The following is a 144,179-nucleotide window of genomic DNA, read 5'->3' as shown; positions in this document are numbered from 1 at the left end:
AAGGAGACAGGGTAAGCAAGAAAGAGCCAAAGACATAAATGCCAAAAACTCCCACTGAATTCAGCTATATTCTCTTCTGCAAACTGAAAAAAGCTATAAACATAGTAGATTTATCAATAAAAAATATAAAGCCAAGCATAAGAAATCATGAAATAAATGTTATATTAGTATTCAGCATATAATCAATAAATATTTTTGAGTACTGATAAAGGGCTTTAGAGACTAAAAATGTTTTGAAAATTATGCAAATGCACAAGCTTAGATAGGTGAAGAGACAAATAGTATGGACAGGTGTAATAAATGTTCTATAGGGAATTTTAAAAGAAAGCACTATTTTTTATTGAAGTATAGTTGATTTACAATATTGTGTTAGTTTCAGGTGTACAGCAAAGTGATTTGATTTTATATACATGTATACATTCTTTTTAAAATTATTTTCCATTATAAGTTATTATAAGATATTGAATATAGTTCCCTGTGCTATACAGTAAATTGTTGTTTAAGAAAGCACTATTGTTATTCATGGGACATAGTAATCATAAAATGTTCAAGTAGTTGGCAAAAGCATTATAGAGTTTATGGCATAAGGATAGATATGATTTAAACAGGCAAGAAAGGAGAAGACCTTGTGAGAGGAAAGATTATGAGTAAAATGGAAAAATATTAGTTGAAGAAAGTGAAGCATTAACAGAATCTTTTAACTGTAGGGAAATTGTGGGGTGATCACCTGGAAAGTTATATTAGGTCAAGTCACATTATAAAAAGAATGGAAAATGATGAATAGGTCAGCAAACTCCTTAGAAGAAGGAAGCAACAGATCTGATAGTATGGAATAAATGTCAGGTAGAAGAGTGAATGATGACTGGCAGGATTTTAGGTATAATGAATTGAAGTTATTGACCTGTAGCAATGTGGAAATTAGAGCAGTATAAGATAGCAGGTAGGAGTTTGGGCCCTGAGGCAGACTGCCTGGGTTTGAATTCTAATTCTCCCAATTAATACTTTGTGACCTTAGAGAAGTTATTTAAACTCACAATGTAAAATAGAGATAGAAATAGCATCTGACTATGAGGTTATTTAAAGATTAAATTATTTAATATATGTAAAGAACTTAGAATAGCTCATAGTATGCATTTAATGAATATTAATTTTTTATTACTGTTAAACAATTGACATTAGAATTTGAGAAACATATAATTTGATGCCAAAACCACAGATTTAGTATGATAGATGACCCCATCAAATTGGTGAGATTTCTAAGGAATCAATACAGAAGTAAAGAGCAGAAGTCCATGGACTAAACTTTGGAGTTTGCTTATATCTAAGATCAGAAAGCAAAAGAAACAGTATGGTCAGAAAAATAAGAGGTCCTGTATTATCACAAAGTGATGGTTTCCAAGAAGCAAGGCAGCTAAGCAATGCAAAGAAATAAAAGAACATGCAAACTGAAAAATGGCCAAAGCCTTCAGTGACTCTTAACAGTGTTCTTTCTAGTAAAAGGAGGTAGGGCAGGACAAAAAGAGATAATAAAGACTCTGAGGAGAGGAGAGAAGGAATATGTGTATATATAGATGGAAGATTACAAAATAAATGAGTAGGAATTAGAGCTACTGTATGTAGGGCAGTGAAATAAAGGAAAGAAATTGAAGTGACAATTTGTCAGGCAGCAAATCAATCACAAAGATCTTTTAAGAAGAAGGAGACATGGATTATGTAATTAAGTATGTCAATAAAATCATATTTATTAAAATAATGAATATTATGTTAAAGTGGTATTAAGAATATTTTTGAAAGATAAAATCAGAATTTCTAAAGTTGCTTTAAAAGTTAATGTAGTTGTAGTCAAAATTTCAGATTCACTAAACCAATCTAACTTTTCAAGTTTCAGTTTCTTTAGTATTAATATTTTTTCTCCCTTTAATCTCAAATTTTTAACATGTTGAAATACATAAATTATTGACTTTATTAAACATTCTATTAAAAAGAATAGCTATAAAATAGGCAACAACTGAGAATACTTTATATGCTTATTAATAATAAAATATTATTGTTTTATAGAAATATATACGGGCAAAGAACTGTTAACAGTTGTTTCCTCCATCAAGGAAAATTGGATTGCTGAATGTTAAAAAGGAAGTGAGAGACTTATATTCACTCTTTCTTTTTTTTTCTTTATCCTTTGCATCCTGTGCCATGTCTGGATATTAACTTTTCAAAACTAAATAACTAAATAAAATTTTAAAGATTATTTAAAGGTAAACATAAAAGTAAAAAGGCAAAAATAAATAAAAATTTACTCTAATAGCTGTTTTTTGACTAACAAAAAGGAAATAAGTAATCAAAAATTTTAATTTATTTACTGACTTTATAAGGATTTTTAAATAGGATAAGAGATAGGACATTAAATTTTGAGAATTATTTTTATTATTTAGTTTTTGAAATTATTTAAAAATCATACATGCTTTTACTTTGTTTTACCTTATTTTTCTTTTCATAAAAAGAGAGAAAGTCATTTAAAATCCTGACAAGTTAAGCAACTGAATTTCTGAAGAAAGATCCATAATAAGTGATCGAGATTCAAGCTTTGTTTTGACATCTTTGGCACAAGGAGAAAATGCAACAAAGAATAGCAAAGAAAAGGGAAGAGACCTTTAAATTCCAGGAGGCACAGAACTATCTGCTCAAGAGAAAAGTTTAATCAACATGATACATTTAAGACATATCTACTCTTGTTCATACTGTTGATTCTTGCATTCAGCTAACATTTATTGAATACTTACTATGTCAAGCACCATTCCTATGCACTTGGAAGAGAGTAATAAATAAAACAGAAAAAACTTTTGCTGCTCCTTCTCTGAGAGTTTGAAATCTAGTGGGAAAGGCAGACAATAAACAAGATAAATAAGTAAAATGCATAGTATGTTGATAGCAAAGTATTAAGGAAGAAAAGATAAAAGCTTGGAAGGGGCATCAGAACACTAACAGAGAGAAAAAGCCACACTGAGAAAGTGACATCTGAGTATACAGTTCTATGGAAAGGTGTGCAGGGCAGATATTTTGGGAATAAGCATTGCAGGAAAGGAAAGCAAATGAAAAAGCCCTGAGCAAGGAATGTTCCTAATGTATCCAACAAACAAGGCCAGTGGGATTTCAATAGAATGAACAAGGAGCAAGTAGTAGAGAAGAGTTTAGGGAATTGAGAGGGTCAAATCATCATATACCTTTATACATTGAAGTAAGAATTTCAGCTTTTTATCTGAGTGAAACTGAAAGTCTTTAGAAAGTTTTGAGCAGAGTTGTGATGTGCTATGAATCAAGTTCAGGGAAGAGATCTCAAGACTTCTTTCTTTTTTTAATTATATGTACTCCAAATTACAAAATTTATTAAATTACAGAAACCATTATAATTACAGAGACTTTTAGATCATAAATTTATTCTTTTTCCCATAGCCTGGATAGGTCAAATAGTTCAATGGCTACTTCCTCTGAATTTGCTGTTATAGCACGAGCCTGTGCTTAAAAAAACAAAAACAACAACAAAAACATGAAATAGGAATGTCTGAAGGATAGTTTCAAATGATATATTTTACAACTAAGTGGAAAAAATATAATTTGAAATTATTCTGATACCTTTATATCCTAGTCCCCTTAGCCCAAAAGATAAATTTTAGTAGTATAAATTCCTTCACAAACTATTGTATGTCTATGCAAATATATGTAATGTGTGTGTAATTAGAAAAATTTCCCAAACTGGTGGCTGACTCTATAAATACTTCTATGTAGCCATTTAGATGGAACTAAAGATCAACTTTATTACATATTTTGTTTTTTGTTTCGCTTAACTAAAGTTAAAAGGATAATATTAACTCAGAAGTTTGTATACTTAAGGTACTGACTATTAACATAAGTTTTTCAAGTTGATTAAATGGAAGGCTCTGCTTCTCTTCTCATGCTCACTGTTAATGCATCTAAAAGCTTGTTACTTTAAAATAACACAGATGTATTCTAAGGTTGAATAAAAGCAAGTATTTTTGACGTGGCTTTTCATCCTTTGAACATTTTTCTTCTAATCTTTTCCATTTTAAGAACAAAGATTTTAAAAAAACAAAAACAAGGTGGAGGGAGGGTGGATTTCAATTTAAAATGTCTTCTACCATCACTCCCGAATCCGGCTATGAAGACAAAAACAAAAGAGCCAAAATGTAACATTCCTCCTAGTCTCCAACCTTCTAGTTCCAGAGATAAGAACTCATAGAACTAGGCAGAAAGGGGAAGGTGATGTCTGTTTTTGTGTGCATATGTGTGTTTTAGTAGGAGGTACTGGAGGGGAAGGGTGCTTGAATAATGACACTAGTACAAGCAAGTTTCCCGTTTGGGGATCTGTAATCCTCATCAAATATTTTTTATGAGAAAAGCTCTACAGATCAAAATAGTAATGGGGCAATAGTATGGAAAACCACTATAGCAGTATAGTATGTGCCAGGAGTTTAAACTTATCCCATAGTCAGTTAAGAGTGTGAAAGAACCAGTAGTGGTTTTAAGTTTATATACCATTTATTAGAGAAAGATTAAAGGCATATATAAAAGCCTCCTAAAATTAGGAATAAGACTGGAAAGCCTCCTAAAATTAGGAATAAGATTGGAAGCACAAGAATTTGCTCTAGAGAAAATGATATGAGAACAGAATTTAATATTGATACATAGCAACAGAAAAATAGGGAAAAGGATCAAGGTTTGTGAAGGCAAACCTTGATTGTGATGAGGTCTACTTTGTATGAAGATTAAAAAAAATACAACATGAGACTTACAATAATAATAAAAAGAAGGAAGAGGAAGATGAGGACCCTTGCAGAAAAAAGCTGAAGGAGTATCTTCATGAGACTCAAAGGAATAGACATACTCTTGAAGATAATCTAATTCGGGATACAGAAAAAAACTCCAGGAAAAGTCAAACATTCTAAATACTTATTAATTATTGAATAGTTACTATGTATCAGTAAATTGTTATTCATTATTGATTAGTTTCTATCAGAGCTATTATAAATACATCACATGTATTAGCTCATTTAATCATCATAGTGATGCTGCAGATAATATTATCCTCTTTTTAGAAATGAGAATTTGCCCAAGGTCATAAAGCTATAAAGAATTCAAAAAGAAATAGCTATTATGAGCAGGTATAGAAATGTATTCACTCATACACTCAAATAAAATTGTATGGGTACTTACAAGGGGTAGGTACTATTCTAGGCACTGGGGATATATTAGTCGGGGTAGGAGAAAGAAACCTGCCTTCAAGAGTCTTGCATTCTAACAAGGTAAAAATTAAATAGTGTGTGAAAAGGTGATGAGTTCTGTAGGGGAAAACAAGAAATTGGAGCAGGATATGGAAGTTGGAAAGTACACGATAGGGGAAGGAAATTAATAGAGTTGAATCTGAAATGGTTTTTAGCGTGTCTGAGAACCCTGGCTTGTAATGGGATAATTTAATCAAGTCACACTTATTTTGTGAATTGATATGTTAGTCTTCCTTCTGTCATTGTATGATGCTTTCTCACATCTCACATTCATGTTTTCTTAATGCTTCCTTCTTTCCTTACTTTTTTGCTAAGTAGCCCACTTTATTGTTATTTCTCTGACAAGTGTTTTGAAATGTATTTCTCTAGTGATGGTTACCTTTAAATTATGTGTATCTTATATTTCTCTACCAACCTCAAGCATGGAAAGTAAGCTCCACACAGCAAGGCCTCATACATGTCTTATGTATTCTATTATTGAGCCTAACACAGTAACAGAAATGTCAAAATATTTTTAAGAGTGAATAAATTAATAGTAGGTATTAACTACATGATCACAATTCTGCTCTGGGGCCAAAGATAGACTCTAGAGAGGGAAACAAAAATTAGAAAGTGAATGTAAAGAAAAATGAAAAAAAAAAAAAAACTGCTACAGAGGACAGTGCCTCTATCCTAATCCTGATACTAAATGATCTTGAAAAATTTACCTATCCTATTTTTTTCACTTGAAAAATAGGGAGAGTGTATGAGAACAGTGGTTCATCACCTTCTTATGAGTCACAGATCCTTTAGAGAAAACTATAAACACTATCAACATTCTCCACAAAAGCTTTATATACATATATCATGAAAAATAATAACGTGACATGTTTTATAAGATTATGAAAAGCCTTTAATGTGTACATTGTTAATATGATATGAAAATACTAATGAAATATTTCATAACATTTAAAGGTAATTAAGTAATTTACACATACATATACACACACACACACACAAAACCCTCCCCATATTTTATAATAAAGAAAGCCCAAAACTCTCAAGCTGGAAGAAAGCATTTATCCAAAGAAAGAAACAAACAATTTACAGATTGAAATGTTTTGAAATATTAAAGTCCAGTATCTTCTTTTAAGTTCTCGTAACATATTTATTTCAGATAGGGATGAAGTTGTTTAAGCTTAGCTTTTCTTGACAAACCAATTCTGATTGGTCGACTGCATGTCTTAAGAGGTAGTACTCTTGAAATTCCATATGAAAAATTACTACCTAAAAATATAAGATGATAAAAGTATATAAGGAAGTAAAAATCACTCATAGTTTCTATGCTTAAAGTTTTTTACTAACTCCTAATCATGATCCTAGCAACATTTACTGAGTCATTGAGCTAAGTGCTTTGAATGCATTAGTTTACTTAATCCTATCTCTATTTTTGAAATGTGGAAAACTCAGCAACTTGCTCAACATAAAATAGCAGCTAAATAAAATCAGCATTCCAGTCGGGCAGTCTGACTTAATAACAACAACAACAACAATAACAAAAACTACACAGGTTTTAAAGTTAACTTGATGTAGTGACTATAAAGATTATGTTTTTGTTTCTATTAGACGTTACTAAGCTGTATTGTTAATGACTGCATTGGCTTCTAATAGATTATTATCACTAATAGAGCATAAATGTATTTGATCTGTTATCTATCAATGGAGGGCTTTGAGTTTGAAGTTTCTATCTAACATCACATCAACATTTTCTAAAAAGTTCAAAACATTTCCTGGAGGTGTATCTGTTAACTAATCAAACAGCTAGGATCAACTACTCTTGATGACATACAACAATACCTCTAACTAAGTACTTTAAAAAAAAAAACAGTAGGTAGGGTATATATGTAAAGCTAAAAATGTATCAAGCTTTAATAAATTAGTAAGACCTTAATACAATAGCATATTATACTAAAATCAGTGTAATCAACATAACATTAAATACGATAAAAGGTAAACAGCATGATTTCTACTAACTTGAATCAAACTGAGTCTGTATATCTTTATAAAAAATAATGCAATAAAATACAAAATTTAGCTACATGTAAATAGGGGAAAAACACAAAAATAGCTACAAGTCAGTTTATGATACTTTATTCAACATTAAAATTATAAATTAAATTATAAAAATAAGAGGAAAAATATCTTGCTAGATTTTTTAATTTTTTTACATAAAAAGGGATTGTCTAAACTAAAATTGTTGAATCATATACTAATAAATTTGATAATTAGAGAATTGGCTATAAATTAGATAATTTCAGCAGTTTATGCTAAGTATACTTCTTCACCATGAAGTTATTATTTCAGAACAAAGCCATGATTAGTCTATTTGATTACTTTTACAAAGTATAGCTTTCCTCTTTCATATTCTAATATGACAGATACTTCTGATAATTTTGCAAAGGGTGGGAAATCACTGAACCACTTTATATTAACAGCAGGCCTTTTGCAAGGCACTTGACCTTAAACAGTCATTAAATTGTGGTTGTAAGGATATGCTTCTTTGTCTCCTTGGATTTTCCATCTTTTCATTAAATAAATTATGATCCCTTTTATTATTGCTATATTAATTTACTGCTTTGTATTGGTTAATAATTCTAAACATTCAATCATAATACCAGAAATTGTTCATTTTAGAAATCAATGTAAAGAAAAAAAGTCGTAAAGCTTATCAGTGGTCTTTTAGAAATAATACTAATTCAAATATTTTCTAAATCCTTGCAGCTCAAAGTTGCAGCTCAATTCAAAGACAAGCAGCATCTCCATTTGCTAGAAACTTGTTATGAATGCAGAATCTTAGAGCCTACTGCACAACGAAATCAGAATCATTTAACAAGACACCCAGATGATCTGTATGTCAACTGAAATAAAAATGCACAGTGTGAAGGCTGTAAGTTTTATTTGAGGACTTACTGAGAACCACAGCCCAAGATACAGCCTCTCAGATAGCTCTGAGGAACTGCTCTGAAGAGGTAAGGAAGAAGGTCAGCATATATGTGATTTTGGAGGAGAACATGCAATCAAACACACACCTCAATAGAAGGTTACCGCTAGTCAGGAAGAACAGGTATCTTAGTTAATTATTTTAGTGTTTTCAAAATGTGGGGAGATGCAAGAAATTGGGTTCATACAATTTTTCTCCTGAAAATATCTAACCATCTGAAGGCCTGTTCTGCCAGTTTTCCCAGAGCACAGAATGCTGATCTCTGCACTGAATGCTTTTCAGGGTATGTTAAATGTCAGAAAGTCAGTGGCTAGCAACTCAGTCCTTGTAGAGTCAGATTACTAGCGACATTCTTTGGCTGGCACATATATACATTAAAGTTAGACAAGTATTTGTGCTCAGTGATATATAACGCTCCTGGCACACTAGCTGGCTGGCATACAGCACACTCAAAATAATTTCAAACTATGTTCTTGCCTTTTCCACATCAGAGAAGGGAGAGAGAAATAGAGGGAGATAGGATGCACTGGAGATATTTGTAGGAGACACTAATTGGAGGCATCATGATGACAAGTGGGTAGGTATCATAAACATTTCAACACAATCAGGAGTTTTCCAATACCTTTAAAAAATCATACTGCATAAGCGGGCACCCACTCTGTCTAGGCAGAGTTAGTCCATTCTTATCCCCACTTTCCAGCATCTCCCAACTTTTCCTTTACATGGATTTTAACAAGCCTCAGGAAGATCATTCCATTTTTATGCACTTTGAAATTGAATTCAAGACGACTCTCCTAACATAGTATTAAATAATTCTGGCTGACCTAACATACTATTTTTCATAGTTCATGCGGAGGAGGCACTTTTTCTTGTGAAGGCACAATAGAGTTTTATGGGTTCAGATATTTCCAACAAATGTAACATTTCTTTTCCAGTTTGGGCACACACTTTAATCTGCCTCAAATATCCATTTCATTATCACAATTATCATCATGATAACAATATGGGTTTGTGCTCCTTAACCTTCCTCTATTCTATCACAAAATATGTTCCTAAACCCAGTTTCTTACTTTCTTCCTGTCCTAGAAGAAACAACCCTTATTCTTTTTCAGCTCATTCTACCACCCTGCTTATTGTCTCATAGAGTATTGTTCCTTCAATTATTCCCTTTATTCAGGGGAGAAGAAATTACCCATGCGCTTTTGATCTTCCAAGGACTTGGATTAATTGTTCAAGTATTTCATTGTAAGCTAAGGAAAGAGGAAATTATGCAGTTCTGAAGTGACTGAATAAAAGTACCAGGGACAGCATTCTACTGATAAGGAGCCAGGAGAAAGGCTTTGAGAAAGGATGCATGACTGAAGGTATTTTGGTAAATATATTTCACCTACATCATTATTCTTTCTAGATTCAGTCTTGTTGTGTAATACCAGCAATTTCTGACCAAACAAAAAAGTAGTCATTTAGAAAATAGTTCCCTAAATTCAATCCCACCCCCATCTGACCCTCATTGGTACCACAAGTTACACTAGGTGTTAGACTTAGTGTTTTATTCTGATATCATAGACCCCTTAGGCAAAATATAAGGTTAGTTGTTTAACTTTTCTTTAGTTTGATTTTTTATAGTAATGAAAAGTTTAAATGCCGTAGTCTTAAACCATGTTATACCTAAATGATGCTAATTTTTTTCAAAATTACTACATAAAATGTCCATATAAAGAGCCCCATAGCATTTAAAGGATAGAGAACACTGGTAAGAAAATTTATAATTGGGAGTAACATCTCATCAATGTAAATCCAACTTAAATAAGTGCTTTTTCTGGTTTTGTCAATTAATGTTATATACAGTAGATGTATATAGGACATACATAACAGCTATCTTATCACATAGTTATTGCAATGCATCACCACAAATATTTCAACAGTTTTATAGAATACATTTCCCAGTAACATTCTAAATGGCATTTTAATTTTTAGCCAATTTTTAACTATTATAATTTGCATCAGTAAATTATTAATGTTTTCAAAAGTATTCAATTTCTCTATTTATTTTTAACAAGCTGAGTATATTTTCCTTATGTTAAAAATATAAGAATGCAATAACAACCTTAGAAAGTATTACAGAAAATAACCAAAAAAAAAAATCTTACCTCGCTTCAGTAAGTAATTAAATTCTCCCTCCTTAAATTCATCAGAGAAAAAAGCCGGTCTTTTAGATGAACATTTTTCACAATCTGAAAATAAAGATCAATATGTTATAGCAAAAAGTAACTTTTATATAAAATGTTAATACTCTAAACAATTTGCTTTTTCAGAAATATTTCCTCCCATTGACTCCTAATATATAGATAAATAAAGCAGGACTTTTCAAAGTTCTTTTTAAAAATTTCATCACTTGTTACCTTCAACTGCAATATATTATTTAATGTTTGAACAGCCTTTTATAGAAAAATACTATGCATCAGTAAGCATTGTCTTAACATTTTATCTTCTTTTTTCCCAAAATTATATATTTGGCCTACAGAGGAAAAAAAGCAGTATTTTTTTTTTTTAATTTCAGAAAAAAACATATTAAAACTAATTTCATACCTTCCTTGGAAGTAGAATAGAGTAATTCTTCTGATGCTCTTTGACAGCAAAATTTATTAGGAACTTCCTGTTCTCCATTTTTGGGTACCGGTTTCCATTTAAATAAATTTTGGTGTTTTTTATGCATATTAGGGCCTGCTATAGTATCACAGAGCAAAGGAAATGAACTTATTTTGTTTTCTGTACCCATTTTCAAACCTTTTTTAATCTCCATTTTTACCTTCTCAACATCATTATTTTTTCCAAAGTAATTTTCTTGGCCACTGTTGGTTTCCACAGGGCTTAGAATTTCATTTTCCTTACTAATTTCATGGAACATATGAAGTTCTTTAAGTACTAAATCAAATTTACTCTTCATCTCAAAATTGTTTGCTATTGTCAGAGTTTCTGTTGACAAACACTTGGCAGTTAAGTCCTGAAAACATTCATTGTTCCCTACACTCAAATGAGTTTCAAATAGATGATTAACACATTCTGTAGCATCATTCTTTGGATAAAAACGCTTTGAATTAGCTAACTCACTTTTTTGCAAAATACTCTCATATTCATTTCTGTCAGCTACATTATTTTGATTAACATATTTAGTTTCTTCCACATCAACTTTCTTACTCATCACTGAAACTGGTAGCACAGCAAACATGCCATCCATTGAATAAAAACTATTCTTCTCTTCCTTTTCTATCTTAATATCTTCATGCACTTGGCAACTGTCTGTTAAACTTTGTGCTGTGACTTTTACTTCCTCCTTCAAAATTAAGTCATGTTTTTTTCCTTCAGTTTCACTTAGCAAGTTCCCAAAACTTAGCACCTGAGTTATAGTTGTGGGATTGGTTTGTTCACTATATTTTGTGTCTTGGCTTGCCAGTGTAGCCTGTTGCCTAATATTGAAAAAATCTTCAAGTACGCATTTAAAATCGTATCTACTGATCTTACTATGCTTTTGTTTTCCTGCAGTGTCTAAATCTTGATTCTGTGCATTCATTCCATAAATGTTTTTATTAATATGTTTCTGGTTGTTCTGTATGAGTTGAGAACCAGACTTAACATGTGTTTTAACAGTTTTAGGACTACAGTGAACCCAATTTTCCACATTCATGAGTTGTTCAGGACAACTCATATTCTTGTAACTAATTTCTTTTGTCAAAAAAATTTCATCCATGTCATCAAAGTCCATTAAAAGAGGAATTTCTTCATATGTTTCAAAAATTGGAAAATGTGTATTTTTAGTTGTCATACTAAAGGAATTGATAAGTTTTTCCTCAGACTCTTCAAAAACTTTTTCAGTTTTAAATAATCTTCTTTTCTCTGACATAGGTTCCATATTATCTTCTAATAGTCTTGAAAAAGTTAAAATCCTGACTGGATATACAGTATGACCTTCCACTGTAACATTTTTTGGATAATTCATATATATTATCCACTTGGAAATGCATTCCTCTTCTAATTTAGAATCATTTTCAATTCGGGTTAAACAGTCAAAGTGATTAAGAAGTAAAGCTATGCTGGTTTTCAATATAACATTTTGAGGGTCTGAAGCACTGGTTTGTAAATTTATGCTTAAAATATCATTTTTTCTATTGACAGTCATATTCTCAGTTATTAGATTTTGAGTATCAATTTGCTTTTTACACTTCAAAATTTCATACCAGGTTAAAATTCTATTATCTTTTTGATTTCCTGAAATACTTCTATTGAAATAAAAAATTTCTGTGATGAAACTTTCAAAAGTATTGCTAAAATGAAAGTCGTTTTGTGTAGTATAATAGCTCAACTCTAGCATATTACCATTTTCTCCTTTACTTTTTAACCAAAAAAATTTTATTGAAGCTTTTTGACTACCCAGTGTTCCCACCATGAGAGGCTTTGATTGCCCTTCATGTGCATTCATGGCTTTCATATTGCGATCTTCCTTGCTTAAAAGACCTATTTCTAATAATTGTTGCAAATTCAATTTTTCTTCAGATTTTTTCATATTTTCACATTCAGTTTCAGAATTACCCATAATCCAACAATTTTCCCCACTTTTTCTCAAAATATGTCTAATATTACAGTCCCTGCTCTGCGGTTTTTCCAATCTGGTACATATGTAACTGTCCAAGCATGTTTCTGCTTCTTCCCAATTTGCATGCTCTAGTTTAATAGTGAAATTCTTTGCAGTGACTCTTACATCAGACTTGACACTACAGTGGTTATAGTCGTGTAAACTGATCAAGTCTTTTTTTCTCACACAAATACTTCGGTTGCTGAGTGACTGGTGGTTTTCACAACATTCAGAAAAAATATTTTCTGCATCCACAATTTTATCATCCTGTAACTTTTGCTTCTTTACATCAGGTCTGTTTTGGGACCAGTAAATGTTTGTGAAATCCCTAACATATGCCTCATTTTTGTCGTTCTTGTTCTTTGCTATTTCCTTTAAATAGACAGGGGACATTTTGCTGTTTAAACCAGCTGGAAACTCAGGGATACTCATTGTGCAGCTATCTCTGAAATAGCTGGGTTTAGCAATTTCCATGCTGGGCTGGTTTTGAGATTTTGATATTTTTGGTGTAGATGCTGAAATGCTATTTTCTTTTTCATCTGATGGCACAGCACTGTCAGCTTTACCTCTGTTCTTAATATCATGAAATGTTGGTTTGGTTTCCTTGTAACAGGTAACATCTAAAAATTGATTTTTTGTCTGTTTTATGTGATCATTGTCTTTCTGACCATTGTCTCTCCCCTGGACTAAATATTCTTTTCCGTCCTCGTTTTTAACTCCATGTACATCGTGTAAGAAGGCGTTGGGCAGCTGACCAGCCTCTGCTTCAGGTCTACCGCTGCAATGCACACCGAAAACCTCTCTGTCACACAGTGCTGGTTCACAAGACCTTCTGGAAGCCCTCAAACCAGAATCAAAATTTTGTGAGGGGAGAGACCACAAATAACTATTCGTCTCAAACTTCTTATTTTGGCATCCCAGATTACATGTTTTCTTCCCACTGACTGATTTCTCCACACACGAGTCTGTGGAGTTTTCAAAAATCTCCTCATACGGAACAAGGAGCGCCTTGAAGGGTCTGGGCGACAACTCCCAGACTTTCTCCACCTCAGACAAGTGAGGCACCAAAGGCAGCCTCCACCCCGCCTCAGGGACACCGCCGGGCTCCTCAAGACGGAGCCGCTTACTGGGAGGTGGAGAATCAGGGTCGTTAGGAGGAGGTGAAGCGGAGGAAAGCTCACTGAGCTCGGCAAGCCACCGAGCGCGGCGCGCGAGCGACATGACTGCAAACCGAGCGAATCTGTCGGAGAATCCGGCTGGCTCCAGTCTCTTAAACCGGCGCGAGGCGGCTCCGCCCCACCCACCCCGCTAGCCTGCCTCGGTCACGCCCCTGACACGCCCCCTGAGATCTGGCCTCAGCCCCAACCTCAGGGTCAGCCGGCAGCGGCCACGCCCCAGTCACGCCCCTACTGCTCAGGCATAGGCCACGCCCCATCCTACCCGCTGTGGTACACCCGGGTCGTCTACCTCAGAGCACTGAGAGTCTGGGGCCGTTACGTTGTCTATTTTTAGCGCCCTTTACAGTTGCCACGACTGTAGTTTGTCTATACTTTTTCTACCCTCTGGTAGAATTCAAGAGAAAAGTCAGAATCTTTTTAAAATTTGTGAACGGGAACAACTTTATTTTTTGAATTCTAAAATTCTATGTTTTCCTCAGAAGCGACTTCTCCACAGTTCCTCTCGAGCGTCTCATATAGTTCTGTAAACACCAGACCAAATCTCTCTTGTGTCTGGAAAAACTTTTTTAAATGTTATTAATCATCCCAGTGACGTTTAGAATTTCCTCTTCTCTCATGAAGTGCGTTTGGGGAGAAGGCGGCATTGGTACTTAATAATCTGAATATTTCAGGAAAAAGTGTGTAGAAATTATTATCCAGGTGATTATTAATCTTCACTTTAAGAATGCAGGAAAAAAAAAAGTTTTCAGGTGCCCTGTGGGGTTTTTTCCCCCAATATTGCGAATACAATTACTTAAAAATTATACATTTTAACTATTCTATTTATTGTAAGTAAAAGTAATCATACAGTTCTGACTCACACATGATAAATTTTGTAAATGTTATTCTTTTTCCTCTGCTTTGCGAATAATTGATTTTTCAGTCAGTTCTGATTTTTGTGGACATCATAATTCTAAAGAAGAAAATGACTTACAAAATGTTTATTATTATTATTATATTTATTATTATATGTTTATTAAGAGCAGTACTCAAAAACTTCAATCCTCTTGATGATTGTTTCAAAGTTGATAAGTTTTATGTTCCCTGGTTGAAAAAAAAAATTGTAAGAATTACAATAACTTGCAACAGGAAACCTAATTTCAGAACCCATAGAAGTATAAATGGCAAGATATGACTGGCATACTACTTTAGGTAAAAAACTGTTTATAAGCCTCCTGTCTTATAAATACTCTTACATATAAATTGTGATTCCAATTCTAGGTATTTTTTATTACGTTAGCTTGTGAATTCCTACAGAGAAGTGTTTACTTAAATTTGTAGAAAGCCTTGTAGTTATAAACACTTCATCAGCACATGAATAAGAATGTGGCAGTGGTTCAGATTATACATCAGTGAGATCTTAAAGCGCTGCTTCTGTATATTTTAAGTTCTATTGCTTTTTTAATCCCTTGTTCTCCACAGTTCTACATTCCATTCCAAGGCAATCTGTTCTATACTTTGATCAGCCCGTATTGCATAGCCAATGTGGATGTAACTGGTACACTAACATGCTATTAGAAATAAGCTTTCTATCTGTATAGTAAATACATCGTTTTGTGATTCTACCTTGATTTGTAACTTAGTGTTTGATTGTTTCCTCATCTTGCTAATTTTCCCAGGAACATACTTTTTTAGATTTCCGTCACACCATTATTTAAAACTATGCATTGTTTAAAGACTAGAATTCAAATAAAACCCAGAATTTTTCAATTTAATTCAATTATAGTTTGAAAACTATGTCTGAGGTGCTATTAAGTATACAGAAATATACAGGGTTTTTCTTTTCTACCCTAAAGAAACTTATAGCAATAAAGACAGAAAAAGAAGTCTTTCCTTGCATGTATTATTTAAACATTACATTAATAACCACTGTCATTTCAATTGATGCCTATTGGAACTACTATGTGTATTTTTTTGCTTTATTTTTAAATGTTGCCTTGAAAACAGACCAGTTATAAGTGAGAAGTGCAAAAAATTGTATCTGCAACTCATCTGATTCAATATATAAATGAGTCTTGTTCAAATCTTACCTATTCTTCAAAGCCCCATTCAAATGACGTATTTTTCTGTATCACTTTACTTGCCTTTTGAAAACTCTTAATAACAGTAAACTGAGCCTGAAAGCCAGCATCTGTCATTCCTTTCAGTTTGGTGTCCTATGATAGTTCAGCTCTGAAGGAATGAAAGAATGAATGAATTCATGAGATTAAACCCCATACTGAAAATATAACACAAGGTCCTGTTAGGTAAGTGAGAAATTCACTTAGTACCATAGGATGCCTCAAGTCCAATGTCCTTAGCACAGTGTAACAGATTTTCACGAATACATCCTGCCTTAACTTTTTTGGCTTCATCATTTTTAACAATTTGCCCCTTGCTGCCTATACCAGACTATTATTCTCCTGTCTTTCCATGCATGTTCTCAATGCCCTTCTCTTTCTCCAGCTGACAATTTCCTATTCAGCCTAAAAGGGTCCTACCCAAAAGTTACCTTCACTGTGAAAGCTTCTCTGCCTCCTCCCTGCTGTATCCAAACCCCAGGCACAGTTACTTGTATCCTTACTATGTTCCTGTAGAAGTTCATTTTCACCTGTATTATAGCACTTAAAACATTGTATAGAGCTATTTACACCCTCTCCACTAGACTGTGTTAATTAGGGCCAAGATCTATTCTTTTTTACATCCCCAGTGCCTCACATTAAGTACCTCAGTTAATGAGAACAAATGGAATATTACTATTACTATATCTTTACTAATCCAAATGGGTTTAGTGGTATCTTGAGTGTGTTTTAAGTTTCTTGTTTTGGTTTTGATTTTATACATTAAAATGGAAACTTCCTTGAGACCATACCACCATAAAGCCAGAAGTTGACTTTAAATATCATTTAACTTTTGTGGTAAGGCCAGGTACTTAACACAGCCATTTACTTTTTTATGTCTTTTAATAAGGAATATTAATAATGAATAAATACGCTCAACCTAAAGCTTTATTTCAGACTGACAAAAAATCAAATATAATTTAAACACTTAATAAGAACAATTAACAAAAATATTTAAACCGAATACGTGGGTTAGAGAGGAAAATATCATTACTTACTAAAAATATTTTAAATAAATATGGCTATAAATAACACAAAAAGCACTTTTTTATCAAATCACTAAAAAGCTCTAGTTGGAAAAATATTTCAGAAAGCCATAATGCTCTGTATATCCACATATACAATTAACCTTTCAGCAGAGCAACAACGGTAACTTACAAAATAGTCTTAAATGAGATAATGTATATGCAAATATTTTAAGCTTTAAATCACCTCCTTATAGTCAATTTTCATTAATAACATCATTATTTACCCAGTCTTCTAAACTAGAAACTTTTAATGGTATCTTTAACTTTTTCTCTCTTTTAGTCTTTTGCCATCACCCAACCCCTGTGTAGAAAGTCATCAAGTTTTATTGATTCTATATCAAATATGACCCTGGAATTAATCATCTATTTTTTATCCATAATGTGTCAGCTTTATTTCAGGCCCTCATCATCTCTTGCTAAGAACAGTAAAAAAAAAAAAAAGATAGTTTTACTAGTCTCCCCTCAACTTCTACCCAACAAACACTACCTTAAGGATTTTCTTCTTAAAATATTAATCACTTTGTTACTTGTTTCCTGACTTACAATTGCACAATTAGGGCATGATGGAAGTATTTTATATTTAAATCGCTAAAATTAGCAAACAGTACAAATCAGGATTCTTTTTTTTTTTGCTTTCTAGAAAACCTGTTGTTAGGGGGAAAAAAAAAAAAAAAAAGAAAGCCAGTTGTTAAACAGTTACCGGCATAGTACTGAATCAAACTCTTACCTTACAATACTTCAGATTCATTACTATGTAAATCAGTTCCCACTACAGAACCGTAACTGTAGCAAGCCAGGCAGTTTTTTCTGCCTTGTCTGGCTAAGGTCAAAAAGAGCAATTCAATAGACTCTATACTGGTGCTAGGATATATTGTGAAAACGTCATTTAAAAAAAAAAAAAAACTATGTTTGTTTTCATCTCATTTGATATTTGTTTCAAATGAGCGAAGAATCCAAAATTTGCCACATACAAAAAAGTAATTATTTTAATATTTTAAGTTTGCTTATAGTTCTATGATTTCAGAATGGTAATAGGTTCAGTTCAGATGAAAATAATGGATCAAAAGAATGCTTCTTGTATTATCATTTAGGGCAGAGTGTAGTCATTACTATCAATAATCATTGACAACTAAATAATAACAGTTTTCAAAGTACTTTAAGTGGATGCTCTTATCTGATGATTCGATTTAACTATCCTTTGATTTGCTGAATGAGTATCTATTATATGTAAGGAGCTATGCCTCATACTGAAGTAAATACAATGACATATAAAATGTAATCATTGTCTCTAAAGAATACATTCTAGACAGAAATATACATATGAAAGAACAGATAACAATACATGACCCATTATAGAGCCTGGTTAACCAGGCCATTGACAACTTTGTCCTCGACTATTTTCTAGCCTGATCTCCAGCCACTTCATCCCCCTCCCCTATGCCTCTCATACCCTGCCACATGAAACTGCTTACAGGTCCCCAAACACTCATGTTTTCTTATCGTTATTGTTCAGTTCATAAGACATATGAGTATCTATTATGCACTGTGTTAGGCATTAGGCACTGTGGTAGGTATTAGTTATCAAAATTAAGTCTTCTGTTTTTTTCAAGGAATTTTCAATATAGTAGGGGAGACAGATATATAGAGTTTATTATAATATAACAGGATGAGTGCTACAGTAGAGGAATATCTAAGTTCTGAAGAGGGGGAACCAAACCTTGTCTGGAAGCTTAGGGAAGATGCTCAGAAGAAATGGTGCCCAAAAACTGATTCTTGAAGGATACATTCACTCATTCCATTCCTATGAGCCTGTAAGTTTTTATAAGACTCCCTTTCCTCTCCATACTAATCAATTTTTTATCCATGTTCCCATCATTTCAGACATACTTTTTTAATACTTATAAAATTATATAATAGTTATATGTATATACTGTCTTCTCGACTAAATTATTAGTTCCTTGATTCTTGAAGCAGTTACGTTGTTTACCTTTATATTCCAATGTATAGCATGGGCCTATAGTACAATAGACAGTACTTTTTTCTAATTGTTAGGTTGAACATATACCAAGTAAGTCATAAATAAAATAAGTACTATTAAGAAATAGAAACTATAGGGAATTCAGAGGAGAACAAAATAAGTTCTAGACAGGGTTGGCAAGAAGGCTTCAGAGAGGAGAGGTTTGAACTGGGTCTTGAAAAACAGGTTCTAGGCAGCCTCAGGGGAGCAGTTTCAACTAGAAAACAAAAAAAATGACCTGAGGTCCAGAAAAAGAGAGCTCTGCTTTCTCAGAGATAAGAGAAGTGTAAAAATAGCTCTCACGTAGGACTGAGGGGTGGAGATAAAGATGAACTAATCAGGAAAACCACTGACCTGATGGATCTGGCTACAGGGAGAGTTATCTAGTCAGGATGAGAAAGAACTAGGTTCTGGAAGAAACTAAGTGATATTTTTAAAAACTAAATCTAAATAGAGACTACACTAGAGTAACTTACCTATGGTGAATGTAACATATATCCCAGAATTTCTCTAATGGTAATGAATGAGTTGGGTACATTCTTCATAATTGAATTTAGCATGTTCTATACTAGTGGATCTTGTAAGAAGAGAGTTAATGATAGAAAATGTGACCAAGGCCATGACTCCCTCAAGAAGGTTTCTGAAGGAGCCTTGCTGTCTTTTTAAGGAGCCAAGAACCATAGTAAGTGAGAGGGAGTGCAACTTTGGGATGGAGAAAGAGGTAGTAATTTGTCCATTGCTGTGTGCTATTACACAATTCCATTAAAGAGCAATCTTTTCCCTAATTTTTAAGTTTCTTGCAGATAACTATGCCCTATGAGAAAAATAGTAGGAAGAGCATAGATATTTAGTTTTCTAGTGTGATCTGACACATATTCATTATATACATAATATGTATTGTTTAACATAGTACTTAATCATGAATAGAAAGAAAAGTTGCAAAATTTCACTTGTTTTACAACTTTGCCTGAGGCAAGTCATGCTAATCACCCACTTAATACAGCTACATATCAGCTACCTAAAGCTAAAGCCATGATCTCTGGAGGCCACCCAGAGGGACTCCAGGGGTGACTTCTTTAAAAGTTATCTAGTCCAGACCCTGAACAATAACTCAGAAAAACATAGATACAGAATATGGGCTACTGGTTAGAGTTACAATGCCATCTTTGAGAAAATATTGACAGAAGGCAGAGGCTGGGCTTGGAATGTAATACGTAGCTAAATAGGGTAGAAACAGTAATTATGGTTGGGATGAAGATCTTTTTTCTCATATGTGAAAAACTGAAAGGTGAGAAGGAGAAACAGAAGCAGAAGCACTGTGGCTGCACATTTCCAAGCTCTACTAATTAGAATATAAAGGAAAAATAAGTATGTGTGTTCTCCAATATAAAAACAATACAATGAATCAAAGGATTACAAATATAATTTTAGTTTAATATGCTCTATGACCATTCAAGTTTTGTAATAGTTAATACTTTAATAATAAAGCAGAAAAAGGCAGAGAGATTTTCTTCTTTTTCTTCCCTTATAAAATCTCTGATGCAAGTAAACAAACAAAACAAACACACACACAAACTTATTCCAATTCAAACAATATTTAGTACAGAATATGTGCTCAACACTGTATTGGGTGCCATTCTCTCCTGAAAATATAGGCTTGTAGTCATGAATACTTAAATAGGTATGTCTCCCTGTTCAATAGCCTTCTGCTTGCATAGTAATGTAACAGCAGCACCGTCTTTTTCACTTTTACGCTCCAGTTCTTCTCCAGTAAAAAAAAAAAAAAATTCTTTTAAAGACAGTATTTAAACTTCTACATACCATTGGAGAAAAGACCTCATACATTGGGTTTGATCTATGAACTAAATTGTCTCAAACTATAATTGAGTACCCATCCTTGAGTACTGATATAATGTCAAGAACTTCAAAATAGAAACAAAATGTCAGTTTAAACTCCAAAAAGAATAGCTCAAGTGTTTGCAGGGTATTTTGGTACTGGGGGCTGACAAATCAAAGACTAGAAACTGAATTGTGGCCTCATTCACCATTATCCCTTTCTGCAGCCCTTGTTCTTCAGTACAGACCTTTTGTACAGTGTACAAGAGCATTAGGGTTTGCATATACTCAAAACTTCATTAATTACACTGCTTGGAACTGTGCCTTAACTGAATTTGCCAGAGATTCTATAGAATTTCAAAATAACTTTTGTCTTTCTTAATTAAAAAAAAAAAAAAGTATTTGAATTCTGGTATGAAAATAGCCTCAAAATTTATGCTTTTCTGTTACTTCTTTTTTCTATTGCCTTTTAGGAATGATCACTATAAATTTAAATCAACTTAAACTGAAATAGTAAGAACTTTAAGATGGAGAGTAATGTCCAGAAATCTATTGAGATGAAATACAGAGTAGTTAAGAACCTAAGATTATGGACTCTGTCCTCCAGAAGTCCTTCTCATGCTTCAGTCCTCTACTTCTTTACTGGGTGGTGTGTTTATTTTGTGATAACTCATTGTGCTGTACATTTTATGAATGGTATCTCTTTTCTGTATGTATGTCTGATTTCTATTTTTTTAAAAAAGAAACAAAAAAAGTGTTTATTCTGGAACTAAACTGTCTGGGTTTGAATCCTGGTTCCATAACTTACTATCTGTGTGCTTTTAGGTAAACTTAATTCTCTATGCCTCAATTTCTTCAAACTTTAAAATGAGAATGATAATAATAGTACTTGCCTCTTGTGGTGCTTATAGGATTTTATGATTCTATATGTATGTAATTTAACATTCTATATGTCAAACATGTAGAACAGTACCTTACACGTGACAAGCTCTATATAAGTACTATAGTTATTAATAGTAACCCATTCAATACTTTAACCATTCTAGAATAAGAATCCTTAGTTATCCTTTAAAAAAATCATTGAAGAGTTCCCAACTTCTTCTAGACTTTCCATTGATTTGTCAAATTGCTCATTTTTCCCCTTTGTTTTATAGAGAGCCCCATGGGAAATGATTATCATTTTTCTCTCTCAATTTAACATGAGAGGAAAAGCGACTAAAATATATACCATTGAGTATTTCCAAATATCTTAAATATTTTCACTGCTGTATATAGCTATCACTCTGCTTTTCAAATACACTATTAAGTCTACTTTTTAAAGTGTCTATTATACATATTTATTTATTAATCTTCATTTAAGAATGATTAGCACTTCTGTGACTGTATATACTAATTTTTTTCTGCATCAGTTGTTATCACTTTTTTTAATGGCTTTCCTAAACACAGCCAAACAAGAGCCTTAATTACTAGGAACTCAAAGGCATTTACTCTGGGAACCAGTTTTTATTCAATAAAACACTCATTAAGTACTAAGCATCTATTATATATTGAATACTATGTCCGGTGTCAAACAAAGAAGTTATGACACAGAGACAAGCCATTAACAATAAAAAAAATTTTAATAACAATATAAAAATTTTAAAAACCTTGAATATAATTTTAAATAGATTGTATAAATAATATAAACTTGTGGTTCTAAAGAATTGAGTTATTAAGGATTGGAATAGGTGTAAAGGCATCATAGAAAATATTTATGATTTGGATATCAGCAGAATAGTAAAATGTATTCCTGATAAAAACAAGAGCATGAACAAAGGTATAAATGAAAGAGTGAGATATATTGGGGCAATAGTGAGTACAGAAGTGTGCTTGACAACACTGTAAACTGATTATACTTCAATTTAAAAATTTTAAAGAGAAAAAAGGAGAAAAACAACAAGTGTGTTTGAGAGAATGTTTTTATAAGAGAGTAAAAGAAGATAGGCAAGAAAGAGACTTGAGGTCAGAATGTTCAAAACCTTGAATGCCAGCCTTAAAAAAAAAATTCAAACTTTATGCTATGGGAAAGACTACATTTGTGGGCTTGCTTTAGGCGAATGAGGTATTTAAAACAGTATTTTAGAAAACTTAACCTCGTGGCTGCATTTAGGATGAATTGGAAACAAGTGGGAGAGAATGCCATCCCCAGCAGAAATTAGTTAAGAGGCTGTTGCCATACATCCAGAAATGTTAAAGATCTGTATTGAGCATCAACCATAGGAGTGAGAAGGGAAAAAAAATGGGAATATTTTTAAAAATTTGTTATTAGACTTTAATTACTGTTGTGTTAGGTTAGGCAATTATTATTGTGGAGGTAAGGAATCAGCAATGATTCCAAGGTTTTAAGCCTAGTAGATTAGAAAAATAGATACACCGTTAACAGAATAGAAGAATGGAGAGGTTGTACTTGCTCAAGAGTATATCACAAGGATAAAGGTGAGGAGTTTGGATTTAGGTATATTTCATTGAATAAACTGCTAAACTTTTATTGCACTAGATTTCTAGTTGGAAAAAGAAATGGAGCTCATCAGCGGGAAAGAGCAGAAACTAGGAAGGTTTTGGTTTCATCTAGAGGCCTTTAATTGATGGAGTTGAAGATCAAAATTTTTGGCAGCTTTCCTTTTGGTGACTCATCTAGACTGTGATAGAGCTGGTTTGCTAGATTGACTCAATCTGGAGTGGACATGTTTCCTACTCCATCCTGGTCCTTTTTACTAGAAGGGAAATGTCCTGACTCAGCCCACTAATAAACATAGAATTAAAAGTTACCTAAATGCAAAAAGGTAATCCTCCTACACTGTTGGTGGGAATGTACTTTAGCTCAGCCATTATGGAAAACAGTATGACGATTCCTCAAAAGACTAAAAATAGACTTACCATATGATCCAGCAATCCCACTCCTGGGCATATATCTAGAGGGAATTCTAATTTGAAAAGATGCATGCACCCCAATGTTCATAACAGCACTATTTACAATATCCAAGTCATGGAAGCAACCTAAATGTCCATCAACAGATGACTGGATAAAGAAGTTTTGGTATACTTACACAATGGAATACTACTCAGCCATAAAAATATAATGCTATCTGCAGCAGCATGGATGGAACTGGAGATCATCATTCTAAGTGAAGTAAGCCAGAAAGAGAAAAAAAAAATGCCATATGATATCACTTACAGGTGGAATCTTAAAATAAAAAAAGACACAAATGAACATATTTACAAAACAGAAAGACTCACAAACATAGAAAACAAACTTATGGCTGCCAAGGGGGAAAGAGGGTGGGAAGGGATAAATTGGGAGTTCGAGATTTGCAGATACTAACTACTATATATAAAATAAACAAGTTTCATCTGTATAGCACAAGGAACTATATTCTTGTAGTAACCTATTATGAAAATTGATCTATGTATGTATATGTATGACTGAAGCATTCTGTACACCAGAAATTGATACAACACTGTAAACTGGCTATACTTCAATAAAAGGAATTAATTAATTAAAAAAATAAAAGCTAGCCAAGTGGAATCAGTATCTGAAGGAAGACCAGAATTTTCTTTTAAAAATCTGAAGTTAACTGTAACAGTCATGAAAAGGTTCATCAGATATTTTGTGTATAAGCCTGAATTTTGTTCCAGTCAACAGGTATTAGGAAAGCCCTGGGAGTTGCCCCATAAAGTCACCTAACACTAACCAAAATTTGAGAAACAGAGACCTAATTGAAATAAAGGTGCTTCTTTGGAGTTTGTTAGGACTGCAGCCTGGGAAACACAGATTCAAGAAGCATTTGAATTGTGTTTTGACAAACTACTAAATGTGGAAGGCTTATAAAGCAAAAACCACAAGGGTAGAGTTAGTTATACAAATTATTCACCAAGAATTATAATTGGAGCTGGCAAGAAGAAAGGGTGCTTGCTAAGCAAGGATTAGTTGGAGTCCAAAATGGTTGCAGAGCTAGAAGAGGGAACAACCTTGAAATACAAGGTTGCAGCTAGCAGATGTTTTAAAAAACCTTGGGTTAGGTATAGTTCACAGAAAGTTCAAGTTCTTAGTGGTGCCGGGACATGTCTGAAACCAGGTGCTCAGTGACCACCTGACTCCATTTGTGTATTCCTGAAGTAGGATTACTTCATTATAATTTCAATTTGTCATCACTAGCAATTGCCCAAACCTGATCATGTAAGTTAGGACCTGGTTTCCTGGCTGTAATTCCAGAGAACTTTCTGGACAGTTTAAACTATGTAACAGACCATTAGAGGTCTGGCAAATAAATTTCAGATAACTTTATTCATCACATGTATATAAATATATTTTAATCATGATCTGCATGTTTTCACCTTGAACTGAAATCTTCCCTTGAAGACAGGCTACTGCCCCTTCTATGGCTAAAATTCTTTTGGAAAAGATTATCCCTACTTGGGCAACTCGTCTTGAACTTTATAATGATTGAGGAACCAATTTTCCTGGTCACATACTTTGACAAATCTGCACTGTTTGGCCAGTTTTACAGTATTTTTCTACACTTAACACCATAAATCCTCTTAGTTGAATGCACTGGCAAAATTTGTAGAGGTTCTCCTAATTCCTTGACCAAAAGCATTGCCATTGGTTTTTCTAAATCTCTCATCCACCTCTTTTGAAACTCATAATCTCTCACTCTTTGAGATGGTCAAAGGATGCCCAGTGCACTTGGTTTCTGGTTTTTTTGACCCGCAACTGATATTGTAACCAACTGGGAATTTCATTTATCGGAGAAGACACCTCCAGAAGAATTCTATTCAACCTTGCTAGGAAGGATCATATCAGGTACTGCTAACCATCCCTTGTGCTGCCAAACTCCAAGGAATAGATTCTTGGATTCACATGACACATCTAAAGAAAGTGCTGAAACATGGCTGGATCTGCATATCATCTGGTGACTGAAAGTAAAGATTTTCCAGAATTAAAGCAGACAACATCCGATGAGACAATTTTCCCAAGATATCGGAACCACGACTGTTTGTCACCAAACCTTTGATGACAACATAACATTTCAGATGATACCCAGTGCCTCGGATCCTGATAACATATGGACTTTAGATTAAAATAAGTGCTTGAGAGGTTCTCCCTCCTACACCTCCCTGTTACTCAAATGCGACTTCAATATGTTTCCCATCTGTACATTTTCCCTCTGACATGAGACAGTACACTCAGAAAAGGCCTTTCCTGGAATTGAGGGGGAAAAGGCCACTGAAACTGTAAAACCTGCCTCTTGATCAGTGATGATTTTAGAGAGAGATCCTGATCAAAAGGGGAAAATGTGAAAAAAAAAAGTGTTTATTAAAACAGAAATCTAAATTTGAGTCAGGAGACCAGAACTCTCATACAATAAGATATATGCAGTGTCCAACAGGAAGAAGAAAGACTCCTCTTCTTTCCTGGGAACAACTCAGCCAATGAAAAGTCATGAACTCTGTTTCTTACAGCCCTCTTAACTTTTCCCCTCCATAAAAGAGTTCTCCCTCCCTTGCCCATGGAGGCACTTGCATATGGCTTGTCCTGGTTTCAGATTCCAATTATAATTCTCTGCTGATCCTAAATAAACCCATCTTTGCTGGAGAAATAACTGGCAATCTATTTGTTTCAGGTCAACACAGTGTTACCTACATATAGACAATCACTTTCAAAATACTATAATATATGACATTTCCCTTAGAAAGTATAAAAAGGCAAACCATCCAAATTTTCATAAAGGCCTTGGAAAGCTGTGGTCATGTCTAAGGAAGCTACCAAATGAACAGCTACAGAAAAAAATAAAGTCTAGCACAACCTTCAATTGTCAGTATTGAAGAAGGAGGAGAAGAAGGCAACTACATAAGGAAGAATACAAACATTTTCTTAGCTTGCCTGACTGCAATGATTACACTGGTTGCCCAAGATGGTTAGGTTCCAGTATCTAATGCCAACTGTAAAACTACTGCCCAGTCAAATAAAGCTATAAATTCCCTTTTGTCAAATCTAATGTCCTCTTTCTTTCATAAATCTAATTACATGCTGTTCATGGAATTAATTCAAACACTAAGTCACTTCTTGTTTAAATTCTTTTTTAACGTATTCCACTACATCTGATACAAACCTACACCGAATAATAAGAAATATAATCACCTGCTGGGAGATGTCAAATTTTCTCTTTAAAATCAGTGTAAGAACAACTGTTTTTCATTGTTTGGGGTTCTGTAAACAGGAGATTATATATCACAACAACTAAACCAATTATAAAACAGAATCATTATTGAGTTATAAAAATAATCTTTCCAATTAACAGAATTTCTAAACAATTTCTAACCCTTTTAGATAGTAAAATAATAGAAAAATAGTCCATTGAGAATGATCACTAAAGAGAAAGAGGAAATTAATCCACCAAATAATTGCCACGCTCTAGTATGAGTCAGGAACTTGGCACTTGGAACTATACTAAGCAGAAGTACAAGACACAGCTTCTGCACTAAGTAACTTGACAATGTAGTTGAATATTAAAATCTAAAAGGAAAATTATGTGTCTCAGTGATATTTCATTGATTATTCCATTCATCTTAAGTCTAATGGAAACTGAAAAAAAAAAGGAACTATCATTCTGGAATAGATAATCAAGGAAGTCTTTATGGTATTGGAACAAGACCTTGAAGAATAAGTAGGAAATGTTACAGCTATCCAAATTCAGCAATGCCTTGTCATCTGACTCGTTGGTGGAAATCTGCCAGTCCATTTTAAAATACCTCATTTGGTGGTGCAAATTGGTGAGTCAGGAGATCTCTGTTTGAAAAAGATTTTGTCCTGCTCAGACGCATTTAAAAACTTCTACATTTGGCCCTTAATGTCTGACGGTTCTACATTTATGGCTTCAATCAATCAAAGATCAAAAATATTGGGGGGAAATTTACAGAAAGTTCCAAAAAGCAAAACTTTAATTTGTCACATGCAGGTAACTATTTCTATAACATTTAGATTATATTTACAACTACTTACATGGCATTTACATTGTATTCAGTATTAAAAGTAATCTAGAGATGATTTAGAGTATATGGGAGGATGTGTATCAGTTATATGCAAATATTATGCCATTTTATATTAGGGACTTGAGCATCAAGGATTTCAATACCCACAAGGGTCCTGGAACCAGTCCCCTGTGGATATCAAAGGATGACTATATTCTACGCTAATTTTAGACCTAGGATCTGGTCAGAAATTACTACCAGTGGAGCTGGTACTTACCCCAGCTTCAGTTCACCCCACAGAATCAGAGCATCACCGTAACTACCAAAGAATACAATTTTCCTTTCTCTGATGGAGAAAGATTTTGTCTTAAATCTGAGGAGATTCATGTTTGTCATCTTTCCACTCATTTATACTATTTTTGAATAAAATGCACCACCAAGAAACAATGTGATCCTTCCTACTGGAGGAGTAGGAGTAGGAAAAAAAATATTCAGAGAAGTAAATAGAAAGCATACTCACCTAACAGCAGAAGGGACTTCCATCTTAACTGCCTTAATGTTCCTAAATAAGGCTTTCTTAATTAGTTTTAGGATGATCCTACAAGTTATTTTAACAGCTGCTGGAGAGATACAGGCTCCTTAGATGAACACTGGTAGTTTCTAAAGACATAAATAGAGTTGGGTTACTGTATTCTTTCCTCCTGACTTAAGTGGCAAATTGTTCACAAAGGTTTTAGGAGAAAGAGTATGAGAATAAATAATACCATTAGTGGTCCATTCTTTTAGATTAATAGATTTATTCGTTCCTAAGGAGAAAGAGCTTTAATCTATTTAGAAGTATTTAGAAAGACCTGTTTTTAAAAATGCATGTGAATCCATAAAGACCAAAGAGTAACTCAGTTTTTTTCAAAACTGACCTTGATCCATTGGATTCAAATTGCTTTCAAAAGAGCCATGATCTCAAGTTTCAATCACTTATTTTTCAAATAGTACAATGATGTATGAACATTTTAATGCTTCCAGGTAGCAGGATTTTTAAAGAATATGGCCTTTATAGATTTAATCTTTGAGCTGCATCTATTTGTGAATGACCCTGAAGATTATAATGACAGTAATGTGTCATTTGCCAAAGCACAAACGTGAATCTTACACCACTATGAAGCTAGTGTTTTTAATTGATAACTAAATTAGTAAATCTAGTCAAATGATGACCTCGTGTCTACACCTCAATGCAGCTTTGTTTTCTTCTTCAAAGTCTCCCTTAATGCTCTATAAGCAGGCAATAATGGCCTAGTTTACCAACAAAGCAATTTTATCCTGGAGATCAATATTTATATACTGGGGAGTCTGGAAGGTCTTAGGACATATCCCTCAGGAATGTCAAAGGTCTATGGTATACTAAAGAAGCATTACAATTAATCTGTTATTTAATCTTACTTCTTATCTAATCCAAAAACAACAAGCTTGAAATTTCTAATACTGTCACAAGCTCCACAATCAGAACCAATAAGAACTATGATCAGTGAATGTTTCTAAAAACATTATACGTGATGCGAACTTAAAATTGCTCTAAAAAGTGAAGTCTGTTTAAAAAAAAAACATATTGGCAAAGTGTTATATAAGTCTAATTTCAAAATACTGTTTAACACTACAGTGTTGTACTCAATGTTATTAGAACATCTATAAACTAGCCTGAGAAATCTTAAACCAATCTTACACTACATCTAGCAGTGATATTGTGATCAGTGTCCCTAATTTGATTTTTATGAGCAACAATATGAAAGGTCTCTAAGGAAATTATTTTAAATGAACTCAGATCCAAAACCATGAATTTAATTTGGTTTTCCATTGGAAGAAACTGACTTCAATATTATCTGAGATGCAAATTAGCACTATTATCTTATTATCTAGAATTTGTGGATGCCCAATATGTTGCATTTTTGAACTACAGAGCCCTGCTTTTAGGTAGAATTTTAATCTTTCTCAAATTATAAATGAGGAAATCAAGTCATGAAGAGAACTTAAGTAATTTTTCCAAAAGCACATCTAATAAGTAGGAAAGTTGATTCTTGAATCAATATCTCTTAATTCAAAGTCCAGTGATTTTCACAGGGAAAAAAGGGGGAGGAGATGTCTATTTGTAGCAAAGAAAATTTTCTTTCTATTACCTCAATGCCAGCATATTCTTAACTGTAAACCTAATAGCCAAATGCTGAATTTAAACACAGTTATCCTCTCTGTTAATTGCCTCGGGCTGCTGTAACAAGACACCACAGAACGGGTAGCTTAAAACAACAAAAACTTATTCTTCCACAGTTTTGGAGACAGAAGTCTGAAATAAAGGTGTCACTAGGCTTGGTTCCTTCTGGAGGCTCTGAGGAAGAATCTGCTCCAGGCTTCTCTTCTACCTTCCGGTGGTTGCTGGAAATCCATGCCGTGTTTTGGCTTGCGCATAACTACAATCTCTGCCCCCGCAGTCACCTGACATTCTCCCTGTCTCTCTCTGTCTCTGTGTCTTTGCTCTTCTTACAAAGACACTAGTTATTTTCAATTTAGGACTCACTCTAATCTAGTATAACCTCATCTTTACCTGCAAAGAACCTATTTCCAAATAAGGTCACAATCTGAGGTTCTGGATGGACTTGAATTTTGAGGGGATACTGTTTAACCCAGTACATCTTCTTACCTAAATGGTAATAGGAGATAGTTAAGAAATCTTTTTTTTTTTTTTTCTATCCTGAGTTAACTTACCTTTCTTTGGCTTATAGATTAAAAAAATATTTCAACATTTTATGTATTATAATAAGGATTTTCAATTTGAAGTCATTACTATCCTCTCAATGATTAACCAAATCTAAAGAATTTCACAATTCTGACATGCATGTCCTGTGGATTCAGAGTTCATCATGTTAGATATGATGTACTAGTTATAAAACTAGTTACAGTTTTATAGTTATACAACTATTTATTGTCACAGTCTACAGTCAACTGAACTAATGGCTAGGCATATCTACCTGCCCTTTAAAGCTGGGTCTGAGAGAAGTTACCAGTACCCAAGTAAGCAGTGAGAGGATATAAAGAAAATAGAAACTCAATACTGTTGGAAAATTATGGACCAAATAGGGCTCTCCAAGTAGGGATAAACAGCAAAACAATATTGTACCTATGTATTGAAAATGCAAAGCCAGGAAAGAGGGCACTGCTCCAAAACTTATGGGAAAGAAATATTTCTAAAAAATAAGAAACTGAAGAAAATTTTAGAAGATAGTTATTTTGCATCTTCAGAAAAGATGGAAGAAGTGGCCTCTAGAACTAAAGGCAGAAGTGCTAAAGCTGAAAAAACATACAAAATGATACCATATGATATCACTTATATGTGGAATCTACAAAAAAGACAAATGAACTTATTTATAAAACAGAAACAGACTCACAGACATAGGAAACAAACTTATGGTCACCAGTGGGGAAGGGATAAATTGGGAATCTGAGACTTGCAGATACTAACTACTATATATAAAACAGATAAACAACAAGTTTATACTGTATAGTACAAGGAACTATATTCAATATCTTGTAGTAATCTATATTAAAAAAGAATATGAAAACAAATATATATGACTGAACTATGCTGTACAACAGAAATTGACACAACGTTGTAAACTGACTGTACTTCAATTAAAAAAAAAAGTTAAAAAGGAAAACACAAAATGTATTAAGAGATTTTGAATACATGCCTTAGGGTTTGAAGTTTTCTCCGGAGGAAATGGGAGACTAATGAAGAGAAATAAGATAATCATGGTATTTACATTTATCTTGCATAAGTATATTAAGTGGATTTTAAAAAGTAATTTATAGAGAGAGAATCATAATATTAATTGGAATGGGGTGAAGAAGGAGGCCAACTGAAGAAAGTACCTGGAGCTATTACTAATACATGAGGTGCTTCCGTTTCTTCCTCATCTGTAAAATGGGTTATAATCTATCTCATGTGTAAATAGGGTTGTTATTAAATAGGATATTGCATACAAAGAGCTCAGTACACTGCCTGACACAAAGTAGGTGCCTGATAACTGAATAGGTGCCTGATAAATGAATAATGAATGAGATCAAAAGAAATTCGATCTACATCCACTACTATACACCACCATTGATTACTCAAGCATTTTCTTTTTTAAAAATTCAGTACAATCCACCCTCAAAGAGATTATGGTACAGGTACCAAACCTACATTCTGGAAAAAGTCAAAGATCATCAATGGTCACTCTTCTTGAACCTCCATAGAAAGGTAACATGAACTTTAAAGGAGGAACGTGATGAGAACACTGAAAACTGAGGGAGTCAACTGTTTCTTTCCCTCTTCAGGCAGTAGATAAAAATGTAAGCCCCACTGTAAAACTCTTTTGGGAAAGGATATGGGTTTGTTTGTGTTGGTTGTCTCAGAGGGAGTACAGAATTCATTATTTTCATTTTTCCCCTAAATTTTATGCTAAGATTCTTCATTCAGTTCAGGTAAAAATTCAAAGGAACTATAGTAAGAAAAGTAGAGATTGAAGGGAGAAACAAGTCATTAAGATCTGCTTTAGGCAAGAAGGGCTTTTGAAGACCCTTCAGGGTCAGATGGTCTCCAAAATACAGAAGTTCCAGAATATGAAGCCATGATTATAGATTATATTTGCAGTGGCTAGTCACACAACAGAAAAGAGTACAGTCTAGCAAACAGGACTACCTAAAAAGTCATCAAAAAAAAAAGAATAGGGATTATATATAGTCCAATTCTATAATCATTTCTTTTGTGTTGCCACTAACAATCGTGGTGAAAATTTCCCATTGTAGAGCATTGCTGTGAATCTATAGGTTAGGCCCAAATGTAGAGCAGAGGATGAAATAAAGCATTTTTTATTCTTAAGGCTGTAGACCACCTGCATTTGCTATGATTATTTCTGAGACCCCAAGAAACTTCTGGAATGTCAAAACTTTGACAATCATTGAGTCAGCAGGGACAAACTTTTATCATGGATCATTCAGATTTTAAGGGAAATTGGTGACACAGCAAAGAATGATCTTTCAAACTGACTTTGGATTCAATCACAGATTACAGAGATAAGTCAGAAGTGGACTGGGTGAAATGATCAACCGAGTCCATTAAAACTAGGACTTTTAAGCCCCCTTCCATATAAAGAGGCATGGAACGCTCCCTCTAAGGGTATGGGAATCACTCTTTCATAGTCCTGCATTTTCCACTTATTCTAGAAAAAAAACATTTAGAAGGAGAACAAACATATTCAAAGGAACACTCTCTATGTCAGAATAACTGCTGTACAGTCCTATTCTAGGTGATAACCTTCTGTTTGTCTTTAGGGACATTATTTTATTTTGTTGCTCTTCCATATATATTTTTTAAAACAGGATTAAAAATTAGGATAAACATAATTATCTTACATAATGCCTCTCTGTAAGGATTAATATCCTTAGCTTTTTGAAATAAAAGCACTTTACCCATACAAGAAAATTGCTATCACTACTCTTTATGAATTCAAATGAGTATAAACCCATTTTCCCAATTTCTGTCTCTTTTCATTTTCTAATGTTGTCTTTCCAGCACTTAATTTTTCTTCCAATTTCCTAAATGCCCCCATGCCTTAAGTTCCACCCTTCTTGGCTCGTATACTTTATACACAGCATGTCCAATAAACAATATTAACATGAGCTCACAAGGCCACAAGCTTAGGCCTATTACAGCGCTGGCATTTTGCACTTTAACTGTTATTTTCAGTTTTCACCTTGTCTATGCCACAAGTAAAGTGGATGGAAAATTACCTGAAGCTGTGTACATCTGAAAAGTTGTTCCTGGTTTTGTTTGTTTGAATCCAGGAAGGAGTAAGGTGGAAGTAAGGCTACTTCAGAGAATATAATTTGCAGCTGAGGAAAGGAAAATGGCTTCTCAGTTGTTTCTGGGCAATTGAGGATTCTACCAGGTACTCCAGAAAAAACCAGCCACCCTCTCCCTACAGCGCCTTCTTCTCCTCCCCTTCCCAGGCCCGGACTTACCCCCTCTCCCCCACCCTCCACCCCCGAATCTCCAGGGTTTGAAAGAGGGCACTGCGGGTGGGCTGCAGCGTTGGAGCCCTGGCTTTAATGGGACCATTGCTACAGGTGATGACACTCTTCGCTCAACACGGTGCGCTATGCCAGTCCCTCTATCCCAAGGCAGCCCACCTCTGCTCTCCTGTGATCACCAGGGACATCTGCAAATGACTGAAAAGCGAAAGAAACACAGGGCTCTCTCATTTTTAGCGTCCCTACCACGCTCTTTTAAAGTTCACTCCACCATCTTATAGAGGGGAACTGCCTTCTGTAATTGAAATGATAATATGCCTTCGGTGTTTTTAGGGTCGGCTTCCCTACTGTGACTTCATGCTGCATGTATAAAAAGCATCTACACATGCACAAAAATTAACAACAAATACTAGAGCTTAAAAAGATAAGGCTGAACAATAACTAGAGATTACAAACATAAATTATCGCAGTAAGGACGCCAAACAAAGCTTCAGTGGAAACGACTAACAACAATCTGCTTGCCCAATTAGACAAAGCTGCTTCACAAAAAAGCACGCATCGGAATCAAATCTCCCCTACAGCAGAACGCGGCTTAAAGTATCAGTGTTCCTTTTTCCTAAACACAAGTTGTCAGTAAGTTATCTAACACCTAATACTGCCACGAAGGAGGCCTCTGGGGCGCAATAAATAGGAACATATCTTCGAAGCGGAAAAATGGCACCGTGACCCCTTCGGTTGATGCAGATTGCAGTGCGGAGGCTGTTCTAGAGAGAAACCAGAGAGCTGGCGCAAAATGCTTCAGTAGGGGGAGTGGACAAAGACGGGAAATTACTTTGAAAGCTTAGGAGACTGTCTCCATGGCCAACCAAAGCGACTTATCTAGAACTGACTGACTTTTGCCCCCACCCCATCCAGAGAAACAGCGACTGGGCCGGGCGAGCCCGGCTGCGCAGTGCGCACTGCGGGCGGGGAGCGCAGGGCTGGTGCCCGCCAGATTCGGAACCTGCTGAGTTGCGGCAGCGCGCCGGGGCCGCGTGCCCTGCTCCGCGCCACTCCACGCTCCGGGTTTCCGCGGTCACCAGCACCGCGCGGAAGAGCCCCGCCGGGAGGGCACCCGGGCGAGCTCTGTCCCGGGAGTCCCGAGAGTCCCGAGAGCGCTCTTCAGCTCAGCGCCACCTGCCCGAGGCGTCTGGCCCAAGGAAGCGCATTCCTGGGCTGTGGGCCGGCCAGGATGGCTCTGACCGTGAGGCAGCGGCTTAGGCGTCACTGCCAGAGGCCCTCACCTAGTATAAGCCTTCCAAAGCCAGAGACTCCTCGGGCAGAGCTTTATTCGGCCATGGCATACGTAGTCTCTGCTTCTTCCAAGCTGGACAACTCCCTCCACCCCCACCCCAACAGCCAGGGGTAGGCTGTCTCCTAGCAGCGGAGATGGAGCCCTTTTGCCAAGGGAGATACTCTTGGTGTCCTCAGAACCGAAGGGTTAACTGGTTTTCCTGGACGTAATAAGGTGTTTGAAGGCACTTTGCAAATTGTAAAGCTCTGCTTAAAGAGAACATCCATCTTCACTGCGCCTTCTGAATTTCCCTCTCTTGAAAATAAAATTCCACCTGAATATAAATCTCAAGAGGGATTTTGTTCACTGCCTTTATCCTCAAAGCATTTAAAGTGTCTAAAGTCAATAGGCAGACGGTCAATGAATAACTGTTAAATGAATATACAAACAACACACTTGAGGAAATTGATCAGGTTGGGAACATGTGGGAATTCTCATTGCTTTCCTGGTAGGGAGGCGCCCAAACATTGGCTGGGCACTATTCCTTGCCAAGTCTTCTAGGCTTTGGCAAGTACAGTTGGAATCGGGGGAGGGCTGGCAAACGTATGCGCACTTCAAGGACACAAAAGGGGGCTTTATAAGATGGCTTGGTCCAAGACCTCTACCCTGGATTCCAAGGTTGGTTCATTCCCTCTCCTTCACTGCCCCCCACCCCACCCCAAGCATATCATTCCCTCTCCTTCACTGCCCCCCACCCCACCCCAAGCATATTCAGTAAACCTTTATTAAGTGCATAAAGAAGGCGCTTATTAAACGTTTATTGATGGTTAGCGCGATTCGTCCAAGGTCACCCAGGGCAAGAAGCTTCAGACCAGCTCCCTTCAACGCACATTTCTCCAATGCCTTGTGGACCAGGACCCTCCTGAGAACTGGAGTACTACAAGGCCTGGCTCCCAGTACTCCTAGTATAAGATGCTCGGAAGAAACGGCCCAAGCAGAGTGCCCACCATAAGGATATCATCGCAGGGAGTCGGGGAGACGCGCTCACAGCTAGCTGGAAACGCTTCCTTCGGAGAAAGGGATTTCTACAGTTTTCTCCTTCACCTTATAGCCTGACAGAGGATGGGCGGGGGCCTCTAGGGCTGAGGGCAGCGGGAAAAGCAGGTTCCACATGTCCCATCTCTGACCTCAGCCTTCACCATCACGCTGGGCAACCGCGGGGCGTGGTGAGACCAACTCGCTCTGCCTGTCCAGGTGCAGGTTGCTCCTTTGGCCAGGCTCCCTTTTCAAATCTACTTTCCTTTTGAGTTTCTGCTAAAATCTGGAGACATGGAATCCACCTGCGGAAACTCCGCGCCCCTCCAACTGAGCATGCGTCAATGCCTGGCTGCTTTTGGTCACCCGCTCCCGAGCTCTCCAAGCTGGTGCTGCGGAGCGGGAGGAGGAGGGAGGAAGGAGAAGGGGAGGGGGTGCCTGGAGAGGCGGCGGCTCGCGCGCCTGCGCATCCAGCTCCAGGGACCCTAGATTTTCTATGGGATTCCCAATCTGCAGCAGAGACTTACCGGAGCGTGTAGCGGCGGCAGCTGGGCTTGCAAGGCGCTATCCAAGAGAGATTTAAGCAGCCTAGAGCTCCAGAGGGAAAAAAAGCGCGAGAGGACCACACAGAGACGGCTTAACCGTTTATCTGAATTGAATATATACATACATATATTTATTTATAAAGAACTATTGAGTTTTGTCGTTTTCGTTAAGTGACCGGGCGCAGCGCTATAACTGTAAGTGGAAAATACAATCTTCGTTGCATTTCTGCATATGTAGTGCAGCCAGTTGTCTGGGAGATGCTTTGACTATTGTCACATACTTCGCTTTGCATAGATCCATCTAAATGCATGCTGCCTATTGCTTTGGTTAATGCTGGTGATCTGAACGTGCTGTTAGTCCATGGGGGACCTTTTGGAATCATGGGGATGGGGGAAGGGAGAGTGTTTATATGCGGCGTGTTTGGGGGATTGTCTCAGGCTAGATTTAAGGTAGGTGAAACAGAGGTGCTTTTTAAAGTTTGTCTATAAATAGGAAGATTTCCTTACACAGATTTAAGTAGCTAATTGACCGATTGGGAAGTTTTCTGGTTGCTGATAAAACTATTGAAAGTCGCAGTCAAGTACCAACCTGTCATCCGTGGGGCTGGTGCACCATTTTTCTCACCGTGGAAGAGCAGCGAACGTGTTTGCTAAGTAAAACTGAGTGGACGAGATGGTGTGGAAACCAGGGTTGGTTTCCAAGTGGGATGCCAGTGTCTAGAACCACAAAGCTAGGCGCAAAATAAGTATATTTCTCCGTTAGTATTTAGAAATGGGTAGATAATTTTTCGGCTTTAATTTTTTGTCACGATGGTGAGTGGGCAGAAAAAGGAAAGATGTTCAACCGCCCGGTCAGCCGTCTATTTTGAACAGTCTGAGATTCAGAGCCGCCGAATGGAGACCGTCAGACCCAAACTAGTTACCTGCCTTTTCATCCCGTATTCGAATTCTTGAATGCAGGGTTGAAAAATGTAAACCTAGATGTTTTACCTTTGGTAGTGTTTCTTGAAAGGAGGAAAGGTCGTTTCGTGTTTTGAGTTAAAACGGGTTGTTCCTCTCCCAGAAAGGGAAGCAGGGTCTTTGCAAGGTCAAACCCCTTGTGGAAATCAGGGGCGCTGGTGAATTGGGGGAGGGGGCAGGAAACGGTGATGCTCCGTGTGAGTGCTCAGCACTGCCCGATCGATTGGTGCCCTGTGAGATGCCAGAGTGGGAATCCATTTTTCTAGAGTTACCCTCCTGTCCATATTTTGGAGACTGAATTGAAATGGAAGTGCTAGTGGGTGTAGAAAGAACATATGTATACTGTCTGTGTATTACATCCCACTTGAAGACAAGAGGAGCAAGAGAGTTGTATTTCTACATATTAATTTTTTTTTAATTTAAAGGAATTTCACATTGAGACAAATAAAAAATGAAACTCTTGGAAAAGCCCATTTTACCCTCACTACCATTTAAACTGCCTACGTGCGTTTGTTGTCATTGGAGGGGGGAGGAGGGGGTCCTGCATCATTGAACACCTCACTCATGAGTACACTCTCATTCAGCTTGGGTGCTAATAACCCCAGAAAAACGCTGCACTGAAGCAGACTGGCAGAATGGCACGAGACAGGCGGACAGGAGAGGAGTGTGGCCAGTGTGTGCTGGGTTTCCATGGAAAAAAGCAGATCCAGTTTCTGGCATGAAATGAAATAAATTTTACCCTAGATAGGACAGATCATTACAGGACTTTTTCGGCCCTTTAGTCAGTCCAATTGTATGGAACCCTCTGAAGGAATTTTTAATTTATTCAAGTGGATGAAATGTGACATAGAAAATTTGAGAATACATTGTCCTTGGAAACCCAAAGTGTAAATCATACCATTTCCCTGTTCCTCCCCTCTTTACTCCAGGGCAGGGGCACCAATCATTTGTCATAACTGAGCCATACTCCGTGTCATCACTGAGAGTTGGAATCAGCTCCCTAAAAGGTGCAGGTGTTGCACTGCATTGATAAATAGGTGGTGGAGCAAGAAAGGGAAACCTGGTACGAAAGCTCATAGATATTTGCTCTTAGATACCCTGGTTTATAGGCTGACAGTTATAGACGGTCCCATTCGAAAGCGTCTAACCCAAACCCCTTGTTTCCCAGATGAGGAAATCGAGGCCTGGAGCCATGGAGCTACGAGGAACTCAATCAACTTCTAGTTTATGAAATAAAGAATTAAAAAATAATGTTGAGTAGAAGTGTTCCCCCCTCTCTGCACTTTTAGCATCCTCAGTAACATTGCTGAAATCTTCAAATAATTGCCTGTTCCCTAGCACATCTTTTCAGAGAGTCCCAAGGGTTCCTTTTCACACCACACTCTTTTTTTTTTTTTTTTTTTCTGTGAGGTCTCTTTCTGTCTCTTTTCTGTTGCCCCTCACGTCTGATATACCCACCTCATTTAGATGTTTAGCGTGCGCTTTCTGACACTTCAGTCAATTTCTTTGCAATCCTTGGAGTTTTTGGAGAGAACTGGCAAGCCAGTCTGAATCTTCAGATCCTGTTTGAAAACTGTCCCTGCCCATCTCCGTCCGCTCTCTGCTTTATTCCCCAGAATCCTCCAGGGAATCCAGCCATCTGAGATACTGCAGGCATCTTCCCCTCTTTTCTACCTGTCTCATCTCCTCCAGAACTGCTGCAGCTGCAGGCGCTGGGACGGGGTGCAGTGAGGAAGCTGCAGTGTAAACACACAGTGGGCTCTGCCAGCTCTCCTCTGGCTCCTAGAAGGCAGAACCCAAATCCAAGGTGCTCAGCTGTCTCCAGTCTTGATGGAAATCCTCCAGATGAAGCCACCTGCAGAGAAGGGGATTGAGGGTTGGTCAGGAAGACTGAAAGAAGATGCTTGATTGATTCAACCTGCTTCTTTAGAAGCAGGCACTAAAGAAGAGAGCAGAGCAGCTGCTTTTTAAATCTTTAGCTCTTTCAAAGCTCCATCTTGCTGGACAGGGACAACAAAACAGGCAATAATACTGTCCTAATTTGCCCTTCTCTTTCTTTCCTTTTTTTGTTTTTCTCTTTTCCATTCATTTGCTTTCTCTATTTCTCCCTCATTTTCTCCCTTTCACCCATAAAAATTTCCTGAATGTCTATGCAATAAAGCTCTAGGCCTTTTAAAGATAATGCAGGCATTCCTGTTTCTTCCTCAAAAGTATAATCTCCTAGGCACTCAGAAAGAGACCAAGCCACCACCAGGGTCCCCTTGGGGGAAATGCCAGGAATTCTAACCTGAAAAAGCTGAGGCCTTGGGGGAAGCTTGAGAAAGACAGGATCTGAGTTTCTTCCTCATTTGAAAGATTAGCTAAATGCCCTTGGAAATTCTTAAGGAAGCCAAGGAAGCAAGGTGGCGAGCTTCTCACCACATTCCCCAATTAACAATTATTTAACCACTCCCCTCATGGTAAACCTTTACTGAGTTGGGATGAGCTCTGTCTTGGACAGAGTTTGTCCCTAACAAATGCTCTTGGGTCAGATGTCACCTGGTCTTGCTGCCCCATTCTGAAAACAGGCATGTCCAAGCTGTTCTGAACACCACACAGCTTCTGCAGACATCAGTGACTAGTAGCTGCTAAATATCCTGCCTTGATTTGCTGTGCTTTGAATCTCATTTTGTAATAAGATAGCATGATTAGAATTGTTGTCCTGGGCAAGCTGTAGGTTTTCTGTTTGGGTTGTATATAGGTATGCATTCCCAAACATTGCTGAGGAGTTCCCTGGGGACTTTTCATAGAATGACAGTATAGTATCAATACCAAATGTGTGGTTTCCTAATTCGCAAGAGCAAAATATGTTTAATGTCGTTCTAAAGGTCTTTTTCTTTGTATGAGTGATTTTTATACTCCTATGATTAGTGATTATTTAGGAAGACAGGGAGTTTCTTCTTACAGAAGGGATCAAATACATTTAATCTAAGATAGAAATTGACAATGTGCATCTCAGTTACATTTAGTAGACAGAAATAAATTAATTTTCTAATGTATCAAATGGCATAGAGACTACTTTTTTATTTTATTATTTTATTGTATTTTATTTTATTTTTGAGATAAATTAATAAACAATTGATATTTCTGCTATCCTAGTGGTTTATTCACATAATAGAGTATATGAACTGGATGGGATCCATATAAATTACCTAATCCATCCCTTCAGTACATAAAAAACAAAGTATAGTAAGGAACATTTTTATCTTAAGGACATACCTACGACGTAAAAGCACATTTCACAAAGGCAGAAATTTTAATGATCTTTTTCATATTTCCACAGTACCACTACAATGTCTTTTATATTTTATATTAGATACTCTAATATTTCTCAGAGATTTGTTCTACTAAGAATTAGTTATATGTACCTTGTTAATTATGTTAAGAAATTAAATAATTTCTACTAAAAGCATGTGCACAGTTAACACTGCTTTAAATATCTTTACGTTACTAAAAGAAAAAGGACTAAAGTTTATCTTATAGTTTATTTTCAGTAAAGATATAAAAGCACTATATTAATACTTTTCAGCACGCTTTTTAATCCACTTACAGAGTATACTCCATTTTATCTCTTGGGTAAAAATATAAATTATTTTTGCATATGTACAAGAATTGATATCCATATGTCAAAGAGGGAGTGTAAACCTAGATTATGGTAGATATGTACACCATTTACTTAGATCATGGGTCTCTTGAACTATGGAATTATTTGAACGTGTGCACACGGTGAAGGGACCATAACACTGGATTTCTCATTTACAGTTTGTTTCTAAAGATAGCTTATGCTCTCTTAAGTGAATCAAAATAGTTTGAGTTGCTTCCAGCTTCATTCATTGAGAACTCCACACATGGGATCTTGGGGGTGCTTTAGAAACTGCTTAATGAATGAAACAGAAATGGAATAGCAAATTACTGAAGAATCCTCAAAGCGGTTTGACACTTTAATAATAAGGTGCCTGTGAATACGTTAAAGAGATGTTCTATACCCTTATCAGCTGACTTAAAGCATGCAAGTCAGGCGACTTGTCGTGATCCTTATGTTTTCTCTGGATTTCTCCGTTGCCTTACTTCACTGCAGTGCTAACACAGATGACTTGCTGTGTTTTTGTTGTTGTTGTTGTTGTTGTTGTTTTTCGTTTTTTTAAAGACAATGCACTGCATTTCTAACCATTTATTGGATTCTTTTCAGGTGAACAATCTATTTCTTTCTGTTCAAAATTGCAATATAAACTTGGTGTACTCTCATTCACCAAGTGGCTTTCAAGCTTAATATATCTAATACAATAATTGCTGAACTTTTTAAAGTAGGGGCTCTCTTAATTTAAAAAGATTTCATTTTTATGAACTTTTACTCGTAAAGGCAAAGTGCTAACAAATCAGTTAAATTTACTTGCAATTGTTACAGAGCTGTAGAATGAATCCAGTTTCTCTTTATTCTTGCTCATATAGGGACTTTTCTGAAAATAGGAATCTGTCACTTTAAATGCATTTTTTCTCCTTTCTTTGGATCTTGTTTATTATCTCTTAGGCTCTGAAAGACTATGAACTTTCGAAGAGCTCAATGCAAATAGATTTTTTTGCAAATTATTAACATGTTAAATGTGCTTTGCAGCCTGGCTGAATTTTTTCCAACGCCAACAAGTAGATCCTAATATTTCTGTTGTTTCAGGCTTTAGAATGTTTATTGCAGTTGAAGACTTCTTAGAATAGTAGATTCTGGTACTACTGGAGTTTCTGGTGTTTTATATTTTGGCTTGGTTTTATTTATTTGTGAATAGTGTGATTACTTCTGATTTACTGAAACCCAATCTTAAATAAAAATTTCCCATTGGAGACCCATTAAGCATTATCAATAAAGTTGATACACTTATTAATACAATATCTTATTTTTAATGTATGAAATAGTGCTGTGTAAGTCTGGCTTTTAGTTAACAATTTCTGTTTGTTGGAATTCTTTGGCATTTGATGTTACGAGTTAATGAAGGACTATCCATTTTGTTTATTCCAGAAGTTCAAGTGTTTCTGAAATTTACACATAAGGTGCTTGGTGTTTGCTTTCCTGCTCATGTGGGAAATTTCATGAGAAATAAAAAAGAAATTGTGAAATAAGTTTAAATTCTAAGCAAAATTGTTAGTTTTTCTTTTAAATGTTTATGAGTCTTTATTCCTCAGAGTGAGATGAAAACCATCCATTCAGTTTTCTCCCATCTTTAGTTTGTGAATAGAGAAATTTCTCAGCTCTCACCAAGGTTTCAATTGGCTGAAAAGAAATTATGAGAGGAAGTGTAAGCAGTAGTTTTCAAGCTAGATACACTTAGATAAAAATCCCCAATTCCGTAGTTTATTAGTTCTATGACCTTGAATAAGTTGTTTGACCTCTCAACCTCAGGTTCCATTTAAAATAGCAATTCACAGAATTTGTGAACAGAAAATAGAAGACTATATATGTAAAGAATATAATATAATGCCTCATTATTGAAAATGTGCAGTAAATGATAGTTATAACTATCATCATTATCATCCCCCTTTCATCAGAAATCAATAGTTCATGAAGCACTTCTGTCTCTGGGTTGTAGTAATCCCCCTCATAATGGAACCTCTGAACAAGGAATTGAGCTATGACCAGTGAACAGTTAACAGTGCTTAACCTACCTTGTAAAACAAATGTCTATTAAGTAAATATGCCAAGCACCGTGTAGTCACTGCGGGATCAACAGTAAATAAGATACAATCTCAGCCTTCAAGGAATTTATGCCTAATGAGAAAGATAAGTGCCATTCAGTAAAGTCAAATGAAATAAAAAGGTGATGTAGATGCAGAGAAGAGAGAATTTCTAGAAGAAACACCTACACTGAGACCTCAAACTTCCCATTTCTCTTTTTCGTTATTTAAGCGCATCCTCTTTCCATTCTTCCTTTCCTTTGCCATCATCTCCCTACCATATAATACCAGCATATGATTGGACACAACAGAATACGGAACTGAGAGCACATTTTTTAAGCTTGTCTCTTTATTGGATACATTTTAAGATTCTCTATTAATTATTTTCCAATGTGGCTAAATAATGTGGCCTTTGTTGCCCACCCAAGCCTCCAGGGGGTCACTGAAACTCAGTGAAAACATTTCAAGAGCCCTGCCTTTGTTTAAATATTATGCGATGATACTTCTATCCTTTAATAAACCTTCCAAAAAAGGAATTTCTTTCTGATACTCTCCATTCACCTCCCTTATTACTCCAATTAATTTCATGACTAACCTTTCAGTGTGTATCTGTGGGAGGACTCATATGATCTATTCTTTCATTCTTTTCTCTCAGGGCTTTTATGATGAGGAAAATTTACCTACCAACTCCTCTTTCCTACTGAACCAAAAACTTGTTTCTAGCCCCTCTACACGCACATGCACACAAATCCAAAATGGCCTTATTGTCTTTAGCTTTTCTAAGAGCCTTTTCACTTCTCCCTAGCTTTTTCCTCCCTCCTCCCATTTCCTGCTCTGTTTACTAGGGGAATTTCAAGTATATTTCTTATCTGTAGATAAAAAGGAGCATCCTTTTCTCTCTTTGAAATCTACAAAAGTTGCACACAAATTCTGAGGTTCTTTTGTGTAGTTGGAGTCTTCGATGATTCACAGAAATAGGCAGGACTTTTAGTTTTAATTAACTTGATAATTAACTTTCTTTTTTTCTCACTTGGGAAATGGGAAAATGGAATAGTATATTTACCTTACAGGAAAATTGAGGACACCGTATATGTATTTATATACCACCTAAAAGAGCTTAATGCATAATAAATAATTCTTCTTCCGCCTCCAGACCTCTACCTTCCCTCCCACGTTTCACCATTTCTCCTGGTCTCACGTTCTAAGTGTTCTGCTCTTTCCAAGTATATTTGTCCTAACTTGCTGATGGTTAAATAATAGAGAATACACATATTCCAGGTAGCACGGTGAGTGTGGTCCTGGAGAAGGTATACTAACTGAATCAACACCCTAGCGTAGACCTGTGTTCCTGAATCTGTTTGGGAAAGTCTTCCATTCATTTAAGACATGCCTCCTACTGAAGTTCGCAGAGCTCCTAATGACTAAATGTGCAACCGATGAGCAATCCTCCCCCATCCAGTGATTTACAGGGCTCTTCATAAATTATGTCAGAGCAGATCTGCCAGTCTTTAATTGTCTTCCACTTTATCCTTCCTTTACCTTTTCCTCCGAGGTGACTTGAGTGCATTTGAAACATTCTGATGACATCCTTACTTCACTTCTTTGTGTCAGGTCTAGCACTGTCACTTACAGACTTTTTGTCCATCAAATGTCCATCAAGTAACATCAAATAAATGGCAGAAAGGGACTGCTTAGTGGAGCACACAGTGCATGCTGCAGAGCCTATCTGAGTCAGGGTTAGCCTCTCAGAGCATTTGTCTGTCGAAGTGGACACTAATGCACGTTGGCTAAGAGCGGAGAACGACTCTCAAAGTGGGAGTGAGGGAGCGGTGCACATACAGACACACACACACACACTCACACACATACATGATACGCACACAGTCAGTTCAATGTATTGTCATAGATTATTTTACATTTGTAAGCAAAATACTCAAGAGCAAACAGCTTTACTGTAAATCAGTGCTTGTGAGATGGCATTAAAAGGAAGGCCTTTTGAAAGTTTTCTCATTCTAGGTGAAGTGGCAGAGTTGAAAGGGAAGGTTTAAATTTGGTGCTAAGGACATTTTAGACATTGTTTCTTTAAAGAATTATTTCCAAGACTCTCATAGTTACTTCCCCTCAAAGAGTTCTGTGGAAACCTTTTTTGAGGCAAGTAGTGCTTCCTACATCCCATTCTTAAATATTTTCAGTGCACATTTTCATATTAATAAGCCTGAGTGGTCCTGTTGTAAAGACCCTAGTATCCATTCAGCTTTGTTTAATCTTGTTTCCAAACCTGTTTGCACAGAGAACTTATGTTAAAATACGTTAATTACCATCTCACTGTCGTTCTGAAGACCCTAGTTGGAAAAGAGGGACAAAAACTAAACTGTATGTAATGAAAAGTACACTAAGACTAGGAGTCCTTAATTGTGCGTTTGAGGCATCACAACTATGCGTTAGTTATTATAAGTGTGAAACCCTGGAAAAGTTACTTTACTTTTCTGAGTTTTAGTTTTGTCCTATGAAAATAAACATGGGACTGCCTACCCTCCCTAGTTAGGAATTATTGTGAGATTGAGATGACTTTGAACATACTCTGTACACCGTATAGTGCCATGTAATCGTAAGAAATTTGTGATTATCATTCAACTTCAGAATTTTAGTTTATCTTTAAAATTTTTTAATTAATTAATTAACTTGGGGGGAGGTAATTAGGTGCATTTGTTTGTTTGTTTATTTAAAGGAGGTACTGCGGATTGAACCCAGGACCTTGTGCATGCTAAGCACACACTCTACCACTGCTATACTCTCCCCCCAGCTTTGATTTAAAATGTGTATAATTTAAGAATCAAAGTATTGATCTTGTGCAGATCATTGCATTGAGGTTATATCTGCTAAAATAAGCCCCCTGTCCCCTAGCCTCCCCCGTCTCAGGTCCTAGGATAGAATGACAAATATATGGCAACTGTAACCAGGTCTTCACACAGTTAAGCTGAAAAAATGATTTTGAAAAAAAATAATTCTGGAAAGAAAACCTAAATTACTTAATATTTGAGAGACATCTTCTCTATTTGTCTCAGGATTTCTCGTGCTGTAGTTGGGTTCACAGCCTTTCTCAGTGGCGTAAACATGTCTCAGTTTTCAGAGAGACTCTAGTGGGAAGAAAGGCAACCATGGTCATGCCCGTGTGTTTGTTCCAGCAGGGAAGCTTTGGAAATGAGATTTTTATCCTGATGCGGGAGGTCTGTGAGGGCAGCTGGGCCTTCATTCCTGGATTCATCATGTGTATACAGATCTGAACAATGTAAGGACAGTGAAAACCGATTGGGGAAAAAGAAGAGACCCACATGTGCATGTGTCCAAAGGGAATCCACTTTGGACAAGCTCTGTGCCTCTCAGTGCAGGCCAACAGGGACAATGGCATCTCCTCAGGGACAATAGCAATTATTTCTCGTGAGCTTTCGCGGCTCTGATTATCAAAGTCTGATTCTTCCCTGGGAGTTGTTCCCTACTCATTCTAGCCGACAGTTACCTCTCAGGCCTCTTATCACATCTGACTCACAGTCACTTGTGTTTGTGCCAGGTTGCCTATGAAACTGGAAGTCTCTTGAAAGGAGATATGTCTGATAAGTTTTGAGGTCCCCTTTAGAGAGGTGGCCCCTGGAGGACAGCTGAAGAGGAGTAGGAGCAAGTCAACCGTGCACGGCCCCATCAATAAATTGTAGAGTTTGCAAATCTCCAGCTATTAAAGAGCTCACAGATACCCAGAATTATGCGAAGCAGCATTTGGGCATCGTACTCACAAAGGGTGTCGATAGCCAGGTCACACTAGTATCAGTGAAGTAAGACTTTCCCATTTCCTGCATACCCTCCCGTTCTTGCCCCCTCCCTAGAAGCAGCAGAGCAGACAATGGAGGAGGGATGCAAGCAGGATGAAAAGCCAGATTACAACCTCTTCTCCACTGCCTAGTTCAAAAGTGAGCTGAGAAAGGAGAGAGTGGGTTGGATATATAGTGGAAATTTACATTGAAATTAGACTGAATTTGTTAATACCTAGAACCAACCACTTTTCTGATACCTGAAAGTGACCTGAAAAGATATAGATCAGCCCAATATATCATCCCAGAATGGGAAAGGGGGACACAGGAGAGCATGTTTGAGGCAGTGATGAGAAAATAAAATCTAGCCAACCCATTCGATACTGGTTATAAAAGGAACAATACAAAATGGCCAGTGATTCATTCATAAAACAAGAGATATAGGCCAGAATTGCTGGTATAAGGTATTGGGAAGAAGAAACTGGTGTAAACTGGAGTGGCACAGGAAGGTGGTCTGGATCCAGGTCACTAATGGTACAGGAGAACCTGGAAAAGAATGATATTCTTCCAAAGAAGTGCTCTGTAGATGACCATGGACACAGAGGGCTTATCTCATTTATCTTTGGCTCTTAACCACAATCAGATTTATGCGAATGTTGGAAGTTATCTTTAGGTTAAATCAGGAGAGCAAGAAATGAAAGCAGAGATAATTTATGCGTGGTGATAACGTTAAATAGTAATGGTGTAAAGAATTTAGGGTGAGTAGGGCACTGCGTTGCACAGTGACACGTGTTACTTCATTGAATCCACATTACAGCTCTGCAAGGTAAGTGTCTGCAGAGTAAGCTTCATTTTATGACTAAGAAACTGTGTGTCTCAGAAGGTAATTTGTTCAAGATCACACAGCTACTAAGTGATAAAGGAGTTACTTAAATCCAGGACTCTCTCTGCATATCTACACAGGCTTTTTTTTTCTTTTCCTTTTTTCAAAAAACTTTTTGTTATAGAAATCATACAAATTTGAAGAGAATCATGTAATGAACGCCCATGTACCCATCACCCAGCTTTAACCATTATTAAAGCTACTTTGCTTCACTTCCATAGCCATCCTTCCCCTCCAATGACTTAAATTAAGACATAATATCATTGCATCTATAAATATTTAAATACATATCTAGAAGGACTTTTTAAAACATGTTCACAATATTATTATACACCCAAAAAATTACTTACCATCGTCAAATACCTAGTCAATGTTCCAAACTCATAAGTATTGCTATAGTCTATCTGAATCAGGATCCGAATAAGGTCTAGGTATCCCAGTAGGCTAGTAGATCATGACTGTTTTATAGAAGACATGCTTTTCACTAGAGGGAAGTATGGTATGGATAAAATGTACATGGCTTCAAAGATAATTCTAGATGCTCTGAACAAGTTACCTAACTTTTGGAAAATGAAAAGTATATTCCTGAGATTGACTGCAAGGATTAATAACATAAGGTCTATAAAAGTACTTAGAACAGTCTCTGGTACAAGGTCTCCAGTGAATATTAGTTTCTTTTCCTAAAAAAAAAAAAAAAAAAAAAATTAAAATAAAAAAATGGAACACTAGGCCAAGAAGCTTGAGGAATCTTCTTGGCGTGCTTCGGCTACTGATCTCTTGAGATCACTCTCATTTTGTTTCTGGATTGGAAATTTGACCACAGTTGTGCCAAAGTGGCTAGTGATTAATGGCTCTGAGTCCTCCCCACTGACATGTTCTGTATGGTTTCCCACATGAAAAGGAACGAAATTTGTGACTTTAAAATGATCTCAAATTCAGAAAAATGACAATATTGTAAGATATTTTTAACTTCATGTCAATTAAAAATAATAGAAAAAATTAAAATGTGATATCAAGTTAGCAGAGGTTAATATAACTTTACAGAAGTAGTATAATTTTAAAAACACAAAGAGGCAATTAATGTGATTCAGATTTGAGGGGTTTTTTGTTCCTATGAACTTGGGCAAGTCACTTTATTCCTTGAGGTCCCGGTTTTCTTAGGGTACGAAATAGAATTTCTGAATAAGATTATCTAAATAACCTACAGATCAGACATTGGCAACATGGGAAAATGGAAATAATATTGGACAATAAATCAAAGCCAAATTTGAATTCTGACTCCGTTTAATGGCTATGTGGCCTTAGGCAAATAATTTAATGTCTCTGAGCCTCAGTCTTCTCATTTGTCAATTTTAAATTATAACCTGTCTCACAAAATTGTAAAAACCAGAGACAATACATATTAAATGCCTAGCAGAAACCTATATTTAATTGATACTCAGTTTTTTTTTTTTAATAATGAGGTAGTATTTGCTGTTCTCAGAGCCTTTAATTTAAATTGAGAAATTCAATGAATTCATAATGAAGAAGTATAGAACTGAGTATAGCTGACAGGCTGTCTCTTGAATTGGGTACATCTAAAGCCATTTGTGAAGTTAATGGGTACTTTATGTAGAATATGGATGTTAGGGTTCAGAACATTGTATTTATAAAGGCTCATAGCCCAATGACAGTAACGTAATGTTCTTGTAGAGCTTATACCTGCTTATTTAGAAAATGTGAAAGTCAGCAGTTTTCTTCTATGTTATGTTGGAGCCACTTCCTAAAATGCCAACCAGAGGTTGCTGGTAAGGAGTACTTAGATTTTTGTCATAGGTCTGTAAAGTTATATTATCTGTGAATTGGAACTCACTGGGAGATGATATAATAGAAGGCAGGCCAAAAATTCATACAGCATTCCAGCTAGCTTCTCTGAATTGTACTTAATGGTTCCTGTGGTAGATAGCCAAGAATCACACTATTTCTCTGAATTTGAAACTAACTTGGACTCACTCATTGTTATCATGGTAATTGAGTTTGTCTCATTATAACAGTGAGAATATTCCAATTTTGTGGTTGTCTTGAATTAGATATGGGTGCAAAATTTTTCTTTTTTAATTAAGTGAAGGAGACAAAGATTAGTTTTTCTTTCAAAAAGCTTTTTTAAAAATCCAGTTAAAAAATACTTATTTGACAAAACTAAAAACTAGAACTAAAGAGGGCTGCTGCTGGCATTCCAGATAATTCATTGAACAAATATTTGGTACTTCAAGTCTCTATTCTTATGTGACAGCTCTTAAATGAATTTCACTGAAAGCCAAGGATTTGCTCTTTTTGAGTACTTTTTCTAAGTAGGTAGAATAATACTCATTGTAGAGAATTTAGAAAGCAAAACAAAAGGAAAATCAGAAAAAGAATGAAAATCACCTACAATCTGTTATTTATAGGTTGTATTTTTCTCCTGTTTTCTAATTAAGACTACTTATTACTTTAAAATTTGTGTTCTACTTTTTTCCCCCTTAACACCACCCTTGCGATTAAAACTCTTCACAAAGGTAATTTTAAGACATTACACACCATCATATGTATGAGTGAGGTTTACTTCACTATTCTCTTACTGTTACACATTTTAACTTTTTAAATACCACTGAAGGGAACATCTTTGTGCACAAAGTTCACTGCCGTTTTAAGGATGTCCTGGACAATGTCCTTGGTGTAGATTTCTGGGCACCTCTAGCAGAATGAGTAATTTCTTGGAACCTAGGCTTTGCTGATTACTGACGGAGAATGGGATCCTAGAGAAATAGTAGGCCTGAGGAGTCATAACGTTTAGTCCTTTGTGGAAACTTTATCTAAAATAGGTAGTAGTTTTCAGGGCCCACTTTATCAGCAGGTGGCTGCATTCCTTTCAGAAGCTCTGAAAGGCCTCTTCTGAGCAAAACCTACCTACAGCTGCCTGAAATTTCATCACTTCTGTCACCTTGTTTTGGAGCAGGAAATAGGAAAGAGGGCCTTATGGAGGCTGAGATCTCAGAACGTTGTTTTCTACAATTTTTAATAGCATGCTTTGCCTTTAGTAGTATTACTACTGCCACCACTATCATCCTCTTCTTCACTGTCATTTCTAGTGTATTCTTCCCAACTCCTCTGTGAATTCCTAGAAAGCTGACACAGGGCCTTATTAATCTTTGGATCTCTCTTAGGTCCGTACATCTAAGGGGCATCACGGAACATAGTTGGGTGCTTTAAAACAGAATTCACTCATATATGTTTTAGGTTAAATAAATGTCTGACTTTTTTTTCTTGAAAGCAAGTTTTGTTAGAAGGGACTAAATATAAGACTGCTTGGCTCCCAGGAGGTGGTGAATGACAAGTTTTCTACATTCAGAGTTTGTTCTGTCCCAGGCCAGCCCTGTGCCCCACTTTGGCACTCCCAGGAGGCTAGGAGGCTCTCAACAGAATTTCACTTACTCATATGGCAAACACCCCTCTACTTCTACCATATGCCAGAGACTGAGTTTGATTCCAGGGTTTCAAATGTCCATAAAACAAATGTCTGCCTTCAAGAAGCTCATGGTCTAAAGCAGAAGCTAAACAAAGTGGGGCAGCCGTCAAATGCATGTTAAAATGATGGCATTTTGACCAATCAGAAGACCTGTCTAGTATGGTTGCTTTTTTAAACACAGCATGGAGCAAATTGGCCAATATAAGCACATGCATGGTCTTACAGTGTTCAAGGTCCATGAATTTGGCACTCCTGGTCTCAAAGAAAAACTCCTGGATCCTGACTTTTGCTCGCATTTTAAGGTTATTTTTAAATGATTCCCATACCAAATGCAGGCAGTGTGAAAACCCAGCATTTACGGACTTATATTTTACATCAGTTATAAGAACAGTATTTATTAAAGTGAACAGCCTAATAAAAGAAAGTAAATTATAAAATAATGCCAATTCATTACTTCTTAAATCAATTAGACCACTAAAAGTGACTGACTTCCAAACATCGTGTTAGAAGGAAAATCATGGCTGTAGCATCACACAGACTTGAATTCAAACCCCAACATTATCACATGCTAGTTGCCATGGCTTCTGTTTCCTTGCCTAAAAATGGAAAGTCTACTTTGTATAGTCATCGTAAAGATTAAATCAGATTATACTTGCAGCATACCTCAGGCAGAGCTGGGGATAGAGAGAATGTGCAGTATCAGATAATCATCATCGTTATTGTTTACAGTGATATGTGAATAATTAAGGCCCTTAGGTCCTCCCAGGACTTATTTACAGAACAAAGCCCTTAGACTCAACTTCTGTTTCACCAGTGTATTCTCAGAACCAAGTTCACTGGTAAATATACCATAGATGCTCAATAAATACACATTGAATGAATCAGTAGATACCTAGGGGGCCCAAATACTTGTTTAAGAGTTGGAATAGAGAGGTGGGAAGTTCTGGCTGTATAGGGAAGATATTCCAGGGGCTAAAGACCCTTACATCTGCCAGAGTTCACTCATCTGAGTTCACAGAGTTTTACACCTGATGACATTCAAATGTTCCAAAACTCCCCAAAGAAAGGAAAAAGAAGACGACTGCCTGCTGAGATGTGCAGTGTTTGTAAACACTCATGCCACTTACCGTCTCTCTGTGCCAACAACTGCACAGGTGCTTTGCACGCATATTATCTCACTCATTTTCACAATAATTCAATGAGATAATATTAGCTCTACTTTAGGTGAAGAAATTGACACAAGGATGAAATAATTTGCCTGAAGTCCTGCAGTTTGTAAGTGATCGCTCTACACTCTGAGGCTGATCTGTGCCCTTCTCACTTCCTTCACCTTGCTGCTTTTATATTCACTATGTTGCTTTTACATGAAGTGCCATCTCTCTGGTTCATCAATTCCCTCCTTCTTTCAACAAATACCTGTTGAACATCTATCCTTTGCCTAGTACTAGATATAGAACGTGAACTAAAACAGCCACAATCCCTGTGCTCATGGAGATCAGAATCCAGTTAGGGAAACAGAAATTAAACAAAAATCACAAAATAGTATACAATGACAAATAAGATTAAGTAGCATGGAAGAAAAATACACAATGCTGTAAGGAAATGCAACAGGGAGACCTATTTTGAGCTGCTTGAAGTAACAGATTCCAGGGAAGTCCACCGAGGTATAGATTTCCAACTCAGCCTCCTGGGATTGCTACTCAGTCATGTTTACAATGGCTGGGCCTTGAGAAGGATGACTGCTGTATTTCTCTTTGAGAAGAGGGGAATGGGCCCTGCTCCCAGGTTTTACCATCTCCCACTTTATCCATTATTCACAAGACCCCCAATAACGAGGGCAAGAGGGCTTTTGATATCAGTGTATCTCCAAGAAAACCACACTCTGATGCTCAGGTCACTAGAACAGTCTCCAGATAAAGAAATCTACAAGCACCTGTGTGTCCAAGTACTCTTCCCAACCCCCCTCGATTGTTTCCATGTGATGTAGACATGTGGGTCTTTAAACTTGCCCAAGTGCCTCTACAATTCCTGAAGTTAAAAGTGGTTTTCATTGATTTAACAAATATTTATTAAGCACTTACTGTGTACTCTGAGGATATGAGACATTGTTTGTGCTCTCTCAGAGCTCACACTCCAGTGATGGAGACAGATAACTGACAGTCTAATAAGAATAATCATGAGAGACTTCTGGGGCACACAAACCCAAGCCTCCATTGGGTGAGGGCTGGAAGTGGGGTAACTTCAGGGACCACGACTAGGAATTAGCTAGACAATGGGGAAGGGGAGTAGGAGCCAAAGCAAAGTATACAATAATGGCAAGAAAATACTTTCAAATACATGTGTCTGACAGTGTGTTAAAGGGTTATAGAATATTTAGCAAATGATACGAGAACGGTATATTGGAAAGAAATGTGGATTTTGTAATCAGGCTCTGTCACCAAATATTCTGAATTATATGAATTATTTTATCATAGAATTTAGATAATGATACGTATGTGACAGTATTATCATGTGGCAATAAACATTGCCACATAAGTATCATTTGATACCTGGAATTTAGAGGTGGTAGTAATGATGGCTTTAATGAAAAGATCAATAACACTACATGTGGTTAATTTATATTGACTTCATTACATGCATTTATTTTTCTAATGCTCACAACTCACATGAAGAATTTTTATTGTTCTGACTATAAAAAACAGGAAATAGGGACTTAGAAGCAGTAAGTGACACGCCCACAGTCACAGAGCCAATAAATGGCAACACCAGAAAGTCTGACTTGACAGTCCATTTCTTAGCTGCTCTCCACAGTCTGCCGACAGTAGTCAATACATAGCTGTTATTATCATTATCATTATCATTATTATGATCATTATTTTCAATTTAAAGCTCTCAAGACTATAACCAGAATTCTATTAAATATCTACTATGCTTTTTTTTTTTTTTGAGCAAGATCTTGCAGCCTTATACTTTGCTGACAAATCGGTTAGAATTAGATTCAGCTTAAAATGATAGAAAATACCAAATAACAGTGGCTTAAATAAAAGAGATTATTTCTCACTTATGTAAAGAAATCCAGAGATGGTCAGTTCAAGGCTGGTAGGGGAGCTTCACAAAGTTCTCAGGGACTCCAGATTCCTTCTTCCCTTTACCTCCCCCATCCTTAACATGTCACTTCCGTCTCATGATCCGGTGTGGTTGCAGCCATCACATATGCTGTCAGTAAAGTAGGAAGGGGGGATGAAGATGCTTCCTTCCCTTTTAAGGACCCTTCCCTAAGTTAGACCTGATAGTTGGCATACATGCCACTGGCCAGAATTTAGTTACATTTAGCAAAACTCCTGCTATAAATTAGGGGTTTTATTATTAAGGAAGGAAAAAAAAATTTTCAAGGAAACGGAAAGCTTCTGCTGACTAGTAATAATACAATTTTAAAGTTATAATAAATATTTTAATTTAGATTATCAAATTGTTTTTTTTAATGTAATATAAAAATCATCACAAAAAACTCCAGTGTTTTAAATTCACACCTAAAGATCTAATCAACAATGTCTTTTATAAAGAGCATTGTTCCAGGGGTCATAACATCTTGGGTGTTCTTGTCTGGGCTTTGCTTCTGGCTTTTCATCTTGGTTGCATCACTTTCTCTTGCTGGGCCTCAGTTTTATCATATGTAGAATGAGTAAGGTTAAACTCAGATGTCTCTAAGATCCTTCCAGATCTACCTACTATTACTGAATGTCATAGGTAGATCTCATAGAATTTTAAAGTAGTATAAGTGTGTTATAGGGCAAAAATCTTGCAATGAGCCACTTTTCTCAGGAATAGATACAGATTTATCTCTGTGTATTTATACCTTGCCTTCTCTCAGAAAAAAATGAAAGATTTTTATTGTTCTTTATTTGTGCAAAAGCAACAGATTAAAAAATGAAATAAGCAGACTAAACATTGGGAAAGAGCTTAAGCGATCTTTTTTTTGCTGAGTATATTTAGGGAAAAATCCAAAGTTTCAAGTATAAACAAAAATGAATAAATATTTAAAAAGGAGACTGGATATAAGATAAATTATAAAAAACAAATAGCCTTTTCTTTTAGTCTGTCAAAAAAGCTCTCAGAAATGAAAATTGGAAAAATATTCTGTGTGCAATAGCAACCATGATGATAAAATATTTAGGATTAAAATTTTTAGGAAAGGCAGCAAAGTGCCTTATGGATGACAACTATAAAGTCTTATTGAAGAACAGAAAATATAACAACAAATAAAAAACAGCATAAAATATATATTTACAAATATAAATATTATTATAACAATTATAATGCCACAGAAATTTTTTGTTTTAGACATTAAGTTGTTTAACCTGATTTTAAAGTTTTAAAGCTATGGAAGACTACATTTTCAAGACTAAATAGCCAAGAAAGACATCAAAAAGAACACTCTGACCAGGTGTCAGAACATACTAGCATCATAATGAAATTAATATGGTATAGGAATAAGCAAATAGACCAGTGGAAAAAAATAGAGAATCCACAAAAATATCTCATTTTTTCATGAGATTTTAATTACCAACAAAGTTTGCATTTTTAATTTAGTGAGAATAGTGTAGTTCATTTAATAAATAGCACTGGTACAACTGATTGTCCATTTAGAGGTAAACAAATTTGGATCCCTATCTCACACTATATAAAATGTATTCCAGATTTATTAAAGACTTCAATTTTTTAAGTGTTGGAAAAAATCTAGGAGCTATAACCTGAATGTACTAGGAAATAAACTATCAAGAAACTATAAAAGAGTAGTCATTTGATTACATAAAAAATGTAAGCTCCTATTATGTTAAAAGGTGTTCTTAACATAAAAACTCAGTATGTTTTATTAAACTTTAGAAGACAAGTTTCTGTACTATCTGGACCTTAATACCTGATTTCATGGTTGAGAGTCAAATTACAACGTTCAAGGTAGAATGGGATCAGAAACCCTACAAGGAGGGAGACTGTATACTAAGAAAGTCTGGATGTGAAAGAGCAGGTCTGTTTTCAATAGATTTCTTAAATTGCCTCTTTGGGCCTCGAAAGAAGAAGAAAGTGTGATGGTTAATCGCAGTTCAACAGACAGTTTGTTAATCCAGTTTAACAGACTAATTGAGTGCTTATTATGTGCCAAGCCTGTAATGGAGAATTTTAGAAGCAAAAAGAAGATGGTCTCTTTCATGGAATTTATGGTAGGGAAAACAAAACAGATTATTAAAGGTTGGTCAGCTTGAATAAAGGGGAAGATTATGCTCCTGTGGGCATGTATAACAAGGAATCTAGCAATCTGAGAAATTCAGGACAGAGACAAAGTGAGATTTATGCTGAGATCTGCAGTAGGAGTGGGAGTCGGCCAGGGGAAGAGAGGCACAGAAAGAATTCTCCCAACACAGGTAATAGCATGTACAAAGAGCTGGATGTGATAGTGAATCTGGTGAGAAACTGGAGCTTAAAAAGGGTCTTGAAAGAATGGCATCAGATGAGGCTGAAGAGTTAGGTAGCAAGCAGCCAGGCTCCACATTGTGATGAATCTTACAAGGAGTGTTAAGGATTTTTTGTTTTGTTTTACTGGATCCTAAAAGCAACAGGAAGCTATGGAAGGTTTTTAAAAGGAAGTGACTTGATCAGACTTGCATTTTCAAAAGATCCTTCTGGACAACGAATTAGGAGGATTTAGATGGAAACAGAGAAGACTGGAGGCAGCTGTAATCATCCATATGAGACGTGATATTGTCTTTGGCTAGAATGGTACAGCACGGAGTCAGAGACTTGTACATATTTGGGAGATATTTAGGAGGCAGATCATACAGGAGCATAACTGTATTTGTGAAAAGAGTGGGAGAGAGAGAGAAAGATACTGGGTTTGTGGACAACTGGGTTGATGGTGATATAATTCTTCAGACAGAAAACCAATGTCAAGTATCTACTCTTTGTGTGACTCTTAATAATACAGCCCAGAAGTTAACAGAGAAGGTGACTCCCTTTATATTGTTCTAAATATGTACAGTCATCAGAATAAAAAATATGACTCACACCAAACACTAACCCAGCAATGAGGGTCTTCAATACTCCTAGCCTGTGGAACTAATATTCCATTTTTTAAATTATTATTATTATTTTTTTAATTTTATTTTGCTTTTGGTTTTTTTTGGGGGGGGCGGGGGGAGGTAATTAGATTTACTTACTATTTTTAGAGGAGGTACTGGGGATTGAAACCAGGACCCCGTGCATTCTAAGCATGCACTCTACCACTTGAACTATACCATCCCCCTAATACTCCATTCTGTCGAGGTTCAGTTCAAATCTATTGAGGTTTTCTCAGGGCTGCAGTTTGTGTCAGGTGTTCTCAATCTTTTCCAGCACTACTTTATACTTCTAGGACTTCTTTATAGCAACACTTTTCCACACTCCCAAAATTAGTAATTGTGATTTCATTATCAGTTGATTGAAAGGGCACAGAGTGACAAATAGCTGCAATAAATTCAGCAGTGCTTCAAATTCATTTATTAAGTGGCAGTAACACTGACATATATTTGAAAAATAATGCATTGGTATGTGGAAGATACACTATTCCGTTTAGTGTTCATATGTATTCATAGACCCTTGGCAATAATTGAGTGGATTTTCCCAATTGAAGACTTCATCCAGCATTGCACAGGCAAAATTTTACCTTTCAGATAATCATTAATGTTTTTGTTTCAAATAAGAAGTGAAGCTACTGTGTACATGATCTCTTTAAGAACTGCACATTCTTTAGAAATCAAAGAATACATTTTTGCTCCCTCATGATGGCATTTAGACAGGGCCATGGGATTACGTAGGCAGGTATTTGCTCTGCTCCGGAATAAACTGGGCCTGAGGTTTAGAACCTAGAGTCTTTCCCCAGAAGGGCACACCTTGCATTAAGGCAGTTTTATCTGCCTCTGAACATGATTATACGAGGAAGACTTATTTTAAGGATAAACATCAGAACTAGACCTAAGGAGACATCAGGAACCCGCACAACTCTCGGGATTTGCTGCTGCCTTCTTTTCTTGGTCTTGTGGAATCCAAGATGTTCCTCTCTCTATACATAGCATCTCAACTTCTCTTTCTGCAGTTTAGCTTTGCAGTCACTATTGATGAAGGATCCAGTACCATCTGCCTTCCATTCCAGATCCCTGAAAGGGCAAGTCTGATTACTTTTATCTCTATTTGCAGAGCCCTTCCCACCATCCAACCTCATTGGCTGGCCTGTGCCGTGCCAACATTTATTGGATTTTTAGGTCATTTCTACCTAAAAACAGCTTAACAATACTTCCCTGAACGTGAAGTATGGATAAGACCATCTCAGCTAAAAGAAGGGATGGGATGTATTAATAACTGATGTGTCCAGTATATCTGGTAAGGAATAACCGGGAAGGTGAGATGAAGGGGAAGGGAACGACATGACAAAGGAAATTCAGGCACTTCACATACATCAATAACACAATAAATTATCTTCAGAGCAAGACCAGCAGGTTTATAATATTTCTCTGTTTAACAGAAGAAGACAGTGGGGCTTTGAGGGAGTAAACAATGTGCTTGGTCAACCAGCAGATCCAGCCTGTTTTACTTCAGAACTTGAGCTATTTGCAGACTCATTCAAGCCAGGAGTGTTTAGCTGTCCCTGGCATCAGTCAGTACTACAAGCTTCGTTCTGGGGAGAACATTGGTTCATCAGTCAACTTGGTTAAGTTTAGATCAGGTAAGACAGCTCTTAAGATGTTAAAAAAATAATTGCTAAACATTTGAGAATTGCCTGTGTACTATCTAGACGTCTAAGTCCTTTAAAAATAAGGTACAGTTTCATTATGAAGGTAATATTTGACAATGAAAAAGAATCTGAAAAATAGTAAAGTAGAAAGAAATTTGTCATCACCCAAATATTCAAAGTTAATTATTGTGATTACTTGACATATTTCTTTCTGGTCTGTTTTCTATATGCCTACTTTTTTACCTAGTTGTGATGTAGATAAAATTTACCCTTTTCTAAGTATTCCTTTTAGAAACCAATTCTTTTAACTATATCACATGTTTTTCTGGAGTCATACTCTTCTGTTTTCTTTTATCTAGTCTTCTTCATGCTTCAGAAAGGATTTCAGTTAGGTTTAGGAAATGTATCAAATACAATAAAATAAAACAGAAAAAAATGAATTTAAAAAGAGAGATTTTAACAAAGGAAAGCAAAAACTTTCTTCTGATTTGTTCTATCTCACACTTCTGGTTGTTAAATAGTTTTTTATATGGCTTGGCAACGTCGTCTGTACCATCCTTGAGTCATTCTGACTCAAAATTTGCTTCCAGAGCCTATAAGCTGAAAGAAAATATATCTAGATAGTTGGCCAAGGAATGTGCTTCATTCTGGCAATGAAAAGCATATTTAGCATTAAGTGGACTTCATTACACTGTTTCATGAGGCTGTTCAGACTGACCTTCACAAGATTATCCCAATTCTCATGCTTACAGTTCTGGAAAAACAACAGTAACCACAAGCAACTACATACTCATTTTATGTGCTTAGTACAGTGGCAGGAAACCGGATGACTCAAAGAGTTACTGTCATACCAACTTTATGGATTCAGAACTCAAAATCAGAATCTCTCAAGATGCCTTGCAAATATTTTGTTTAATTATTGTGTCTAATATCTCCATTCACAGATGAAAACTGAAATTTTATAAGATCATTTTAAGAACACTTACTGAATGTCCGTGTAGTAAAGATGTTGATGAGCAATACAGGGTCCCCATCTCCAAAGTGTTCCATGAGTCTAGTAGAGTCGGGCAAGTAAACAAGTAATTGCAGTCCTCAAAAACAACCTTGAAAGTGTTAACTGCAGATGCAATTTTGCACCAACAAAGCAGTCATAAGACCATGAAAACGAACTTGAAAATTCCACTTTACTTTGTATATCACAAAAATGAAATCACTTGAGAATTACCAACAGAGAATAAGAGAAATTATTTTTTCCTAAACGTAAGATGGACATGCTTTAAATTATTCAGTAAAATTCTTAGCGTCTGGCACAATTTTCTCCTCAGTAGTCTGCCACCACATGTTTTCTTTGAAGTGAACATGATTACTCTGTTTAAGGGCTGTAAGAAAACATTATTATCCAAAATTATAATGGCACCCAAGCTACTTGATTAGTTAATCTTCAGCAATGGAAAGTACCTAGGAAAAAGACAGTTGGGATTAGAGAGAAATCTGAGTTACAAAATGCTTTAAGAGAAAATTTATTAATTTTTTATTGTAAAAATTTCAAATATATAGAAAAGTTCAGAGAATAGTAATAATAAACATTCATTGACCTACTACCTAGAATTTGCAAATATTAATGCCTTCCATATTTTGAAATTATCATCATTTTTCTTCTCAATCCCACTCACCTCTCTTCTTGCTCAGAAAAATAATTCTGTTGAACTTGGAATGCATTTTCTTCATGAATATATTTGTTCTTTTAACTAAGTATGTATATCTCTGTAGTATCATTTTGGCTCTTTGATATTTAAGCAGATGACATCATACTATATGTGTCATTCTCCAACTCACTTCTTTCAAAAATGTTTTTAGATCACTATTTTTATTCATATAATATCATTCATTCATTTTTTACTACTGTATAGTATTTCATCATGTGACTATACTTCAAATTAATTACTCATTTCCTGTTTGATGAACATTTAGGTTGTTGGCCCTTTTTGTTTTAATTTGCTATTAAAAATTTGTAGTATACATCTTTTTCACATGTCTTCTTGTGTATCTGTGTGAGTTTCTCTAGGATATACATGTCAAAATGGAATTGCTGGGTCATGTTCTCTATGCATCTTCTGCTGTATTAGATATTGTCAAATTGTTCTCCAAAGAAGATGTACCAGTTAATAGTCCCACCAGCAATACGTTAGAAAGAGTTCATAGTTTTTCTACATCCTTACAAACACTTGATATCAACATATTAAAAAAAAATTTTTACCAAACTTTTTATAAAAAATGGTCCTTTGTAATTTTCCATTTTCTTACTGTTTATTGGCCATTTATGTTTCTTCTCTGTAAGTTATCTATTCATATGCTTTACCTGTTTTCAGTAGGATTGTTTATCTTTTTCTCATTCATTATTTGGAATTCTTTATATAATCTGAATACAACTCCTGGGTTATATACATTGCACGGGGTGTAGCTCAATGGTATAGCATTTGACTGCACATTGCAAATATCTTCTCCTTGCCTGTCACTTACTTAACTTTATTCATGGTTGTTAAAAATACTCACTTTGAGATAGTCATATTTATCAATCTTTTACCATGATTTGTGCATATTTTGCTTAGCTTGGGTTTTAATCCATCTGAAATACAATTTTGTGATTGGTGTGTGGTTGGGATGTAATTTTATTTTTGTCCTTTAGACTACATTATCCTAACAATTTTATTGAATATACTTTTGACAGAATTTCAGACTAATGGGAACTCGATAGGGCAGAAGGGATGGTGAAGCATAATGCAGGCGTCTCAGTGTCTTACTTGGGCTTGCAGACTCATGGCGTTTCCCTGAATTGTTGAGACAGAGTTGAGGTCCTGCCCACTCTGTCCTCCATTGCCTTATGTTTCTCTGGAAGATAAGTAGCTCATTTCTTCCGTCACCTGCTTGGTGTTTTTGCTGTTGGACTCTGAGTGAAAATTGCATTTGAAGAGAACATTAGATTTGTAATCAGGAGATTAGGTTCTGGAATTACATCTTCCATAGATATTCTCTACACTCTTAGAAAAAGCTTGTGTCTTCTCTAGGCCTGTTTCTCATCTGGAAAAGAAAACCATTATCTAAACTAGAATCTATTTATTTACTCCTTCGGGATCTCAGCCTCCTCAGCTTTATAAATGGGAAGATTAATTAGACTTTACAAAGATCTTTTCAAGCTCTCATATTTTAATGTCAGTTAAAATGGTAACGTATAGGAAATCTCTCACCACTGATATTAATGTACTACCATAGAATCTGGTACATTATAGAAATGTGCTTATCACTCCATATTATAAGTTGTAATTAGATTTTTCACGTATTACTTGTCTCTCCCATTGGGTCATCGGTTTCTGTAGGAAGCAGGCAGCTTCTTATTCATCTCCATATCCGGATACATAGCAAGGTTTCTGCATCATAGTCTGTATTTTTTAATCAACTCTAACACTTTATAAATCAATAATAAACAAATTACTTTTGATAATTTCTTTGATAATCCCCCTCAATGTTTTCTCTTCTCACTCTTTCTGATACCCGTATTAGTAATATGTTGTTTACTGGAATATTCTCTATTTTTAAAAGTTTTTCCTCATTGTTTCCCATCCTTTTGTCTGAACATTTTATTAATAAGGAGGGAGATAGGAAAACAACTGACTTCATTTTTTCAGGATCGAAACTGTTGATATTTAATGCTTCTTGATTTCTGATATTTTCCAATGGGTTGTACCAACATATAATTTTACCATGTTTGATTATTTGAAAGATTGAAATTGGCCATTGATATTTCATCTCTTGTTCATGTTCAGTTCATGTTTATTACCCAACTTTCTATCATATTCTCTTCCCATTTATTTTCCAGCACCTTTAATCTGTAAAAGACATTTATGTAGCATATTTTTCCCATTTTGATATTTGCCCTTTTTTCCTGGTGTTTCTAGACTCCCTAAACTTTGAGTTTATTTAGTTAAATCCATCAATCTTATCTTTTATAGTTTCTGACTCTGCTTTTATATTTAGAAACTCTAATTTCACCTTCTTATGTAGGTTACATATGTTTTCTCTGGGTTTGTTTACTATTTGTGTTTACTCTGGCATGAATTATCTATTCACGTTCTAATCACTCCTCTCATCTGATGGTAATGATTTCCTTGATTATTGGAATTTGCTTTATACGTAAAGCTCTATGTATCATATAATAGTGATTAACTTTTTGTCTGGCATATTTTCAGTTTCTAATAGTTTTCTTTGACTTAATTTTATATTAACTGATTATTCCAAATGTTAATGATTTTTTAAAAGATATTTATGGTGTGGTTCTGACTTACTTTTTTCACCAAATTGCTATCAAGTGGTGATGATGGCATCACTTACAAAATTACATTCCCTTCCCTCTTGTTCTGAAAAGCTTCCTTGATCATACATTAAGTAATTATGTATAGCTAAATCTATTTCTAGACTCTCCATTCTGTTATGCTGATCTATAAGTCTATTTTTGTGCCAGTAAATCCTTCACTTATTTGAGGAAAGCTCAAATTTCCTCTCTTGAATCTTTGCTTCTTCAGCTTAAACTTTCCCAGGTCCTTCGATTGCTGCTTTTGTATTTAGCAACCAGCCCCCTCCCCAACCCTCTGGGGGCCAGAAGCCAACAACTGGGTGATAACTGACCAAGACTCAAAGGACCCTTAAGTTGCCCCACCTGGGTAAAGAAATGCATAGATCAGGGCGGCACCCGGGCAAGAAAGGAGAATGATGAACCCCTACTTTGAAATAACAGTTTTTGCCCTGGAAAGCACTTTCTTGTTTCTCATCTCCTTTAATAAGGCAGAATAGCTAACAGTGGGTAAGAGCCTTCCAGGGTTCAAATCCCAACTGCACCATTTTCTTACTGTGTGGCCTTGGGCAAGTTTCTTAAATTCTCTAAGCTTTATTTTCCTTGACTATAAAATGAAGACATACATGGTATCTACTTCATTAAGTTATTGTAAAGATAAAGTGCATAATCCATGAACACATGGTAAGTACTTGATAAGCCGTGATTATTACTGCTAAACTATCCCTCTATAGGTTTATTATTTCATTTAACATTTTGAGATAGTGATTAACATAAGGCAATTTAAAGTTGAATGAATAGGATAAGAAAGTTCCAGTAACTTTCCTAAAGGCACCAGCTAATACAAGTACTGGAGTTGGGGATCTCAACTCATCTAACTCCGAAGCCCTTGCTCTTTCCTGTAGGTGACCCTACTGCACAGCATGATGTAAGTAACCGGTTCTTTGGGTTCTTCAGTAGTTATGTAAGTGAAGCTGTGAATTCTTAAGTAAAGGTAAATGTAAGGTTCAAATATATAATTGTATTGAGATTTCCTTTTGATTTCAACATGGAAGGGCATGAGATTAATGGCAAGGAGAGATACAGTTTTACCTTAATCTACAAATTAGCTGATGGAGAAACATATCCCTTCAAACTCAACCTACTGCTCCAAGTGGCAGGGACATAGGCCCAGAAGCATTTGTCATCCCCACAGGGTGCCAGAGGAAGCAGCACTCCCTCTCCTTTAGCACATGGTACCTGTGCTCTCAGAAGGCCCACGGCCGGGAGGGAGGTGGGTAGAGGATGCCATGTTAGCAGCCTGTGCACACAACTGCCAAGTCAAACAGAACCAGAAGGTCTAATTTTAGCCCTCTCAGCCTTGGCATTGTCCCTTTTAGCCAAGACATTTTTCATGCACCACAACAAAACGCTTTGTTCCAGCCTTACTGGATACCTCACAAAGACCCAACAAGGTCAGAGTGAGCATAATTCAGAGCTGGAGACACATCAAAGACAGGAACCTCAATGGAGAGGGTCAGCTCTCCTCCAGCAGTTTTTGGTAAATGTGCTCTTTCCATCCACCTCCCAAAGCTCCAAGAAGGGGCATGCGGTTGCCTCCTCTTCCTCTAGCTGCTTGGGAAGCTTCTGTTGGCTGCTCATCAACAGGTGTCTTTGCTCCATCATTCCTGGGATGTGCAGTTTACTCCTTCCCCTCATCCCTGCCTAACACAGCTGACTTCTTTCTGTGTATCTGGGTCTTGTTTTCTTTCCTGAAGTGTCCTGGAAAGTGCACTAGCTTAAGAGCTGGAAACAATTTTACAATTTACATACTGTCTCTGTGGTTTGTCCCTTATAATGACCCAGTGAATTAGGTGAGGCGGAAGCTTTCATAGAACTTTTGGAGATGAGAAGATGGAAACTCAAAGAGGAAGCTAACGTTTGCTATGGTCACACAGGAAAACGCTGGCAGAGTTGGGACTGAAACCCAGATCTGGTGTTTTAGGAAAAGGCATGGTCATGTTATCCTATCAAAGCACAGAAAACCCACACAGGCCATTTGGGAGGGCCTTGGGAAATGTTTCCTGAGGATGTCAGTGGTATCATGGTCAGAAGTTCCAGGTTGAGAACCCAGAATGGTGGTTCTTACCTTCACGAAAATCACCATTTCTGTATTTCCTGGAAAGATGGCAGGAAAGCTTGATCCCAAACACATCTGGAGATTTTGCTGTTTCCAAAGCCTTTGTAAGGAAAGAAGAATAATTTTCCCTCTGTTCTCTAGGTTCCTGGTTAAGAACCTCTTATAATAAAAGACAGATTAACTGGAGAAAAACAAACAAGTTCAATAGCATGTATATCTCCTTATACAAGGGAAATAACCAAGAAAACTGGGTAACTTCTGAGATTTATGCCACCACCTTAAATACCATGTCAAGCTAAAGATAAAAGATGTTGGTGACCAGGAAAGTCAGTTAAGGGAGGCTGTCGGGCAAAGCACATTAAACAAGGGCATGATTGTTATACAGATTAGTCAGTTGCCTTCTCCATTGATAAGAGTTTCTGAGATCTAGTCATCTCCCTCTTCTGTACAGAGAGGGAGACACACTTACAAATGGAGATTGCCTTCATAAATAGAAATGTCTGTTTCAGAACGGTAATTTCTACTCAGTTTTTGGAGATTCTCCTATGTCTGCTGTTTGTTAAAAATAATCAGCCTGGGAGTCAGGGACTTTGACACACAGGGTTCCCCTCTGAACACTGTGTCAACCTGTCACTGCTTCTCTAGGGGGTTGAGATGGGTGAGGAGGTGACAGACTCCAGATTCTCCAGAGCTTCTCCTCTGTCATCATCGCTTCACCCAGAGCTAACCAGGATGGGCTTCAGAACTAAAACTCTTTGACCTGCAAATGAACCCTGAAAATTTGCTGTGAATTAATTGTTTGAAAAGGGGATGACTTTACTAGAAAGCACCACCAAAGTTCTCTTTCCAGGATTCCTGAGACTGATTATTTTGTGAACAAAAGACTTTTTGTTTGTTTGTTGAAATTATTTATGTACATTTTTTCTGATTATAAATGTTATATGTGCACGTTTTAAAAAGTTCAGAAAGATATTGAGGAGTGAAATATTACCGTTATACTGCCAGCAATTATAACCACTCTTAAGATTTTGATGTAATTAACGTGCTGCCCAAACTTCCTGTGCACACAAACGTGAGCTTGTGTACATATAAAGCAAAGCGAGGTGATTGTACATACACTGTTTTGTGACTTGGTTTTTTAACTTAACAGTTTATGACAATGTCTTCTCTCCTTTTTTCTTTTTTTGGACCTCAAGAGCAGAATTCTGTTAATCACATTCCTCCATTCGTGGCACACTATTATCGTTGTCTGTATAAAGCCCCTCTGGTGTTTTATTATATATATTTTTATCTTCTGCACTCATTTCCATTCTCCTCCTCCATTCTATTATATTTAATAATATGTTCTCAGGTAAATGTTTATCCTTGAAAATACAGTTGTTTTGTGTATTTGTGTGTTTTAATTTAAACAGATGACATTGACTCAGTAGTAATTCATGCCATCTAATGGCTTCATCATTTCCGTTGTGTAGTTCTACCAAAATCTATTTAACTAGTTTCCTAAAATGGACATTTAGGTTATTTTTTTGAAAGGTGGTTTTTTTAAATTGGTTTAAACAACGCTGGGTAAACATTCTTGTATATATGGCTCTGCAGATTTGTGATTATTTCCTTAAGATAATTTTGAATGACCACTTTGTGAAAAATTATCCACCCAATTTTTCATTTTCAACTCCTAAAGTAGTTTTGTTACTAGTTCCCTGAAGTTTCCCCCCCACCCTCTTTCTCTCTCTCTCTGTCCTGCTGTCTCTCTCTTTCTCTTGACACTTTGCTGGGCTCTTCTAATGGCACTTAGGACCATCATTTTTGATCTCTGTTTTACTAGGTTCTTTCTTATTCCTCAGCTGATAAGCTCTAGCTCATTGTGGACAGAGATCACAGGGTAGTTAATTGATTCAACAGTATTTCCTGGGCATCTGTTCAGTGGTAAGCTCTGAACTGGGTGCCAAGGTGAACACGACAGTCACTTTCCCCTTGAGGAAGCCTAGGTCTGGTGAGATGGCAGACATGCCTTATGGTGACCACGCCATGGCAGGTATCATGGTGACAGCAGTCTGTACAAGAGTTGGGGTGAGAAAGACAAAGCCAGACAACAAAGTTACTGAAAATGATCCCCATCTGTGTCTGGGATGTGGATTAGAGTTACTGGAAGACCAAAGTGGACCTAATGGGAGCTGCTCTCAAAGGAAAAGGAATAGCCATTAAACAACCAGGGAGGTTTGGGATAATACAGGAAGCTGGAGCATAGGGTGGGAACATGGGGAAGTGTGAGACAAGGTTCCCAGGTGGGGGACAGAGTAGGTCCAGGTAAGTGAGTCTTGAAAGCCATGCTGAGGATTGGCTTCAGAGTAAGGGTCATGGGCAGGGCAGTGATGTGATTGAGTTTTGTGTTTTAGAAAGGTCATTTTGGCTATAGTGTGGAAGATGAATTTCGGGGGGGGGCAACATCGTAGAGGGGGAAGCACATTAGGAAGCTATTGTAATAATCAAAGTGAGAGATGATCATGTCCTGAACTAAAGTAGTGGCAACAGAAAGAAGTAGATGGAATTTGAGAGCGAGTTGGAAGTAGAATCTAGTTAACTCTGTGACTGATTAGATACAAGATTATGAAGAAGAGGACAGAGTCCTGGATAATCCCCAGGCTCTATGAGGGAGCCTGGGAAGGTGGTGGGGCCATTTCCCCAGAGAGGAGCACAGAAAGATATGTTGAGTTTGATACGGTTGTAGGATATGAAGGTAGAAATGTCTAGCGGGTAGATGGATGTATTCTCTATATTCAGGAAAGGCTTACACTAGAGAGGGATTTGGGAACCATATTTATCTTTGCAACATATGATAATCTCAAGTAAAAGTTTATTAAATAAGTGAATAAGTCATACTTCAGCATCATACTTCCTTCAAATAGAACATTTTATTTCTATAAAGTTACCTTTATCTGAGAAATTCAAAGTTCTCTGTACTTAAGGCCCACCAACATGAGTTAAAGTACCTTTTAGAATTACTGTAGAGATAATAATTGAGGAACATGGCAAGAGCAAATGGTTCTCAGAGGGGAAGACCACCAGCCTAAGAGTCAGAAGACTTGAGTCTTCTTACCAGTTGGTACTTGGACGTATTACTCGCCCCTTGAGGTATCCAAGTCCTTACTCTGAGGACAAGGAGAGGGCTCACACCACTGACACTCAGGGCTGCTCCTGGCCCTGTGACGGGGTGTCCAGGTGACGTCTGCACTTCTCTCTCACAGCTCCCTGCTGCTTTGAGATAGGGCCAGGCTTCCTCCCCACTGGGACTTGGCAGCACAACCTGGAACACAATCTGTTGGACAGAAGGTGGTGATTATTAATGAAAAAATTTCCTCTGTGACCTCACAGTGCTAAGTGAGGTTCTGACACAGCCAAAGACGGCCCATTTCCTTTCATAGAAATTGATGCTCAGAAACACACAGAATGGTCAGAGTCAAGACGCACAGGGAAGTAAAAATAAGATGCAGAAAAGGAGGTGGGCGGCTGCTTGAATCACTCCCAGGTGAAAGGTTACCAGCATTCATCAGCTCACACTTCTGTTCAGTGGGTGAACGAGGAGTTGGATGGAAACTTCACTCAACAGTTGACGCTTCGTCAGGGCTGTAGGGTCCTCAGATGACTTTCCTCTGATGGGTTGGATATGAAGCACTGTTACTTACAGGAAGGAGAGCAAATAGGACCACAGTAAGATTCCCCATATTTCACAATTTGTGTCCTTCTGTTTATGCAAACCAGGCCTGGTGTAGGTTAGCGTGATGCTGAGATGTCTAGGCCTGAATCCTGAAGTATTGGCCTCTCTGTCTTCTGGAGCAGCCCAGTTTGCTGGGTCCCATGATGAGGGTAATAATCACTGCTGTTTCTTGAACACCTGCTGTGTGGAAGGCCCTGTTAGAAGGAATTCACTGTGTTATCTCATTTCATCCTCAAAACAACCCAGTGAGCAAATGTTATCATTTCCATTTGACAAATGAGGAAACCGAGGCTCTGACGGGCAAGGAACTTATCGAAAGTCATACACTCTGTATGCCCTGGGAGCATCATTTGACCCCAGGTCTGACTCCAGCACACGCTCCCCCACACCAAACTAAGTCCAAGTGAAAGGTAAAAGAGACGTGTCCTGAGAGGAAGAGCAGGGAACCCACAAAATGGGGTCCAAGGGAAACTGAGTCTGAATAGAAACTTTCCCAAAGATGTAGCCCAGCACCTGGGCATCGAGTGTGGCTTTGGTCCCAGTGGTGTTTCCTGGGTGCTCAGGAAGCGTCCTCTGTGCCCAGGAAAGGAGGAAGAAGATGGCAGTTGAGTCTGCCCCCCAAGGGCTTATCACACCGCTTGACCCCTTGTGGGTTAGAATCCCCAAGCCCCTGGCCGCCTGGTTGCCAAGTGGGCTTAGTTTGGAACCACCTAGTCAGACCCAAGGGCTAGTGTCCACTGGCAGCTTCCATCCTGGGGTCACGGCTGTCCCATCCAGTCAGCGCTCCAGGGTCCCTGAGCTGTAGGACAGCTCAGGTGGGAACTTGGCTGGAAGCAGCTGGAAAAGGCCTAGGGAGGGAGGCCTCTCTTCACTCCCTAGTCACAGGGACTGGATTGGCTCTTCCCAGTCCTGCAGGTCCCAGGACCCTTGGCCCATCTCAGTGCTCAAGGATCACAGGTCTGGGCGTTGCAACAGCTCTGAGTCTGATAGCCGAGGTGCGGCAGCCAGGGCCCTGCTAGACCCTGTTACTAACTTGCTATGTTCCCTGACAGAAGTCCCCTAACTCCAGGCCACCTCTAGAAAATGAAGGGACTGCAGAAGGGACTCTAATTCTAAAAGACACATGCACCCCAATGTTCACAGCAGCACTATTTACAATAGCCAAGACATGGAAGCAACCTAAATGTCCATTGACAGATGGCTGGATAAAGAAGTAATGGTATATTTATACAGTGGAATACTACTCAGCCATAAAAAGCAACATGGATGGACCTAGAGATTGTCATTCTAAGTGAAATAAAACAGAAAGAGAAAGAAAAATACCATATGATATCACTCATATGTGGAATCTAAAATAAAGAAAAAAAGAAGGACACTAATGAACTCATCTACGAAACAGAAACAGACTTGCAGACATAATAAACAATCTTATGGTTACTGGGGGAAAGGGGGTGGGAAGGGATAAAGTTCAGAGTTTGAAATTTGCAAATATTGGCCACTATATACAAAAATACATTTTAAAAAGTTCTTCTGTATAATATAGCACAGGCAACTATATTCAATATCATATAATAATCTTTAATGAAAAAGAATATGAAAAGGAATATATGTATATTCAGGGCTGGGACATTGTGCTGTACACCAGAAATTGACACTCTGTAACTGACTGTACTTCAATTAAAAAAAAAGTAACAATAAAAAAAATAAATAATAAAAAAAAAGAAAACGAAGGGATTGTATCAGGGATGGGATGGGGCCCACTTCTGTGTTCATCTTCGTGTACTTATTTTTTATTCTTTCTGGAACAGAACCCTTGTGGCTTGCCCTAACAGTGCCACGGCCACTGCCATCAAAATGTTTTCCTTCATTTATGACAAGTCAAATAAGGACTCTTTGCCTTATCTTGCATCCCCAAGGATGCAGTCTGTGCCCCCTGCCTGTTTCGTGCTTGTGGGCTAGGACCTCCTCTGTAATCCCAGAAGGTTCCCAGCTGGAGGTAAAGTCAGCCGAGACTGCCATGAGAAAGCTCGTCTCCCCTTTTCTGAAGCTGCTGTGGTCCCCAGAGGCGGCATAAAAGGCCAGCTGGTGATCAGCACTCTCCCTGCCCCTGGGAACTGCTACTGGGGGCTGGTGAGTACTCGGCTTCGGGAGGATGAAGATGAGAAGAGCCAGAGTGCCCGATATTTGCCTTTATTAGAAACGAAAACCCCACACAATGTGCTGGGAAACTCTGAGGCTTAGTTTTCAGGGTGGTTTTAACAGTCTCTGGAAACTAGCAGCCTCATGTCATTTGTTTATAGGATCCAGGAGGGGTGGTGATGGGGATTGTTTCAACATCCTGGCACGCAGATAAACATGCCTCCTGGCTTATGGGCTGTGAGCGTTTGGCATGGGGACTGCACGCTGCTGGGGTGGGAGGGTGGGGCGCCCAGCCAGGTCTGGAGACCGGGGTCTCACCCTCACTCTGCCAACAGTTTCCCTGAGTGATCCTGGAGGACCTCAGACTCTCTGACCTAAAGCCAAGGGGCTTAAAACAGAAGAACCCAGAGTCTAATCTTCGCCAGCTTTGGTCTTCCCTAGCTGTGTAACTTTTTAATTCTTAATGCGACTCCCCAGTAAAGGATCTTGAAACCATATCAAGGATGCCAGAGGGAAGGAGTGAGGAATCAGAGGCTACTTGGGTTATATCTGTGCTGCTTTGGTGTTTTCCCCTTAGACCAGTTACTTTGATTCTTATTCCTGTTTTCCATTGGTGATTCCCAAATTGACCAAGAATCATATTCACCTGAGTTGCTTGTTAAATGTACAGACATCTTTCTAAGAGACGGGTCTCAAGCTGTATTTTAAACAAAATAACCAAGGGTGATTCTTGAAATTAGGCAAGTTTGGGACACACTGCTTAAGAGTTTTCACCTGGGACCAGTCACAGGTGAAGTTGCCTGATGGGGTGCGAGTTTGTCTCTCTGTTCCTTGTGCTCCCAAGCTCTTGGCTGTGAGCCTCCATCTCACCAGGCTCCATATTCCAAGAGGTGAATGTCTTCTGCATCCAGTTCTGAGCCCTTCAAGACTGGAACCATGTCTTCTCTTTATATCCCACTGTGCCCAGCACAGGCCTTTCTCATAGACGATGCCTATAAATGTCCACTGAACTGAGTTGCCCAGAGAGTTTTTGTCTGCCTCAGTTAGCCAGGCCATCAGCCGTTATTGGTACAAATTCATGCTTTTAAGGACAAGGAGGAGAGGGGAGTAGTGAGAGTGTGTAGAGACGTGTCACAGAGAATACAGCCTGGGGACCGAGCCTTGCAAGAGGAGTACGGTTTGGGCAAGTGGTAGAAAGGAAAAAAAAGGAGGATCCAGACAGAAGTCGAAGCAGGAGCAGACTCTTCCAGTTGTTTCCATGTTCAGATGAGGATCCCAGGGCCCAGAGAGAAGACCTGTTTATTCCAGGCTGGCCCAGGTAACCTGACACAGCTCAACTCCCATTCAAGACTCCTTCCACACCTGGCACTGTCATGTGTTCCGTGGGCCTCCCGCCTGAGCCCCGAAAGCTCTTTCATCCTCTGCTCTGAGCCCTATTTCCAGGACTGTTTCTCCTTCAATTTGCTCATCCTGCTGTGCATCTGCGTGCGTGGTGGCACCACGCATCTCAGCACCACCCTTGCCCCCGCCAGTCTTTACATGAATCCCACCAAGATTCAGCCAGGCTGAAGGCCAGGTTACCCGGGAGAAGCTGGGCGTGCTGTTCTGTGTACCTCACTGCGTGCATCGAGCCTTGATGTGTCCTGAGAAACTGGGCTTAGATACCAGAATGGGCAAAGGACAGGCTCAGGGCAACACACACACACACACACATTTTATTTGAATCCGCTTTAAGACCAAAAGGGTCTGTGGAGGAAAGATGCTCATGGGTGTTTCTCAGCCCTTCTGGTGGGCCTTTTCCCCCTTGCAGGAAGTGTCCCAGTTCTCTCCTTAAAGTACTCTTGCATGTTTTGCCTCTTCTGCTCTGAAATCCTGCTATCAAGGCAGGTTAGGAAGTGGATGAGGTGTGGCCAAACCCAGAGCAGGAAGACCAGTTAGGAGGTGGTTGCAGAATCCAGGCAACAGGAGATGGCAGCCTGTATTAGGGAACCAGTGGGGTTTGAGAGAACTCGTTCACCCTGTCCTAAGCTTTTTACGAGCTGGTTGAGCTCGGGTAAACTACTCAGTCTTTCTGAGCGGCAAACCCCTCACCAATTAAACAGAGATGATAATTATCTCTTACAGCATTGTTATATGAGTAAATATTGTGGCATAAAAGCCTTTTATAAACTATAGTGTGCAAAAATGTGGTCTCTTGTGGTGATCGTTTGCAGTTTGGTGCCTTGTCCCAAGGCCTGTTCCCGGTGGCGTTCGCCTTGCTCATCAGAACCCTTCCCCCAGTCCCGTTTTGTGCCGCACACTCAGTCTCTCTCTCAAACCGTGAGAAGTTATGTGATTTGAGGCTGGGCTGGTTTTTATCTTATAGCCTGGAACCCTAGCTTAAAAATAATACACTCCAATACCTGTCCCCTCCCTTCTTAGGTAACAAATGCTTAAGTACCAACCAGTTTCTGGGTAAAGAATCCACAGAGCCAGCACGCACCAGCTGCTTTGAGACAAACCAGTTTGAAGTCTGTGACGCATGTTTTCATATTTACAAAACTTGGTTGCAAATCACTGACTGGTGGGGTTGGAAGGACCTTAAAGATCATCTGCTCCAGCTCACTCACTTTTCAACTGGGGAGACTGAGCAACAGGGAAGGAAAGGATCTTGCCTGAGATTACAGATTTAACTAGAAACAGAGCAGGAATAAATCTCCCCCCTCCTCAATTATGTCATGGAATCTTTCAGGAAACATGTTAAATTTGTGTCCTTTCTTTCATCCCAGTCTTATAATGAAGGTACAAACAGAAGGAACGGAGGTGGGGAGGGCACCAGTTCACTTATCAAACATAACTAAGTGCCACCTCTGTGCCAAGTCCTGAGGATGCTGAGACAAAGACACGGGCCTAGCCTTCTAGCTGTTCAGAATTTAGTGATGAAGACAGACAAGGAGACAATCTCTAGGAGGGCAGGCTGTTTTCCATACAGTTACATGAACCATTCCTCCCGTCTGCTGTCTGCCCTTCATACTTACGACTGCACTGACTCTCTCCATATATGGATTATTTAAAGAGTGATTTTCCCGGAAAGAAACACACCACATCCCATAACTTGATGAAAACCAGTGAGTACCTAACTGCATAGTGGCTCAGTTCCCCTCATTCATTCATTCCCTCAAGCAATATTTGTTGCGCATCCAGTATGAGGTACCAGGATACAAAAAAAAAAAAAAAAAAAAATAGAAGCAGTCATCTCAAGCAACTAACAGTTCCAGAGAAGAACACATAATGATCATAGAAGCCTTTATAAGGGAAGGGAGATAGATGCCTAGGACGTCAGCCTGCAACGATTTCACAGAGCAGAGGGCATGTGAGCTGAGACTACTGAAGAAGGAGAAGATGTCTGCTGAACAGACAAAGGGGATGACATTCCAGAAACAGCACGTGCAAAGCATGAATGTGTGGAAGCATGCAAGCCCTGGGACCTGTAGCAGTTGATTGTTGCTGGCGTGTGAAGTGAAAAGACAGATTGGCAGAGAATGAGAGCATGAGTAGGCAGGGCGGTGCCATGCTAGGGAAATGGGGCTACATCCTGTAGACAGTGGAGAGCTGTTGAGGGTTTTAGGGAGAGGATCAGGTGGTGAGATGGTGAATTTCAGAAATTCACTTAAGCACCATGCAGGAAGTGGGTTAGAGTCAGAGAGCCCAGTGAAGGTTATTAATCCAGGCAAAACCTGATGAGGGCAGTGGCAGCGCCAATCTGAGCCGGGCCAGAACTTGATTTTCTACATGATTCATTCATTTCCAGGCATACCTGAGTGATGGTGCTGACCATGACCTGTAGCCAAAAAGCATGAACTTATGCATTTGTGTCTCCAAAACTGTGATTCATGGTCCTGACAATGTTTCCCCTTGTGTGTAAGAGACCGTCATTTCCCTGGTTACCTGAATGGTTTAAGGCATTACAATGACCCAAGGAGAATCCAAGCTTCCTTGCTTAAAAGAGAAGCTGACAGATTGTTGACCTTCAAAGGCACTTGGAGGAAGTGGTTTTTAATAACCCTTAATCCATTTTCCCATCACTCATACAAACTCACTTCTGAGCTTGTGGTTTTGGTAAATCTAACAGTCTTTTCCAAACAACAGCCTGACAAAGTGATCCCTCTGTCATCCCTTTTAGCCTCTCAAGCCTTCCAGGTTTTGCTCCTCCTGTTCCTTCTCCTGAAGTGCCTTCCAGTCACCTGTCTGTCTGTAATTTTGCACCAGCACCTTGCAGATCCAGATTCAAAGTCTAGCTCTGCCACTTGTTAGCTGTATGATCCTGCACAGGAGAGCTGCCCTAATCATTGTGCTGAGTTTGTCACAGGGTTAGAGATCGAGTTTGTGATGTGTTCAGCATAGTGCCACCCCACAGCCACTCTCAGGGTTCAGTAGATATTATTGTTAAGTGAGGTTCTAGCTCAATAATGAAAATTTATAATTCTCTACTGAAAAGAATAAGGAGAAGTACTGAAAGGTTTGGTAACACATCTTTTGAATATCAGGATAACCATGAATTACAGTTTTCCTGCCCAGATTAATTAAACCTGACACCTGAGTACCCACTTGATTTCCACATCCAACTGTGGAATCCCACAGTAACTTATAATTAAGAGACAGTTGCTAATAAGAGACTTGGAACTTGAAATTAAGGCAAAAAATAAGTAGAGAAGCTTCATGGGAAGGGGCACAGTTGTTGATCTTCGGGTCCTTTCCACAGACAGAAGAGTTTGGAGACAAATGGCCTTCTTAACAGCATCTTCTCATTGTGTTCTGTGTTTCCAAGGAAGAAGCTTTCCCTGGAAGCAGTTTGAGTGGTTTGGTTTCATTACAGGGAAAGAATTGTTCAGTGTTAGGGCAGGTTACTGACAGTGGGTGTGGAATCTGTTTTAGAAGAAGATAAAAAAGTATTATGACAACAAGGTATGTGGTAAGATTACCCCTCCGGGCTTTTTCAAGTATACACCTGCCAAGAGCCTGGTAGAGAATTTGTTTCAAGCACATTGAAGGATTATATCCACTTGGGTAAATTCTGCAAAACGTAACTCAGTCTTCTCTAACAGGACTATGAAGATCTTGGGACGTTTCTTCTTATTCTGTTGATCCCCCAGATTTTCAAGTCTAACTTGACTTTTTAAAATCACTCTGTGGTTAGTTTTTCTTTTCTTTTTCATTTCTTTTTTGTTACAAAACAATAACATTCAAGGGACGTTTTTAAAAATCATCCTTGATTTTCCTGCACTGACACAATGATTTTAATTTTGGAGTATTTTTTGGTCTTTGTTTACCTACTTACTTCTTAACTAGTCATCACAATAAATCTGAAAGAGTTTTATTATTATGTGAGCTTTATTGAGCAAGAAATTAAAGATAAAGCAGTTAATTAATATTACCCTAAGTAACATATATAGTAAATGGCCAAATCAGGAGTGAAAAGCAGGGATAACTAAACCTATGCTGGGTCCACCTACACTCAGCTGTGATGTTGGCCACACAAGCTGACACATAATCTATACAGGAAACATTATTTTATGCACTATTATTTTTACTTAGGAGCAGGGATAATAAAAAAATGGAATTATGTCAACTGAATTATATCACTAACCAGTCTTTCAAAAAAGCCACCCAGAGTTTGTCAACACTCAAGGCAATGTCATAGGAAGTCTCTGAAGATGAGAAGAGAAATAGAGAATTAATGTGACTGATAAAAATGAGCTGTTTCCTTTTGAAAAAGAAAAAAAAAAGAGCAGAAACTTTAGAACTAGAACAACCGAGATTCCCTACGCACTGCTGATCAGATTTTCGAAGCCACTTTTTGATCATTTAACCCTAAAGCCCTTCTACTGTTCTTGCCAATAATCACACTTAATATTCCTGCAAACTAAATGTAGAATTAGGCACTTGCACAGTAAGCGCTAATAAGTTGTAGTTCATAAAAGGAGGATATAAACAGTTTCCATATACTTTACATGAATGGCATAAAAAGGGATGGTTGCCTTTCCATTTGGGAGTCAATGCCATGTAAAAGATGACACTTGATAAAGGGAGAATGACCTCTACAGCCTTTTGAACTGGGAGAAGAGTCTTTTTCACTCATCACTTTTCTAGAATACCAAATAGAAGGAATCAGACTTGGGGAGACTTTGATCAGACACACTGGAGGGACTTCCAACCAAGAGAGTGCTCGGAACTCTAGCTTGGCTTCTAATCAAGCTTGAAATGATCACAACCACAGCTCTAATTGCATTAATTTGCTTTTCTTCAGGCAGAATGGGGAAACAGAATAGCAAACTGGCCCCTGAAGTGATGGAGGACCTGGTGAAGAGCACAGAATTTAATGAGCATGAACTCAAGCAGTGGTACAAAGGCTTTCTCAAGGACTGTCCAAGTGGGAGGCTGAATCTCGAGGAATTTCAGCAACTCTACGTGAAGGTAAGTTGTTTTTCAACCTCTTTTTTTTTTTCCTTCAGGCTGGAAAATGTTGTCTTCATCAAATGTAGCTTCACATAGTTATAACTTGAAATAGCCAATTGGTTTCAACTCTGGTGGTTTTCCATCCAAAAAGAAAAACGGTCATTCTGAAAAATGCAAAGGAATGTGTTTTGTTCCAGAGATAAGTCAAGCAGTTTCTGAACAACAAGAGTAATTGTCTAATCAAAACACTAAACAGAGTTCAGAGGATGACAGCATCTGGTAAAGAACAGTAAAAGTCTCAGATAATAGTGTTTGCTGATGACTGTTGACAAACTGCTAATTGCCTCCATTGTTTGGCTTGTTAAAGGGATCTGGACCTCTCTCAGTTAAAAAAAAAGTTCATGGGGTGGGGGGTGCTTTTTCACCAAGAAAGGTCCCATTATTTGCAAATCAGAAAAAAATACAGATGCCCACAGCTTTGCATTTAGAGGGAAGTACAGAGCTCTGATACACATCCAGGTATACCAGGATGGTCTTCTACCATTTTATCAAGGTCTAAAATGTGGGCTGTTAACTCAGCATTTTGTACTGTTTCAGTATTAATATTCCCTTGGACATAGATAGAACTGTTCCAGGGAAGGTATAATTTGCACTGCAGTGGTATTGTTTCAGTTTGTCTGAGTTTATCAGTTGTACTGTTCCTAGATTTGGCATGATCTAAGACATTCCATTTTGTTTGTGTGTCTATAACATGAGGCTTTTGAAAGAAAGGCATTATTTTCCTTTTAACTTTTTCTGACTAAAATGCCAAATAGAAAATCGTGCTGTTATCATTTAGGTGCAGCTAATGTCAGTTTGAGCCAGATGAACCATCCACTTGCATACATGTGTATGGGGTGATTGTGTAAAATGTTAAACATTGTCATTCTCTCCTGAAGTTGAACATTTCACATAGCCTTTGCTCCAGCAATTCTAATCCCTGCAAATATACAAGAAGGGACATGTATAAGGCTCATAGCTGCACTGTTCACAATAGCAAAACTGGGAAACAACCCAGATGCCCATCAAAGGGAGCGTGGAAAATAAACGGTGATAGATTCACACAGCAGTCAAAACAGTTGAACTGCAGCAACGCTGAAATATTAAGTGCAAAAAGTAGTCTCAGAATACTCTAAATTCAAATAAGATAAAAATGTTTTATAAGACTACAAACAAATGCAATACAAATCATATAAAAAAGAAAGCAAGACAGTGATGAACACAGGATTTGAAATGATGGTTACATCCAGTGTGTAAGAGGCAAGGGATGGGATGGGAACATAGCCATGTCTTTGGGCAGTGGGTCCGCAGGTGCTTATTGCATTAATAAAAGCTCACTAGCCCAGAGTGGACCACAAATGGGTGTCAGGGACGTCTGTTTATCATTAGTCCAATTCTGACCACCTGAACACTCGGTGTCTACAAAATTCTCTCTTTTCAGTGTGCGTAGAAAGGTACACGTGTAGTGGCATGTGTGCATATTATAAGATCACTGTGACATTTCTAAGATCTGAGTAATTCATTTTTAGTATATGGAGATCTTCTATATGGAAGCACTGAGAAGTGCATTTATTATTCAATTGACATAAGTTGCTTTTGCAGAAAAGTGGGATGGGGTGCATTTTCCTAGGTTATTGTACTACTCTCCGTAGTTTTCAAAGTCACATCTTCTACCATTTTATCCCCCAGGAGTTAGCCTGTGTCTCAGAACTGTCTTCCCTCTCAGCCCCAAGGAAAGTACAGACAAATGAGATTTGTCAAAGCCACTTCCGTATCAGTAAAAGTCACGCAAGCTGTCACTCTGTGTTTAAGAGAGCTCTGTGTGCCATGTTTCTCACTATTTGCTTAGAGTGAGAGTGGTGTTGCCTTTGAAGGAATAGTTGAAATGCAGGAAATGAAGTAGTTTATTTACATGCTGGAAGTACTCAGCCCTGAAAAAAAAATCGACCTCAAGAGGGAGGAGCGGGTACATAAACATTAAACACCCCTCGGTATTTTATGGTGCAAGTCATGTTCAGGTACCAACATCACTCCCAACTTCTACCCCGCCTGCTCCAGCCCAGAGTGAATTCTTTTCCAGGAAGCGGATATATGACTTTGTAGGTGGAGTTTAGATTCTTGGCAGCCTCTTAAAGCCCTATTCAGACTCAGCCTCTGTTCTTGTATCAAATAGCAAGCAAGCAAAGTCTTCTTCTCCTTCCAGAGTTGTCCAAGGACATAATACAAAGGAGAGTCACAGAAGAAATATGCCACATACACAGGGAAAAAAAAAAAAAGAAACACCGGTCTGATGGGCTAGAAGGGAGAATGGCAGAGAAAGACGTGAATTATGTGATAAGGCCCAAGAGAAGGGCTGAGAAGAAAAAAAGTCCTTTAATGCTGTTTAAAAGTACAAGTATTCAGCAAGACACAGTCTTTATCTTGGTGAATAGGCACTTTTCTAGTTCCTTCTATCTCAGTGTGGACACTGAGACCTCCTGGAATCCAGCTGAGTGAGCAAAGCCACTGGTGGCCTCTGCCCTCCTATCTGTGTAGTCTGCTGGCATGTCCACACATCGGCTGTCACAGACCTGACCCATTTTAGCCTCCAGGAGCATCACCTCACTGCTGTGGAGTCAATGCTGATGAGGGTGTGAAGAGGGGAGGAGGATGGGCGAGGCCCTCCTGCAAGGCCAGGAGCCTTTGTATCCAGAATCTAAAGGAATTCCATTAGGTCTATGTTTTAATGCCGTCTAAAACCGAGGTTCAGAAAAATGAGTCAGTTTGCCCATGTTGTCACAAAAAGAGTGGAGGCAGGACGGACGTGAGAGATGGGGATGCTGACCCGCCCTGCAGCACACAGCCCCGCCCCTCGACTGGATTTCCGTGGCAGCTCCTCATCCGCCCCGTCCCCAACCCCTCCATCGTGCAGTTGCTGGAGTGGGATTTGGATAACACGGGTCTGGACATGGTTTTTGCTAGTTTGATGCGGGTGTTACCCAGCCAGGCTCATTTGCCCAACACACAGCAAGCCAAATGCCAAGGTGCCAAGGTTTGTAGCAGAGAAAGAGCTTATTTGCACGGCAGCCAAGTGAGGAGGACGAGCCTCAGACCCGCCTCCCGCAGGCAAGGGGCTTGAGACATTTATGGGCTAAAGAAGCAAGGTGATCCTGGGCGTGGGGAAAGGTGATCGGTGGCAGGGAAAAGGTGAGGGCATCACTGTTCTGCACAGACTCGTCTGGGTTACATGCTTCTTCGTGAGATGCACGTTCAAAAATGGAGGCATTTAGCATGATCTGAGGGTGGCAGTTTTGGCCCTCTGACATCAGAAGGTCATTTATCAGACAACTGCTGATCCAGTTTTAGGGTCATTGGTCCCAACCAGCGTTAGCCAGCTTGAACTGGAGAGGAGCTGACTCCAAGTTTCTGGAAAACAACTTAAGTGCCCGTTGCTATGGTGACCCATACGTCAGAGGCGTTATCTATAGGGTTGGCTAAGAAGTCTTGTGATGTATTACCTAGCTACGTGAAGCTTGAGGGATATGCAATTAAAGAAGGGGAAAAAAATAGCTAAAACAAGCTTAATCAGTAAAGGCAGGTTACAAGCAGAGGGGTTTTTAACAAGCTGTTCCCTTATCTGCTGTTCTGTAAGTAAAGGATTTCTGTTAAGGGGCCGGCTTCCGTTAACCCTGTGGGGCCCCGGTTCACAGGTTTCATTCTTGGTCAGATAGACGGCAGTCACCTCCTTACAATCAGGGTAGGACCCAGTGGTGAGTAGAGGGCCTGCCACAGAGCAATCACCAGTGTTTGGTGAGTGAAGTATATTAAATGCCGGCTGTGTGTCTCCTTCTCCGGTCCTGCCTGCTCTCCAGAATCTCACAGGCTGAACGGAAAGACACAGTTAGCCACAGCACAAGGCAGAATGACCTAAATGCTTGCTGGTGGGGCAAGAGTGGAAAGGAGAGGTTAATTTCAAAATGGGATATAAAATAATGAGTTAATTAATGCAGTGATGAAAGGAGGAGGATTTTTCTCCTAGCCTTTTAGAAGATAAAACGTCTCTGAATAGATAAGTTTTACATTTCACAAGCTTGGTACCTGTGATAGGCTGAACTGTGTCCCCACAAAATTCATAGGTGGATGTTTTCATCTCCAGTATGTCAGTATGTGACTGTATCTGTAGAGAGGGACTTTAAAGAGGTAATTTAATTAAGTTAAAATGAGGTTGTTAGGGCAGGCACTAGTCCAATATGACAGGTGTCCTATAAAAAGAGGCAGTTAGGATTCAGATGTGAACGGAAGAATGATCACATGAAGATACAGGGCAGTGATGGTCATCTACAAACCAAAGAGTGCTTTTCAGAAGAAAGAGTCTTACCAACACCTTGATCTTGGACTTCCCCCCTCCAGACCTGTGAGGAAATACACGTTTATTTTTTAAGCCTCCCAGTCTGTGGCCCTTGCTATGGCAGCCCTAACAAATTAGAACAGTACCCATTCCTTCTCTGCTCTGAATTTCTCGTGTGCACACGCAGCACCCTCTGTATCTGATACAAGGATGCCTTCTGTCAGGGGTGCTCTGCCCTATCCGGCACACACCGGGGTGTCTGCGCCCCTGCAGATGTCTCACCATCCAGACCACAGCACTGCTGCTGAGAGGCTGAGGAGAGAGATTTTGCATTCTGTCACCAAGAACCAAGAACCTGACATTTCCCCCATGATAACTTCCTGTTTCCAACCATTAGAGCGATTGCTAAGTCCAGATCACAAACTGAGGTTGAGAGTTTGCAGTCTGAACTGTACTTTTAGAAAATTTTAAATGTAATTTTAAAAGAAAACCAACCCTGGGGAAGAGCAAGCAAGTGCAGGAGGGAGAAAGCGTCCCTATCCCAGGTCCTCTTCTTGGACGGCTGACACCACTCCCATGTCATTTAGTGCCTATGACATCAAAGCCAAAGAAATCAAGTAGCAAACCTGGCAGAGTCCTGCTAAGCACTTAGTGGGTTTTGATATTTGTTTGGAATCTGACTTTCAGGATTGTTTTCATCAGGACCATTCAGGTGGGTTCAGGTTGAGTGGAAAAGGGGGTTCGTTTAAAAAGATTATAGGATTCTCAGTCTGACAGCCTTGAGATTCAGTCCTTGCTGCACTATGTTTGCCAGATCTCGGCCTCTCTGAATCTGCTTCCTTATCTGCGTGATGGAAATAATAAACCCTGTCCTGTCACCTCAGTGGTGGAATCCCAAAGGAAAGAAGGGATGTGGAAATGACTTGCAACCTGTAACAAGGCGTTTTTGCCATCACGGTTGATGGCCTCCTCACTGACTCTCAGAGAGCCAAGGTGGTAAATAGGTTTTGCTTCACGTGTCAAAGCCAATGGCAGCATAGAATGGTCTTCAGAGGATGAAGTGAGACTCTGTGGAGGTTCAAAAGGAGAAAGTGCCTGAATCAGACAGTGTTGTCTGCCATGCTTTTCAGGGAAGCAGGGCTCACCACGAGGCTATGCCAGCCCTATTTCTTTCATAGGTTCTTAGACCCTGAGCTCTGTGTCCTCTCCAGCACAAAGGCCACTCTCTGCTCCGTGTTCCGTGCTACCAGACAGGATGAAGCATTCAAAACCTTCTTTATTCAGTCCTACCAACCACTTGGTGTCCCTCATTTCCTGAAGAGCCCCTGTAATTTGGGCATTAGAAAATGCACTTACAGCTTATCCACCAAAGGTTGTGTTTATTCGTTCATTCACTCAAGACCTGTTTCTTTGGAGCTTTCGGTAGGACAGACACTGTCCTGGGCCTTGCCCTCGGTAAGCTCAGAGCCTGGTAGAGCTGGAATGTCATCTTATTTTTTTGTATATTGCTTTTCGCTTCACAAAACCATGTTTAGTGACAACAAAATACATTGGTGGAGTTCCATTCAATGAGAAATTTTCTAGGCCTACAGCTAGAAAATATAAATCTATTCACCAAAAGTCCATTGATATAACTACTCAGAGACATGTATTAAAATAAAATAAGAATAAATGATATCATAGAATCAGGAGCACCTAAACATTTGATGATAAAGACATTTTGATAGAATAAGAAAGATTTTATAGTTAATAAAGTATTATTACCAAATTCTCTTTCTCTGTATGGTTTTAGAATTTTACTCTCAAATTGTATTCTTCTGTTTAAAAACCTACTGTTAGGAGGAAAAGAAATGCTTCTGAAAACTCCTGAAAGCTATATAAAAATATAATAAATGTAGGATTTTAGGCACATAATCTTGGTTTTATAGGATATAAAATAAAACATGTGCATCTAGTTTTGCCCTGTTGACTGTATGACTTTGGACAAGTGACTTTGTCTCTCTGAATCTCAGCTTCATCTTCTGTGCAAATGAAAAAATTGATCTCTATCAATGGCTCTCAAACTTGAATGTGTATCAAAATCACTTGGGCCAACTGCTCAATTGGCAGATTTCTGGGCCCCTTCCTCAGAGTTGCTATTTAACTCAGCCTAGGGCAGAGCCCCAGTGTCTGAATTCTTAATAAGACCTCACAGATAGTCCTAGCAGAGAAAATCCATTCTGAGAAACACTGGCCTAGACCTTAACCTGGGAATTAACCTAGGAGTATCCTGGGAGCTTCAGGAGTTCTGCACACAGTGAAATTCTTTGTAAAATTTCATGTCTATGCTCTCTTGGGATAACTCTCCTCAGATTTATAAAAGGTTCTTTGCAAACCCCCAAAATGTTCAGAATCACTAAAGAAAATTGTAATCATTGGCAGGCCTACCATTCTAATTTCCGTGGCAGCAGTGTTACTGGGTCTCCACTGACAGCGAGACAAATGGAGAAAATTTCCCTTCTACTTTCAAATAAACTTTACTGGCAGAAAATAAGAACAAAAGTGTCTAGTCTGCACTTTGTGAAATTTGTTTTCAGTCTGTAGGGGGTGTTTTTCTGATTCATTCAGGGCCCATTAATGAAGCTGTGTTTTGTCCAGAGCCCCATGGATATGAAGATGGGAGGGTCTCAATGGGATGTAGCGCATCTCTGTTTGCCATTCGCTCTTCTAAGCACTTATGTGCCAGGTGCTGGGTAGGCCTTGGGTCTGCAGAGAACATCACAGATCCTGCCTTCAGATAGCTGTGGTCCAGTGCCATCCAGAAGCCTATAAGTCAAGTATATGGTGTACATATTTTATAATATGAAAAAACACATCAATAATACAGGGACAATTGTGATCAGGACCATGAAACATGAGGAAGGACCTGGAAGCCCAGGGAGGGCTGGTGAGGAAGGTGACTTAGAAGCTGAGCTTCAAAGGAAGCCAAGGAAGGGTGATTTGGACATGAGGAGCTATCAGTCTGTCTGGAAACTCAAAAATCTCACTAACTAGAATCACAAAAGCTGGAATAAAGAACAACTATTATGTTTAAAAGCCCCTTTGCATGGTGTTGGCAGGAGGCCCACCAGATTGAGTAAATTAGGTTGAAACAAAAGTACAATGAAACAAAACAAAACAAACAAACCAAAACCTCTTGGCAGACCTGCTGAGATCATTTGGAAAACCACCGTTGAAGATGAAAGCTCGTACCTGCTAGGGCTCCTCCCATAGAACTCCTCCTTCCCTTTCTTCCCTTTCTCCGTGATCATTCTAAAGTGCTTCCATCTGACCATTAGCTCACTTGATGTTCACTGTCGCCGAGGAACCAGACCTTGGAGGTAGCGTTCCCTCACTTCAAGCTGTAGGGATGGGAAAGTCAGGAGACTTGACCAGGACTGACGCCAGCAGGGTCAAACACCAGGGCCACCTTGCAAGCAGCACCCTCCCCTCCTTGCTCTGCTTCCTGTGCCCTCTGAGTCACATTCCAGAGCAAGTGCCTGGAAGTTTCTCTTGTCTGCTTTGTAGTGAAGCAGCTGCACCAGAAGCTCTCTTGTTCGATCCCAGCCATCCTACCGGGAATAGCTCAGAAGCTTCTCTGTAGAAGAAGAACCTCTTTGATCTCCCTGTTCTCAAAGCCAGAAGAGGCTCTTTCTCCTCTGACTTCCTGTGACTTTGGTTTCCCCTCCCCCACGTCCCTTAACAAGGACATCATGGTTTCGCAACACAATTCTGTGAGCTTTTCTCACTTGGTCACTAGTTAGAGCCCTTCTCCAGCCCCCAAAGCCTACACTGCTGTCAGTGTTTTCCCAGAATGCTGCTCTCGGTGTCTGGCAGTGTGGTTTCACCAGAAGGCTGATTGTGGACCATACATTAGTCATGTGAACTTAAGAAAGTCTTATGCTTCAAGGTTGTTAAATAAATCAGCAAACCACTCTGGCCCTCAGATTCCTCATCTGTCAAATGGGGAGAATACTCTGAGGCCCGTTTAATCACGTGAGAGCCAACCAAAGCGCTTTGTAAACAGTGAATATTCTTGCTCGGGTAAGACTGTTCAGTGGCTTGATCTTAGGTACCCGGGCCTGGGAAGGCTCCCAGATGCCAAATAGCCCAGTCTCTTGGGCTGTGGCATCCAGAGCTGGCTCCCCAGACAGATATTTTATCAAAAGCAAATGTGACAGAGATGCCCATTATTGCTTCTCAACATCTGATTCAAATCAATTTTGAAAATTATACTCTTGGCTCAAGAAAAGATTTGGGGGTGATTGGTTTTCAGGGATTCAGATTCTGCTTGTTCATAAGCGGTCATGAGGAGGAGGCTTTATTGAGAATTTGTTGGGCAGAGTTATATACAGAAGCGTTTCAATTCCTTTGGGAAATAGACATTACATAAGACACAAAATGTTGTCCAGATTGGGCGGGTGAGGACGTTGCAATTTTTAGTGAGAACCTGGGAATTCATTTCCATTTGGAATGTTTGCCAACATGATCCAGGCTGCACTTCAACTTGAATGAATGTGAAAAACCAAGAGCTGGGGTCTGAAATCTCAAAAAAAAGAGATGACAATATAAAGTTACAGTTCTGGGAAAACAAGGTCCCACGTGAGGCTCCAAAGACATTTTATTACAGCGAGATTGTCTCAGGGAATAGCCAGCTACGGCAGGCATGTCTTAGAGCATTTAGAGACAGCATTCGTCCCAGAGGGGTGGCAATGATAACCTTCTCCTGTCTCAAAGGGTGTGAAATCATTTTGAGTGGCTTCCACACCTTGGGATTTGGCCTTCCCGTGATAGGGCAGGTGTCAGTTAGAGAGACACCGATGGTCATGGCAGCCATGCCTTTCAAAGGAATGCTCTTAGGTGACACCTCAACTTCTCTGCCCCCAGGATAGGGTTGGAAAGAGCCGTTTAGGAGACTCTCAGTCTACCCTGCCCCCATTTTACAAAAGAGGAAACAGAAGCTCTGGAGAGGGGGAGGGCTATCCTAGGAACTATTTCCTAATTGCTCTAATTAACATCCAAAAGAATGTGTCTCAACTCCCACAGAATTATAAAAGCTTAAAAGCCAGAAGGACCTACTCTCTTCAGTTAAGTGTTGAAGGACAGTCCATTTCTAATTGAAAAGTCGAAAAGGAAGAAACAGCCCATTTCTATTATAGGGTTGGACTTGAAGATACAAAATCGTGTCTGGATCTCTCAAGCTGTTTTACAGTATTGGATTTTTCTGACCCTTTGAAAGGGTAATAGGGACTTGGATCTGGGATCATTGACCCATCTTGGTGGAAACCAGTTCCTTCCCTCCCGTGAACTATTCAGCACCTGCTGGCAGAAAGCGCTCTGTCTCACTGATTATGCACTCTGGTGTCTCCACCTGCACTGGTTCTCAGACCCTCGTCTGTTTCTCCCTTAGCGTTGTTATGGAGCTTAGGGTCCCCTCCTTGTGACTGTGCTGAGTTGCTGTGCATCATGTCCTGTGCTGAACTCTGAGATAGCTTCTCCCCTCACAGATGCAATGTGGTCCTGTCACCACTGGGGAGAGACGGGGGAGGTCAGCTGCAGAATAGGCCTAAATCCGTCTATGAAATGTCCAAGGGCCTCCTGAGCTATCTTAGGGGAATCCTTAGGCAGACAACCATCCACAGTGGCCTCTCGCAGCCATCCACCTTCAACAAACAGGACTGCGTGGTGTCTATAAAAAGTCTGTAGCCAAGCACTATGGAGGATGCAGAGTTTGAGTCAAATGCCCTCACTCTTTAAAGACCTTGCAGCCTAATAGAAAGATCCTTGTAGATGCTACAGGATAATAGAGAAAGGAACATCTGTCCCAAGGCCTGTGCAGATGGTCTAACATAGTGAATTTCTTTACAAATATCACACTGAAGATTTCACGATACCTTGAACTATAGGTAGGGTTTGCAGCTGCAGGGATGACATTCTTAAGAGGAGGGACAACCTGAGCCAGGGTCCAGGGCTGGGGGACGGGAGGATGCTGTGGGGAAGAGCAGGCCTCTATGTTGGCTAAAATGTCAGAACACCAAAGAGGTATCGGGGAACATAGAGGGTGGAGTTGTGGGTGGGGCCCAAGCACAGAGGGCACAGACCGCCAGGAAGCTCTGAAATCCTGAATGTGGGGGACAAGGCTGACAGGTGGTTTCCTGCCGGGATGTGTTCCGTGACCATGGAAATTCTGATGACCTGGTGTTGTATTACTCTTAAAACAGCGTATGGACAGTATGAGGAAAGAGGAGTTACTTTTCATCCCCTTGTAAATGGTCCCAGTGACTCTGTGGGTGAAGATGCAGGAGCTCGCAGTGTGCCCTCGAGCGGATGACTTACGTCAAAGGTGACCGAGTTGTTCGTCAAGCGTTCGCCGGCTGTACCTTGTCTGTGCTGCACAGAGCACTGAGGGGAGCAGCAGGTGGGGCTCCCTTGCAGGTGCCAGGCCATCTGGGGAGATGGAGCTGTCCAAGAAGACAAGTGCAGTGACAGCCCAAGAGCTAAGTGAGGTTATGGGTCATTCGGAGCTTTCGGAGCTCAGGGGATGGGAAGGGAGGGAAATAGAGCTGGGGAGGGTCTGGTAAGGCTTCCTGCAGGAGCTGGGGGCTGAGGTGCCAGGGAAGACAGACAGACAGAGAGGGTAAAAACATATTGCCTCCACAGAGTAGGTGGTGAGCAGAAGGTGGGCAAGGCCCTGATCTTGGAATGGTTGGCACCTCCCAGAACACACAGGGGCATTTGGAATTTTCCTTCATGTAACCTCTCTGCCCAGGCATCCTCTCTGCCTCCTCCCTTTAGTGCTGGAGGCGACCCCAGCCCACGAGGCAGGTCCTATCCTGACATCCTGGTCCAGTTCCCAGCCAGAGCTGCCTGCCCCGAGCCCTCTGCTTGCTCCAGGAGCAGGTCTGTCCTGGGCCTTTGTTTCTGCTGCTTTCCACAGAGAAGAGTGGGGTGCAGACCTGCTTAGAAAGAGGTGTATTCATCAGAACGTAAAAACAGTGACACTGGGTGTTCCAGAAAGACCAGCTGGGCCTGGCAGCCACAGGCAGCGTCTGTGCAGTCAGATCCCACACTCACGTTTTCTGCAGATGAAATCCCTCGTCTCTGAAGTGAAGAGGCGAGCTCGGCGTGTTCTGATTTGAAAGACAAATGGGTTGTTTTATCAGCGTAGTTCAGAATGTGTTCACGGAAAAGCGCAAGGTGGATGTCCTGTGTTTCGTGTGTGTGTGTGTTTTTAACTAAATGGCACAAAGATATGAGCTGAAGTTCTGTATATTATCGTCTGAGGCTTGGATGTCTCTATCAGAGACACAGAAAGAGCTTAGAATATGTGTTAAGTAAGAGCTGAAAAGGCAGCTATTTTTGTGGAAAGAACAGCCCTGGAGCCAGACACCCCAGTTTGAATCCGGGTTCTTCCCCTAAGAGCTGCGAGTTCTCGGACAGGGTCCTCCACGTCCCTTGTCTGCAGCTTCCACAGCTGTTAAATGATTCTTCATCTTTATCTTGCAAGTGCTTGCCACTCAAGGTGCTCAATTAATGCTCAAGGTCACATTCATTATCACTGGGGCCCCCAGGACTGATGACAGGAATGCAGGGGTGAGGAAGCTGGCCTCACCGTGCAGGACAGATCCTTCTGGGTCTGCTGGCTTTCCTGCAGTTACCGTTTGCTCCAGGGCACTGTCCCTCCCTCATAGGAGAGCTGCCTTGGCTTTCAGTCGTGTGAACCAGGCTTTGCCAGCACTGCCTACTGGCTGGCCGGCCACCCCGCTCCTGCGAGGGAAGAGGGAAAAAGGAGGACCAGAAGAGGCAGTCCCAGAGCAGGTGCCGCGGGAATCCGCGCAGCAGTCGGGGAGGTAAGCCAGCAGAGGACGTTCTTCCGCTCCCTGTGCTCCTCTGCTGCAGACAGTGACGGCCTCGAAGGGGTCACACTTCAGAGAAAAGCTCCAGGAGAAGATGATTTCCCCCTGACAGGGCACCTGACGGGGGAGTCTGGGGCATGTGCATGGCCCCCCGGAGCGCTGAACTGGAGAAGCAGGGTCCCATTTGAGACAAAGCATCCTAATGCTGGATATTGAGGTGGGTGGTACGGAAGGTTTCTGTTACCCCTATGCAATCTGTACGTGTACTGTCTGCCATACCCTGGGGGTGGGTACGGAGGGGGAAGGCTGTCTTTACAACCAAAAACATTGTAGACACCAGGCACCTTTGGTTCTGTCTAGAACAAGTCAAAGTGTGACTAAAGGCATAGATGAATAATGGACAGATGATAATAGTCAACATTAATGAAGTGCTTATTGAGTGTCAGGTGTGGTTCCAAGCACAGCATTTTGCATATATTAACTCATTTGATCCTCACAAGTGTGTTTGAGGTAGACATTATTATTCCTCTCCAATTTTACAAATGAGGAAACTGAGGACGGGTATAGCTCAGTGGTAGAGCACGTGCCTAGCATGCACGAGGCCCTGGGTTTAATCCCCAGTCCCTCCATTAACATAAATAAATAGGTACGTAGGTAGGTAGGTAGATAGATAGACAGACAGACAGACAGACAGACAGATAGATAGATAGATAGATAGATAAACCTAATTTCCCCCCCAAAAAAATAAAAATAAAAGGGCTTTACTGTTTCTTCTCTAAAAAAATGAGAGGAAAAAAATGAGGAAACTGAGGCACGAAATGGTCAATAAGTTCCCCAGTGTCGCATAGCATTCAAGACCAGGCTGTTGAGCTCCAGTGCCAGGGCTATTTACTAAGTAGGTGGACCCTAGATGGAAGATCCTTGATGGAAGTCTTCATTTATTTATTTTAATGGCGGTACTGGGGATCGATCCCTACTAAGAAGACTAGTTTTTACAGTTTGCCAGACGCTGTTGATTATATTCCCAATGGCCATCAGTCTCTCCTCACCCTTCCCTCTCTGGCCATGGCCTACTTCCCCCTACAGAGGCTAAAAACCCAGGTCCTTCTTGCATCTGGGATGTGGGCATGTTACCCAATCCTGGTCAAAAGGGATCTGAGAAAAGCTCTGCTGGAAACTGGGGAGGGTTCTGGGAAAGGATGTCTTCACTTGTAGAAAGACTAGCATACCGGTGTTTGTAGTGTCCGCCTGTGATTCGTGGAATTGCTATAGCTAACTGTCAGTGGGGAAGGGAGATGCTGAGTCCAGGCTGAACATGGCAGAGTGGAGAGACAGAGAGGACCTGGGCCCTTGGTAACATCCCTGAGCTGCCAAATTAATCCTGAGACAGTATCTGGACCATGTGTTGTGTGGGATAATTAACCCTCTGTGGTTTAAGCCACCTTTGGTTGATCTTTGGTTCGTTGTAAGAGAAAGTATCCTACTTAATACAAAGGAGAATGAGGCTGAGAGCCAGGAGCCCCTGGCCCTGGTCAGGACTCTGCTGCTAATACATTGTGTGATCCTGGGCCGGTTACAAACCTCTCCAAGTCACAGGGTCTCAATTTATTGAAGAGGCTAGGAATCCCTGCCCTGCCACCTTCTCAGAACACTTGTGAGACCACATGAAACATTTTTTAGCTCCACCTCCTACTTTGTTCTGGAGATACAGAAATTAATAAAATATGGTATGGATTAAAATGAATGAATAAATGAAATAAAGCAAATGGATAAAACAAATAAAAAAGGGCAGATATGGGAGTGAACGCCATGTTTCATGGACAGAAGAAAGGACTTCAGTATGGCTGAGCAGAGGAGACGAGGGGCCGAAGGCGGAAGGTGAGAGGCAGAAGTGGACCTGGGCTTAGTCTCTGCCTCTGTAAAATGGTGGGGAGAACCATACGACCTCTTAAGTTCTCTTCCAACGCCGAGATTCTAGAAGCCAAGTGGAGCTGTCACTAGATCACTGCTAGACATGAATGTCCCTGAACCACATGCCTCTTGAGCATCACAGCAGTTTTTCTGCCCAGCCACCCACAGGGACAGGAACTGTGTCTTATTCATCTCTGTATCCCCAGCACCCCATAACAAAAACTAATCGGTTGATAGAACAAATTAAAAAATGAATAAAGGACTCTGTCTTACAGATTACCCGAGATTCAGTTTGAAGAATAAATGAAAGAAATGAAACATTTTATAGTGTGTTATCCAGAATAATAAACCTATAGAGATTCGTAATGAATCATTTTGGTATAGAGTGTTTAAGTAAACAGGATGCGACATCACGGAACAGGATAACATAACATCCCCATTCTCAGAGTCAAGTCGCTAATTTTCTTGTGAATACGTGAGGCACTCGCCAGCAAAAGAGAGTCATCAATGAACTTCCCTAAACACTATTTTTCCCAAAGAGGAAATGAAATAAAAGTCTAAAATAGAAAACTCGAGATGTCTAATATGAACAAGCTGTGTGACGACTGGAAAATCAGGCTGCTTACGTTTGAGTTTGTAATGAGATTGTCCAAGAGAAATGTGGGAACTAAAAGAATTTTCTTTCAGAAGAAATGCGAGGGAGATCATAAAAGACATAGATGGTCTCTGAAAACAGAAGGCTGTATCTGATTTCTAAGTAAAACTCACTGCATAGTCAAGGTAGGACTTATTTTTATCCATGTTCTTTTAAAAAAATGCAACATGTCTACCAGGAGCACAATAAATGATGACATCGTGTTAAAGCTAATTTGTTGTGGCTTCACAGCTTGGCCCCAGTAAAATCTCTGGCAGACTCAGAAGCTGGTGCCTGGAGACATCTTTCAAGATGACACAGCTGGGTTGCCAGGGTAACTCACTGGATGAGGATCTAGCTGGCTTTGGGAGAGATTACATAAGATAAGACCCAGTGGGAAGAATTAAGGGATGTCCTGGAGTCCGCGGAGGAAAGCACTGGGGCTATTGTCCATTTGGTTTTCAGGATGAGGACATAGACGAGGTGGGGACATTTGGGAGTGGGTAGCGTTAGACACCTGGATCAGCCACCCAAAGAGAAAAATCTTAGTGTCCAGACTAATGAAGAATGCTCTCTTTACTGAGGATTCCAGTTGACGGAGAATTAACATAATGTATAAAAAGCAAGGATGACCACTTTCCTAAGAACCAGTCTCACCGTTTGCTTTTAAGATTTCGAAGATATTGAAGAAGCTGCCCTGTTATTTCGTGTTAGGGACACATGTTAATTGGTGTTTGTTTTTCAAATGGATGAATGACTCCCTTGAAGGACCAAAACGCAGTAGAATTTGTAACTATAAATGGAGGAGACACTGACATCCTGCTGAGTGTGTATGTGTGAGAGGGAGATTTTATACACACACACACACACACATACATATATTTAATTTGTTTATGTGCATGCCTTGGTTAAGATAAAATTCAACTGAGTGTGACAGAGACTCACCTGTTTTCAGCACGACTGAAGATTGTTTTTCCCTTGTAGAAAGTCCAGGCTGGCCTGGCAGCTCTGCTCTGTGAGCCATTAGGAACTCTGTCTCCTTTTCTCCTGGTGCATCTTCCAAGGGCCTTGCTGCGAGTCACATGACCCCAGGTGGCTCACCACAGCATCACGTTCCAGCTAGTGGGAGGAGAAGTCAAAAGACATGGGAGAATATACCCTTCCCTTTCAGGGCAAGACCTAGAAATTGCATACATCACCTCAGCCGTATCCAGAGCTCAGTCTCATGACGACACCTAGCCACAGGGGACACTGGAAAAGTAGTCTTAATTATGGATAGCCATATGCCCAGCTAAAAAGTCAATCACCCTGGAGAGAGAGAAGGCTATATAATGGGGGTTAGCTAGCAATCTCTGCCCAGAGAGTACATTTTTGAAGAGCTCCTTCCTGTCATCAGCCCCTTATTTAAGGTCAGGTACAAGATGTGCAGCTATTTGAGCTTCTCTGTAGTTGAGATTTGAGGCCATGACAAGCAGAAATGGACTCACTCTGTGTGTGCTTCTGTTTTACCAAAAGTGTGTGGTGCCAAGATGCCCTGTTCTGCTGCCTGGGCTGGGCCTGACTACCTCCCCAGGGCTTTGCTTTGTCTGATGCACTGGGGCCTGATGGAAACTTCATCCAAATAGAGAGTTAAATGTGGCCATAAAGGTACCAACGATTGGTCCCTCCATATGCTGCAGGCAGTGAGGTTTATTTTTTATACACGAGAACCTGTTGTTCATAATTTGCTAACAGAAGAAGCCCCTGTCACCTCTGCCCTTTTCCTGTGCCTGCTCCCTGAATCTGTATCCCCACCGGGGAGCCTCTGTAGGGTGTGCCGCTGGACTAGTGGGTCATGATTAGTGCTTGTTGCTCATATTTCTCTCCTGTGTCTGTTTGGCAGCAGATGTACTTATGTGCCTGTGTGACTTGAATATCACATGAACAGCAGGCCTGCGGTGGCATAAGGCAAACACAGCATCACATGAGGGACAAACACTTAACAATGGGTGAGAGATACTGAGATACAGTACCTGTAATCACACTCGTAAAATTTACTGATGCAGAATGACTGTTTGGTTTTGTATTCCTTCCATCTATCCATCCACCCACCCATCCATTTTTCTATCAGTCCACCCATTTATACACCCGTCCACCCATTTATTCATCAATCCACCCATTTATCCATCCATCCATTCGTTTATCCATTCATCCATCCATCCAACCATTTACCTATCCACACATTTATTCATTAAAACATTATTGAGCCTCTCTCTGCAAAAGTCCCAAATTAAGAGCTGGAGATGTTGAAATGAACCAACAGCCATGGCTCTTGTCTTCAGTGAGCTTGGTCAGTGGGGACGACTGTCAAGTAGACTGACGATGGTGATGCAATGAGGTAAACGTGCTTGAAGGAGTGAAAAATGGTTAGTGCTGGGAAGAGGCTCCAGGGGGCTGCTCAGAAGAAATAATACTTGAGCCACATCTTAGCATACTGAGCCAGCTGGCAACAAAAAGAAGGAGCTCCTGACAGCAGCAAGCATTTGCAATCTGGGGAGGGGAGGGGCTAAGATTTATTTCTTCCTAGTCCTAGGTCTCAAAATCATCTTGCAAGGCAAGATCCTAGATATCTCTCCGCCACACTAAAAATACATCCATAATCTAATGGAAACAAGCACGTTGGCAAAAGGTTCCCCTTCCTGCCCATTAGTCAGCCCTTTATCAGAACAGCCCTGTCGAGGACCGAGAACATGACGTTGGATCGCAACGTGTCAGTGATGTGGGACGGGAAGCATCCGGGTGACAGGGCCTTGGCTCTCCGTCCCCACTGTGCATTTCCAAGGAATCTTCTCTGAACTCTAGCCAGACAAGGGCCACAGCCCCGAACGCTGCTTGCTTTGATCCAGTCATGTCTGTGTTGGCTCTTTTTCCCGAGGAACCCGAAAACCTTTGTTCCATTAAACAAGCGGCTGTGACACTTTTCTGGTCCTGATGGCAGTTTTCAGAGAGATAAAGGAAAGGGAGCTAATAGTTACTGAGTTTCTACTGTGTGTCCAGGAGATTAGTAACAAGAACAAGGACAAGCACAAGAATGATAGTAGCAAACACTTATGTAGCACCTACTGTATCCCAGGCATTACTCCATGTGTGTTCTGTGTACTAATTCATTTAATTCATACCACAGCCTTTTGTACCCGGTACCTTTTCTGTCTCCATTTGGCGGATGAGGCAACCGAGCATAAACAGAGTAGTAACCTGTCTAAGGTCACACCACCAATGAACGGCTGAGTTGTGTACAACCTTTAACTCCCAGCTCTGGCCTTTGCTGTGTGACCTGGGACAAATTACACAAACTCTCTGATCCTCAGTTTCTTTATCTCAGTGGTGGAGGTAGCAATGCGTCACACACATTGTTGTGTTCAATCACTAGGCTGGGAGACCAAGCTTGTATAGAGAGAAAATGGAGGGTGACCGTGCCTATAAGAAATACGCAGTGGACACTCCTGTACGGCTGCTCTGGGGCTGGCTTTATCCAGGAAGTGGGGCTTGAACTGGGCCAAGAAGTAGACTTTTTTCAGGCTAGGATGAGGTTTGGAGGATTATTCTGAAGAGGACAGTGGTGACTCCAACTATGAAATGAGCCAGCATCGCCCCCTTCCCACTTCTCCTTGCCTTCTTCTCTCTGCAGAGTCCCTGCCCCATGACTTCTACTCCATTCTTGCCATTCCCTCACCCAAACCTGCTCCCCAAATGTTTCTAATCAGTTTCTTTATACTAACCTGTCAATGACCGATTAGACTTACTGTGTGCACCATGCTAAGAGATTTATAGTTTAGCAGGAAAGTCAAAGTAATAATGTTGACATTTCAAGGTCTGTAGAAGGGAACTTTATGTGCTGAAATTCACATCACATCACACAGGTGAGCAAATGCGAGGCAAGATGCTGTCAGTCACCAGGGGTGGGAATTTGCCAAACCTTGTCCTTCCCCCTAGGGGTGTGTGTTTGTGTGTTTGTGTGTGTGTGTGTGTGTGTGTGTACATGTGTTAGGACTGGGGAAAGGATGGGTGTTTTGAGAGTTTTTGCCTTCTTTGACTTTGGCCTCCTTTGGGAATAAAAAATCTCTTTGCAATGTGACCCTTTGCTGGGGCTGAATCTCTCAACCCTGAGGAGGGCAGCAGAGGGTGGCCACAGAGGGTGCTTGACCCCTGTGTGATCTCTGTGGTTTCTGTGGGGGACTGACCAGCAAGGATCTCCCCCTCTCAAGGTGTCCCAAGTATAAATTCCCCCTTCTCCCTCCACAAACGTCCCATCATTCCTTCATCAGGGGACCCTGGGGGAAAGCTGGGTGTAAATGTAGGACCCTCAGTAATAGTTTCTGTGGTTGGGAAAATCCAAGTAGACATTCAGCCCCACCAAACCTTACTGCATGGATCCCCCCAGATTTGCCAAAGAGATGACTCGACAGCCACTGCCAGGCCATCTCCAAAGAAGCCAGGGAAGCTGGAAGAACCTAAAGGGCGGCCCCTAACCTCAGAGGTGTGCATTCTTCCCTTCTGTCTGCCTGATGGGTCTGCCCCACCCTCTTCTGATTCAGTATAAAGGAGGCAAGGTCAACATCTGTATTTTGAAAAAGTTCCAAGATGACTCCAAAATGCACCCCAAGTTACCATCGGCTTTAATATGATGCTAACTGGAGACAGACGACTCTGGCTGACAGAAAGTGGGCGTGCCCATGCTGCTGTTCATTCACCCACTGAGCAGAGTTCCCTAAGCGCTTCTCTAAACCAGGCCCCGGCTCAGTCCTCACTGCTGGGGACACAGAGATGACTAAGACACTCAGTCCTGTCTCAGGTAGCTCGGGTGACCACAGACGCCATCTCTTCCCCTCACCTCTCAGAACCTCACCTCCTCCCCTTCCATCGCTTCCCTCCCTATGTCATCCCGATTCTTTGTCCTCATCCCGAAATCCACCACCCTCACTGTTTCCATCTTCCGCTCTCTTCTCTCACTTCTGGGAGCTTGGGCTGTGCCCTGCAGCTTGCTCGGCCCATGATCCATCACAGTCCACCAGTGGCCAGGAAGGCCAACCGAAATGGGGCAAGAAAGAGCACGGCCATGGATGGTACCTGTGGCAAGAGTGACCTCTCGAATCTTCAACAGGTTATTTAATGAGTGCACAGAAAATATTGACTGAGGTAGAAAATAGGAATTGTGAAAAAAACAAAGAAATGGATAGAAAAGTAGAGTGAAATTCTTGGAAAGCGTTTGATGAGTTACACATGTCTCTATATTCCTCAGATCGTTATGGCCAAATTCAGACAATGGCCATGGGCTGGCAAACAGAAGCAGCCTGGGCAGCCGTGTGAGCTCTGGGCTGGACATTAACAGACATTAAATAGTTCCAGCCCTACCATTGACCCCCTTGACCGCAGACCAGATGCGCCTCATCTCTGGGCCTGTGTCCTTATCATGAAAGGTGTCAGGACCAAATTACCTCTAAGGACTCTTCTTCCTGGGACAGGCGTCCCAGTGATTCCTTTGTGTTGACACTTTCACTCCTGGTGATGCCCAGGTGCCCCCCACACACACAGAAGGCGGGGCCCCATGCAGGAAGCTGCTCAATTCCGTCCTCCACCGCCCTCCCCACCCAGAGCTGGACAGAGCTACTGTCCATAGCTCCCTGACTCACCTTCTCACTTTCCCTCCAGTTGCCCGGAGGCCAAGGATACATCTTTCCCCCGCCAGTTATTAATTCATTCATTCCACAGACACGTAAGTATCACCTGTCATTGAAATGGCTCCCCGTAGGGTAATGGAGACAAAAAAATCAATCAGACAAGATCCTGCCCCAAAAGAGCTCCCAGTCCTGCGGGTTGAGGGATGAACTGTTAACTCTATAAGGCAAAATGTGCTTCAAAAGGGGAGTCACAAAGGTTAGGAAAGCGGAGAGGAGGGGAGCTGGGAAGCATGACGGGGAGGGGCTGTCAGAGGAGACTTCGTGGAAGAGGTCCCACTAGAGCTGGGCTCTGAACTGGGGTCGAAGTCCCCCTCCCTGGGCTGTGGTGGGGAGGGCATTTCACCAGGCAGTCCCTCTGCAGGAGCAGCGCCCCCTGGGGTGTAGCTGAGGGCGGCAGAAGACTGAGTGGCTCTCTCACCACCTTGGCTTTTGTGGCAGCAGAGGAGGGGGCACTGAAATCACACTTCCTGTTGTTAGACTTCCCAGCTGGGGGAAACATTGGCTTAACAACGTTCAGCAGATTACATATTCACAATGAATCCTGTTGGCAGATCCTGCCAGCCCTGAGCACCAGAGAGTGCCTCCGACAGCATCATTACCCCTCACTCTGAGTTCTGCCAGCTGTTATTTTCCCAAGAGCGTTGCTTAACAGTCGGCAGGGAAGCCAGCCTGATGGGCTCCCCACGGCACTTCCTTTGGCTTTCTCGTCCTGTCCCTCTTTTCCCCCAAACCCATGCCAGCTTGGCCCGGCCTCACTTACTCGGCTTTGGCCAGCACCCAAGGGGGCACTGGCTCTCAGGATCAGGTCCAGAGCATTTTGCCTTCTTAGCAGGACCCACCACGACGGATCTCTGGGCGCTCACTTTGCATTATGACTCCCCATCAAGGCCATTCAAATGTTGGCATCTGGAAGCATGAAAGGAGGGCAGTTACGACGGACCATCCCATGGAAAAGTACGAAACTGCTTGTTGGTGAAACAGAGGAACTGGGCGCTTTGGGGTCAGATAGAACTGGGTTCCAATTCTGAGTGCGCCTGTTTCCTCATTTGTGAAACGAGAATAATCTCACAGAGGAGTTGGGATTAAATAAAAATGTCTGGCATAGCACCTGCATCTAGGAAGTTACCAGTACAGCTCAGTTTCTCCTTTTTTTCTTTTCAGAGAGAGGAGAGGTGTTTTAACTTTTCTTATTTTGAGTTATAGTCAGTTTACAATGTTGTGTCAATTTCTGGAGGTGTTGTCTAATTTTGTTTGTGCCCAATTTATAGATTACTGAATAGGTACCAACTTCATCTTCCTTAAGCGTATCCCACAATATCCTATCTTTCCTCAAAAGCTTCCAGGGTCCATGCTGTATCATTAAATAAAAACAGCCATCCGCAAAGCACTATACAGAGAGATGTATAGCATGGTCCTATTTTCACAAAATACACACACATCTCTCTCCACATCCCTCCTTCTTCATGATGTTTACCTTCAAGAAGTGGGGTTGGTGAGAGTGGGCCCTTCACTTCTAAAACTCTATACTTCTTTGTGGCCTGAAGGTTTTCACAACATACATATATTTCTTTTCATTTTAAACTAATTTTAAACAGCAACAACATAAGCCCTCTTATGGGTCCTTTTGCCCACTAGAAAAACTACAAATTCCATTTCCTTTCACTAGACTTGAGTCTCAGTTGCTTGACTGTGAGTAACCAAAACTCCAGCAGATAGAGCCTTAAATAGACAGGATTTTATTTTTCTCACATAAAAGAGTTTGGAGATGAATATTCGTTTAGTACTGGATCATGACTTCTGAATATCTCTGGGATTCTCTTGACCTTGCACTCATGGATACAAACTGACTGCTGTAGTTCCGGGCATCACATCATTATTCAGGTCTACCAGAGAAAGGGAAAGGTGCCAGCTGGTTCACTCTCCTTTCATCAGGAAATCACAAGTTTTCCAAAAAGTGCCTCCTACCCACCCACCTTCAGCAGACTTACTCTTCTCTTTGGCCTAAACTATATCATATGGTGATAATAACAGTAATAATAATAATAATAATAATAATAATAATAATAATAATAATAATAATAATAATAATAATAAAGCAAGGAATAGGATCGTTGTGATTAGCTTTAGTCCAATAAGCATCCATTGCCTCGGCTCAGGCTGGGAACACTGAGACTTTGAACAAAAGCCAATAACAAAAATCCAGGGAAGGGATGGTTGGAGGGGGCTTAGACTCTGTGGAAGAGCCAGATAAGCTCCTTTCTCTCTGCATTTGTCCATGCGCTAGCTACCACAGGCAGCTTACAGTCACCAAACAATCTTCAACGTTGCACCCCCGCCCATTACTCAAGCTGTTCTCTTGGCCTGTGACATGCTCCCTTGGGAGGTCGTGGTGGAAAGAACAAGGCGCTCACATACTGCGAACATCATCACAGAGTGAAGCCAGCAGCCACATGCTGATTCTTGACTCCGGGCGGCCCTGCAGCCAGCTCCGTGGCTCCTGTTGGCCTCTCATGGTTAATTGATTAACTCCAGTGTGTTTATTAGGAAGTGTTAGGAAATGGCAAAGTGTCGCTTTGCCCCATCAACACTGCTCACTCCCTGGACCCTCTCTGCAACATTGTGACAAGCCCCACAGAAGGGAAGGACAGAGTGACATCTCCAAACGCCCCGTTGCTGATGGGTGGTGCAGGGGTAGGTGGCACGAGCTGATGGAGCCAAGTGAATTTGCTTTCTAATTGCAAACTTGGCTAGGGTGAGCTCCACGTAGATCCTGGATTACAGTTACTTGTATGTATGTCTTAACTGCCCGGTTTTACTACAGCTCCCTGAAGTCAGGAGCTAGCCGAGCGTCCTTAGAAAAGCTAATCAGGTTGGTTGGAGGAGCCTCTCCTGCTTTGTATCACCGGGGCCCCAGAGTCCATCCTGGCTAGGCACAGGGCTTCAAAGTGTGACATGTTCCCTGAGGAATAAATAGTACAGGAAGCAAGGCCCTCGGAACTCAACAGCTGGGGGTCACCTGATGGACAGACGTCCGGGGATTCATCCCCCATTCTCCTATCTGATTTTCTGCAGAGTGGGACACTCCCCTGAGACAGATGGAGACTTGGGATAACACAGGGAGAGGCATCCTTTGGCACTCAGCTGTCACTTAGGGCTTTCCCAGCCCCAATGGGGAGGCTGGTTTTCAGCAACGCTAAGAAATGAGCCTGACTGTTCTTCAGTTCCACCCCAGTCCCAGATTACGTTTGTTGTCTCCTTGTGAACTTGATCTCACAGTTGTTAGAATAGCTCTCCAGGGCCCTTCTGGGCAATCCCCTGTTCATCATACCAAAGAGGAAAATGGGGCTTAGGGGGAAAGGACTTAATGAGGAGATCTTGAATCCAGTGCTCTGCCCACTGTACCTTGCAGCTTCCCATCCCTGTTCTCAAACCAATGTCCTGGCTTCTAGAATCCATGCTATTAATTTAGAAAGAGGTAAAATCACAGAAGTGCTCCAGCTTCACAGTAAGATGGACCCTGTCATGATGAGGAACTGCTGAGCACTGGGTGGTCACTGGATTGCACAGCAGCAGAGCTGTGCTAAGGAGGCAGCGAGCAGAAGCCAAGGGATGCTGTTTCCATGGCAACTGCCTTTCATCCTCAGCTTGCCAGGTTGGGCATTCTGGAGTTGAGCAGGGCTGAATTAATGCCTTATTGCCCTGTCATGTAATATTTTTTTCAGTTTTGAAAATGCTTTTGTTTACACCTACATGCACACGTACGCATGTGCACACACACCTCTGCACCTCTTTCCTCTACTTTTGCCCAGGGAAGGAGAAACGTGGTTCCCAGGAGCACATTTCAGGCATGGCAGCACCTTCCCAGCCCCAGACTGCATCAGTTACAGGGGGGAGGGTTGTAGGGAGGGGAGGGGAGAATGAGGGATGTGTGAGGGGGAACAGCTATTGTCATGGTATCTAGAGGTCAGAGTTTGCTCATTGTTGTTGGTGTTCAAGGTTGTCATCACCTAGTGTATCAGTCTACAAACTAAGTGCCTGAAAACAACACAGATTTATAATCTTACTGGAGGTCAGAAGTCTGATATGGGTTTCACTAAGCTCTGGAGGAGAATCCTCTTCCTTGGTTTTTCTACCTTCTAGGGGCTGTCTGCATTCCTTGGCTCATGGCCCCTCCTCTGTCTTCAAATCCTGAAGTGTAGCATCTTCAAATTTGTCTGCTTTTGCTTATATGTTCTCGCATCTCCTTCTCTGACTCTTTTAAGGACCCTTTGGTTATATTAGGTTCATCTGGGTAATCCAGAAGTAATCTTCCCATCTCAAGGTCCTTCAGTTAATCATGTCCTTTTGCCATGTAAAGTAACACATTCACAAATTTCAGGATTTTGAATATAGACGTCTTTGGGGGAAGTGTCATTCTGCTTACTGCATCCAGGTTCTGTGAATGGGGATTCTCAATAAGACATTGTTGTAAGAGTGATCTTTCCCACATGTCGAGTACCTAATTTGGAATAAGCATGCTGCTAAACTTTTACGCGTATTAGCTCATTTAATCCTCAGTAAAGCTCCACAAGGATGGTATAATTATCCTAATTTACACATGGGGAAATGGGAGCTAAGGCACTTAGTGAATCAGCACGGTGAGTTAAAGGTAGGGAGGCAGAGGAAGGCATGGCCCCAGGTGTCTGTGAAATGCTTTGCATTACAGCATCCCCAGATTCTCCCAGCACTTCAGACCCACTACTGCTTGTCATCATTCTCCGATGGCTAAATGAGCTCAAGCTGGGGGCGGGTGGGAGAGGTCTGTGAAGAGAACCTGACGGTCAGTGGTGAAGGAAGAGAATTAACGGTGAGCACCCACTGTGTGACTGATGGTCCTGGGCGCTCTCCCGCTGACTCCTCATGAGCCCCTGGGTGTTGCCATCACTCCAGTTGTACAGAGTCGACTACCAAGCCCAAAAAAGGTTAAGCAACTTGCTCAAAGTAACAGAGCCGTGAAGTAATAGAATTGAAACTGGATCCAGGCTTCTCTGAATGCAGGACCAGTGCCCTTTCCTTGTCTTTCATCATCTCTAACTGGTCACCCACATGGTAGTGATCTGGGCATAGCGCTGAGTAAGAGGGTCTGTCTTCTCAGAATGCTAATTTTACTTGAAGACTGAAGTGTGGTTGAGTAAGTTAACTAACTGTAGGTATTATAAACATGTTTCCATTTTTTCAGCTTCACTGAGTTGCAGCAGATATACAAAAGTGTATGTATTTAACATATGTTGTGTTCAGTATGTGTACAATTTGATGAGTGGGGCCAGTACATACACCCATGATACCATCACTATGATCAGGTAATAAACCTATCCTTCACCTCCAAAATTCTCCTTGTGTCCCTTTGCTGTATGTGTGTGTGGTCAGAACACTTAGCATGAGATCTGCCCACCTTAACAAGTGTTTAAGTGCACAACGCCGTGTCGTCAACTGTGGACACTGTGTAAGCACATCTCTAGAACTGAGTCGTCTTGTATAACTGCAACTTTATGCTCATTAAATAACTCCCCATTGCTCCCTCCCCCATTCCCTGGCAACCAACATTCTATTTCCTGTGTCTGTAAGTTTGGTGGTTTTAGATATCTCGTATCAGTGGAATCATTCAGTACTTGTCCTCTTAGGACTGATTTAGCATAACGTTTTCCAGATCCACCCTGTTGCTGCATATGAAAGGATTTCTATCCTTTTTAAAGGCTGAATAATTTTCCATTGTGTGTATATATCACATTATCTTCATTCATTCATTGGTCAATGACCATTTGGGATGCATGTTTCAATTTTTAAAAGGAGACATTTTGGGGAATATAATGCAAATTTCACATAAAAGTTAAATAAAATGTGAAACTTCAAACTCAGCCGCCCCCCAGTCTGCCAAGGCCACAGATGCTCTCCACTCTAAGTGTACACTAGTGGGAAATTTGAGCAGTGGACCTCAGGATGCTCAATCAGGTAGGTCTTCTCATATTTGCCTTTTTAGAAAAGGCCCCTCCTGGGCAGGGAAATCAAGTAACTAGTTCACAAACAATATTGGAATGTCCTGTCCCAACTCCCACTGGTGCTCCTTTGATTGTACCAGCGGCATCTCCCCATTTGAAAGATGAAGGGGCTCATTCATTCACTGAGTGAAGATTTATTGGGTGTCTACTGTGAGCAGGAACTGTACTAGACACCAGGGATTCAAAGATGAGTTAGTGTCAGTCTTAACAAAAATCAAAAAGCTGGTGCACTCCCTACTCTTAAGGGATCCAGGGATGTTACAGGATTATTCTAGGATGTGGTTCATACCATGCTGGAGACCTGTTCAGGGTGTTAAGAGGGCATGGAAGAGGGGCACTCAGCCCAGCTTTGAGGTCAGGCTTCCTGTATGAGCTGAGTTGTGTAGGCAAACGCAAGAAGATAGGAAGGCTTCAGAGTGCAAGCTTTCCAAGTCCTGGGAAAAGCACCGAGGCGAGAAGCTACAGGTCACACATAATGGGATACACTAGGATGTACACACGTGTATTTTCCTAGAGCAGAAAGTGTTGATCAGGCAGGGAGGGCACCACTGAATGGGATAAGGCCTTGAGAGGTGAATAGGCCCCCTTTTTAAAATTTTATATTTTATTGAAGTGGAGTTGATTTACAGTGTCAGTTTCAGGTGTATAGCAAAGAGATTCAGTTATACATACACATACATATTTTGTTTCAGATTTTTTTCCATTATACCTTATTACAAGAAATTGAAGTTAGTTCCCTGTGCTATACAGTAGGAATAGGCCCCCTTTTAAGTGGTTGGTTTGGCAGCAGTGGCAGAAAGGGACAGGCTAGAGGTAACAAGGCCAGGAGACACCCACCAGGTGACCCAGGTGGAGGTGGGCGGGGCCTCTTCCCTGGGGGACGATCAGCTGAGCTCCCAGGGGGATGATAGCTGAGCTCCCAGGGGACCACTCTGCATAGGTACGTAGGTTTTCAGGATGGAGGACTGTTGCTGGCTTTGGCCTGGGATCCCTCACCCACAGATAAGGCCTATAATTAAAACCAAGGGGCCATCGGAAGAATGTAGTCATCTCTGCTCGCCTCGGAAGATGGGTGGTAGGTGAGCAATGTGCTAGTCACGATAATATCTTCTGAGAAAAAAGATTTTTACACCCACCATTGTCTTTTATCCAATGACATTACAAATAGATTCCAAGCCTCAGAAATCAAAAAGGCTGTATAGTAAAAAATAGCAAAGACCACACAATCTTCCCTTGCTTGTGTTAAAAAAAGAAAAAAAAAAAAAAAAAAACCACACACACACACAGAGTAACTCCTGATAAATTCAGGAAAAAAGTAGAGTGAAACCTCTCAATTGGAATGCTCTGGGGAAGGCTCATTTGAATTTTACATGATTCCTAAGGAATGCAGTTTTAATCCTCTCACAGCTAAGTGCAAGAAAACCGTAAGAGAATATTTGTGTAATCAGATGCTAAGGAGTAAAATAAGGCAAGTTAATATGAAAATAAAATAGACTTTTGTTTACGTAATGGTGAGTCATGAGCAGTCCGGTCATTTTCATGGACAAGAATGAAACTGATGAAGAAGAGCTTTCTTAAACAGCTTCCAGAGCCTCACTTAACAAGGAATCTCACTTATCAGGCAGCCCTGTGAAAATCAGCAGTTCTGGGGAGGCTACCGATTCTTCAGTTGGATTCTTCTGGATAGCTGGGGAGATCATGAAAGTCAAAATGCGAGAGGGTCACCTGAATAGGGGCCTCATCTCCTCCTTCATTCTCCTCCCATCTTCTGGGACCCTTTCTTGCCTCCCCCCCACCCCCAACCATGACAGAAGTCAAACCCGAAGGCATCCCAAACCATCAACCTCTTCCAGCCTGTCTCTTAATCCAGCACCAGGCTTACCTCTAAACATAGATAGAAAAATCTTCCATGAATCTTAGTAATTCATATTAATTCACATTAGAACAATCATTGACTACAATCAAGTAAGTTTACCCCTCAACCATCCCAGGAGTTTAAGGATAGTTTAGTGTTAGAAAGACTATAAACACTTTGTAATATAATTATATCAATATTTTTTAAACCATATAATCATTTGGCTAGATGCATTTAAAAACAATATCATCTAAAAGAAAAAACACTTTAATGACTGAGGGGCATTCTTTAATTTGAGGAAGTGTTGCCATCTTAAACCTACATTGGCATTAGCATCTTTAATAATAGGCATCTAGTAGTCAAGACTGACAAAGGGACACCCATGATATTTCACTTCTGTTATTCATTTTTGTTATGGAAATTCATCTCCACCTGGTATGACAGGAGATCAGCACTATTATCAGAAATTAAGAGGTATATTTATCATTATTGAGGGACTACGTACCCCCTGAAAAATCTAGGAAAATCAACATAAAAATTACATTAAAATGATTAACTTTAAATGGGTAGATCGAAGTTAAAAACGTAAGTCATTCCCTTTCCTATATTCTGTCAATAATTAATCAGAAAATATATTAGAAAAGGCTAACCCTTATAAGAGCAATAAAATAAAATACCTAGAAGCAACTTTTAGGAAAAAAAAAAGTGTGGGGCTTTATGAAGAGGGACATAGAAGAGGACTTAAGTAAATGGAGAGAAACACAGTGTTCCCGGAAAACAGACTTATGTATTATAAAGGTATCACTTATTCTGTAATTAATTTTAGGTGCAATTAAATGTCAATTTTAGATGATTCTGAGGTTCACTTGGAAGAATAAACAGCTGAGACCAGCTGGCTTTTAAGTAAGTGGGATACTTGTTCTGTCAGATACGAAAGCATGTTTGATGACTTCAGCAATTAAAATAGTATGTATGGTACTGGTGCCCCCCCCCCCAGAAAAATGGCACAATTAGGGCAGAAACAACCCTTCACATACGTAGGAACGTAGCATGTAATTAGATGCCATCAGACTAATGACTACTGGGACATTGATTGGTTTTTTTGTGGGGAGAGAGTGAGAAAGAAATTTAGACTCTCTTCTCCCACCAGACACTAAATAAATTCCAGATAGATTACAGAGTTATTGTTTAAGTTAAATAATTAGGAAACTAAGGAAATAGAAGTGGCTGTTAATTGACTGTCTGGATGAAGGACTATTTCTAGGAGAAAAGTAATGGAAATTATCTATGAGATTCATAGTTCAACTATATATGAATTAAAGACATTTTAAGTTCTAAAACACCACAAGCCAAATTAAAGGCCAAGCACCAACTGTAATTCTGCTGTAGAAACACCTTATGGTGACCTTAATAAGTACGATATGGACTAAAGGAGCTGATCAGAAACACTGATTTCTGCACAGCAACACTTGAGAAAGGAAGCCTTTAAGTCTCCCAGACTGGTTTCTGCATTAAGGTCAGGGTTGATTTAGCTGATAAATGTCAGACCAGTGCTTCTGGGGAGCCAAGCCTGTATATGGACAGATGCCTCCAATGTGTGGTTATCAATTGGTCTGCAGCTTCCTAACTGGGTAAACTTGGATTAGTCACTCTCCCTTTCTGTGCCTTTTGCCTCCTGTATAAAATGTGAAAAATGACAAGTGCAGTAGGCAGAGTAATGCTTCCCCAAAGATGCCCGCGTCCTGATCCCTAGTCTGAATGTGCTACGTTACGTGGCAAAGGAGAATGAACGTAGTAGATGGAACTTAGGTGACTAATCAGCTGACCTTAAAGTAGGGGGGATAATCCTGGATCATCCAGCTGGACCCAGTGTAATCACAGGGGATCCTCAGAAGTGGAAGAGGAGATCATAGACATGTGATGTGAGGATTCCACTGCGCAATGCTAGCTTTAAAGATGGAGGAAGGGGCCACAAGCCAAGGAAGGTGGGCAGTCTGCAGAATGAAAACAAGGCGAGGGGATGGATGCTCTCCTAGTGCTTCAGAAGGGAACACAGCCCTGCCAACAGCTGGATGTTAGCCCAGGGAGACCCATGTCAGACTTTTGACCTCCGGAAGTGTTAAGATAACACATTTGTATTGTTTTATGCCAACAAGCTTGAGGCATTTATTACAACACCAATAGGAAACTAATGCAACGAATAATATTCAAATGTATAACTAAGATATTTTAAATGAAATCACCTCTGTGAAATGCTACTATGGTGGTCGGCACCCAGGTGCTTAAAGTACCCTGGTTACCGTAACAGTAGCAGCTGTAATGCGACTCAGTACTGGTCACCGGGTGTCCTGAAGAGTCTCGACTCCGTGACTTATAGACGTGAAGTGGGTTTTCTCCTCATAATCCACGTGGCGACCATGCTACTCCGTCCCGTGTAGCACTTGCTTTGACAGCATCTGGGCAAGATTCCCGAAGTTTGCAGTCAATTTCAGTTATTAGAACAGACTCATTTCAGGTATTTAGGACTCAGTCTTATTCATTTAAAAAAGCTCCATCTCAAGTGCAGGCTGACGTCTCTGGCGGCAGCTTCTAGGGGTGGGGGTGGGAGTTTCAATGGTCAGCTCTTCACGCAGCGGCCCTGTGTCCTCTGTGACTAACTAGCTCCTCCGCCCCTTCAGGGCTTTAGGGTGGGGAAAACAGAGAGGATGGGGAGTCCTCCTCTTACCGAACTAGGCAGGTTCCAGTCCTCTCCCGGGCCCATCTTCTAACCTAGCCCGTTGTCTCAGACTCCCTGAAGGATGGCCGTGACTCCAATAGGCTCCCCCAACGAGAGCAAAGCTTGTGACTATGTGGGGCCCCTAAGCACTGGCTGCCCCTTGGGAGTCGTGGATTTCCTGCTGCTTTTTTGTAAAGACTCGAGGCCAGCTCTCAGGCTGGTGGCCAGATGCAGGAGCCACTGTCCAGCCCCCTTAGGAACTAGGAACCGGGAAGGGGGACCAGAATGAGGAGCGTCCGGCTTAGGCATTCTCTGGCACATCATGTTTCTCCAGTGCTCCCCAGCCAGAAGCACAGGGGCCATTAGGGAACCACCCACACACCCATCCAGGGAACAAGACACCAGCCTCTACTTTACACAGGAACAGCCGTTCTGTTAGAGAAATCCCCTCGGAGTCACCCGCTTTGACTGTGAGCAGAGGAAGCACTCACTCACCCCCGCCCACCCTGTCCCCACCCTACGTGGGAGGAAAGGGGACAGGCTCTCTCAGCTGACCTGGGACACCATCGTTGGATGCAGGACTGGTTCATGGATTAGCACCTTCTAATAAGCGCCCACCAGCATGTGACTGACCCCAACTGCCTGCAGCTCTCTGAAGTTTGAATGAGGAGTGCTTTGAGCCTTTGATTCCTAGTTTGGGATGTTAGCCATAATTCCAGGACACCAGGAAAAAACTGTCACTGGCTGGAAGCTTCATTGGATTCTCAGAAGAGGTGCTGGGAAGATTCATTAATTTATTCTCATGATAAGGAGCTAAGCACTTCTAAGCCTGCCCCACCTCCTCCTAGTCTGACCATTGCCACGGCCTGCGGGGTCCAACACCCCTGCTACAGAGACTCAGGAGTGAGTAAGCCCCGAGCAGCAAGGAAAGCAATAAAGGGCTTCTTTTGGTCCAAAGCCAGCTGTTCCTGGCCCATTCCAGCAGCTCCACCCTCATTTCAACAACACTGCATCCAAACAACTTCATGGCCGGGATGCAAACCCACGCCCACATGACTCCAGACTTGGGCACCTTCTACCACATAGCTGTGGGGCTGCGTCGGGGTTACAGGAGGAGATTAGAGGATTGCACCTCAGACGCTCATATGTATTTACATGCAGACAAACCTGTAAAATTGCTTCTAGTCCTTACTCCTTCTTCCCATGGGGCACCTGTCTTATGCCCTGCCCTTGGCTTTGAGGGATCCAAAGACAGACAAGAAATGACCTTCTCCCCATGGTAGTGCACCCCAGTCTAGTAGGGCAGACACAGACACGCAGCTGTAAAATAAGACACAGTAAGATGGGTGCCCTACATTAAAGGTTAAGAAAGCACACATCCAGGCTGGGGACTCTGGCCCGAGTAAGCAAAGGCTAAGAGTGTGAGCTGAGGGCAGCACTGCACCTTCTCTCTCGCTCTGTATTCTTCTGGGTCTAGCGCCATGTCTGACACATGCTAGAATCTAATACGAGTTACCTTAACTTAGGATTGGAGGCATATGGAGAATTTGAATAAAAGCAACTAATTCAGTACATCCGGGGTATAGTGTAGAGGGGAGGGAGGGTGTGATGAGAGACCAGTACCACATTTGGAAAGCCCTGGAAGGCCACGCTTGGGAGCCTACACTGGCTGTTTCCTCTGGGCAGGAAGGGGCAGGAGAGATGTTAAGGAGATCTGCGACGGTGTGAGGTGTGTGTTTTAGGCAACACCGCCCTTGGATGGTGATGCAAGGCTGGGGACCTGGGGAAGTAGTTTTGTTCCAAGGAGAGAAGAGGTTGTGCGGGCTGCAGCAATCTGAGTGTTCAGATGTGGGTTTTAGTTTGTTGGAACACCTCCTTTTAGGCGGTGTTGTTGACTGAAAGAAAAAAAGAAAACACACACTCACAAGGTAAGAGTTGCGTGTTGTGTTTAATTCAGGGTCTGACAGAGAACCATAGCCCAGGAGACAGCCTCTCAGTCCCCTGAGAAACTGCTCTGAAGAGGTAGGGGAGGAGCCGGTATATATGAGTTTGGAGGTTAGGTAGGCTGGCATACGTCTTGGTAAAAGATGACTGCTGATCACAAAGAACGGACATCTGAACGATTTTAGCGCTTTTCTACGTGTAGAAAGATGCACGAATCTGGGCTCACTGAAGCTCTTTCTGAGATACACATCTAACTATCTATGGGGCCTTTTTCCAAAGCACAGAGAGCCCCATCCTGTTTTTCCCATCCTGAATTCCCCTCGGGGCTCACTGTCCCTGGCTTGTGACTTACCCCTTTGTATAACTGATGATGAGTGACACTCTTTGTTCTATTTTGTTCACAATGTTGAATGAGAAATTCAAAGTCCCACAGCCCTTGAACAAGCGAGCCACCTCTGGGTACGAGGGAGGTCTTACTCCATAACATCCAAGGTCCTTGAGTTAGAAGGCTCAGGGAAGGCCCTGGACCCAGGCAGGCTGTGCCCTGAGCCGGACGCGGAGCTTGGCCTCCTGCCTGGTCTGCAGCCCCACCGTGTCTTTGAGGCGCCAGGGCTCAGGGGCCGGCCCTGCCACCTGCTCCAGGCGCTGGAGGACACAGCCCTTCACTCCACGGCCTCATTCTCTCCTCTGCCCCACCTGTTTTGATCCTGCGTCTCCCACCATCACAGAGCTTCAGCTCTTTCTCGTCTGAATTTCAAAACTCCAGGCCCCTGGTAGGCAAAGAGAATGCCTGCCTTCCTCACGGGGCTCAGAGCTGGGGCCTTCCCCTGTCCCTGCACATCCCTTAGGTATCCACCCGACTTGGCCCTATTTCCAGGCACCCAGCCTGAGGCTCCAGGGCTGTCTCCTCTCCTCCGTCCCCACCCGCTCCCAGGCTGGATTTTCAGGCTGTTATTAGGTCCCTTGATGCTCAGGGTGATTTAGTGGAAGGCTTAGGAGCAGACAGGTCTAGGATCCAATCCCAGAGCTTTAGCTCCCAGGTCTTGGACAAGTCACCGAACCGGCTCGTTCCCTGTTAGATGAGGCAACGTCACCCACCTCCAGGGTCAGGGAGATGCAAGGAGATGCTTACATAAAGCACCTACCCTGGGGGGTAGGTCCAAATTAGAAGCCCTTCCCTTTGCTCAGGAAGGGCCTTTTGGGTCACCCCTACTGAGATCTAGGCTGGGGCAATTTCTCCAGAGAAAGATACATTTATTCCTGGGGCCAGATTGTCTAAGTCCCTTCCCTGTGTATGCTGCTCTGAGTCCAGCAGAACTGACTTATGAGGCCGTGGGCTACAGTGAGCCCCGGGATTCCAACCCAGAGTCCCTCCTGGGTCATTCCAAGCGCTCAGTGCCTCTACTCCAAGCTTCAAGGCCTGGAGCTCTGTGAGAAAGGGAGCTGTCTGTTCGTACACTCCAGGGGCCTGATCTGTTGGGCGGACATAAATAAGCAAATGGCCACTCTTAGTTCTTGGATAGGAAGGCTCAGTCCTGCAGAAATGCCAGCCCTCCCTAAATGAATGTAGCAGCTCAAAGTAGTCTCAGTCAGAATCTCATCAGGTTTTGCTTTGGTTGTTTTGCAGCTTGACCTAATTATTTTGAAGTGCCTCTGGAGGAATGTATTTTCAAAATAATCAAAAGAGGAAGGGGAATGCTGGCCACAAATTAAAATGTATCGTACACTTGCAATAGTTCAGGCAGAATGCTATTGACAGAGGAATAGACTGCCTGACAGCTAAAGAAGGTGCAAACAGGCCTGAGTAGATGGAGGAAATGTGGCATCTCAAACAGTCCGGGGAAAAATGGACTCTTCATTAAATCATGTAACAGTTGTCTCCTCATGATATTCACAAAGTAAATGTGGATATTCAAGGGTAAATGAGAGAGAGAAGTAGAAGGAAATATAAAGGAGTATGTTGAATCTCAGTGTAGAGAAGGCCTTTCAAAGTGTGACCTACAAGCCAGAAGCCATTTAGAAAAATACTGATGGATTGGACTCCCTAAAAATGTAAACTTCTATATAAGTTAAAAAAGAAAAAATTATAACCGAGCTTACTTATGATTTTTCCCGAAGGCAACAGAAAAGATCTATTTCATCTCACTAGGAATCAGAGAAGTGCTTAGGTAATAATGTGACATCATTTTTCTTCTACCAGAAGAACAGAGATGAGGCCGAATTCTCAGACCCCATGTTGTCAAAGATACAGGACAAGTTAGCACTCTGGTTATCTATCGGAATGTCATTTGGCAATACACATCAGAGTTAAAATTTGTGTACTCTTACACCAGCCATCTATTTTAGGAGGTAACCAGATCAATTTTATGGAAAAAAAAAAATTCCACAGAAGTTTTGATGACAATGACGTTTTAAACAGTTGCCTAAGCGTTAAAATTTGGCTAAAGAAATTACAAAACATATTAACCATGAAAAAGAGGGACATACGTTTAAAGCCAGTGGCATGAAAAGATTTTCACGGCATATCACTAAATAAATAAACTTCATTAGAAATTACTAATATACATGCTTGTGTGTGTGTGCGTATGTGGTGTGTGCAGAATTGTGCAAACTTAACCCTTTGAATAACTGAGATTGAGTGACACTCTGTTCTATTTACATAAACAATGACTAGAATGGAGACAAGGCTTTTTGTGCATATGATTCACTGCTGTTGTCTCCAATGCATGAAACATAGTCAGTGTTCAAGAAAAACTTGGTGAAAAAAATGAATGAACTGTTAATAGCAGCTCTCTTGGAGTGGCAGGGTTTTGGATAATTATTCCTTAATTGCTGTGTTTAAAAGTGTTTTCTTTATAAATGTGTTTTATATTTATAGTCAGAAAAAAATGCTATTTTCATTAAATGAAAATAAAAGTACTTTTAAAAATATCAACAATGAATCTCCTTCAGCAGATCACTCTATGGAGAAGAGTTATAAAAGAAATGTAGAAATCAGCATGCAAAAAAAAAATCTCTTGTTTAATTTAATATAAAGTAACAACAGAACTATATATGACAGATCTGGTGGAGGACTGATCTGGCGGGTCGACCCATTAAGTTGGTCAAGAGCTATTGATTGAATGTCCACTGTATTCCTGGCCCTGGGGATACATAGATGAGTCAGGCATGACCCTCCTCCCGAGGACCTCCTAGCAGAGTGGGAGGCAGGCGTATAAACAGATCATGACAAAGATGAGTGGGGAGTGTCCTGAACACAATGATACAAGCAGGGCTCCGTCATCCCTCAGAGGGGAAGTGTTGGTGGGGTGAGTGTGAACTCTGGGGTTGAAAGGAAATGCAATCTGGGAAGACAGCTCAGAGGAGGTGACATTTGAGATGAGTGACAAAGGTCGAATGGGAAGTAGCAAAGAATGAGAGAGAAAAGGGATATTCCTGGCAGAGAGAGAGAAAAATTTGAAAGAACAATTTGGGAGGATTTCCAGTGGCTCACACAGGCATGGAGTGTCCAAGGGGTGGGCTGGGAAATGAGGCTGGAGAGATTTGCAGGACTCGGATCCAGAAGGGTCTGTAGGACTGGGCTAAGCAGGGTAGCTTTCTCTCTAGGGCTATAGGAGCCTGTGGTGGTGAGGACATCAAAGAGCTTTCAGTAGCGAGTGAAAGGGTTGGCCTTGTTTACGTACTAGCTCATTCTAACAGGAGCGCAGAGGCAAAACTCAGGGCTGGCTTCAGGGGTGTGTGCCCCGCACCGCCGCTCAGGGCCCTGTGCTCAGAAGGGCCTGCTCTTGGTTTAATGCTCTCTCTGCTCTTGCCATCTTGAAATTCTTAATTGTTGTTGGGCAAGAGGCCCACATTTTCATTCTGTTCTGGGCCCCACAAATTATGTAAGAGCTCCTGACAAGACTAGAAGCCAGCTTTGTGCTGCAGTTGACCAGAAGGGAGGGCAGTCCAGTCTTCTGTCCCACCCTCTCTCAGCCTCCGTATTTAAGAGTCTCTCAGCACGTTGTGCAGGGTGAGAGCAACAAATGACACGGCGACGTGGGGCCTTGCCCGGGCAGGGAAGACGCCCTGCGAAGCAGCAGTGAGAAAAATGAGTCCAAGGCGCAGACTCCCTGCGGCCCCCTTCTCCTGTCCCTGCACCCTCATTTCGCCTCTGTGTGGGAACCAGGCTCAGCCTAGCAAGAATGAGGTTCTTGAGTAGGAGCTGGGAGAGGAGGAAGACAGGTGTTCTGTGTATTTCTTTCTGTTCTGGGAGCACAACTACCAAAAAAGAGACGATGGTTAGCATCCTGCTTTCCAGTTTAGCTCCACCCTCCGCCCGGCCACCCCGCCTGGCTTCCCTGCGGCTCCCTCCCGTGTCTGCGGGGGTCCTGCTGCGGGGAATCGGTGCTTCGATGCTTCGGCTTGGTTCTGCCCCAAAGCTAGCGCTGGCTGGCAGCTGGGCCTGAGTGGGAGGGAAGCTCAACCCCCTACCCCCCATCCCTGCTCCTTTAAACACGCTCTCTCTCTCTCTTTCTCTCTCTCTCTCTCTCTCTCTCTCTCTCTCACACACACACACACACACACACACACACACACACGTGCATGCACGCATGTGGCTCTGGGCACATGAGGGTTTGTTTTTGTCACCGTGAGGGTTTCGTTCCACACATCTCAGTGTGCACCAGCTGCTTAGCAACAGGCTGTTGGGCAGAGCCGGGAATTAAATTCCTCCCTGGCTGCTGCAACCACAGGTGCCCTGCGGGAGGGGAAGGGTCCTCTAGAGGGACTTGAGCTGAGGGCAGGGGTGTGCAGCCACCAGAAGGACACCCCAGAAACAATACAATCAGGGCGCTGGTGCTGGGCCAGGAATCTCAGGGACCTACTGGGACCGATGCTCCAGAAAACAGAATCCCGACAGAAGCCGTGGGCGGCAAGGAAGCTGCTGGCTGATAACAGGCAGCAGGCAAAATGGAAAAATTCATAAATATCTGCTGATGGGATTTGCCTTGGCAGGATGATCCAGGTTCAGGTCATCATTCTGGCCGCCCTGAAAGCTTCCACCCTGGTTTGTGGTTCTTGCCTTTGGAGCTTAAGGTCAAAAGTCTCCTTCCCTAGCAGTCCTGCCTCTGGTATAAGAGCCAGAAAAAACGAATCAGCCCCAAGGCTCTGCAGGTAGACTTCCCAGGTTCATGCCTCCATTCTGCCATTTACTGTGTGACCTTGAGAAAGTTACTTAACCCCTCTGTGCCTCAGAGTCCTCATCTATGGGCATTACCTCATAGGACAGTTGAGAGAATTAAGTTGAAACAGATAAAAGGGCTTAAATCAATGTCTAGTTCACGGGTGTGAGTCAGTGTGTGGTCAGTTACACCTCTCTGGGGTAAAGGCACTTTATTGTCAAAGATGGCACAAAGTGTCATGCAGACTCTGAAAAATCGGCATCCTTGATCCTGAGGGCAGGAGGAAAAGAAGTAAGCTACTTTGGTTTTTTTAGTGTTTTCCATGTACCTGGTACTGTACAAAATGCTTTACGTTAGCTAGTGCATCGGCCACCACTGGGATTGGTCTTTGCACACCTGAAACTGAGGCTCAGAAGCAAAGTGCCTTCCTCAAGGCCACATGGCCACTTCAGAAGTGGAGCCGGGATCTGACGAGTCACTCTAGCTTCAGATCTCCACTCGTTCCTCTAAGCCAAGCTGTCTCTCCTACTGCTGCTCAGAGAAGGAAAAACAATATAGATCTCTCTCAGATGGTCAGGAATTGCTGGAGAGAGCTGCTCCCCAGAGTGACATTTCAGAAACATTGGGCAAAACCGGGTCCTTAGCACCATGCCACTCCTGTGCACGTCCCCGGGATGGGCAAATACAAGCCAGGGTTTTGGGGAGATGGGAGATGTGACCAAGGTCTGGAGGCATTAGGCGCTGGATCTGGAATAAAGCTCCACACATCAGCAGGAGGCCCAGGCCGGCTGGCCACTCGCTGGCCAAGAAGCCGGGGGTGTCTGAGGGCAGGAGTCAAAACTGGTAAAAGGGCCTGAGAGGTCACAGCCTTTTCCCAGAGGCTCACAGCTCTGCTGGTTAACACTCAATCTGCTGCTTCCCTGACCGAGTGTCTGCTTATGCTGTGATATGTACATAGCCCCAAAGTTCATTTGAAGCAATTGCCTATATTTCTAGAATTTAGGTCATTAAAACAGATGCTTTTTCATCGTATGCACTGTCCGGAGCTGCAAGGTTCCACGCGGCAGCCAGGAGCCGCAAGCACTCAGACCGAGGTCAGTGGGATGGAGACGGACCCTAAGTAAGGCATACACACCGATTTCAAAGACAGTCCTCCCAAATGTCAAATATTTTGTTAAAACTTTACTACCAATTAAATGTTAAAATGATATAATTTGATATAATATACTGTATTAAATAAAATTTTATTAGAATTAATTTCACCTGTTTTTTTAAAATACGGTTATTAGAAAATTTCAGGTGACCTACGTGGCTCACGTTTGTGGCTCACAGCATCTTTCCATCCCCAACAGGGCTCCTCTCAGAGGTATTCACAGTCAGTCCTGCATCTGGAGGGTGTTTAGCTGTCATAAAACATCTACCTTTCTTTAGGGTAGAAGCACAGAGAGTAATGCCTGGAAGGACGATCTTCAAACATTTTGTTCAGTCTCCTGATTTACAGGCAGAGAAACTGAGGCCCTAAGAGGAGAAATGATTTTGGGGCTCCAGGTGTTACATGTAGACGGTCCACCCTGACCCCGGGGCCCAGGCCCAGGCCTCCACCTAGGGCTGCTGGCCGTTCTTTTCCAGCGCCTCCCGCCCTGCTGGGCCTCCCCTCCCCAGCGCTCTCCTCCCCTCCAGGGAAGGCCTGGAGGGCTCCCCTTGGGGAGCTCTGCATCTTTATTCATTAGCCTGGCGGAGGTGGGGGCAGGGGAGCCTGTCGGAAGGCTGCTTTCTGCTTTCCCTGCAGAGAGATAAATATGGAAATGTGAGAGGAGAGCTTCCCTGTCAGGAGTCAGGACCGCAGTCTCATCTAATGCACAAACAACTGGGGCTGGAGGAGGAGGCTCCCTGGGGCCCCTCAGCCCCAGCTCAGCGCCCCCTGGAGCCTCTGTCCCCTTGGCAGCAAGGTCACCCAGGCACTCAGCGACTCACTGGGCGTCTCCCCGCACTGGCCCTTGGTTTCCATTTCCCACAGCACCTCCCACAGGCCGCCACCCAACAACCCACAAACGCACACATGCCTGCTCACCTCCTGCTACCTCCGGAGCCCGCTCAGGCCCCCCTCCTCCAGCCTGCCTCTCCGGACCTCTCCAGGCTTCTTTAGGTCCTGGATGCACAGAGTCTACATTCTTGCTTCCTAAAGTGTGGTCTGTGGACCAGCAGCCTCTGCATCATGAGAGAGTGTTTGATGTTCAGCCGCTGCGGCCCCCTCCCAAACTGCTGAATCAGAATCCGCATTTTAACAAGACCCTCAGGAGAGTGGTGTTCGCAGAAGCTGGTGTTCTGGCCACAGCGGTGAGAGCAGGACCCTGTGTCAGGTCATCATGGTGCCCGCTGCCAGGCTCTAAGTGCAGAAAGAACACGCTCTGGGGGGTCATTAGCAGTGATACAGCACGTTCCCAGGTGCCATCCCACATCACCGCCCTGTGCCCTGGACAATACTGAGCAGTTAAGTCAAAACCCCTGGGCTCTGGCCAAAGCCCACAACCCCCAGGCGGTCTCTGGGCAGTTTGGCCCATTGGGAGCTTCTGAAGATCTGCTGACCTCACCCACCCAGCTTCTCAGCTGCATCTGTCTGATTAGCATGGATGCAGATGATCTACTGGTGGTACATGGTGAGGGTTAAGGGCAGAATTGGGATTTTGCCCTTTTTAGTGCCTGTGTTCCTGTATTAGATCAGAGGCGTATAGCTTAAAGGCTGAGAGTATACCTTCTAGAGTGAAACGGGTTCAACTCCACCGCTAACTAGGTATGAGATCTGGGACTAATTAACATAATATGCCTGTGCCTCTGTTTACCTGGCTCTGTAGTGGGCTCGCAGTGGTACCTATGTCAGAGGGTTGTTAGAGGATTGCTTGGGAGAATGTTGACAGTGTGCTTAAACAGGCCAGGCAAGCAGGAAGGGCTATAAAAGTGTTGTAATTAAATCAGCATCTTTTGTCGAGTATGATTTTGTCAGTTGTGCAGATTTACAGTTTAGAATTACAGGCATTGATCGGTGCTCTCAGGCTTATGGAGAGCCAGCTCCCTTGTTCTACACAAAAGGAAGCAGGACCAGGTTGTTCAGACCGTCTTCCAACACTAAACAGCCAGTAAGCGGCAGGATTGGTACTTGGTCGCTAACCCTTATCTGCTCCGGGGTAATGCCCTGCAGGACACGGTTAAAGGGCAGAGTGGCTGCAGGTCGGGCACCGGAGCCTTACCCTCTTGTGGCTTCGGCCCTTTGTCCACGTTAGGGTGGGAGGATTCCAGCTGCGGTCCTTCTGGCAAACTCTCCTGAGATCTAATCTCTCAATTGGTTCTTCTCGACCACTGAGTTACTCCCCAGGAAGAGGAAAATCAGGGAGTCTGGGAGGATAGACAGCAGAGGCAGCCTCCTCCCCAGGGAACTATGTCCAAGGCTGGCTCGCCTCTGTCTCTGAGTCTGTGCCCGAAGGATGAGAGGTGGTGATACAGATGGAGATATGATAAAGAGATAGAGAGAGATGAAGATATAAAGAGAGAGACAGATGAGAGATAGTTAAGGTATAGAGATAAGATATGCTACAGAGATAGAGATAGAGCTATATGAAATAGATGTTATAGAACTAGAGATATAACCTACATATAGAGATAAAGGTACGTAGATGGATGTCAATGCAGATACGGTTGTAGATTTAGATACAGATACACTTGTAGATAGAGTCATCCTTCGAAGTTTGAGCCTGTAATTAGGACAGACCAACACTAGGAGGCAGTCGGTCCTTTGGTTAACAACAAATCCAAAATTATAAAACGAACACCCACTTGCCAAATTCATTATTTTCTTTCTTCTCCTCCTTCTCCTCCTCCCCTTCCTCCTCCTCCTTCTTCTTCTTTTAGGTTTTTACTTTTAGAATCTGAAAAATAAATAAAACATAATAGCGAAAAGGAATTTTGAAGCTTATCTGATTTATCCCCTCATTTTATATCCGGGGAAATGGAAGTCCTCAGAGGCAAAGGGGCTTGAGTTTAGTCACACCTGGACACCCTGTCACAACCCAGCATCTGCTGCTCTGCAATGAGTTGCTTCCTTTATCTGCCCTGAGCACATGTAAAGCGTCTACAGCAGAACAGGTCCTAATCTAAAACCAGTGAGGTGTAGTTTCTATATAATAAAGAGCAAAATGTAGTATTTCCCTTGAAGAAGAGGTGATTTGGGCTTTTCTCATAGTGAGATTTCTCAGGTGAGGGAGACCTGAAAAATCAGTGAGGGGTCTGGATTTTTACTGCTGGTATCTTGTTTTCTATAAGAAAGTAACAGAACTTCTCTGGGAGTTCATGACTTCTTTGGGTCAATATGCATATCCAGGGACCTGGTCTAGGACATGGATGGAAATTGCTTCCCCTGACCCAAGGGGCAAAACCCCTTCTCTAGAAACTTAGTTCAGGGTTAATCTTCTTCTCAAATTGATGCAGTTACATAAGAACCAAGAGCTGATAGTGGTTCTCTTGTAATAAAGACTGGAGTCCTAAGGGGTCTGTGACTGTAGAGAATGGGTACTGTCATCCAGAGGACAAGGGGAGGGGCAGCTCTGAGAAGTGACCTCGGGATCTGGGTGACCCCTGTCGGGGCGGGTAGGGTGGCTGTGGCTTTGCCTGCCTTCCAGAGAGCCCGCGTGTGGAAGGCAGCTCACATTCTGGGCTGCATCTACCTTCGATTCGTTACATCTGCTGGAGGGCAAGGGACCAGGTCTTATATTTTGTGCTTACGCTCCGTTGCCCCTCCTCACCCTCCCTGCCCACGCAGAGCTCAGCACAGATAGAACGTGTCACCCACTAGGCTTCTGGGAGTATCTGTTGAATGAACACTGAGGCAGAAGACAGTTTTTGGATGCACCATTTCTAATTAAGGGGAGAATCTCTCTATCCTTTTTCCCGTCCACCTGACCAAGTGCATGTACAGCTCTGGGAATGATTCATACCCTCACGAATCATCGGCTAAAGCAGTAATGGGGATGACAGTTTTCAGGCCAAATGGAGAGCCCTCTTGCACAGAGCTGACTGAAGACAACCTTCAGAACACATTTCAACCCTTTTACTGGTCACTGGGTGGATTTTCTGCTGTGCTGTCTCCTCGGGCTCAAAAATGACCTGCTGTGCTGAGTCATTTGTTCATCCGGCCAATAGTCACTGATCACCTCCTGTGTGCCTGGCCCTGTGCTAGGCTCTGAGGACCACAGCAGTGGGCAAAACCAGGCCATTTCCTGTCGCCGTTTAGTTTATAGTCCGCTAGGGGAGGAAGGCCTTAATCAAGCAATCCCATGAACATTTCTTCACGATTTGGATCAATGTTAGAGCAGACTCAGTGATATGCACGTGTGTAATGGGGGCTTCTGACCTCGGATCAGAGAAAGCTTTCCTGAGGAAATGAAGACTGAATCAAGGTCTAAAGAATGAACAGGCATTAACTGAGCCAGGGCAGAAGATGAGCGTTCCAGACAAAGGGCCTGGAGAGGCAGGTGTTGAACCAGGTCACCCAGAGGAAGCCCCTGGCTGAGTCCAGCAGAGGTGAGGAGATGATCTCAGGGGCAGAGTAGTCATATTTCAAGTGTGCGACAGAGAAGACTTTGTTACCAAGTCGTCCAAGCTCATACTGATGCCGCACGACAGGCCAGTAAGTTGAGAGAGAAGCTGTTGGGGCAAGGAATAGCAACTTTATTCGGAAAGCCAGCAGACTGAGAAGATGGTAGGCTAGTGTCCCAAAGAACCATCTTGCCCAGTTTGGATGCTAGTTTCTTTTATAGAACAAAGAGGGGAAGGTGAGGAAGTAAAGTAAAAAAGGCGGTAAGTTCTTGCAAAGACTCCGGAGGGAATGTGTTAGTTTCTTCTTCCCTGCAGCCACTCACAGGTGGGCCTGAGCGGGATGTTTCCTGTGAGCTAAACAAAGGCATTTTAGTTTAACACTCAGGCAGGGGCCATTATGTATACTTTAAGCTGTAGGCAACATGCCTTTAGTGATTAACTTGTAGCAAAAGTAATAGAATACAAAGGTTAAAGAAAAAGAAACAGATCCCATACGGATCGTTCCTATGACAACTCCACCCTTGGGGAGGGATGCTGTTGGTGGGCTCGTAAGCCAGACACCTTAGGCTTCGGACATTTGAGAACAAAGGGAAACAGAATTGACCTGAGTGAGGACATTTTAAAAGGGACTGTGTCTTGTGAAGGTTTGGATGGCAGACCTCTCCATGACGGTGAGAGCAGAGCGGTCCAAGAATACTCTTCTGTTCTTTGATCCCAACATGAGCTCTATTTCAGGCAGACTAATGGGCAGAAATCTATTCCGAGGTCCGAGGGCTGCCCAGCATCAGCGGGGGGCTGGAGAGAGACTGTCCTCCTCAGCGGTCTCGCTGCCACTCCCTCCTGACACAGCACATCAGCCTTCTCAGTGCCCGAGGCCGTGCTTGTGAAAACCTCCCCGGCCACCTGAAGGTCAGACGGAGAACCGCTGGGGGACCTTCCTCCTCCATCCAATTGAGGCAGGCCCCAGGGACACTGGGAGAGGGGAAGGATTCTCGTGGGGAATGTTACAGTGTCTTCTCAGAACTTAGTACAACTTCTAGAAGGAAGAGCTATACGGACGGCAGCAAGATGGTGCAGAGGGCTGGAGGCCGGGAGGGAAGCACAGTGTTTTGAGGCCATTTCGTAATGCAGCCACCTGTGCCGCACTTGGGGTGGCAGGGCCAGGGGTACGGACGCATACTCAGCATGAAGTGTCTGGGGCCATTCAGCATCTCTTAAGGAAACAAACCTTTTGTCAACTGAAATAAACGCGCAGCCTAAAAGTTAAGAGTTACGTTTTATTTGGCGGGAGGACTCGAGCTGGGATGACAGCCTCTCGGATCGCTCTGAGGGACTGCTCTGAAGAGGTAGGGGAGGAACTAGGATGTATAGGAGCTTTACAACAAAGACCAGGTAGTTGGAACAATAAAAGATTACTTGTTACCGGAAAAAAAACCAGGCACCTCAAGTTAAAGAATTTAGTGCTTTTCTATGTATGGGAGGAAGCAAACATTTGGGCTCACTGAATTCATTCCTTTGACAAGCACCTAGCTATCTAGGGCCGGTATCCTGTCCTTTCTTATTCTGAGTCTGCTCAGAGTGCACCATTGTGAGTGGCTGCAGAGGCCGGGCTGCAGGCCTGTCCCCACTGGGGGGTGGCGGCAGCTGCTGATGACTTGGTTTCAGCATTCTTTGTTTACTGATATGGTTGCAGTATTTTCACTCACATGGCAGTATTTTCTTTCACATTTTCAATATTCATAACTGGATAGATTATGACAAGATGGAAATGTGCGGCTTTGGACCACTGTCTGTAAGGAAAACCTCTGCTGTGTCTTAGGAGCAAGCTGGTTAATTCGTGCAAAGTTTCCTATTGTCTCCCTGGGGAGAGACAAGGCCTTGAGTATTTACTGCGGATTTCTTCTCCTGCCCATTGGTCGGTCCTAAGTAAGGGTGTGGAGTACAGACAGAGTCTAGGCTTGTGTGATCCAGGAACATTTTAGACTCTGAGACCTTTCCTAAACTATGATGAAGAGTAGCGAATTGTCAGCCACCTGCATATTGGGGTGGGGGAAGGGGACTGCACACTAAATTTCTGTTACGTTTCAAACTCATAAGACCATCTCCATTATTCTCATTTGTGGCTTATACACTTGTATCATAGTGTAATTTTATACTTACGTAGTTGTTTGATTAATACCTATTTCCCCCACTATCCTTAATATGCCATGTATTTTTTCTACTTTATTCAGCACCTAACATAGTGCTTGACACATAGTAATTGCTCAATAAATGTTTGTTGAGTTAAAGAATGAATGAATCACAAAAAATATCCCTCAAGAGGCGTTTTAGTGTTTTCATGTAGTACATACATCCTGCCAGGAGGTGGCGATAAATACACACCGCCAAGGATTTAGAGATGATGGAAGCTAAGAATTACATAATGCAACAAATTGGTTTGTTTCATCCTTCCATGTGGGTTTAAGTTTATTTCCTCATCTAATACTTGATTAAGAGAAGCAGGATGGAGCAGAAATGACCAGACAAATCCGCTTTCAAATCCTGCCTCGCCCACAGCCAGCCAGGCGCCTTAGGCAAATGCGTGGACCTTTCAAGCTTGTTCCTCACCCACAGCAAGGAGTTTACGATAGCAGGTTTTGTTATAAGGATTAAATGGAATAACACACTATGAAGTATTAGAAGTGGGCCCATTTCTGTGTGAAAATCATGAAAGTGTTACAATAAACGTGGAGGCAGATGGAAATCTTCCCCTAACTTTCTACCTTCTGTTTTGTATACAGGGGTCCCTCAGTAACCGTGGGGGATTGGTTCCAGGACCCCCACAATATGAACTCCATGGATGCTCAAGTCCCTCATATAAACTGGCCTAGTATAGTTGGCCCTCCGTAGCTGGGGTCCGACACTCGCGGATTCAGCCAACCACAGGTCAAATTTCGAATCTGGCTCCACAGTCTGTTGAATCCAGGGATATGGACACCCAGGACCAAAGGTGTTCCTCTTCTCCAGAGGGTGTGAACAATTCTCACTTCTCCTCTGCAAAACTTGGCAACAGATTGACACAGTGGGAGGAGAACTTGAGGGTTTGCTGGACCTTTCTGAGTCCATGTTTCCTTGACCATGAAATGGAGCTGAGGGTAACGGCTTGGCAGGGATAGTGTGAGAACTAATGACATAGCATAGATCATACTGGTCAGTACAGAAGCCACTGGCCACATGTGGTTATTGAAATTAAAATTAAAATGTCCTGTTCTGCAGTCACTCCAGTAACACTTCAGTCCACTGTCCTTTGCTCTTTTTTTTCTATTTTATTCCCAGCACCTAACACAGTGGTTGACACATTTGGCTAGTGGTTGTCGTTTTGGGCAGTGCGGTTTACAGAATATTGCCATCATGCCAAGAAGTTCTATGGGACAGAGCTGCCTAGATTATAACAAATGTCCAGCCGGTGGTAGCTGTTTTCAGCAGCAGCGTTTGGTCACCTGGTTACCTTCAGGCTGACGCCATAAACACTCCTTTCACTTGGACAAGGTGGTAATCACCAGGTACCATCTGCAGGGCTTGTGCTATGTGCTGTGAACACATGGTGATCAAATAGGTTTGTGCTCTGGGGATTCACAGTTCAATAATAGATATTAAATAAGTAATCCCCTAAATAAGTAGGAACGACAGATGGTGCTAAACCTCTGCCCTAAAAACCTGCCTCTCTGCTACCAAGTAAAGGTTAAGAACCAAACCATTTGGGTTGCCTTGAGGAGTCTCGGAGATGCTGAAGGTTTAACTGATCATGACTGTACAGTACAGTTATTAGGAAGGACAGCATCAAAAAGGAATTAGTTCACGCTTTCATTCACTAATTATTGAGCACTTACTATGTGTCAATTAGGCAACAACATAACTTAGCAGCCAAGACGTTCTTCTCATGGAATTTACATTTTTCATGGAGGAAGAAAGACAGTGAATAAATAATTAAAATATGTTGTATGGTAGTCAGCTTTTTGGAGAAAAATAAAGCAGTGAAGGAAGATGGAGAATTCTGGGAATGGGGGAGTTGACACTGTAATGAGGACTTTTGAAATATTTTTCGTGACGGTTCAGTTGTAGTGAACCCTCCTCTTCCCTCACGGGGGCATGGATGCGGCCAGCTGATGCGGCGGTCCCATTTCGCAGATGACAGTGAGCTGCTAACAGAAGTGACACAGTGACAGATACAAAGGCGGGCAAGACTGCGGACCCCGTGATCCCCAGGAGCTTACGGAGCTTCTCCTTGGGGGCCCCGAGCAAGGAGCTGGGGGGGAGCAGAGATGAACAAGCCGTCTCTGCCTGCACAGAACTCACAGGTGGCAAGGGACACAGACAGGACTAGAACTTTCTGCGGTCGAGGGCAGAGGGTTTGAAAAGATTCATCCAGAAATAAGTGAAGCACAAACCAAGCAGAGGGCGAGATTCTGTCCAGCCGTGAGGGTGGCCTGGAGGTAGAGCCTTGGAGCCGGACACGCAGACAGGGAAGGCCTATGAACTGTGAAGGCCACGGGCAGGTTTGGTGACACCTAAGAAGACACTGCGGCTCAGGGGCATGAAGCAGAGCAATGAGAGAGATGCCTATGCATTGGGGCGGTCACGAATGGCCACACAGAGCAGGCGGGAAGCCGGGATTCAGCGGTGCCAGGGCGGCCTGAGGGCTGAGCTGAGAGCAGAGAGGAGCAGGACACACAGTGTTTAAGGCGCATAGTGGGTCAGGTACGGGAGCCCTTGAACGGCAAGCGAAGGAGTTCGGATTTGATTCCACTGAGCGTTTCTGTGAAGAGAAATGACATTATTGGAGCCACATTTCAGAGAGGTCAGTGTGGCCTGGGTATCGGACCTGGAGGCAGCCAGAGGCAGGAGGAGCTGGGAGATTTTGGCCAGGATCAATGCGAGGCCATGGGGCCCTGGCCGAGGCAGAAGGGAGAGCAGGGGCACCCTCTGTGGATACTCGCAGTGGCAAGTGGACAGGGGAGATGGGGAAATGGGGTGTGGAGAGAAGCCAAGGACATCTTGCCCCGCCAGGCCCTTGCTGGAGGAGACCCACGGAGTGAGGAGACGGAGGAGGTGTCCGAGGGGACTCTGAGCTCTTCTCCTCGGCAGTGCCGGGTGGGCTCGGGGAGCTCCCTGTGACCCAGCTCAGGAGACAGCCGGCCCACGCTGTGCCCAGCTGACTGGACTCTGCTGAGAATCTGACTGGGGGGCTCCTGGAAGGTCTTCCAGGAAGAGGAGGCAGGTGCCCACAACTGCTGGCAGGTACAAACGGCATTTCCAGGCATCCTGGGGAGGGGGAGTCCGCAGGAAAGAGAGATGTGCATCCCAGAGGAATTACCTCAGAAACTTCTAGAAATCAGTCCAGGGGATGCTGTGGGACAAATGCCCCCTTCTGCTTGTCAGTCAGCAGTGGAGAGCAGGCATCCACACCAGTTCTCTGCCACACAGAACCTCCCCTGGAAAGTCTGCTGAGGACCCCCGTTCCTGGGGCCTGTCTAGAAAGCCTGGCCCTGTTTCCGCTTTTGGGACAGAGCGGGGAAGGCTGTGTGATCTTGCTCTCTACTAACCTTGGCCCAAATGTGGACCTGAGCACAGCAGAAGCAGGAGGCCTCACAGGGTTGGCCTTTTCTCAACTCCCTTGTCCTCATTTCCGAGGTGCTCATCCTCAGCGGAACCTCCCACCGCAGGCTTGGCCTGTTCCCTGCAAGCCAAGGCTCCCTCACTTGGTTAACAAAGACTGGGAGCACGGCTGAGTGGAGCAAGGGACGTGTGGTCCAGCAGAGGAACGCCGCGTGCGCCAAGATCACTGGGCTGCAAGGAGAGAGGGGTCGACATCAGGATGTTTGCAGAGGAAGGGCCTGGGGGAGGTGGCAGCTTCAGGTGATGGGAAGAGGCAGAACTGAGCAGTAGGTGAGGGTCCGACAGACAAAGGGAGCTGTGTGGGCCAAGACAGAGGCTGGAAAGCACAGGGCACTCAAGGATCCATGAGTAGTTCCGTCTGGCTTCCACAGATAGGTGATCCCACCCCAAGTTAGAAACAGGGCAGGCCCTTAAATTCACCTGTAAGTTGGTTTTCAGCACCAGGGGACGGTTTCCTGCAGACATCACGCTTCACTTGGTATCTGGGTCCTGGTCTCATCCGAGGTCGGCAGCCTCTAAAGCCCCTTTCCTCAGAGCATAACCAGAGCACAGGACTGTCCCTGTGGTAGGACGAGGATAGATCGCTGTGTGGCCCTGAGTAGGAGTATCATCAGAAGGGCCAGAAGTAGTCAGGGACCGCGGGCTACTTCTGCCCCCACTTCTGCCAACCTTCTGCTGTGAGGCTCTGAGCCCCCGAGTGTTGGAGCAGAAGCGCTGTGCCCTGTGCAGGGGCAAGGACAGGGCCCGAGAAAGCAGGCTGCAGCGCCTGGGAGGACTGGCTCCCGGCCACCATCACCCCCACCCAGCCCGGAGCCCAGGGGACTGGCCAGGTCACCGTCATCCCCAGAATTGAGCCTAGGGCTCTGCTGGCCAGAACCCGGAGCAGACCCTGCTCCACCCCCACACCCTGCTCTTCAAAGAGAAGCTTCTCTCAAGCGCCCTGAGGAGGGCAGGCTGCCCCACTGGTGCCAAACCCCGGCAAACGCTTCCAGGAGCCGCACCACACAGCTTCTGGGGTCAGAAGCGTTCCTGGCTGAGGGCCTGGATACCTGTCAGCAGGCATTAATCCACCAACTGCAGCTGCTTCTGGATGAGTTTTTGGTTTTTTTTCTTTTTAATGGAAATACAGGATACACTTGATTTTAAAATGTTGAACAAAAGTAGAAAAACTATATGTGTGTGTGTGTGTGTGTGTGTGTGTGTACATAGGCATAAAAGAGAGGCTGGAAACTTAATGAAAATTAGCAATATTAAATCATCTAATACAGTTTCTAAAATTTTTCATAACTAAATTTATTTTCTTTCAAACAAGTCACAATGGGCTGAATGCTTGTGTGTCCCCAAAAGTCATATGTTGAAACCTAATACCCAAAATGATGGTATTAGGAGGTAGGGCCTTAGGGAGGTGCTTAGGTCAGACGGGTGGGGCCCTCATGAATGGAATTAGTGCCCTTATAAAAAAAAGAGACCCCACAGAGTCCCCTTGCCCCTTCCACCATGTGAGGACAAAGTGAGAATCCGGCAGTTTGCAACCCAGAAAAGGGCCCTTGCCAGTACTTGACCATGCTGGCATCCTGATCTTGGACTTCTGGACTCCAAAGCTATGAGCAATACATTTCTATTGCTTGTTAGCTACCCAGTCTGTGATAGTTTGTTATAGCAGCCTGAACTAAAAGACGTAAATGAAATGTATATAATTATACATATATAAAATTTCAACTTCAGTTTTTTAATTATATTAAAAGGTTTAGATTATTAATGCCACCAAAAATTATTTCTGCATCAATATTTCATGCAGGAATTGGAGCAAAATACATTGAATTTTAAAAAATAAACGCCCGTCAAGCAACAATACACCAAAATACTTGTACATCTCAAGCACTATTTTCCTCCAAGAGAAGCGAATATGAGTTCATGACCCTAATTTCTTCCTAAAGAGATTGAAGGGAGTATGGCTTCATTTTTCTGTGATGATCTGTCCAAAGTTGAATTATTTCATCAAAAGAAGGAGCATTCCCCTGAAGAGAAAAACGCGAAGTGCTTAGAACACAATAGGATGAATTTTCTACAGGAAACAGCCCCTCCGGATACCTGGGGGCTCCTGACCACACACTTGGTTCTTTCAAAGTAAACGTGTTGGCTATAAAAGTCAGTAAACAGACGTTCTGCAAGGCACATGTAACTTTTATAGCTTGAAATTTACAATTGATTCCAGATCTAAATGAATTTTTAATATACTGACCTGAGGTGCCCAACTATTTTTAGATAAGACTATCAGATAGCCCTTAACTTAAAAGTATGCTGTGAGGTATAAAGTAGGTAAAGCACTGCACTGCCAGAAACCTACACGGATGGAGAAAAATAATACGCAGTGGCCTCGTGTCACTGCCCTTAGAAAGGCTGGTGGGACATCCCTGAGGCTTGGGAATCCATCTCCATCAAGGAGCTCACTCCGCTCTGTTCTTAGGCTCCGTCACAGGTACCAGCTTTGTCCAGCAAGACCCCTGACCATAGGCAGATGGTGCATCAGCAAACAGCACCCGCCGAGAGAAAGATGAAGACCACTGATGCACAGGGCACATGTGACACTGTGATAGAAGAAGAAATATATATTTGGTCTTGATCCCCTATTCCTAACACAAAAGCTTCTAAGACTCTTGGAATCTCTGGTGTGATAACAGTGTCTTTTGTATGTTAATGAGATAACTGGTGGCTGGGGACCCCAAGAGAGCTTCAGGATTTAGGTGGAGGGCGGAGTAGGGGTGCTGATCCCAGAAAGACCAAGGAAGATTAGAGAGTTGGAACTTTCAGCCCCAACCCCCAGGGAGGGGTGAGGATCTGGAGATTGAGTCCAATCACCAGTGGCCAGTGATTTAATCAACTGTGCCTACATGATGAAGCTGCCATAAAAACCCTTAAACTATGGGGTTCGGGGAGCTTCCGGGCTGGTGAACACCTCGAGGGGCTGGGAGGGTGATGCACCTGGAGAGGGCGTGGAAGCTCCGTGCACTCCCACCCCTATACCTTGCCCTGTGCTTCTCCCCTGTTGCAGGTGTATCCTTTATAACCACTGGTAATAGTTTTTTAAAAAGTGCCTTCTAAGTTTTGAGAGTCATCCTAGCAAATTCTCGACACTGAGGAGGGGGTTGTGGGAACCCTCCAACTTTATAGCAGGTCTCTCAGAGGTCCAGGTGGCCACCTGGGACTTGTGAATGGCATCCAAGGTGGGGTGGTCTCGTGGGACTGAGCCCTCACCCTCTGGGGCAGTTAGCATCAGAATGGAACTGAATTGTGGGACACCCAGTTGGTGTCCAGCAAGTTGGAGAATTGGTTGTTGTGGGGGAAAAAGACAAACCAAAACCAACCCCCGCCCCACATTTGATGCCGTAAGTGTTGTGAGTTAAAAAAGAAAAAAGCAGTTCAGGGCACATGAGGATCAAGCTATTTAGAAAGGCAGGACGTACAGTGAGAAAGAGGACGCAGCGGGGAGGGGGCAGGACGCCGGTGGTCTGTGTGGGGCCCACCCACCTGCTTAGCAAGAGGCAGAACGTCCACAGGAACAGGAACACCAGTGCCTCCTCTGGAATCTGCTTTGCATTTTATATTTGCTGGATCTCTTCATCCAGAAACACATACATACTGTCTCTGCTTTAAAACAGCACATGGTTTGTTTTTGTTTGAGGCAGGGGCAGGGGTGAAGTTTACCTGATTGTTTCCTGTGCTCCACTTGGAGACTGCCCTCTAGCTTGGCTGGGGCGGAGAGTTAGGAGTCAGAACGCCCCGCTGTGGGTGACTGTCCTGGATGCGTGTCCAGGGCGGGGCCCTGCCTCCTTCTCCGCACTCTTACCTCCGGGCGGGTCTGAGCCTCCCCGCCTCTTCCCGGGTCCAGTCTCTGTCTCCCACAGCACTCCGGCGGCTCTGAGAAGACATCTCTTCATGGCTCTCAAAAATAAGTGCAGTCATGTTCTATTTTTAGTGGGTTTTAAATGGTCTGCAGAAGGAAAGTTCCTGTAAAAAGAAGTCTGGACTCTGGAACCTCACCCGGGGAGAGGGTTGTGAGCTGGGGACGGGGAGCTGCCGGCAGGAGGTCGGGGCAAACTCGCTTGGGCCCCACGGGTGGGCGGTGAACCTAGACTGTCCCACCCAGAGGAGTGGAAGTTCATGCAGCACCCACCACCCTGAGCAGGAGAGGAGTCAGGGCTCCTTCATCCTCATCCTTGAGGGAGAGCGACCGGAGCCGCAGATGAGGAATCCTAGCTGCTCCCCTATTCCAGGCCCCACAGACCCAAAAGCCCAGTGTCACCAGCCTCACACATGGGAGACAGCAAGGGGCCTGTGAGTGAGGACACAGGGGGAGACGGTCTCCCTGCGCCAGCCCTTGACCTTGAACGTTGGGCCAGACCTTCGTCCAGGCGGGCGAGCCTGCCCTCCTCCACCCCGGGCAGCCCGTGGGCAGGAAGGCCTGTGATTCCCCCTCTCCCGACACCTGAACCTCTGTGTTCTGCTTTGTAGTTCTTCCCGTATGGGGACGCCTCCAAGTTTGCCCAGCACGCCTTCCGGACCTTTGACAAGAACGGGGACGGCACCATCGACTTCCGAGAGTTCATCTGCGCCCTGTCCATCACCTCCAGGGGCAGCTTTGAGCAGAAGCTGAACTGGGCCTTCAACATGTATGACCTGGACGGGGATGGCAAGATCACCCGGGTGGAGATGCTGGAGATCATTGAGGTGAGGGGGCCCCACTCCCACCCAACCCCCACCCCGGGCAGCGGGCGCTCCGTGTGCTCAGGACCTGGGCTGCGGGCACTGGAGGCAGAGCCCCGGGAACGAGCTCCCTGGGGATAAGCCTGTGGCAGCTCTTTCTGCCCCGCCAGGAGTCCTGCCAGGCCTTGAAGTCTCCGTCCCTGTTCCCTCGCTCCCACCAGGCTCTGGGAAACGTCACAGGTCCGAGCTGCTGGACCCTGACTGTCGATCAGCATTTCAACCAGCCACGCTCGCGCTGGGAGATCTTCTATAGGCGAGAGCCTCCTGGGTGCAGAGGGTGGAATCAGGACTCAGTTTCTCTGGCACTTGGCTTAGCTCTGCTCTGTGGATGCTGCCTTCTTCCTCAAACCAGCTGCCCCCGTGGGCACAAGATGCTGCCCATGGCTCCCAGGTCCCCATCACTTCACGTGAACAGTCATCTTTTCAGGTGCCTGTGCAAACGTCCCAGGCTTCCTCTGCCCACTGCTCTGACCTTAATCTTCCACATCCTCCCTGTACACTGTGCTCAAGACACCTGGGACTTCTTGGTTTTCCTGGAACACGCAGCTTTACTTCAGGGCCTCGACATCCTCTCTCTCTGCCCAGATCCCCTTCCCAGCCTCCCTCACTTCACTCTGGTCTGTGTTCTCATCTCACCTCCCAGCAGGCCTGCCTTCCTGCGCTGCCCTCCCCACACAGTGCCCACCGGTGCAGTCTAACCCCTAACCAACATGTGTTTTTTTGTCACAGCATTTATCACGGCCCCAGATAACCTTACATAACACAAGCTCTGTGGGGAGAGGACTCTGTTCGCTCACTGCCATTTCCCTAGCACCTAGAAGAGACCTGGAAACTGGCAGGCACTCAACTGCTGATGAGTGAATCGATGCCTTTTCACTGGCTGACTGTCTCAGCCTGTGTGCTCACCTCTGCACCAACCAGTGTGACCCCAGAGGGAAATGCACCACTTGCCACACGCAAGAGCCAAGCATTCCATCCTGAGCTGGGGTGAGGCCCCGTCCAGACCACAGGGCTGAGACGCAGGGAGGGTGGATCCCCAGATGACAACTAGGGGCTGATGGCAAGAAACAGGAGCCAAAACCCAAGTGGCCCAGTCCCCCAGGTCCCCCCCAAGCTACGCTCACTCTCCTCCCCTGGGGCAGCTCCCGGCTCCGTGCTGCGCCTCTGGAGCCCTGCCTGCCCGTCATCTCTCAGTACCTTTAGTTCCTTCTCTCCATTTGGTACCCACTTGCCTTCCCAAGTAAACTGGAAGACGCAACGGCAGCAAGGGGAGCTTTAAGAGTCAGACCTGGTATGCTGCTTCCTGGCTGTGGGGCTTTGTGCACCAAAGCCTCAATGTCTTCGTGAAAAAATTAAGCAAATAAAACCTATCCTCCAAGCCCATGGTCAGGGTTAAGTGAGATGGTCTGCAGAGAACCCGGCACACTTCCTGTCATGTAGGAAATGCTCAGTAAATGGCAGTTATCTCTCAGGCTCTGTATCCCTTGGAACTATCATCCACCTCAACTCCCAGCTTCTTTCCTTCTCTCCAGCCGCATCCCCCATCCTGCTCCCTCTGCGTGTGGCTCCCCATGTCCCCCTCCAGTGATTTCACCAGCTCCTGGCCCTTGGCACCCGTGCCCTGGCACACTTTCCTGCCTCCAGGTTCCGCTTTGCTGAGCCACCTTTTCAGGACCAGCAGGTCAATAACTGATGCAGTCTTCACAGCATCCCTGTGCTTCAGGAGCTGCTCGTTCACTTGATCTAAAGTCTACAGAGCAGTTCCTCCGTGCACAGGCGCACAGCTCTCTGACAGCTGGTCCAGCCGACACCCGTTTGCTTCCGTGTCTCCTCTGCTCCAGACTCACTGTCCATCCCAGGCCCCTCACCCTTGCACATGCACTTCTGGCCACTTTTGCTCCCACCATGCTTTTCACCTGGATGTCTTTCAGGGCTCTGGGCCCATCTGAGTCCTTTTCTCCTTCGAGGTCTAGGTTATCTCGCCGCGTCCAAGAAGCTGTCTTGGCCTACTTCACCGCAGGGTTCTCCACCACCCTCTGGGCTCCTGTAGCCTGCAGTCAGCCTCTCTGTTGGTGCCAGCCTCCCGGCAAAGCGGTGGAGACAGATGTGAAAAGACACATGTGCCCACCCTGGAGGAGCTGGCTGACCCGAGGGCCTGTGTCCACACGAGAGAACAGGCAGTGACAGCAGAGCAAGGCGGGTGCCTTGATGAGGGAGGCCAGTGGCCGGAGGGGACACCAGGGGCCACGCGCCCCAGGGAAGCACAGGACATCTGCCCCGCAGTGTTGTACACAGGCCTAATGGGTCCTTAGCTTTTGGTTGAATAACGAGAATACCTGAGACAGTCATTTCTTCCTAGGAAAGCACACGTGAGACATATCCCATCTTCAGAGAAGACAGTGATAAACATTGTGATCCATGCCAGGGGCCGACAGGGGTTCCTTAAGATCCGTCAGGGAGCAGGTTCATATTTAGTCCTGAGTCTGACGTGCTCTCGACCTGCGCTGGTGTTTGGTGGAAGAGTCTGCATCGGGAACGTCCTTTCTTGGTTGTCCTGTTTATGGTGCAGATTGCAGGGCTGCATTTCAGATGCGGTTAAGGATTCCCAGCCGTGTTCAGAGCTATTAGATGAGGTCCAGGGTGGACTCTCTGTGTTTACTTTTCTTTTTGCCGTGACTTCATCAACAGTGCATTTGTCTTGCTGGCGGCCTTCCCACCTATCACCTCCTTTAAGCCCTTTTCGTTTCACCCTTCAAAGGCCAGAGTGAAAGTGGCAGCTTACTTGCGGCTGACCCCGTCTGTCTTGTTTTTAAAGTCCAGGCATCTCTTCTTTTCCCTCATACACTGCTCAGGATTCTAGGCTAATCCAGACCCCTTCTACCAACTGTCCATCAAATGAAATGTCAACAGTCTGCTTCTTTTAAAGTCAGATGTCATAGATTTTTTTTTTCACTGTAAATCAACACAATCTATTTACAAAAGTGAGCAAGCAAAAAATATTTTATCTCAGTAGACATTTTACTTGTTAAAGGAAACACTTGTTAGTGGTGTATTCTAATTGGCATTCTTCAAAACTTTATTGAGTTATAATTAACAGACCATAAATTCACGTGTTTTAGCTATGCAATTCAAAGATTTTTATAAACTTGCCAAAGTTCGCAACCATCACCATAATCTTATTCTGGAACAGTTTAATTCTCCCAGTAAGATCCCTCATGCCCATTTGTACCCCCAGACACAGGTACCTTCCCTTCTGCTTTGCCTCTATGGATTTGTCTTTCTGGACATTTCATGTAAATGGAATCATACACTATGTATGTACAGCCTTTTATATCTGGCTTTTGGGGCTAGGGTTTAGCTGTGTTGTAGCATTTATCATTCCTTTTTGCTGCTAAAATCATATTCAGTTGTACAGAAATGTCGTATTTTATCTGTTTACCAGTTGATAGGCAATTGTGCTGTTACCACTTTTTGGCTATTATTAATAATGCTGCTATGTAAGGTATGTAATAATGTTCACCTGTAAGTCTTTGCTTAGATGGGCATTTAATTTTTTAAGGCATTTTCCTAAGAAAGAGACTTGTTTCTACCTTTCATTCCCATTTGGGAACTAATTGTGCACACTTAATTGAACTGGACAATGGAATCTTCCAACTCTGTTCTTTAGCTTATGAACAGAGTCCTTGATTCACAGTTCTCCCTACACTGCCCTCTTTCAGGGCTAAACTTTACTGGTCCACCTTGTTTGCTTTCTTAACAGATTGTAGATTCCTTATGAGTGGGGCCCACACTTCATCCTCCCTAAATCTCTAAGGAGTCGTGCTTATTGACCGTCGTCTGCACCTCAAACTCAGAAGGTTTGAGCTGAACTCATCATTTTCCTCCCTGCACCTGCTCCTATTTCATTTTTCTCAATCTCACCACTATTCTTTCTACTCACTTTCCCCAGCCAGGAACCTGGGAGTCACACAAAATTCTTCTCTATCCCATTGGTCATGAGATTCACATGGATTTGATGACATCACTCTCTTATTTAAAACCATTTAAGGAGTCCTTTGAAGGAAATTTAAATTCTGTGACCTACTGTGGGAGGACTTTATGGCCTGTTTCTTGTTTTCCCAAGGCAATCTACAAAATGGTGGGCACAGTGATCATGATGAAAATGAATGAGGATGGCCTCACACCCGAGCAGCGAGTAGACAAGATTTTCAGCAAGATGGATAAGAACAAAGATGACCAGATTACACTGGATGAATTCAAAGAAGCTGCGAAGAGCGACCCTTCCATCGTACTACTTCTGCAGTGCGACATTCAGAAATGAGCGGAGGTCATCACGACGGACTGCACAGAAATCTCAACGTTCCATTCGGTCTGCAGCTATCACACACACACACACACACACACACACACACACACAAATATTGCTTGGACTACCTATAAATGGACTTGCTTCTTGTGTTTGAAACACTTGTGTGCATGAGAATGTCATTTGCTAATGAATTTTAAAAGCATATATTACAAAACAAACAAACAACCTGCCACAATGTGATATGTGTAATATCATTTCATTAAAAAAAAAGAAAAAAGAATTCTCCTCCTCCAAAGCCTGGGCAGAAATGTGCTGCAAAGAGTTATATGATTTCTTGTTCATGTTCTGCTAATGCTTGCGTCTCCTTGATTACATAATGTTAGTAGCACTGAGACCCCCACGATAATGTAACCTAATTATAAGTTGTGTCACCATTCTCCTGTAAAATAGTACTGGACAGACACGCGGAGGGGCCCTTGGCCTCTCTGTGCGGTCCACACACAAGAGCTTGTGTTATCAGTGAATATAAATGTACGACATTTGCATGCCTTTTAGGTTTGCCTTAATTCTTACCTCATTTGCATCCTACCGATCTGGAAAGAGCTATGTTGGAATTAATGCAGTATAAAACTTCAAAACCCTGCTAAATGACTCATTAATTAAGTATATCTATCTATATATACATATACACAAAGATATTATTTATTGAAAGTAAAAAAAAAAAAAAGATGGATGTGTATTGATTTCTGCTTGAATTTTCAAAGACTTCCAAAGAGGTGGCAATCGATGTCCCAAATAAATTTATAACATTTGACTTTTTCCCTCAGTTATTTCATAATTTTTAAATTTGAAATAGGTGTTCAGAATCATCAAGGGTCAGGAGCAACAACTTATTAAATCTGCCTTTAAACATGCAGCCTGGGAATTTGAAGAACTGATGACAACCAAAGGGCAAAAACGACTTCCCGATGCTTCCTCCTGGCCCTCAGAAGACAGACAGTTAATGCAGCATGTAGGATTTAAATGAAACATCATAAAATGTGCTCGTTCTCAAAAAACACTCATCATATGGCCATAAATGTTATCTCAGTGTGACCGTGGTGCTAAGCACACGTTACCTTCTGCACGACCACGTGGAGGACACAGGCTGAGATGCATTCTCAGAAGGAGCCAGGAGGAAAGCAGACCTCCGTTTCTCCTAATCAAAAGTTGTTTTAACAATGGAACAGAATTCTGAGCCTTTCAAGCTTGACGAAGGAAGGCAGAGAGGTTCCATCAAGAACCCTGGAGGTGGGTTTGCATTTTCAGAACGAGTCCGGAGGAGCCGGGTTACTTTCTACAGCACTGTCCAGCACAACTTTCCATGATGATGGAAACGTCTGTGCCTGCACTGGCTACGTGAGGCTGTTGAGCACTTCAGGCTTAGCTGGTGTGACTGACAACTGCATTTTTCATTTTATTTTAATTAAATTTAATTTGCCATATGTAGATAGCAGTTACAGTATCAGACAGTTCACAGTTCATTGCTAAATTACTCACTTTACATGGAGCACCTTTTTTTTTTTTTTCCTAAATACTCTTCCTTTTTCTGTCTTAGGATCATTAAATGGGACCAGAGACCAGGGCTGATGACTCCATTCTCCCATTCGACAGGAAACCGGGAGCAAGCAAACCTCCCCACAAACACTCAGGACACAGACGGTACCTGAAACCCTCCCTAGTAGAACCAGACTTTGCCCACAGAGAGAACGGTCTCGAGTGCCCTTAACCCCTGTGCTTGGTGAGTCCGAGGTGGAGGCAGGGAGAGATGGGATGTTCAGTGCCTCTGATAATTCTCTCCTCTGACGAAGTGAGGGTGGGGTGAGGGGAGGAGCTGGGGAGCCTCCTTAGAAAGGCACTCAGTTAAGTCCAGCCATGGGCAATGCATGATCCTCACTGATCACCTACCTACTGTGCACCCGGCACCATTCCTAGTGGGGAGACAGACAATAGCTGAACACACACACACACAAATGTGAGAACCATGAAGCAAAGCACAGCAAGCGAAGAGGGGTGGAGAGGGATGGGGCGCAGCAGGGGCTACTTGCTCCGGGCTGGTTGGGAGACACTGATGTAAGACCTGAGGGAAGGGAGTGAGCCACGTGCGTATTTGGGGCCCTTCTGAGAAACAGACCCTCCAGCAGACTCACTGGTAAATAAGTACATAAAATGGAGAAGTGGGCCACAAGAGAACATCTTGTTGTTTGCTTGTTTTGGTCCTCACTGCTTGCTGGTGTAGCCCGGGGCAGGACCCCGAGGGCAGTCCAGCAGTACTGGTGAGGATGAGTGCACAGCTGCCCTCTGACTCCTGGGTGTGTTACCCAGGAAGCTCTCAGAGGGCTGTAAGGGGACTTGTCCCAGGATGTCCGTGACAACTGTTTCTGGTGTGGCAACTGGAGGCCACCTAGTGGTCCATTACTAGAGGACCAGGTAGGTAAGAAGTGGTGGACGCATCCTAAGGCGGACCACGCGTCCACTGGGAGCAACAGACCGATGTATACGCAGCAACATGCATGTGTTTTTAAAATGCTGAAAGGGGGAAAAAAGAAAATTTACTGCACAGTATAACATATATAAATGAACAATACATTCTCTCACAGGAGAACACCAAAAGCACATAAAAGGAAATATTACAAGAGAATTGCTGCCCGGGGGTGAGTGGCAGTGGCACTGCTTGAGTTACTACTGCACCACGACGTCCCATCCCTAAATGCAGCGGCTTTCCCCTGGCTTCTGTGGGTCAGGGACTTGAGGAGGGTTCACCTGGATGACTCGGGCCTGGGGTCTCTCAGCTGCAGTCGTGTGGTCGCTGAGCTGAAACAGGTCCCGGGAGCAGCTGGGAGCTGACAGGGCACTGCTCTTCTTCCAGCCTCAGGGCTCCTTCACTTGGGCTGGTTTGCGCTTCCTCCCAGCACGGCGGCTTAGGAGCAGGCATGCAGCTCACGTGGGGGTTCAGGCCTCCAGCACAAGTATTCCTGCAAAGAAGCTGGAAGTTTCATAGTGCTTTCTGACCTAGCCCCAGGAGTCATGAAGTAGCACTCGCACAAACCTATCCATAGTCAAGAAGGGAATTAGACTCTATGTCTTGATAGGAAGGGCAATGTTCTTAAACTACATGTGACAGGAGAGATGTGGTTGCCACATCTTTGGAAAACAGTCGGTCGCAGTTCACCTTGTAGCCACAATTCACATCTCTTCCACATACAGAACGTGTTCACCCCCCCCTCCCAAGCAACCACAAAGTTCTCATAACACTGTGACTTTGGGGTCAGGCTTGAGGCCCCAAACCTCATCATTGAAAGGCTCCTCAGATGTGGTTCGTTAGCCCATCGAGTACCATTCTTTTTGATCCAAAGGCCTGTGAATCCAGTGGCTAATTACTGCCCCTCTCCCCGGCCCTTACGCAACGCAGAGTGTTGGAACAGGCAAAGCGTGACTGCAGTAGGGACACTTTCAAAAAAGGTGCAATGGAAAGTGCACGGCAGTCTGGTCCACAGCAAATCTGAAACCACCTGGGGACGTCTTGTGTTTCTGGGTTAATCAGGGCCCAGGCCTGCCCTGTGCGGGTTGTTCTCCATGGCTTGTGGCTCTGCCTTTTGTGTTCTTGTTTCTACCCTCTGAGCTGGCCTTCCTTTTTCATAAAAAATGTAGTCTGTGTTTGTACTCGAGTAGTTTTCTCTGCCTACTGCGGCCCATAAAAGTCTAGAAGTACAAAACCTTTTCATTTTGTACAACCTCTTTCAGTCTAAGTTGATACAAGTATTTAAAAAATCTTATCGGTTTTTAATGTATCAACTTATAAAATCCACTCAATTAGACAGGGCTCCTTGTGTGACTGCTAAGGAACACACTCCTAAGTCTTAGAAGGCTGCTGTCTAATGGAGAGGACCAGAAAGTCAGGCCCCTGGAAAAGGGCTTGAAAGGGTCTAAAAGCACTGCTTCAGATCTCTCTGCGGTCCTAACTAAGGATCCTACGGTTCTACCCTGGATTTAATTTTGCACTGAAGCCTGGCTCCTCTATACGTAACCAGTCCCTCTCCCCCCTCACATCTTGTCAAAGGCAGCAAGAAGCCATGGGGCGCTTGTCACGTTCTGCCCAGACACCTCTTCAGCTAGATCACCAGTTTATTAGGTGCATTTCCTGCTTTCCAGGTTACCACGGCATCAGCAGGGCCAACTTTCCACCACTGTGTAACAAGGGTCCTCTGCTCTTTCTTCTTTGCAATAGCATTTTCCTTACTTTCTTTTAGCGACTTTCTTTTAGCGTCACCAAGAGCATCCTTGAGACCCTGTAAGTGTCTGCTCACGCTCTTCGCAAGGCCCTGTAGGCTTCCACTAGCATCTTCAAGGCCCTTTGGATGCATGTGTTTGTGAACCTAGCCCTCAAGTTCCTTCCAGCCAGCGCCATGTGGCTTAGATTTATTTTTTAATTGGGTGCTCCCTTCAGGTACCAAAATCTGATTGTTACTAATGCTATGTGGCAGATCATCCCAAAACTCAGTGGCTTGAAATGACAGTTATTGTATTATCTCTCATGGTTGTTTGGGCCAGAATTTCAGGAGGGACTCCATTGGGCAGTGGGAGGTCCCCCTGGCTGGGGAGGTCTCATGCGGTTGTAGTGAGATGAGGGCACGTCGGGGGTGGTGGGAGCAGCTGGGGGTGGCTGGGCATCTCTCTTCATGTGGTCCCCAAGCTTCTCTGCATGGTTTCCCCATGCAGGCTAATTTAGTTTAGGCTTCCTCACTGTGTAGCGGCCTCAGGGAAGTCCAGCTGCTTCCAAGACAGGACAGTGATGCAGCGTGAATGTTCTAGAGGCCAAGGTGGGGCTCCCTTTTCTTTTCATTGCTTTTTCTGACTTAGCCTCAGAAGTTACAGGGTCATTTCTATTGCACTCTATTGGTTGTAAGTGAGATACAAATCTGTTTAGGAAGGGAATCGGACTCTGCAAGGCAAGGTTTTGGAAAAGCATGGAAGAGATCTGTTGTGGTCATCTTCAGAAAATACCGTCTGCCATAGGGAATGAAGAAAGAAGGTAAAAGGAAATAAATATGCACTGCACGGGCCAGTGATGAAGGTGAGCCATGATCTGAAGGGTGTGTTAATCCTATAAAGGGTTTAAAGGGTTCATCCCTCAGCAACGGGGATCCTCACGGACCTCAGCATCCCTCCCAGCCTCAGCGCTTCCTTCAGAAAGGACCAGCGACGGGCATGCTCTAATCATTCACGTGCGCCTGGGTTCGGCTGGTTCTAGCTTACACTCAGCTATTTTAATTTCCATGTTAATTGGCTCTTTAACACCTGCTGCTGTTCTGAGAGGAAAATGCCCCCAGATGTCTTCTTTTATTCTAGTCTGAACTCTAACTGCATTTAGAAGTCCTAGGTTTTCATATTCCCTCTCATTTCTTAAATAACTCTAAACTGCCTTTAAAAGGGAATCGTTTTGTTTTCAGGCTTCATTTCCCCTGCAATTCCTTCACTCAGGATCAGTCTCTAGATGAATAGTATGAACCACTTTCTCCAAGAGGCCAGATGCTTATTTCCTCCACGCCTTTGGAAACCATGTCAGGAAGTAAAACACACGCTTAAACAGACGTCTTCAGAGAGCCTTACGGCATAGGATGTGTAGGGGTTTAGTGAGAAAATGATAGTCAATGAGAGCTTCTAAATAAAATGACACTGTTCCCTTAGGTCCTTTTGTATAAGCAATTAAGTTTCCCACTTTGGGCACATGATTTGGGTTTTTCCCAGCATTTTGTAGGCAAAATATAGCTCTCTAGACTCATACCTTATGTTACTGTTTTTCAAGTTCTTACATTTACCAACACAAAGTAACCCATTAAATACCTGATTAACTAACTAGCTATCTCAGGTGGCACCTGCTGGCACCAGCTGCTCTGCTGCTACCCGAGCCGCGCACCGCTCTGCTGCACCCCCGTGCCTCCCCTTGCTCTGCGACGGACACCATGACTCACCCCGTGTTTGAGGCCCCAGGCCCAGGCCAGTCATCCTCGACCCCTCTCACAACTCCACAGAACAGCTGACCCTCGAACACGGATCTGAACGGCACAGGTCAGGCGGGTTTTTTTCAGTAGTAAAGACTACAGTGCTACCGGATCCACGTGTGTACAAGGGGAGACCCTGAGGAAGAGCGGATATGGATGGAGGGCCAACGATAAATCCCATGTGGATTTCTGCTCGGAGGGTCGTTGCTCCTGACCCCCACGTTGTTCACGGGTCGACTGTATTCTCATCAGCAAGTCCCACCGCCTCTGGATTTCAAATCTGAACGCTTCTCTCTCCACCTCTCTAGTCCAAGTTACCATGCTCTTCCCTGCATCACCGCAGAAGCCTCCAGACTGCCTGCCTTTTCCATGTCTGCCCCACTCTAATCCTAACCTGTTCGCACAGCTGCCACAGGGGCGCTATGAAAATACTTCCCAGACCAAGTGTGAACACCTGCCTGACACCTCGAACAATCTCACTTTTCTGTCTGCCTCTGAACCTCACCTCGTGCTCACCACGCTCATCAACACTGGCCGTAAGAGTCTTGGACATGTTCATTCTCACCCTTAGGCCTCTGCGCTCTGCCCGGAACCATCGACCCTGGGTATCTCTCCTTAGCTCTTCTCTCACTTGCTTCAGGCCTCTGCTTAAACGTGACCTTCTGCAAAGTCTTTCCTTAACACCACATCCAATATACTCTCCCCTCTGCTCTCAACTCCTTACCCCGCTTTATTATTTTCTGTAGCAATGACCATAATCTGAAATACATGGTATGATGTTACTCTAACCAGACTTTAAGCTCCACAAAGGCAGATTTTGTATTACAGTAGGATTCTCAGTGCTTAAAACAGTTCCTAGCACATGGCAGGAACGTAACCATGTTACTGAATTAACCTCTCCATCCTTAAACTGAGAAGAAATTAGGCAACAAAAGCCCCCTTAAGCTTAATGATATTCTCAGGCCGCTTTAGTTTCTATGGACTCTATCCGCTGCCCTAGCCAAAATGCAACAGGCTAGGCATCAATATTATATATAATTAAGAAAATTTCATTTGCTGACTCAAAGAAATAGCTAATTTATATCCACTCTTAAAGAACAAACTGTGTTCCTATTACAGAATATTTTGATGTATCTTCAAGTCCACAGGCATTTAGTTCAAGTCATGAAATATCAGTAACTGTTTAAACTTTCAGAACTTGAAGTTTCAAACCAATTCTTCTGAAAAATCTGCATTAGGC

At 41.9% G+C, this 144,179-nt stretch overlaps 2 protein-coding genes across 2 annotated transcripts; one reads left to right on the top strand and one right to left on the bottom strand.

Annotated features, from left to right (window-relative positions):
* Positions 1–6,444: 6,444 nt before the first annotated feature.
* Positions 6,445–14,128, bottom strand: RAD51AP2 (RAD51 associated protein 2). The gene is made up of 3 exons (XM_010989682.3): positions 10,867–14,128; positions 10,428–10,511; positions 6,445–6,563 (listed from the first exon to the last, which is right to left on the bottom strand). Exons 1-3 carry the CDS (start codon positions 14,126–14,128, stop codon positions 6,445–6,447), a joined length of 3,465 nt encoding a protein of 1,154 aa, XP_010987984.3.
* Positions 14,129–36,940: 22,812 nt separating this feature from the next.
* On the top strand, positions 36,941–137,712 carry VSNL1 (visinin like 1). The gene is made up of 4 exons (XM_010989665.3): positions 36,941–37,220; positions 78,222–78,388; positions 132,338–132,553; positions 136,713–137,712. The coding sequence occupies exons 2-4, from the start codon at positions 78,227–78,229 to the stop codon at positions 136,908–136,910; spliced, it is 576 nt and encodes a 191-aa protein (XP_010987967.1). The 5' UTR covers positions 36,941–37,220; positions 78,222–78,226; the 3' UTR covers positions 136,911–137,712.
* Positions 137,713–144,179: the final 6,467 nt, after the last annotated feature.

This window comes from Camelus dromedarius, chromosome 15 (genome assembly GCF_036321535.1).
Source record: "Camelus dromedarius isolate mCamDro1 chromosome 15, mCamDro1.pat, whole genome shotgun sequence".
Lineage (NCBI taxonomy): Eukaryota > Metazoa > Chordata > Mammalia > Artiodactyla > Camelidae > Camelus > Camelus dromedarius.
The sequence above is the reverse complement of the archived record's forward strand: the minus strand, read 5'-3'. Positions and strand labels throughout refer to the sequence as shown.

Excerpts from the sequence above, each read along its gene's own strand:
- RAD51AP2 (XM_010989682.3), bottom strand. The coding sequence starts at position 14,128 with ATGTCGCTCGCGCGCCGCGCTCGGTGGCTTGCCGAGCTCAGTGAGCTT. Across the intron at positions 10,512-10,866 it reads CTATTCTACTTCCAAGGAAG|ATTGTGAAAAATGTTCATCT; the intron begins GTATGAAATTAG and ends CTTTATTTTCAG. Across the intron at positions 6,564-10,427 it reads TAATTACTTACTGAAGCGAG|GTAGTAATTTTTCATATGGA; the intron begins GTAAGATTTTTT and ends TTATATTTTTAG.
- VSNL1 (XM_010989665.3), top strand. The coding sequence starts at position 78,227 with ATGGGGAAACAGAATAGCAAACTGGCCCCTGAAGTGATGGAGGACCTG. Across the intron at positions 78,389-132,337 it reads TTCAGCAACTCTACGTGAAG|TTCTTCCCGTATGGGGACGC; the intron begins GTAAGTTGTTTT and ends TCTGCTTTGTAG. Across the intron at positions 132,554-136,712 it reads AGATGCTGGAGATCATTGAG|GCAATCTACAAAATGGTGGG; the intron begins GTGAGGGGGCCC and ends TGTTTTCCCAAG.